Source organism: Malaclemys terrapin, chromosome 4 (assembly GCF_027887155.1).
Source record: "Malaclemys terrapin pileata isolate rMalTer1 chromosome 4, rMalTer1.hap1, whole genome shotgun sequence".
Taxonomy (NCBI): Eukaryota; Metazoa; Chordata; order Testudines; family Emydidae; genus Malaclemys; species Malaclemys terrapin.
Genome location: NC_071508.1, coordinates 4,628,928 through 4,766,500, shown reverse-complemented (window position 1 = coordinate 4,766,500; position 137,573 = coordinate 4,628,928). Strand labels below are relative to the sequence as shown.

Below are 137,573 nucleotides of genomic sequence, written 5' to 3'. Positions count from 1 at the left end.
CCCCCATCCCAGCCAGCCAGTCCCCCCCAGTCTCTGGTTCAGAATCGTTCCTTCGCTCTGTCAGCTCTTTTCAAAGGCGTTTTAAAGGCGGCTCCCAGCGCAGAGCAAACACCAGCCCCTGGGCTTCGCAATCACGTTGCCCGTCTCTCCAAAGCCTGCTGGGTCCTGACAGCGACTCTCAGGCCACACCTAACAGCCCTGGCTGGAAAATGATCAGCCACAACCTGGGAGGGAGGGGGGCTGCCTCTAGCCAAGAGGAGTAACTATCCCATAGCACCAGGGCAGCTGTGAGTCTGGTCTGCCCTAGGGAAGGACTAGGGATGGGGGGGAACAGGCTGGATGGGCCCTGATGGGGAGTCATCTCCATCTCTGCTGGGGAGACAGACTCTTGGGGAGGGGGCTGTGCAGAGAAGGAAGGGGTGGGGTGGGGAAGGAGGAGCCCCTCCCCCCCATGGGAGAATTGTCTCACCTGGTGGCAGGGTCCTGGCCTGGGATCCCAGCTGCACCCGTCTCCCTCTGCCAGTTTATCCGCACACCAGTGAGTTCCCGGTCCAGGTCTGGCAGTGCCTCTTTAGGGCTGGGCCCAGCCTCTCAGCATGAGCTCATTGACTCTGACTCAAAGCTGGCCGGCTGCCTCGTCAAACGCCCTCACCCACCTTGCCCCTCTGGCCGAGTCCCTGCCAGGTCCCTGGGTGGATAGTCAGGCTGGGCTAGTGGCTTGAGCCTTGACATCCCCCTGCCTCTGGGGCGTATGACGGGGGAGGGCCAGTGGGTGGGCTAGGAGCTAGTTTCTGGGGCAGGGGAGCCGTCTGATCAGCTATGGCTGCCTCCTTCGGTTAGCTTGGGAGTTTTGCTCTCTCCATGCCTGGCAGCCCTGCCCCTGCCCCCCAGGCAGCAGCAGCAGGACAGGTGACTCTGTGCGTGTGTGTCCCTCTGCCTCTCAGCATGTGTCTGTCCAGCAGCCCCAAGGCTGAGCAAATGTGTCACGAGCCACCGTTTCCTCTCCAGGAGGGGCTGAATCAGGAAGCACTTGGGGCCCAGTGCTGGGGACGATCCACCCTGGGACTGCCCGAGCCAGCCAGGAAACCGGTCTTCACTCATTCCTGTGGCATGCCCCGGGGCTGGCGTGCTACAACCCCATGCCCTCATATGGCACAGCTGGGGGTGTGTCACTTCCCCATGCCCTTATATGGCACCTCCAAGTGTCATATTCCCAGTAGTGCCCTATAAGGGCAGGGGGCGGTGTCAAGCTACCTGGCTGTGCCATACAAGAACAATAAGATCTGCTTGTGCTCCATTTTGCCCATATACATAGTACCACATCTATGTGTGTGAGAATGTTTGTGGTACTGTTAGATGGCAGTAAATATGGCCATTATGGGATGCCAAATGCTGCTCTATGCAGAGGGTGCGCTAACACAATTCAAAGGCCTGCGTCGAGTAAGTTTTAAACGTGTAGTCACTGATGGTTAAAGTTTGGAGGGATACAATTACGACAACGTGTGTGCCTGTGGAATTGAGTTGCCACGAATGATGTTTAAGAGCTTGTAGGAAGCTATACAGATATCTGGTATGACTTTAGCGAAATACAGCCGAACAAAGCCCTTCAACGTTCCACGTGCTGTTCTGATTCTTTGCTCTAGCACTCTAGCTGGGTCGTCTGCCTCTGGCCCTTTGTCCACCCGCTCTGGTCTTTGAGCAGAGCGATTCTGTGTTAAACAGAGGCACTGCAGCATGCATCCCAACGGGGTAATATTTAAAACACTCTCCATGCACAAATTTAACACAAGTATCTTTGGTTTTACAGTTCACATCATAAAAAACATAATTGCTGCCATGCTGGGTCACAGACCATGGTCCATCTTGCTCAGAATCCTGTCTCTGACAGTAGCCCATGCCGGAGCTTAAGAGTGTGCATAGTACAGGGCAAATATGGAGAGATCCAAGCCGTCTTCCACTCCTGGCTTCTGCTAGTCAGAGGTTTAGGATAACCTTGAGCATGAGGTTCCATCTCTGACCATCTTGGCTAATAGCCATTGGTAGACCTGTCCTCCATGAGCTTATCCAATTCTTTTTAAAAGCCTGTTATAGTGGGGTCATCACCATGGTCATGGCCAGGGGCACCTACAACAGAACCTCGTCAGTCCCCAAATTGCTTCTCTCTCAGGGTATGTCTATACTACGAAATTAGGTCTAATTTATAGAAGTCAGTTTTTTAGAAATTGTTTTTATACAGTTGATTGTGTGTGTCCCCACACAAAATGCTTTAAGTGCATTAAGTTGGTGGACTGCGTCCACAGTACCAAGGCTAGCGTTGACTTCGGGAGCGTTGCACTGTGGGTAGGTATCCCACGGTTCCCGCAGTCTCCGCCACCCATTGGAATTCTGGGTTGAGATCCCAATGCCTGATGGGGCAAAAACAGTGTCACGGGTGATTCTGGGTACATGTCGTCAGGCCCCCACTCACTCCCTCCCTCCCTCCGTGAAAGCAACGGCAGAAAATCGTTTCGTGCCTTTTTTCAGCCCAGATGCCATTGCACTGGGATCATGGAGCCCGCTCAGATCACCGCGGCAATTATGAGCACTATAAGCAACACGCGCATTATCCTGGAGTATATGCAGAACCAGAACTTGCCAAAGCAAAACCAGGCGAAGAGGTGACAGCAGCGCGGTGACGGGAGTGATGAGGAAATAGACATGGACTTCTCACAAAGTACGGGCCCTGGCAATGTGCACATCATGGTGTTAATGGGGCAGGTACATGCCGTGGAACGCCGATTCTGGGCCCGGGAAACAAGCACAGACTGGTGGGACCGCATAGTGTTGCAGGTCTGGGATGATTCCCAGTGGCTGCGAAACTTTCGCATGCATAAGGGCACTTTCATGGAACGTTGTGACTTGCTTTCACCTGCCCTGAAGTGCCAGAATACCAAGATGAGAGCAGCCCTCACAGTTGAGAAGTGAGTGGCGATAGCCCTGTGGAAGCTTGCAACGCCAGACAGCTACCAGTCAGTCAGGCATCAATTTAGAGTGAGCAAATCTACCGTGGGGGCTGCTGTGATCCAAGTAGCCAACGCAATCAAAGAGCTGCTGATATCCAGGGTAGTGACTCTGGGAAACGTGCAGGTCATAGTGGATGGCTTTGCTGCAATGGGATTCCCTAACTGTGGTGGGGCGATAGACAGAACCCATATCTCTATCTTGGCACCGGAGCACCAAGGCAGCCAGTACATAAACCGAAAGGGGTACATTTCAATGCTGCTGCAAGCACTGGATCACAAGGGACATTTCACCAATATCAATGTGGGATGGCCGGGAAAGGTACATGACGCGCATGTCTTCAAGAACTCTGGTCTGTTTCAAAAGCTGCAGTAAGGGACTTTCTTCCCAGACCAGAAAAAAATGTTGGGGATGTTGAAATGCCTCTAGTTATCCTTGGGGACCCAGCCTACCCCATATTGCCATGGCTCATGAAGCCATATGCAGGCAGCCTGGACAGTAGTCAGGAGCTGTTCAGCTATAGGCTGAGCAAGTGCAGAATGGTGGTAGAATGTGCATTTGGACATTTAAAAGCGCACTGGTGCAGTTTACTGACTTGGATAGACCTCAGCGAAACCAATATTCCCATTTACCTCCAGACCAGTGGCACCGCTATGGGCACCCGCATGGCCCCACAATATGCCAACATTTTTATGGCTGACCTGGAACAATGCTTCCTCAGCTCTCGTCCACTCACGCCCCTTCTCTACCTATGGTATATTGATGACATCTTCATCATCTGGACCCATGGGAAGGAGATCCTGGAAGAATTCCACCATGATTTCAACAGCTTCATGCCTCCAGCTTCCACCCCGGACACACCACACGATCCATTGTCTATAGCCAAGCGCTGAGGTACAACCGCATCTGCTCCAACCCCTCAGACAGAGACCAACACCTACAAGATCTTCACCAAGCATTCTCAAAACTACGATACCCACACAAGGAAATAGAGAAACAAATCAACAGATCCAGACGTGTACCCAGAAGCCTCCTGCTACAAGACAGGCCCAAAAAAGAAACCAACTGAACTCCACTGGCCATCACCTACAGTCCTCAGCTTAAACCTCTCCAACGCATCATCAGTGATCTACAACCCATCCTGGACAATGATCCCTCACTTTCACAGACCTTGGGAGGCAGGCCAGTCCTCGCCCACAGACAACCCGCCAACCTTAAGCATATTCTCACCAGCAACCATGCACCGCACCATAACAACTCTAACTCAGGAACCAACTCATGCAACAAACCTCGATGCCAACTCTGCCCACATATCTACACCATCAACACCATCACAGGACCAAACCAGATCAGCTACAACATCACTGGCTCATTCACCTGCACATCCACCAATGTTATATATGCCATCATGTGCCAGCAATGCCCCTCTGCTATGTACATTGGCCAAACTGGACAGTCACTACGCAAGAGGATAAATGGACACAAGTCAGATATCAGGAATGGCAATATACAAAAACCTGTAGAACACTTCAACCTCCCTGGCCACACAATAGCAGATGTAAAGGTAGCCATCTTACAGCAAAAAAACTTCAGGATCAGACTCCAAAGAGAAACTGCTGAGCTCCAATTCATTTGCAAATTTGACACCATCAGATCAGGATTAAACAAAGACTGTGAATGGCTATCCAACTACAGAAGCAGTTTCTCCTCCCTTGGTGTTCACACCTCCACTGCTAGCAGAGCACCTCACCCTCCCTGACTGAACTAACCTCGTTATCTCCATACTGATTTATACCTGCCTCTGGAGATTTCCATTACTTGCGTCTGATGAAGTAAGGTTCTTACCCACGAAAGCTTATGCTCCCAATACTTCTGTTAGTCTTAAAGGTGCCACAGGACCCTCTGTTGCTTTTTTACAATATACCCATTGTTATTACTGCTTGCTGTGCGCTCCACAATATCTGAGAGAGTAAGGGGGAGACATTTATGGCGGGGTGGGAGGTTGAGGCAAATCGCCTGGCCGCTGATTACACACAGCCAGACACCAGGGCAGTTAGAAGAGCACAGTAGGGTGCGGTGCGCATCAGAGACTGGCCAGGCTACTGTGTGAAACTTCTGTTTGTTTCTCCTTGATGACTCCCCGCCCCTTTGGTTCACTCTACTTCCCTGTAAGCTAGCCACCCTCCCCTCCCCCCTTCGATCACCGTTTGCAAAGGCAATAAAGTCATTGTTACTTCACATTCATGCATTCTTTATTAATTCATCACACAAATAGGGGGATAACTGCCAAGGTAGCCCGGAAGGGGTGAGGGAGGAGGGAAGGACAAGGACACACTGCACTTTAAAACTTATTGAAGGCCAGCCTTCTGTTGCTTGGGCAATCCTCTGGGGTGGAGTGGCTGGAGGCCCCCCCACCACGTTCTTGGGCATCTGGGTGAGGAGGATATGGAACTTGGGGAGGAGGCCTGTTGGTTACACAGGGGCTGTAGCGGCAGTCTGTGCTCCTGTTGCCTTTCCTGCAGCTCAACCATACGCTGGAGCATATCAGTTTGATGCTCCAGCAGCCGGAGCATCGACTCTTGCCTTCTGTCAGCAAGCTGATGCCACCTATCCTCTTCAGCCTGCCATTCAGCTTGCCACCTCTCCTCGCGTTCATATTGTGCTTTCCTGCACTCTGACATTGTCTGCCTCCACGCATTCTGCTGTGCTCTGTCAGTGTAGGAGGACAGCAGGAGCTCTGAGAACATGTCATCCTGAGTGCGTTTTTTTCGCCTTCTAATCTTTGCTAGCCTCTGCGAAGGAGAAACATTTGCAGCTGGTGGGGGAAAAGGGAGAGTGGTAGTTAAAAAAAAAAAAACACATTTTAGAGAACAATAGGATCACTCTTTTCCGTTAAACCTTGCTGTTCACATTACACAGCACATGTGCTTTTGTTACAAGGTCGCATTTTGCCTCTTATATTGAGGGCCTGCCGGTTTGGTGTGAGAGATCACTCATGCACTGCCAGGCAACAGAATTCAGCTTGCAGGCAGCCATGGTAAGCCACCGTCTTTTGACTTCTTTAACCATCATAACATGTGGGAATGGTTTCAAACAGCAGCACCCTCATTTCCCATACCATGTAGCCATTGGGTTGGCCATTAAAATGGGTTGGCAATTTAAAAGGAGGGGCTGCGGTTTGTGGGTTAGCGTGCAGCACAAAAACAAATACCCCCCCCCCACACACACACGCAATTCTCTGGGATGATCACTTCACCCCTCCCCCCAAACGCATGGCTAACAGCGGGGAACATTTCTGTTCAGCCACAGCCAAACAGGAACGGGCACCTCTGAATGTCCCCTTAATAAAAGCACCCTATTTCAACCAGGTGACCATGAAGGAGATCAGTCTCCCGAGGATAACACAGAGAGCTAAGGAACGGATGTTGTTTGAATGCCAGCAAACACCGGGACCATACGCTGCCATGCTTTGTTATGCAATGATTCCAGACTACGTGCTACTGGCCTGGCGTGGTAAAGTGACCTACCATGGCAGATGGAATAAGGCAGCCGTCCCCAGAAACCTTTTGCAAAGGCTTTGGGAGTACATCTAGGAGAGTTTTATGGAGATGTCCCTGAAGGATTTCCACTCCATCCCCATACACGTTAACAGACTTTTCCAGTAGCTGTACTGGCTGCAAATGCCAGGGCAAATTAATCATTAAACATGCTTGCTTTTCAACCATGTGTAATATTTACAAAGGTACACTCACCAGAGCTCCCTTGTCGGCCCTCAGGGTCCGGGAGCCCGCCTTGGGTGGGTTCGGGGGTTACTGGCTCCAGGTCTAGGGTGAAAAATATATCTCGGCTGTTGGGGAAACTGGTTTCTCCACTTCCTTGCTGTGAGCTATCTTTCTCCGCTTCTGTGTTGCGTGATTCTCCATTGATGGAGTCAAAGCACTGGGTTGGGGTAGTGGTGGCTGCACCCCCTAGCATGGCATGCAGCTCAGCGTAGAAGCAGGGCTGCCCCGGGGGGGGCGGCAAGTGGGGCAATTTGCCCCAGGCCCCGCAGGGGCCCCCCATGAGAATATAGTATTCTATAGTATTGCAACTTTTTTTTTTTTATGGAAGGGGCCCCCAAAATTGCTTTGCCCCATGCCCCCTGAATCCTCTGGGCGGCCCTGCATAGAAGCAGCAGGTCTGCGGCTCTGCCCCAGACCTTCCATTTGCTTCTCTGGTTTTGTGGTAGGCTTGCCTTAGCTCCTTAATTTTCACGCGGCACTGCTGTGCATCCCTGTTATGGCCTCTATCCTTCATGCCCTTTGAGACTTTTTCTAATGTTTTGGCATTTCATTTACTGGAACGGAGTTCAGCTAGCACGGATTCGTCTCCCCATAGGGTGAGCAGATCCCATACCTCCCGTTCAATCCATGCTGGAGCTCTTTTGCGATCCTGGGACTCCATCATGGTCACCTCTGCTGATGGGATCTGCACTCACCTGCACCTTGCCAAGCTGGCCAAACAGGAAATGAGATTCAAAAGTTTGTGGGCCTTTTCCTGTCCACGTAGTGCATCCGAGTTGAGAGCGCTGTCCAGAGCGATCACAATGGAGCACTCTGGGGTAGCTCCCAGAGGCTAATACCGTCACATTGCATCCACACTACCCCAAATTTGACCCGACAAGGCCAATTTCAGTGCTAATCCCCTCATCGGAGGTGGAGTAAAGAAACTGATTTAAAGAGCCCTTTAAGTCGAAAAAAAGGGCTTCGTCGTGTGGACGGGTCCAGGCTTAAATCGAGGTAACGCTGCTAAATTCAACCTAAAATCGTAGTGTAGATCATGCCTCAGAAAGTCATTGGCCTCCCTCAAAGAGGAATTTCTGTTTGGGGCATAGTAGGTCAGGGATCATTGTTGAAAGGGCAAAGACATTTGCACACTTAGTTCTGCATTATTTTTCTCATACATGTTGGTAAGTTAGAGTTTGTCAAGAACAAGAGACACGTGGCCCCACATCCTCCCAAGCGTGTGGTACGTCTATGGGCAGTAGGGCATCTAGGCCATCACAAAGTAGCCCTCAGCCACTCAACCCCTACCATTGGTGCACATGGCAAATAATTGATCACTGTCCCCTTTGTAACAGCCCTTAACATCTTTGAAGACTGTTATCAGGTCCCCCCTGAGTCTTTTTGTCTCAAGACTAAAAACGCCCATTTTTTTAGCCCTTCCTCATAGATCAGGTTTGCTAAACCTTTTATCATTTTTGTTGCTGTGCTCTGGACTCTCTCCAATTTCTCCACCTCTTTCCTAACCTAAACCTCCCCCACTGCAACTTGAGACCATTACTCAAGTACTTAATAAGAGACCTATGTCCCATCTTTGTCAACTGTCTTTAGAGAAGGTTTTCGGATGGTTGGGGGTTTTTCTAGTATGGGCAATTCATTTAGGCAAAACTTCAAAAATAAGCTAACAATTTTTTAAAGGTGGGAGAGATCTTTTAAACATTGATACGTAATTTTTATTTCACTAGACCTCTTCATCTTTAACATAAAGCCAAAATACTAAACAATCTGTTCCACCTCGTATTTAGCTGTGACAGAGTACCTTCCCCAGACTTCTACCTAATTCAACTGATAATGCACAGACTCAGCTCAGCCATATAGACCAATGGCTCACCCTTGTTGTTAAAACAAGGATACCAGAAAGGAAAGATTTATAGAGGTGTTCCAGCCTACTAGAGAACAACAGATCTTGAAGGGACTGTTAAAACAAGTGTAAGGAGCATCAAAGCAGATGGAGAGTCTCTGTATAAATTATAAACTTTAAATTGAACATTTCAGCCATTAGCGGGATTAATGGAGGAACTGCAACTTGAGCAACCAGAACTGCAAAAATTGTCCAAGGGCTGCAAAGGGCCCATGGAAAGCAACTTGTGGAGGTAAATTGCTAACCGATGCAAACAAGCCAATGCTCAAGGTATGTCCCAAGATGATTGTACCAACCAACAGTCACGGTCTAACTTTGTTTTACACAAGCTGGTGTGATAAGATGTGCAGCACAAAGAGACTAGAAAGTTCCAGTCCCAGCTGCAAAACCTCAAAAGCTGATGTTTCATTCCCTAATTGCATGGGGAGAAAGGATGACATTTCAAATCTTCACCATCCATACCAGCTCTTCCAAGAAAAGGAATCCATGCTGTCTCCTTCAGCACTCAACCACCTGGAAGGGAGAAGACTGAGATCCTGAGCCCTCCTGGTGACATGAAGTACCTGAGTACTTTTAACCGGAGACAGTTAAAAGTGCCTATTTTCCAGCAATTCAGGTTGCCTGCTAATTCACTGGGAAAAGACTGTGGTCGTGTGCGTCCTTTGCTCCACTTGTGTTTGCAACGTCAGCTCTTACTGTGAATAATAACAGTGCTGAAAGCTGACACGTAACACACAGACTCTCTCTTGGGTAATGACCCAAGTCAACCAACTGACCACTTCCTGAAACTGGGTTCCTAATTAGTAAGGAAGTGTACATGCTTGTGTATGAGCTTTAAAGAGTGTCACAGAACATGTTTTGTAGCAAATTCCACTCAAGATTGTTGTACAGTAGCTTTGACATTGAACAAATTACTGCTGTTAACTAAGATGGTAGAACACTGTATGCACATCTACCATAGTTAATGTTCCATACTGGTGTCCTAGTTCAGGGCGAGTGTAACTGTAGGTGCCCTCAGTGGTTCAGCGAGGGCACCCAACCTTCAGGCTTCCAGCACCACAGCTGTTGCCTTTACTGAAAGGAGACCTGGATCTCTCTCCCTTCTGTCAGGGGTATTGCCAGGATGGACAGTTCCCTGCCTTCGCTCCCAGCACCGACAGGCTGCCCAAACAGACCTGCTTGCTCCCTCTTCAGAGACTAACAAAGCGATTGCCAGCAAGACAAGTTACCATACCAAGCCGACTTTATTCCTTCCTTGTGATCATAAGTTCAGCAGAGCTTCAGTCACAACAAGCGCACAGAGTTAAGAAGCCTTGTAGGCCAAGTCCTTCCAATCTTCCCCTGAGGATTGGGGCCCTCCGTGGAGCAAGGGTCCAGTCTGTTTGCTGACTCAGGAAGGAAGGCCCAACTCCACCTTAGCTGTTGTCTGTGGGGCTCTGGAGAATCCAGTTGGAACTAGTCTATGCGTATCTCCCCGGGGAGGGGGCTTCAAAGACTGCAGGAAGTTAGTTAGCACCCCACTCCCTACTAGAGAACATACATACAGTGCTGCAATAACACAGAGACCGCTGCCTTTTTAATGCCATGTACCCCAAAGGCATAAAGTTTCTCTTAGTTCCATATGATTTGTTCAGGACATTATGGGATATTGTCAACATGGCACAGCTGCCAGTCAAGTCCTAGGCACATACAGATATCAAATGAGACCAAACGGGCAAGCGTCTTGATCTGCACTCAGTCTACATGACTCATTTGAATGTAGGAATTCATCTTGTCTACTTCGGAGCGATAGAGCCTGGGGCTAATCTCACTCCTTGGGAAACAGGTAACAAGGGTTGATTACTATGCCTCCATGGGTCAACTGGCATGTAAGTAATTGGCAGATTGTCTTCTACTCTAGCTTTGGATTGTTTTTCCTCTGGTGTGATAGCAGCACCAAAGTTGCTGACACAAACAGACATAAGCGAGACCCAGTTTTGAGTGACTGAGTAAACACGTTTTCGATGGTGGTTGTGTGATTTCATTCTGAAAACCTACATGGTTATATTGACCGTACTAGTTTATGGAGCCACATCATAGTCCAACACTATTCTTGTCATCTTATGTCCTAAACTCATAGTTGTTGCTAAGGGTATTTAAGCCAATTAAACTCTCATGACCTTTTCTTTAGTTAAGCAATCAACATGAGAAGAACCCTAAGAAAGGTGAGACAGGTAATCAGATAAGCAGTTGCTAAACCAAGGTTTATTTTATACCCTGTATTTCTTACAAGTCCACCCACTTCTTGCTGTGTTGAGCCCAATGACTTCTGTTAGATCAAATCATTTCAGCCCTGTTGTGAGACACAGGCAGAGAACAGGGGGGCCCGAGCTGCCAGCCTGAGGATGTGGCAATGGGATGGAACTGCTGAGGTGAGAGATGCCCAGATGACCCCAGCAGGCAAGCACCCATGGTGCAGAAGAAGGAGGTCAGAGAAGATGGGCATTGCCTTGAAGGAATAGGAGAACAGAGGCACACAACTCACTGCAGAGGATATGCTGGTAGTTTTTCCCTCTATATTTTTTAAAAACATTTTATTCATAGCATTATTCTGAAGAGTTTACATCAGCCCTCTGTACACGTTCTGAACATGCTTCAGTGGGAAAGACAGCTCCATGGGAACACCTCCCGCCCCCGCCCCCCCAGCCCCTGATCTCCCAGCTGCCCAACCACAAACTCCCTGCCCCCTCCCAGAGAATGGCTGCTGCCCCCAGTCCTGCTGCGGAGGGAGGAAATGCTGCGTTCCCTTATACAAAACACTGAGGAGTCAATTTAAATTACTGATCAATGGCGCATCAGCTAACCATGCTCGGTCAGTTTATTAAGCAAAGATAGATCAGCACAATACAGAAAAGCAAAGGTTAGCACTGTACCAGCTGGGGATACAGGCTCACAGCAGTTTTCAATCCGTTCCAAAATCATGAGCTTAGTTGACATATTTATATCCTGCGTTTTCAATAGGCAGAAACCCCCCCACATCTCACGGTCGCATCAAAGACCTAATTTCCCTATCCTTATCTACTTTCCCCACCTGTTTTTCAAGGTTTACCGACATCATCACCCAAGACACCTGCACCAATCCTCCTGTCATTTTATACCCTGTATTTTGTACACTGTTATTTGGCAAACCTTAACAGAACATGCATCTCGTTTGACAGTTCCTACACTTACAAATACCAAAAGTTATATAAAGCTCACTCCATAGTCTTTGATTAATTTAGAGTGCACAAGTCACTGATCACGGTACTCACACAGCTACGTAAAATTTATCACACCAACTGACATTGGTGGGTCTCACACAGATCTGAAGACTAATTAATACTCAACTGAAAAGGAAACAGCAAAATGGTTCCCTGCCTTGCACATGCTCACAACCTCATGGAGACCACCAGAAGCATCACAGGTGAAGATGGAAGAAACAATAAGTGGAGAAACACCATAAGTAGACATGATTCCACTATCCTGTCATCCTGGTGTACGGAGTTGGTCTGACCAGCTTTTAACTCATTTTCCAAACAACCCACCAGGTTATCTGAGGCCGTAAGCAAGCCATTCCTAGCAAAGAGATAATAGTTTCTTTTTAAATATGGACCTTTCAAAATCAGCTCAGGGATCACAAGTCAACAACTGTAAGCTTAGCATGAACACAAAGCATGCTAGGAGTCTGCTTCATAGTTACAGAACTTAGCGTAAGTGCAGAAAATACAAAACGGTCAGAAACATATGATATTGGCTAATAACCGCCCCCCACCCCACATTATAGCAACAGGGTGACAACCCTGGGGAAAAAAACATGTAGCTGATGTGAAAGCATTTAAATTAAGTTTAGGCTGTTTTAGCAAAACACATGACAAAACAAAACTGACACACACAAAATCAATACAATTAAAGCCTTAAGAGTAATCTCTATCCAAGCATTAGACATAAGTATTTCTAAGTTACCATCATGCCTGTGATTATGTAGAATCTTTTCTGCTTTGGGCATGACATCGCTAATCTGAGTAAGATGCATCTCTCTTCAGTCCAATGATGTTTTTACATTTGAGGTTAGTGGATCAATGTATAGGTTAAACAACTGGTATTTTTTAAACTTCATCCTGGTGATGGGGTTCACTGTGGAGAATGGATTGACTGATGCCTGTTCCGACCTACACATTATGGTTTGACTTGCAACACTGTGGGTCAAACAAAGCTGGAGTGGCGATATCACAAGCAAAGTCTCTATATGTTTTTTTTTTTTAAACTGGTTACTATGCAATACCATCTCTCCAGAGCCTAGGTCACCCTGACTGCTGGTCGTCACCCCTGGATGAGCTTTGCAGGACAAGAAGCTGTAGCATCTTGTTCACCTGTCTCGTTGAGCCATGTCAGGCTGGCACGGCCACGGACAGGAGTTATGATGTCAAAGGCAGCAGGCTACATGTGGTGGGCTCCAGGTTTGTACTGCTGAATGAAATACCAGTAGCTGTGGTACATCCAGACACTCGTCGTAGATGTAGAGGTCTTCTTCTAGGGAATCAAGTGACTGGACAAATGCCAATTTATTAAACATGGCAGCACTAAGATTCGGACATTGGAAGCCAAGACTGTTTAGATCAACAAGTATCTCGGTTATGATGAGGTGTCAACGACTCCAAATTAAAAAACTGTGCTCAAGGGAATCTGTTTGCAGGATTTGAGACATTGCTGGTTTACAAGAGCCTTTGAGATACACTGAGGGAAAGACCATTTAGCTAATTGTTTGTCATTGATAAAAATCAGGAAATTTATCCATTTCAACATCACTTGACAAATTGGTTATGGCAGTTAACACATAACTTCCGTACGTTGTGCAAATAATCTCCTTACCTATGCCATGTTCCCTTTCTTTCCTATTATTTATAATTAATTCATTAATTTTGGTGTCCAGCTGAACAGTTTAGCAATGTCATGCTTATTATACACACACACACACACACACACACTCTACCTACCTTTCCTCAGTAGTTAGGCTATTAATGCCGTATTATAGGTTTAGAAACTGTTTCCACTGCCTGGTACTTGAAATAGTTAATGCGTCTTTTTATATTTTCTAAATCTCGCCTGTTCGAAAAAGACATCCCTGATCCAACTAATCCTAAAATGGAACCAACAATTCCATCAAAACTTCAGAGTTGCCTATTTTGAAAGATACCAGACTATGTAATAGTTTCTTGAGCAGCTCCCAGATTTTGCACTTGTCCCTGATAAAATGCTATTGAGTCTAATAACAAAGATGCGTACAGCAACAATACATTTGTTTTTACACAGTGGACAAATTCAGCAATATTCCATTGAGAAAGATTTAAAACAACAGTTATATGCATAAACTGCACATTATTAAGCAAAGCACCAGGGACTGAAATAGCAGTTAGACCAGTAAGCAAGCACAGGTCCAACCTTAGGGCATGTAACATCTCTATAGCCAATTGCATACTCAGTTGTTCTTACATAGTAGGTGGACGTGTAACTGGCTCATCTGTCACCTGTAGGTTTATCTTTTCCCTTCCGATGCCTGGGGGTTTCTTCACTGTGCACTGATATATCTCGGTGTCTTTGGTCTGGGCGACGCACCTCTAAAACAGCTGAAGTTGGGTAGCATACTAAACTTTATACACATTTCTCTTATTTCCAGTAACCCGATTACACATAGATGAATTTAATTTACCCACAATTCAATGGGGAGAAAGCCATCTATTATACAAATTATGCTCCAATAAGCATAACAGAAGCATGACCTGGTCTCCCACTTTCCAGTCAGTTTCCTTTATCTTTGCCAAAATACACTTCTGCTTTTCACTTTGATATTCCCAATTCGTTAGCTATGTACACATGTGCTTGTTTAAGGTAGTCTTTGAAATTTTTGCACGAAACATCCATTTTTATTCCCTCAATCCCGTGCATCATTAGTTTTTCATAGATGTTTTGAAAGTCTCATTTTTCTATGCATCATTATCTCAAACAAAATGCAATTTCTTGCACTAGCAAAGCAGCCCGGTTGCCATGTGAGTGAAGTAATGGAATGAGACTGTCCTGGTGTCTTCCCTTTAGAGAGAAAAACTTTCTCAACATCAGTTTGACTATTCTGTTCATCCTTTTCACCTGTCCTGAGCTCAGTATGGAATGTGGAACTTTTGTTTTGTCCCCAACACCAAAAGACAATTTTGTGCGATTTTTTTCCTGTAAAATTAGTTCCTCGATCTGATTTCAATTTTGCCAGTAAGGCCCAATAGGAGAATACCTGGACTACAACACACGAGCCGTTGCTGAAGCAAAAAATATTTATTTCCTTTTTAACTTGCAGGTAACAGTCCCACAAAATGAATCGACAAAGTAGACCATGGCCCTGAATTTTTATGAGTTTTAAGGGGAGCACTGTTCTTATTACTTTGAGATCATTTTGCACACAGATCAAGCAATCGTCACAGTATTATTCTATTTCACTTCATTTCTTATCTCTGGCTACAAACCTACTCTCTCCAATCTTTGCCTGGTTTTATCAATCCCTTACTATCCTCCTGAGGGAACATCATGGACCAAATAAATCAAATTTTCAAAATTTGCTCTGGCACCAGTCATATTAGTGCCCCATTCCCTTTTTACATAAGAAAGCAACTCTCCATGGCTCTCTATTTTGGTTTGTAAGATTTTAAGAGTAAGTCCTATAATAATTCCTTCTTTGCCTGCACTTGTTTTATTGCTTCTGACAACACGGCAATCTACCTCTGCAGAGCCTACAAATCAGGTACGGTCTCTGCAAGACTGATTGCTAAAACAGAAATGCTCACAATCTTATGGAAAGAGCCCATCACTTCCTTGTCACCCCTTGAGCACTTGGTTTAGCAAGAATTAGCGATAAGATTTTCATAATGAAATGGAGCCACACAGCTTTCTTCATTAGCAGAACGGTGAATATCACTGCCCGTCCTGCAGCAGACTGGGGTCTGATTCCCAACAAGGAAGCTGCACTTCAAGGTTTAGAATTTACCAGTGACTCCGGTAAGAACAGAGTACCTTTTAAACAAAAAAAGTAATGAAATGAGAAGGGCGAGGTGGGGGACACAAAAATAAAATGACGAAGCACGCAAGCACCAAAAAAAATGTAAGAAAAAAATTCTAGGAGGAGAGCGTAGAATACAGAAGGACAAGCAATTTATAAGAGATGGGAGGGGAAATCTATGGCCAGGGCGGGAGATCAGACTAGGAGCTGATCATAATGGTCTCTTCTGGCCTTGGAATCTAGGAAACCTTTAGAACAACGGGAGAGGATGAAGTGAGGGAAGCAATGTAGGAAAGGAGAGAGGCAAGATCAGGGGCAGGTTTATTAGAAAGGCTGGAATTCGGTGGGGGCATTACATAGCCATGCAGAATTGGAAAGCAAAAGCAAGGGTACAAGGAAACCAGTGGAGCGTTCCAAAGCACAGGCAACAGCACCAAGTTCAGCACCCTGAGTTGAGTGAGGAGAGAAAGGAGCAGACCATGAACACCGAAGCCTTTGAGTTAAACCGTCCTCATCAGACAGTGGTGTGGGAATTTGAAGATTTAAAGGCTGCTCTCTCTTCTTTTTAGACCTGTTCCTTTCTTCTCCTTTTCTACATTCTGAGTGAGCCACTGATGGGCCCCGTTTTGCTACTGCTAACTGCTGCTGTGCTACGGGTGGAGCGGGCTGGGGGGTGTTCAGAGGCACCACTTTCCCCCAACGAGTTGCCATCTGGCTCTGCTTCAGGGGCGGCGTTCTGGGGTGGGAGCAGGGCCGAGGTCTCACTGCCCAAGTCTGGCTTTTCTTTCTGCCAGAGCGGGGCCACCCCATCCTCACTATCCAACGAGCTCTCGCTGCCGGCCAGGACAGGCTCCTCCTTCCTCCACCGTCTCCTCCTCTTGCGGCCAGGCAGAGGTGGCTCGTTCTCAGCAGAGGTGTCACGGTCTGAGGCTGACCCGGAGCACATAACTGCCACCTCCATGTGGGGCAAAGCTGGGCTCTTGGAGGGCCGGCCCCGCTTGCGCTTGGAGGGTGACTCAGCAGTGGGGACAGCCGGGGCCCAGGGCACCTTGGGGGGCCGGCCCCGCCGGCGCTTCTCCAGAGGCTGCTCACTGCTTACTGTCTTGCTCCTGGACGAGGCTGGTTCAGGGGCACTAGATCCTGGCTTCTGGGCATGTGGCTTTGGGGTGCTGGGTGAAGGCTGTGCTTCCCCCTCCCCTGGCAATTCTGAGGTCCTGCTCCTTGGTGAGGAGAGTTCAGGCATCTTGGTTTCCAGCTTCATGACATGGGATGTGGGGACACCGGGTGGTGGCTGCACATCCCCCTTGCTGATTTCTGGAGACTTGTTTTTAGAGGGCCGGTGCCACTCACGGGGCAAATCAGCATGGGGGATGACCAGGGCACCCCGCACCTTGGGAGGTCGGCCCTGCTTGCGCTTCTCGAGGCGGGAGTTGCTCTCACGGCCGTCTGTCTCGCTCCCGGGTGAGAACAATTCAGGGGCCTTTGTCTCCAGCTTCCTGATGTTGGACTTAGGAGTGCCGGATGGCAACTGCGCCTCCCCCTGGCTCAGCTGCTCCAGAGACTTGATCTTGGGAGGCCGGCCCCGCTTGCGGGGCAACTCGGCGCTGGGGATGACTGGGGAACACTGTGCCTTGGGAGGCCGGCCCCGCTTGCGGGGTGACTCAGTGTTGGGGGCAACTGGAGAACCCTGTGCCTTGGGAGGCCGGCCCCGCTTGCGGGGTGACTCAGCGTTGGGGGCGACTGGGGAACCCTGTGCCTTGGGAGGCCGGCCTCGCTTGCGGGGTGACTCAACGCTGGGGGTGACCACCACCAGGGAACCCTGTGCCTTGGGAGGCCGGCCCCGCTTGCGAGGCAACTCACCGCTGGGGGTGACCACTACCAGGGAACCCTGTGCCTTGGGAGGCCGGCCCTGCTTGCAGGGTGACTCAGCACTGCGGGCGACTGGGGAAAACCGTACCTTGGGAGGTCGGCCCAACTTGCGGGGAGACTCAGCACTGGGGGCGATTGGGACACGGTGCGCCTTGGGAGGCCGGCCCCGCTTGCGTTTCTCCACTGGAGAGTCATTCTCACAGATCTTCTTGCTCCTGGGTGAGGAGGGCTCAGGCGCCTTGGTTTCTGGCTTCCTGGCATGGGACTTGGGGGTGCCGGCTGGGGGCTGCACCTTCCCCTGGCTTGGCTGCTCCACAGACTTGTTCTTGGGGGGCCGGCCCCGTTTAGGCTTGAGGGGCACCGTGGACAGGCTGGGGGCCATCTCTGGCTCAGAAACTTCGTCTTCGCTCTCCACCTCGATCCTGCGGCTGGCGGGCTGGCTGCGATGCTGCAGCAACTCCTCGCCGCTGGAGGACAGCGCCAGCTCCGAGATGCTGCTGGCCCAGCTGCTGCCGCTGTCGTTATCTTTCTGGTCCAACTCCCTCCTGCCACCCAAGTCAGGCAGTTTGTCCTCAAGCCCCATGTCCTGGGTCATGCTAGTCAGCTTCTCCTGGAGCTAAGCTCACAGACCTGCGGGCCAGCTGGGGGAGGGCAGAGACAGACACCAAGTGGGGAGGGGGCAGAGACCACTTCCCCCTCCCCAAGCATTAGAGCCCCACCCCCAGGTCCCCCTCTCCTTCCCTAACCACTCACCTCCCCCCAATTGCCCCATTCTCCAGCCCCTCCCCCCAGCTGCCCGCTCAGCCAACCAACCCTCTCCTCCAGATACCACTCACCTCCCCCCAGCTCCCTCCTTCTCCAGCCCCTCTCCCCAGCCCCCCCTCAGCCAACCAACCCTCTCCCCCAGATACCACTCACCTCCCCCCAGCTGCCCCCTCCTCCAGCCCTCCTCAGCCAAACCCCTCCCCCAGCTACCACTCACCTCCCCCCCCGCTGCCCCTTCCTCCAGCCCCCCCTCAACCAACCAACCCCCTCCCCCAGCTACCAGTCACCTCCCCCCCGCTGCCCCTTCCTCCAGCCCCCCCTCAACCAACCAACCCCCTCCCCCAGCTACCACTCACCTCCCCCCCCGCTGCCCCTTCCTCCAGCCCCCCCTCAACCAACCCCCTCCCCCAGCTACCACTCACCTCCCCCCCCGCTGCCCCTTCCTCCAGCCCCCCCTCAGCCAACCAACCCCCTCCCCCAGCTACCAGTCGCCTCCCCCCCCCGCTGCCCCTTCCTCCAGCCCCCCCTCAACCAACCAACCCCCTCCCCCAGCTACCACTCACCTCCCCCCCCGCTGCCCCTTCCTCCAGCCCCCCCTCAACCAACCAACCCCCTCCCCCAGCTACCACTCACCTCCCCCCCCCGCTGCCCCTTCCTCCAGCCCCCCCTCAGCCAACCAACCCCCTCCCCCAGATACCAGTCGCCTCCCCCCAGCTGCCCCCTCCTCCAGCCCCCCCTCAGCCAACCCCCTCCCCCAGATACCACTCACCTCCCCCCCGCTGCCCCCTCCTCCAGCCCCCCCTCAACCAACCCCCTCCCCCCCGCTGCCCCTTCCTCCAGCCCCCCCTCAGCCAACCAACCCTCTCCCCCAGATACCACTCACCTCCCCCCAGCTGCCCCCTCCTCCAGCCCTCCTCAGCCAACCCCCTCCCCCAGCTACCACTCACCTCCCCCCCCGCTGCCCCTTCCTCCAGCCCCCCCTCAGCCAACCAACCCCCTCCCCCAGCTACCACTCACCTCCCCCCCCGCTGCCCCCTCCTCCAGCCCCCCCTCAACCAACCAACCCCCTCCCCCAGCTACCACTCACCTCCCCCCCCGCTGCCCCTTCCTCCAGCCCCCCCTCAGCCAACCAACCCCCTCCCCCAGCTACCACTCACCTCCCCCCCGCTGCCCCCTCCTCCAGCCCCCCCTCAACCAACCCCCTCCCCCCCGCTGCCCCTTCCTCCAGCCCCCCCTCAGCCAACCAACCCCCTCCCCCAGCTACCACTCACCTCCCCCCAGCTGCCCCCTCCTCCAGCCCCCCCTCAGCCAACCCCCTCCCCCAGATACCACTCACCTCCCCCCCCGCTGCCCCTTCCTCCAGCCCCCCCTCAGCCAACCCCCTCCCCCAGATACCACTCACCTCCCCCCCGCTGCCCCCTCCTCCAGCCCCCCCTCAACCAACCCCCTCCCCCCCGCTGCCCCTTCCTCCAGCCCCCCCTCAGCCAACCAACCCTCTCCCCCAGATACCACTCACCTCCCCCCAGCTGCCCCCTCCTCCAGCCCTCCTCAGCCAACCCCCTCCCCCAGCTACCACTCACCTCCCCCCCCGCTGCCCCTTCCTCCAGCCCCCCCTCAGCCAACCAACCCCCTCCCCCAGCTACCACTCACCTCCCCCCCCGCTGCCCCCTCCTCCAGCCCCCCCTCAACCAACCAACCCCCTCCCCCAGCTACCACTCACCTCCCCCCCCGCTGCCCCTTCCTCCAGCCCCCCCTCAGCCAACCAACCCCCTCCCCCAGCTACCACTCACCTCCCCCCCGCTGCCCCCTCCTCCAGCCCCCCCTCAACCAACCCCCTCCCCCCCGCTGCCCCTTCCTCCAGCCCCCCCTCAGCCAACCAACCCCCTCCCCCAGCTACCACTCACCTCCCCCCCCGCTGCCCCTTCCTCCAGCCCCCCCTCAGCCAACCAACCCCCTCCCCCAGCTACCACTCACCTCCCCCCCCGCTGCCCCTTCCTCCAGCCCCCCCTCAACCAACCAACCCCCTCCCCCAGCTACCACTCACCTCCCCCCCCGCTGCCCCTTCCTCCAGCCCCCCTCAACCAACCAACCCCCTCCCCCAGCTACCACTCACCTCCCCCCCCGCTGCCCCTTCCTCCAGCCCCCCCTCAACCAACCCCCTCCCCCAGCTACCACTCACCTCCCCCCCCGCTGCCCCTTCCTCCAGCCCCCCCTCAACCAACCCCCTCCCCCAGCTACCACTCACCTCCCCCCCCGCTGCCCCTTCCTCCAGCCCCCCCTCAACCAACCAACCCCCTCCCCCAGATACCACTCACCTCCCCCCCCCGCTGCCCCCTCCTCCAGCCCCCCCTCAGCCAACCAACCCCCTCCCCCAGATACCACTCACCTCCCCCCCGCTGCCCCCTCCTCCAGCCCCCCCTCAACCAACCCCCTCCCCCCCGCTGCCCCTTCCTCCAGCCCCCCCTCAGCCAACCAACCCCCTCCCCCAGCTACCACTCACCTCCCCCCCCGCTGCCCCTTCCTCCAGCCCCCCCTCAGCCAACCAACCCCCTCCCCCAGCTACCACTCACCTCCCCCCCCGCTGCCCCTTCCTCCAGCCCCCCCTCAACCAACCAACCCCCTCCCCCAGCTACCACTCACCTCCCCCCCCGCTGCCCCTTCCTCCAGCCCCCCCTCAACCAACCCCCTCCCCCAGCTACCACTCACCTCCCCCCCCGCTGCCCCGTCCTCCAGCCCCCCCTCAACCAACCCCCTCCCCCAGCTACCACTCACCTCCCCCCCCGCTGCCCCTTCCTCCAGCCCCCCCTCAACCAACCAACCCCCTCCCCCAGCTACCACTCACCTCCCCCCCCGCTGCCCCTTCCTCCAGCCCCCCCTCAACCAACCAACCCCCTCCCCCAGCTACCACTCACCTCCCCCCCCGCTGCCCCTTCCTCCAGCCCCCCCTCAACCAACCAACCCCCTCCCCCAGATACCACTCACCTCCCCCCCCCGCTGCCCCTTCCTCCAGCCCCCCCTCAGCCAACCAACCCCCTCCCCCAGATACCAGTCGCCTCCCCCCAGCTGCCCCCTCCTCCAGCCCCCCCTCAGCCAACCCCCTCCCCCAGATACCACTCACCTCCCCCCCCCGCTGCCCCTTCCTCCAGCCCCCCCTCAGCCAACCCCCTCCCCCAGATACCACTCACCTCCCCCCCGCTGCCCCTTCCTCCAGCCCCCCCTCAACCAACCAACCCCCTCCCCCAGCTACCACTCACCTCCCCCCCCGCTGCCCCTTCCTCCAGCCCCCCCTCAACCAACCAACCCCCTCCCCCAGCTACCACTCACCTCCCCCCCCGCTGCCCCTTCCTCCAGCCCCCCCTCAACCAACCAACCCCCTCCCCCAGCTACCACTCACCTCCCCCCCCGCTGCCCCTTCCTCCAGCCCCCCCTCAACCAACCAACCCCCTCCCCCAGCTACCACTCACCTCCCCCCCCGCTGCCCCTTCCTCCAGCCCCCCCTCAACCAACCCCCTCCCCCAGCTACCACTCACCTCCCCCCCCGCTGCCCCTTCCTCCAGCCCCCCCTCAGCCAACCAACCCCCTCCCCCAGCTACCACTCACCTCCCCCCCCGCTGCCCCTTCCTCCAGCCCCCCCTCAACCAACCAACCCCCTCCCCCAGCTACCACTCACCTCCCCCCCCCGCTGCCCCTTCCTCCAGCCCCCCCTCAACCAACCAACCCCCTCCCCCAGCTACCACTCACCTCCCCCCCCCGCTGCCCCTTCCTCCAGCCCCCCCTCAACCAACCAACCCCCTCCCCCAGCTACCACTCACCTCCCCCCCCCGCTGCCCCCTCCTCCAGCCCCCCCTCAACCAACCCCCTCCCCCCCGCTGCCCCTTCCTCCAGCCCCCCCTCAGCCAACCAACCCCCTCCCCCAGCTACCACTCACCTCCCCCCAGCTGCCCCCTCCTCCAGCCCCCCCTCAGCCAACCCCCTCCCCCAGATACCACTCACCTCCCCCCCCGCTGCCCCTTCCTCCAGCCCCCCCTCAGCCAACCCCCTCCCCCAGATACCACTCACCTCCCCCCCGCTGCCCCCTCCTCCAGCCCCCCCTCAACCAACCCCCTCCCCCCCGCTGCCCCTTCCTCCAGCCCCCCCTCAGCCAACCAACCCTCTCCCCCAGATACCACTCACCTCCCCCCAGCTGCCCCCTCCTCCAGCCCTCCTCAGCCAACCCCCTCCCCCAGCTACCACTCACCTCCCCCCCCGCTGCCCCTTCCTCCAGCCCCCCCTCAGCCAACCAACCCCCTCCCCCAGCTACCACTCACCTCCCCCCCCGCTGCCCCCTCCTCCAGCCCCCCCTCAACCAACCAACCCCCTCCCCCAGCTACCACTCACCTCCCCCCCCGCTGCCCCTTCCTCCAGCCCCCCCTCAGCCAACCAACCCCCTCCCCCAGCTACCACTCACCTCCCCCCCGCTGCCCCCTCCTCCAGCCCCCCCTCAACCAACCCCCTCCCCCCCGCTGCCCCTTCCTCCAGCCCCCCCTCAGCCAACCAACCCCCTCCCCCAGCTACCACTCACCTCCCCCCCCGCTGCCCCTTCCTCCAGCCCCCCCTCAGCCAACCAACCCCCTCCCCCAGCTACCACTCACCTCCCCCCCCGCTGCCCCTTCCTCCAGCCCCCCCTCAACCAACCAACCCCCTCCCCCAGCTACCACTCACCTCCCCCCCCGCTGCCCCTTCCTCCAGCCCCCCTCAACCAACCAACCCCCTCCCCCAGCTACCACTCACCTCCCCCCCCGCTGCCCCTTCCTCCAGCCCCCCCTCAACCAACCCCCTCCCCCAGCTACCACTCACCTCCCCCCCCGCTGCCCCTTCCTCCAGCCCCCCCTCAACCAACCCCCTCCCCCAGCTACCACTCACCTCCCCCCCCGCTGCCCCTTCCTCCAGCCCCCCCTCAACCAACCAACCCCCTCCCCCAGATACCACTCACCTCCCCCCCCCGCTGCCCCCTCCTCCAGCCCCCCCTCAGCCAACCAACCCCCTCCCCCAGATACCACTCACCTCCCCCCCGCTGCCCCCTCCTCCAGCCCCCCCTCAACCAACCCCCTCCCCCCCGCTGCCCCTTCCTCCAGCCCCCCCTCAGCCAACCAACCCCCTCCCCCAGCTACCACTCACCTCCCCCCCCGCTGCCCCTTCCTCCAGCCCCCCCTCAGCCAACCAACCCCCTCCCCCAGCTACCACTCACCTCCCCCCCCGCTGCCCCTTCCTCCAGCCCCCCCTCAACCAACCAACCCCCTCCCCCAGCTACCACTCACCTCCCCCCCCGCTGCCCCTTCCTCCAGCCCCCCCTCAACCAACCCCCTCCCCCAGCTACCACTCACCTCCCCCCCCGCTGCCCCTTCCTCCAGCCCCCCCTCAACCAACCCCCTCCCCCAGCTACCACTCACCTCCCCCCCCGCTGCCCCTTCCTCCAGCCCCCCCTCAACCAACCAACCCCCTCCCCCAGCTACCACTCACCTCCCCCCCCGCTGCCCCTTCCTCCAGCCCCCCCTCAACCAACCAACCCCCTCCCCCAGCTACCACTCACCTCCCCCCCCGCTGCCCCTTCCTCCAGCCCCCCCTCAACCAACCAACCCCCTCCCCCAGATACCACTCACCTCCCCCCCCCGCTGCCCCTTCCTCCAGCCCCCCCTCAGCCAACCAACCCCCTCCCCCAGATACCAGTCGCCTCCCCCCAGCTGCCCCCTCCTCCAGCCCCCCCTCAGCCAACCCCCTCCCCCAGATACCACTCACCTCCCCCCCCCGCTGCCCCTTCCTCCAGCCCCCCCTCAGCCAACCCCCTCCCCCAGATACCACTCACCTCCCCCCCGCTGCCCCTTCCTCCAGCCCCCCCTCAACCAACCAACCCCCTCCCCCAGCTACCACTCACCTCCCCCCCCGCTGCCCCTTCCTCCAGCCCCCCCTCAACCAACCAACCCCCTCCCCCAGCTACCACTCACCTCCCCCCCCGCTGCCCCTTCCTCCAGCCCCCCCTCAACCAACCAACCCCCTCCCCCAGCTACCACTCACCTCCCCCCCCGCTGCCCCCTCCTCCAGCCCCCCCTCAACCAACCAACCCCCTCCCCCAGCTACCACTCACCTCCCCCCCCGCTGCCCCTTCCTCCAGCCCCCCCTCAACCAACCAACCCCCTCCCCCAGCTACCACTCACCTCCCCCCCCGCTGCCCCTTCCTCCAGCCCCCCCTCAACCAACCCCCTCCCCCAGCTACCACTCACCTCCCCCCCCGCTGCCCCTTCCTCCAGCCCCCCCTCAGCCAACCAACCCCCTCCCCCAGCTACCACTCACCTCCCCCCCCGCTGCCCCTTCCTCCAGCCCCCCCTCAACCAACCAACCCCCTCCCCCAGCTACCACTCACCTCCCCCCCCCGCTGCCCCTTCCTCCAGCCCCCCCTCAACCAACCAACCCCCTCCCCCAGCTACCACTCACCTCCCCCCCCCGCTGCCCCTTCCTCCAGCCCCCCCTCAACCAACCAACCCCCTCCCCCAGCTACCACTCACCTCCCCCCAGCCCCCCCTCGGCCAGCCAACCCCCTCCCCCACCTACCACTCACCGACGCCAGCGCCCCCCACGCGCCCAGCACCTCGGTCCCAGGCCGCGCGATTCGATTGGGCCGCGCGCCGTGCCCACTTCCGGAGCAGACTGGCGGCCCACGCGCCAAGAAGGCAGGACAATCCACGGGCACTGGCAGGGAGCAAATGAGGGGCGGGCCCGGGGAATGGAGCGGCAGCCCGGTTGACCAATCGAGCTCCGCGGCTGGGCCTCGGTGGGTGAGCAGTGGGGCGCGCGGCCAAACAGATGGGGAGGGAGGAGTTTGAAGATGAGTGACGGCTCGGGTAGCCAATCAGAAATGGGGATGCAGCACCGCACTGTGATTGACGAATCACTCAGCCAATCAGACGGGGAGGAGAGAACGGTTTTCCCCAATAGCAACCAGTCAGGAGCCAAGCGAGGGGAGCGGGCCAGCCAATAGGGGAAGAGAAGGAGCTCTTCAATGGATGGCTTCCTGGGTTAACATGGGGTCCGCCAGGTGACCTCTGACCCCAGAGGCAGAGTTAGGGGCCCTCATGCCAAGGGGAGGGTCACCGCTGCAGCCTGGTCACATGACCTGACCCTGCCCTGGGCTGTCACATGGCAAACGCTGACCCCAGCTGACCCCGCGGTGCCCCCAGTTCACGTGAGGGCCCAGCCCCCGGTGACCCGTGTGACACGGGCCCTCGGGCGGCTGGGTCGGGGCTGGGGGCGCCGCGGTGGGGGGCTGCCCTGGGCGCGTCCTGCTCCCGGCCAGGCCCAAGTTCCCCGAGGCCAGAGGGGCCCATCAGGCCCCCGCGTCCGAAGCCCCCTAGAGCACAGGGTGGAGAAATTCACCCCTGGGACGAACACACACAACATATGTTCGGGGGTAGGGCGAGCAGGTGTCCGGTTTGTGACTGGAACACCCGGTGGAAAAGGGACCCTGGCCGGCCCACAACATTTTGGCACCTGAGGCGGGGAGCTCAAATGACGCCCCCATGCCCTCTCGCTTGGGCCAAAACTTTGAAAGGTCTCAGTTCTGCCTTCTTCCTGTTCTGCTCCTCTCATGGTACCGCTCTGCTACCCACCCCAATAAAGGAGAACTAACAACTTAAAATGCCTTGTTCCAAAATTTTAAGTAACACTTCACTTTCAAACGCCTGAACAGCAAATGTAACTTTTCTTGTCTGTATAGTAAACACTGGCATTTTTATCTGTTTGAATAATCAAAGTGGTGCTTTCCGTGCCTTCTTGGTTGCAAAGATATGAACTGCTTCCTGCAGAAGGTTCACAGTCTGGGCCAGCTCATGCTCTATTGAGATGGTTGCAAGGCCGACCAGCCTCTCCTGTGTCATTGTGGAGCATAGATGTGTTTTTATTAACTTCAGCTCGGAGAAGCTGCGTTCTCCACTGGCAACTGTTACAGGAAGTGTTAGAAGTATGCACAGAGCAACAAAAGCTTTTGGAAAGAGGGTGGTCATCTTATTTGTGCACATATATTCCACAACAGCCTTTGGAGTTGATCCTGCTGAAATGTATCTTGAAAGGGCTTTCAGTTCATCACCTAAATCACTCACATCAATATTGCGCATATCATCATGTGTCAACACTGTCTCTAGTGCCCTGCATTGCTGGTGTAGGTCTTCTTCAGGTATAGGGAGGAGTTTTGGAATATCATACAACATCCCAAATATACTGCTGTGTTCCTTGAGCTGCATGAAACGTTATTCAACTGATTGTATTGCACAATCTAGCACCTGGTTAAAGAATTCAACTTTGAATTCTTGTTTGGGGTCTCTTACGGGCTTATCCCATGCCTCGTAATCCAAATGTCTTCTTCTTCGGTGACTCTTGTATTCTTGAATGGGTGGGAAAATAGCTTCAGTGTGAAGTTCCTCTGCCAACTTCTGTGCACTCTTCAGAACGTTTTGAAATCCCTCATCTGACCGGTAAGACTGTATGTATGACTTTGCTTTGTCCAGTTGTTCCATTGCTCCAGATAGATCAAGGTCAACACCTTGGAGTCTCTTGCGTACAACATTTATTTCAAACAGTATATCATGCCACAACACTAAGCCACACAGAAATGTGAAGTTATGTATGTTTCTGGTGATGCCATTTCCCTCTGCCACTGTTCTCCCAAGAACAGTTCCTGTCACAGCATTATCCTCCATAATGGCAACTATGGCATCATCTATCTTCCCAATTTGGTGTTTGATAGGCTTTATCGCTTCCACTCGACTTTCCCATCATGTGGCACTCAGTGGTTTCCGTGTCAGAGAGGATGTTCCCAGATGTTCCTTCAAAATTTGCCATCGATGAGTTGATGCAACGAAAAATACATAGATGCTTTGAATTACATTAAAAAATTCAAGAGCCTCACTAGAAGCTGATGCTGCATCACTGATCACCAAGTTCAATGAATGAGAACTGCATGGGACAAAAAAAGCTCAAGGGTTTAACTCTCGGATCCGTGTCTGCGCTCCTCTGTTCTTTCCTTTCATGTTGGCACCATTATCGTAGCCCTGACCTCTCATATCAGCTATCGCAATTCCCGTATCTGCCAGCTTTTTAAGAAGCACATTTGTCATACCAGCTCCTGGAGTATCATCAATGTCAATAAATTCCAAAAAATGCTCTCTGACAGCCACCATTGCAGGGACATTTTCACTAGGTTCTGTTGTTGTTACAAAACACACCATTAAAGTCATTTGTTCTGTATAGCTGATGTCAGGTGTGCAGTCCAGAATAACAGAGTAATATCTTGCTGACTTCAGATCTGCCACAATCTCCTGTTTGACTTTTGTTGCCACTAATTGTATGATCTCATTTTGAATTGTTTTTCCAAGGTCGTGGGGTGTGTCCATTTCTTGGGTGGTGACTCTTCTTAGATGCTCCTGGAGCACAGCATCAAACTCAGCCATCAGCTCCACAATTTTAAGGAAGTTTCCATTGTTTGGCACATACAGCTGATCTGAAGTGCCACGCAGTGCTAGGTTTTGGGTAGCAAGCATTCTCACAATGGCAATGAGCCTTTTCAGAACATTTTGCCAGTAAAGAGACTGATGCAATCTTCTCTTGAAGCTGATCATCTATGGTGGCCTTTAACCTTAGTCTCATCTCAAGCTCTTTCCACCTATGGAATGCTCTCTGGTGATTTGCTGCCTTCTCATGGCATGCCAGATTTCTAGCCAGATTTTTCCAGTCCTTTGTTCCTGTAGAACCCAATGTGGCTGGAACATTAAACTGGAAGAGTTTGCAACAAAAACAGTATGCAGCATTCTGGGTTTTTGAGTACATAAGCCATGGCCTCTCCACTTTGTCACCATTGGGGATTTCACGCCAGTAATATGTTGGATGGAAACTTCTATTTTCATTGTCTTTGGGGAACATGACGTTTTTCACCTGCTGTGGCCCATGCAGTACAAGGAAGTCCCTCAGGCTACTGCTCAAGTGGGTCCACAGTCCTGGATCATCTAGATTTAAGGAACTAAACTCATCAGCAGCTGTGTCTTGCGCCTCCACCACACTCTTCTCTGATCTACACTTTTCTTCAGGAATATTACAGGTTTCATACATTGGAGATGGAGATATGGATGCTGCAGTAGTTGCCAGGTCACCTGCACTCTGACTAACTGGAAGATCAGGCATCTCCTCACCACTCACATCCTCACTGGGGCCGGAAGGCTCACCGTGAACATTTGTGTCTATGGATCTCAGGAGAGCTCCTTCCTGCTTAGATAGAAAAGCTTCCTTTGCTTTCTTTCTTTTTCTGAATGCTGCCCCAGGGGGGCGTTTTCTTCTTTCACTCATGACTGCTGTTCTGTGCCAGCTAGAGTGGCTCTCGACACTCAATTGAAGGGGACAAATAAGCAGGCTGGTAGCAGGGTCTGAGTGAGGGAAGATATCAGCGTCTTAAGGGCCTAACTGGCTCCTACTACCTCAATTGACTGCCTGTTCTCCTCAAGTGGGTTCAGGGAAGCAGCAGGAAACAGGAAGCTCCCTCACAAGGTGGTGTTAATCAGTCCAGGCTCCTGGGGGTGCTAGAGAGGTACATAAGAGGCTCCTCCTCCTCTCTCTAGGGTGACCAGATTTTATCGGGACTGTCCTGATATTTAGGCATTTGTCCCATGTCGCAGATAGGTAAGGGGGCTGGCTTTCAGCACCCCCACTACTAAAAATGTTCCAGTGCTACTGGGTGCCAAGACAGGCAGGCAGTCTGCCTTAGCCCCCCCACCCCGCTGTGCCACTGACCGGGAGCCGCCTGAGGTAAGCCAGTGCCCCAGCCCTGAGCCTCCCCCCCAAACCCAAACCCCCCTCCTGCACCCCAAACCCATTATCCCCATCCCAGAGCCAGCACCCCCAGCCCAGAGCTCTCACCCCCTCCCACCCCCCAACTCCCTGCCCCAGCCCGGAGCCTCGTCCCACACCCTGAACCCCATCATTTCTGGCCCCACTCCAGAGCCTGCACCCCCAGATGGAGCCCTCACCCACTCCCGCACCCCAACCCCCTGCCCCAGCCCAGTAAAAGTGAGTGAGGGTGGGGGAGAGCGAGGGAGGTGGAATGTAGTCAGCAGGGGCAGGGCCTCAGAGAAGGGGCAGGGCAGGGGTGGGGCTTCAGAGAAGGGGCGGGGCTAGGGTGTTTGGTTTTGTGCGACTAGAAAGTTGGCAACCCTAGGGGGAGGGGTCTCATGCCAGGCTATGGGGGTGGCACCATGCCAACACTGTGGGCACAGGAATGAGTAAAGACCAGATGACTGCAATTTTCCTGGTTTGGGCAGTCCCAGGATGCATCATCCCCAGCACTGGGCCCCAAGTGCTTCCTGATTCAGCCCCTCCTGGAGAGGGAATGGGGGCTCGTGATGCATTTGCTCGGCTTTGGGGCTGCTGGACAGACACATGCTGAGAGGCAGAGGGACACACACACACACACACACAGACTCACCTGTCCTGCTGCTAGTGCTGCCTGGGGGGCAGGGGCAGGGCTGCCAGGCATGGAGAGAGCAAAACTCCCAAGCTAACCGAAGGAGGCAGCCATAGCTGATCAGACGGCTCCCCTGCCCCAGAAACTAGCTCCTAGCCCATGGCAAACAGCCCTCCTGTCACATGCCCCAGAGGCATCAGGATTTCAACAGAAACGCAGCATCAACAAGGGGGAAACTGAGCCACAAAGAGGGGAAGAGACATGCATTACGAGACAGAGGAAAGGCTAGGAACCCAGACGTCCTGACTCACAGGCCGTCCTCTGGTCTAACCCACAAGCCCCACAGATCCCTGTGGCTAGAACCCAGGAGGGCGGATTCCCCATTGCTTGAACCAGCCTGAGTGTCCACCGTATCCTGGGGACCTGGCAGGGACTCGGCCAGAGGGGCAAGGTGGGTGGGGGCGTTTGACGAGGCAGCCGGCCAGCTTTGAGTCAGAGTCAATGAGCTCATGCTGAGAGGCTGGGCCCAGCCCTAAAGAGGCACTGCCAGACCTGGACCGGGAACTCACTGGTGTGCGGACAAACTGGCAGAGGGAGACGGGTGCAGCTGGGATCCCAGGCCAGGACCTTGCCACCAGGTGAGACAATTCTCCCATGGGGGGTGGGCTCCTTCTCCTGAGGGGTTTGGGCTGCAGGAGGGGGCTCCGAGCTGGGGTGTGTGGCCGAGGGGTTCGGAGTGTGGGAGGAGGCTCTGGGCTGGGGCACAGGGGTTGAGGTGTGGGAGGGGGTTTGGGCTCTGGGCTTGGGGGTGCAGGCTCTGTCGGGGGGGCCAGAAATGAGGGAGGGGGTTCTGGGCTGTGGTAGGGGATGGGGGTGCAAGGTCTTGGGTGGGGCTGGGGATGAGGAGTTTAGGGTGCAGGAGGAGGTTTGGGGTGTGGCCTCTGGGTGGCTCTGGCAGCTGCAGTTCGAGGGGGCTCTGGGAGGCATTGACCTCAGGTGGTCACTTAGCAGACCCACCAGCGCTGCCCTGGCATTTCCCGGGAATGGAGAAAGTACATGCGGCTCCCAGGAAGCAGCGGTATGTCCCTCCGGCTCCTAGGTGGAGGAGCGACCGGGGAGCACCACCCGCTGGTACCCCCCTGAGTGCCGGCTCCGCAGCTCCCATTGGTGACAGCCACAGCGCCCCGGATTCACACCCACCATGGCTTCCCAGCTAATGGGACCTATAGAGCCGGCACTCGGGGTGGGGGCAACGCACGGAGCCCCCCGGCCGCTCCTCCGCCTCGGAGCCGGACATGCTGTCCGCTTCCTGCGAACCGCGAGGAGCTGGGCAGGGAGCCTGCCTTAGCCCCGCTGCGGCCAGCTGGCCTTTTAACGGTTTGGTCAAATGTACTGACCAGAGCTGCCAGGGGCCCTTTTCGAAAACCAGACACCTGGCAACCCTAGTCACAGCTAAACAGGAGGAGCAGATAGTTTAGCACAAGCCATTGACACCTGTGCTAAGGGACCATTCAAGATGAAATGGCCCGTGAGTTGGAGGGTGTTTCAAATGGAGAGAGAGAAATTAGACCTGGGGAGGGGAATTGATTGTGAACCAGAGACTGGGGGGGACTGGCTGGCTCCTGGAGCTGCTGGGGACCCTGGCACCCTGATTTCCCTGCCCAAGGGAAGAGCTGGAAGCACACCGGGACTGCAGCAGCCGAAGCGGGCAGGGCAGGGCCATGTGATTGTTCATGTCTCTGTCCTGTAGGTGCCCCCCATGGCTTGGATCCCAGTCCCACCCTGGGGGAGCCCTCGGTGCCCCATGGCAGAGGAGATGGCACTCGGCGTGCAGAACGGCTGCGCTGGGAAACCCAGAGGGGATGAGGCAGAGACTGTGGTGATGAAGCAGGCGGGAACCTGATGTCCTCAGACACCCGCCCAGACCCTGTGCCATCCTGGTGCTGGAGGTTCCTGGGGTCTGGAATATAGCAAGGGAATAGGGCTGGGTCTTGGTGGCAGAGGTTCCTGAGAGCTGGGGTATGGTGGGGGGATAGGGCTGTTTCTTGCTGCCAGGGGCTCCCGGAGTTGGGTATGGTGGGGCTGTGTCTTGGTGCGAGAAGTTCCTGGGGGCTGGGATATAATGAGGGGCCCCCCAGGGATCAGTTCTTGGCCCTACGCTATGTAACATTTTTATGAGTAGCCTGGCACCAAACAAACTCCTCCCTGATAAAGTTTGCAGATGACACAGATTGGGGGAAGCAGTAAATATAGACGAGGAGACGTCGCGGAGTCAGAGCAATCTGGATTGCCTGGTAAATGGGTTGCAAGCAAATCCTGTGTGTTCGAATACGGCTAAGTCTCCATGTGTAGATCTAGAAACACAGAACGCAGGCTCTGCGGAGACCGTGAGCCAGGCAGAGCGTGCAGGGGCTGGGTGTGGAGCAGGCAGGGCAGCGTGTGGGGTGGGCTGGGAGTGGGGCACAGGGTGAACAGGGGGCAGGGTGGGGCACAGGGCAGAGTGGAATGCAGGGTGGGCAGGAGGGCATATGGATTGCACAGACACACCAGGTTCTACACTATATGGGACTAGGGAGAGGGGTGTATGTATATCTCACACACACACACACACACACACACACACACACCACTCTAAAGGGCAGAGGGAGGGTAGCGTGGAGTCAGAGGATCTGTGCTCTGTCCCGTCCCGGCCATTAATGTGCCTGACGCCCAGGGCTCCTGCTGTACCACCAGGGCAGGCCCCATACCCATCCCAAGGAGGTCTTTGAGCCCCAGCACCCCGTCTCTCAGTAGCGAAGCCAACAGAGAGCAGCTTCCCAAGGGAGCGATGCAGCCAGCAGAGTATTCGCATGACGCTGCATAACCTTTTCAAACAAGGCAGCAGCCCTTAGTCACCTAGACACCAGCATGAGCAAGGCCTTAGGGCGGCATGGACAAGCCAGGCTTCCAAGCGCCCCCACTGGAAGGAGCCATGGCCCCACACTGCCCTTCTCTTCTGAGAGCCATCCTGGCTCCCTGGCACACACCTTGTTCCTTTGTCATTTCCCCCCATGGGATCATGGCTCTTCCTCTCCCAGCACAGGGTTTGTCCTTCAAGGGGTTTAGATTCCAGCCAGTTCTGGGCTCAACTCAAACCCTAGCCCTGATCTCTCCCGGCCCAGGGAGGAGAACTCTCCCCCCAAGGGGTGGCCAGACCAAGTGGGAAGAGGCCCTGAGTCAGCCAGCTGGGTCATAAAAAGAGCATTAAAAAATCCCCCTCTCCCCCCCCCCCCCCCCCCCAGCAAAGCAGCTGCTGTCATGCACCCAGCAGTGCCATCGAAGGCACAGGGAAGTGTCAGCTACCTGGCTAGGGCATGTTACCAGTACGGTGATGGATGTGTCATGCCCCCAGCTGTGCCACGCAAGGGCACAGGAAGGCGCGACTGATATTGGAACCACACGTATGATCTCTGGGGAGCAGGGTAGTTCACGTTTAAAGCCTGAAAACCTCCAAAAGCCACTACAGTGAGCCAGGCCAGTCTGAAGCACACAATATTCACAGCCCCTTGTAGCAATACAGGGGATGAGTATCTGTGGGAGGTTCTCACACCTTCCTCTTAAGTGGCTAGTACTGGGCACTGCCAGATGGGATACTGGGCTAGATGGCCATTGGCTCCGAGCCAGTCTGGCCGCCCCTATGTCCCTTCTCAAGGACATGCTCTAGCTTGGCCATCAGATACAGGGTTCGACCCGGGAACCGTGGCCTGGGCTGCTCCAGATGGGGCTGTTTTACAGAGTCAAAGCCCAGGAGTCCCACAGAGCATCTACTCTGACCTCCTGTAGAGCACAGGCCATTAAATCCAACCCACTTCCCCATGTTGAGCCCAACAGCTTTAGTTAGCCCAAAGCATTTCAGTCCTCTGCTGAACCCCCGAGAACCGGGGGGTGGAGGGGTGGGGAAGACAAGTAAAGTGCCCAAGCCCCTTGAAATGGCAGGAAATGCCCACAATCCCATGCCAGGCTGTGGTGGAAGGTGAAAAGCACCGTGGCAGGTCAGATGAGACAGTCATAGCCACGAGGGAAGGCTGAGATAGTGGATGGGAGACGGGAGGGTGCAGGAGGCACAAACACACTGCAGAGGCCGGGGCTGTGCTGGCGGTTTTTCTTTTTTTTTTTAAACACTTTATTCATAGCATTATTCTGAAGAAAGATTACATCGGACCTCTGTACACGTTCTGAACATGCTTCAGTAGGAAAGACAGCTCCATGGGAACACTTCCCCCCCAGTCCCTACACCCCCTGCTCCCCAACCACACGCTCCCCCCCAACCCCAGAGAACCGCTGCCGCCCCCAGTCCTGCCACGGAGGGGGGAATGGTGTGCTCCCCTATACAAAATAACCTTTGCATAGATTATGTTCAAAAGAACCTATTTTACAACAAGGGCTGTACATAAAGAGAAAGGTGGGGGGGCTTGTGTGTTGGGGGGGTCCAACCAATCAGAGCCCCAAGAGTCCTTGGAGCTGAGAGTCTGAAATGTACATAATTAAAAAGAGGACAATTTCTCCTGTGTGTATCTGTGTGTTGGGGGGCCGCTGCACCCCGTGTTCCAGTCTGTCCCCAGCGGCCAGATTTGGCTGCCCCAGCCTGACAACCTGGCTCCTGCATGGAAGAGCAGGAAGGAAATCGAGAAAAACCCCAGGCGGGAGTGGGAGGCCGCGAATTTGGTCGCGTCAGTTAAAAACCAACCCAAGCTAGTTAAAAAGAAAGGGCGAGTTTTTAGAATTCGGGGAGGGGGGGAGCTCCCTCCACTGGGGGGAGGAGAGGGGGGGGAGGGATTTGAACCAGCCCTGGATTGGGCAAGAGGATAGAAATAAAAAAGGGGGTGAAACGCCTGGCCCAATCCAGCCAGGGCCTTGGGCTAATCCCATGCCCAGAACCAGGTGGAGCTGCGCACACCACCCACCTTGGTTGTTGCCCTGCCTGCTCCGTGATGCCAAGGAGGGGAGCCCTGTTCCCTCACAGGATACTTCTTCCCCAGGGCGGAGCAGCAGGGTCACCCCAGGCTGCCGAGGCTTGCAGCTGGGTTAGCTTGTGCCCAGAGCCAAGCGTGTGTCGGGGCCAGGGGAACCGGACAGCTATGCCACCAGCCCCTCCCGCGTTCAAGTAGTGGTTTAACAGTCCAGACGGGGATGGCAGAGATGTGGGACGCCCAGAGTGGCTGTACTGCTGCCCGAGAAGGGCAGGGAGGGGGGTCGGTGGGTAGGTGAGCTCCGATCTATCCCAATGGGAAGAGACTCTGGCATCTCCCAGGCTGTGGTCACGTTTTGGGCTTGCGGCCTCTGATACTTAGTGAGGAGGTAACCATGGCGGCAGGAGCAGCAGTGGCCGAGGGGGTGGGGGCTCCAGCCACCCCCCCCGGCGTGGTGCCGGTGGCCGAGCGGGTGTTGCCGGCTGGGGTGGCGGCGGCGCTTCGCAGGATGCGGTCGGCCGAACTGCCCCGTGGGCACTGCCGCCTCCTGCTGCCGGTGGTTCGGCCTGCGTGGCGGCGGCGGCGCTTGGGCCGCCGCTCGCCCTCCTCACCGCTCAACTCTGCTGAGGACTCTGACTCGCCACCCCCGTCGTCCTCCGATGAGCCGGCAGCCCCGGGGGACTTGCCGCCCTCTGACAAGCATCCGCGCTTGCGCCTTTGATGCTCCTGCTCCAGCGGTGGCACCAAGCTGCCAGGGCGCTGGCGGGTGGAGCGGGCCGGGGTCTGCTCGGAGGTGCTGCTCTCCCCTGACGAGGTGCCGTCTGGCTCTGGCTTAGGGGCAGCGCTCTGGGATGGGAGCAGGGCCGAGCACTCGCTGCCCGACTCCAGCTTCTCTTCCTGCCGGAGACGGGCCAGCCGGGTGAGGGGGCGGGCTTCCTCGCCATCCGACGAGCTCTCGCTGGGGGCCTGGCCAGGCTCTTCCTTCCTTCTCCACCTCCTCTTGCGGCCAGGTGGGGGCGGCTCCTTCTCAGCGGAGGTGTCACGGTCAGAGGTTGAGCCAGGGCGGGGGGCTGCTGTCTCCACGCGGGGGGAAGCTGGGTTCTTGGGGGGCCGGCCCCGCTTGCGCTTGGGGGGTGACTCAGTGCTGGGAGTGGCGGGGGCCCATTGTGCCTTGGGGGGCCGGCCCCGCCGGCGCTTCTCCAGGGGGGAGTCATTCTCACTGCTCTCTGTCTTGCTCCTGGGCGAGGCTGGCTCAGGGGCCTTGGGTTCCAGCTTCTGGGCACGTGGCTTCAGGGTGCCGGGCGGTGGCCGTGCCTCCCCCTTGCATGGCTGCTTCAGGGTCTTGGGTGAGGATGGCTCAGGAGTCTTGAGCTCTGGCTTCCTGACACGGGGTACATGGGTGCCGGGTGGTGGCTGTGCTTCCCCCTGGCTTGGCTGCTCTGGAGACTTGTTCTTGGGGGGGCGGCCCCGTTTACGCTTGAGGGGCGGCGGGGGCAGGCTGGGGGGCAGCTCCAGCCCAGATCCCTCATCTCCCCTCTCCTTGGCGGCCCGGCTCTCCAGCTCAATCCTGCGGCGGGCAGGTAGGTCACGGAGCAGCGGCAGCTCCTTGCTGGAGGGGGACAACTCCAGCTCGGAGATGCTGTGGGCCGAACTGCTGCTGGGGCTCACCACAGTGCTGCCGGTGGTGTCCAGCTTGTGGATGCGGTTGCGCCGGCGTCGGATCAGTTCTTTTTCCTCCACCACGGTGACCAGGCGGCCTGGCAGCTTGCGCAAGACCTTGGCAGCCGGGCCGTCCTGGCCCTGGTGGTTCTGCCGGATCTCCACGTCAGCGCTGGTCCGCCGGCGCGGTGTTTTGGCCGGCGATGGGCTGTCTGAGGAGGAGGTCGTCCCTGGCTGCATTTCCGCCAGCCCCAGGGAGGCGGTGTTGGCTGCACTCACTCCGTCTGGGTGCTTGGGCTTGTCTTCCTGGTCCCCCAGCCCCCTCTTGGACACCTCCTTCAGGCTGCTGCTGCACCCAGTGGCTATCTCCAGTGGCTCTGTGGCACCCTGTGCCAGCTCTCGGGGCTGGGGCTCGGCCAGGCTGTTGGAGAGAGGGGAAGGCCGCTCTAGCCCGTTGTGCTCCTTGCTGGGGGGCAGCGTTTTCAGTCGAGGCAGGGAGTTGGCAGCCTCCAAGGACTGGTTCAGGGAGCCCGAGAGAGGCCAGGCTGGCTGGGGCTCCACCTCTCCTGGCCCTTTACCCTCTGTGGTGGAGAAAGGCTCAGCAGTGGGTGGTTCGACCCCCGTCCTAGCAGCGCAGTGGGTAGGCGTCTCTGGGGGGAGCTCTGCTGCGGGCCTATCGGGTGCCAGGCTCTCTGGCTCCTCCAGGGCAAGCCTGACTGGCTCTCCCCTCTTCACGGCCACACTGTCCAGCTCCACTGGGCGTTGGGCCAGCTCTCCGGCTACCTCAGCTTTGCCCAAAGATCCCTTGGCTTTTTCTGGTGACTCCTCCCCAGAGGTTGGCATCTCCGGGCTTGGCACCGGCTTTTGGGGGGCTGGGATCTCCAGGCTGCAGGGGGCTGGTAGGGGAACTTTCTCTGAGGCAGAAGATGGCTCCATGCTCCTCATCTTCGCTCCTGTCGCGAGCTCCATGGATCCCAGCACCTTTTCCCAAGTGGGTGGGGGTTCCACCCTCAGCATGTGCTCAGCAGGTGGCTTCTTTGAGGCTAGCTCCCCTGTGGGTGCTGTGCTCTCATGCCCTAGCAGGGCCGGCGCCCCCAAGACCATCCCCATCTCTGTAGCTGGGAGCGTTGGCTGGGGGGTCTCCTCTCTGGCAGGTGCTACCTCAGGTCTTGGCTGGAGGAGCTTCGCACCTGCTGGTGCCTCAGGTCTTAGGTCCTGGTCCCCAGCAGGAGCTGCCTCTGGTCTGAGTGGGGCCAGCCGGGGCACCCTGTCCCCAGGGGCTGGAGCGTCTGTTCTTGGGGGGGCGCTCCGCAGCACCCGCTCCATGGCAGCCAGAGGTTCTGCTCGCTGTGGGGCACCTCGTAGCACCCTGTCCCCGGGGACTGGGGTGTCTGCTCTCTGAGGGATGGCTCGGAGCACCCGCTCTATGGTGGCTGGGGGCTCGGCTCTCTGGGGGGTGCCTCGCAGCACTTTGTCCCCGGTGGCAGGGGGTTCAGGTCTCTGTGGAGAGGTCCGGAACACCCTCTCCCCGATGATGGGGACCTCTGTTCTGTGAGGGATGGGCCGCAGCACCCTCTCGCCAGCCCCGGGGACCTTGGTTCCAGACTCCTCCCTCTTGGCTGCAGCCTTGCGGGTCAAAGCTGGCGTCTCCTCCCACACCAGGTCCCTGCGGATGGCTGCGCCACGCGTGTGCTGGGCCACCAGGGACAGGTGGTCTTCTGCCTCCTCAGCCTCCAGCCTGGCATGGTGGCCCCGCAGGTGGCGCAGGCTGGGGAGCCGGGTGTGGGGCAACTTGGCATCCACTCCATCTGCCTCGCGCAGGGAGAGGCGAGTGCCCCGCAGTCGCTCACTCATGCGTGTGCCAGTGCGCTCTGGGCCCGCACGGCTGGGCACCTTGGCCTTCTTGCTCTTTTTGATGTAGCCTTCCTCGCTGAGCCGACCCTCGTCCTCGTCGTCAGGCAGCTTGAACACCACCTCATCCTTGGCTTGGTCTATGTCCTTCCGGGCGGCCTCCACCTGCTCCTGTAAAGGAGAGAGACAGCGGTCATCTGCCAGGCAACCACAGAGCATCTGGTCTGGGCCAGGGGGAAGGATTCTTGGCCAGATGGGCCCATTGGCCTGATCAGGGCAGGATATTGGGCTAGATGGGCCCATGGGTTTGAGTTAGGGTAGAAGGGAGGAGGCAGGGTACAGGGCTTGAGGGTCCTGTGGGTCTCATCCAGGACGGGATATGAGAGGGGTGATTGTACCTCGATGGTCCCATGAGCGTGATCTGGGGCAGAATACAGGGGGATAGATAATCCTGTGGGTGTGATCTGGCATGGCAGGGGGGATGGGATACCGGGCTAGAAGAGCCCCTGGATGTGATCTGGGGTGGCACGGGGGACAGGATACTGGGCTAGATGGATTTACACAATGCCTCAGTGCCCCATGGTCACCCCCATCTCCCACGCAGCTGGTGCCCCAGTGTCATCTCCATGAAAGGTCATAAGCCCAGGGGAATGGGGCTCATAACAGCCTGGGAGATGGTTGCTGTGCGGCCACACCACCGAAGCTGCGTTGCATGGGGGAGCCACGCGCTTGAGGTTTGGAGGTGCTGCCGAAGCCAAGGCTGTGGACAAAGCTACTCTGGCCAGCCAGGATGAGATCCCCCACCCGGCCCCAAGCGATGAAGGGGCTAAAGGGGGTTGCATTCACCTCTGCCTGCTTCAGCTCCTCTCGGCTGATGTCCTCCAGAGAGGCCTCCAGGAAGTTCATGGCATAGCGTTCAATGGGGGTGAGCTGCAAAGGCAGGAGATGATGAACAGGAGTTACCAGAGAGATTGGGGAAGTCAGGACTCCTAGGTTCTATCCCCAGCTCTGGGAGGGGAGTGGGGTCTGCTGGACTAGAGCAGCAGGGGGCTGGGGGTCAGGTCTCTTGGGTCCTATTTCACATAAAAGAGCCCTGAAATGGTGGGCACATATGGTTGGCTAAACCCAGAGAGCATGGTCTGCTGGAAGAGCTTGTGAGATTCTGAACCCACCCAACGAGAGCAGGGCTCATTCCCTCCAGTAGGTGGCAGCAAGGACACAGCCACCCGCTGCTCCCCCAGCTGAGATACACTAGGGTTCGCTCTGCTGCAGGGTAGGAGCAAGGGGAGTGACAGGATGCAGGGTGGATCTCTTTCTAGCCAATCTGCCCCCGCCCTGCACCTGCTCCATGAGCGAGGCGATCTCCTGCTCAGCTTTCGACATCTCCTCCTCCTCCTCCTTGCTGGGCCGCTCATCCGCGTCCAGGGGGATGTTCTCGTTGAACTCGGCCAGCTCTGCCACCTGCTCAGCCTTGGCCTGCGTGGCCGCCCGGATGTCCTCAGGGTCCTCGGCCTTGCACAGCGCCTGCCGGCCAGACACACTTGTCTCAGTGGGTGGGGAGGTGGAGCTGAGGGAAACCCAGCCCTCCCCGTGGCTGGGTGGGGCTTACCTGCTCCAGGATCTGGGTCTGCTTGTTGGCCATGGGATCCTCCTCATCCTCCTGCGCCATGGTGAGTACCTCCCCTTCCTTCTTGGCTGGCTCATCCAAGGGCATTTCGAAGAGCTCCCGGATGGTTTGCTGAGGGGCAGACACACACAGGTTAGGCAGAGATACCCTCAGGTTATACTGAGCTGTGACCTGCTAGAGTGAGGGGCTTTGTAAGAGCAAGAGCAATGTACTCAGCCAGATTTCTGGGATTGGAGTATTTTTTTCACACAACGCACAGTCAATCTGTGGAACTCCTTGCCAGAGGATGTTGTGAAGGCCAAGACTGTAATAGGGTTCAAAAAAGAACTAAATAAGTTCATGGAGGATAGGTCCATCAATGGCTATTAGCCAAGATGGGCAGGAATGGTCTCCCTAGCCTCTGTTTGCCAGAAGCTGGGAATGGGTGATGGGATGGATCACTTGATTCCCTGTTCTGTTCATTCCCTCTGGGGCACCTGGCATTAGCCGCTGTCAGAAGACAGGATACTGGGCTAGATGGACCTTTGGTCTGACCCAGTATGGCCATTCTTATGTTCTGTTCTGGGCAGGGAGTGGTGTCTGTTGGGTTAGAGCAGGGGGTGCTAGGAGTCAGGACTCCTGGGTTCTCTCCCCAGCTCTGGGAGGGGAGCTGGGTCTGGCAGGTTGGGGGTGCTGGGAATCTCTAATCCTGGGACCCAGCAGGGAGTTTCAAGCTTCCAGCCCATGACGTAGCTGATCAGCGAGGGCTGCAATGCAGCAGGGAGTGCGACGGCTGCAGTAGGACCAGGTACCTGTTTGAAGTAAGCTGTGGTGAAGTTCCCGCCCTCAATGGCCATGTCTCCCAGCATCCTCTTCTGATTGGCCTTCTTCAGGATGTTCTCCTCCACTGTCCGCTCGCTGATCAGCCTGCAGGGGGAGGCAGAGAGGCAACTTACCCTCTGGGGCAGGGTCAGCCACACAGAGTGGGAGGGGAGGGGACAAGCACTGCACAGGCTCCCTCTGCTGGACAGGAGGAGTCAGAGCAGGTGACACTGGACACGTGGCTGACCTGTAGATGTGGACATCGCGGGTCTGGCCGATGCGGTGGCAGCGGTCCTGGGCCTGGGCGTCCATGGTGGGGTTCCAGTCGCTGTCGTAGAACACCACAGTGTCAGCGCCCGTCAGGTTCACCCCCACGCCTCCGCTGCGTGTCGACAGGATGAAGCAGAAGATGCGCCTGTCAGCGTTGAAACGCTCCATCAGCGCCTGCCGAGGGGGTGGGGGGGAAGCCACAGTGAGGGGTAGCAGACAGGATATGGGGCTGGTGGGGTCTAGAGGTTCCAGAAGTGGGGCTGGGAGTCAGGACTCCTGGGTTCTGTCCCCAGCTCTGGGAGGATGAATAGCAGGAGAGGCCTGGGGGCTCTGAGGAGTCCCTAGCCTGGCTGCTAAGGGAACCCCCAGGACACATGGGCGCAAGCAGCCGGCGATACCTGTCTCTGCTCCACGCGGGTGCTGCCGTCCAGGCGCAGGTAGATATGCCCATGGTAGTTCAGGAACTGCTCCAGCACGTCCAGCATGCGGGTCATCTGGGTGAAGATGAGGACCCGGTGTGCCCCAGCCTTCAGCTGTCGCAGCAACAGGTCCAGGGTCTGGAGCTTCCCTGCAGGAAGGAACGGGGATGGTGACCAGGCCAGCCAGGCAGGGGGGGGACCAAGGACAGCCTGGCCTCTCTGATTCTCCCTCAGCCCCTGCCTGAGCAGAGCGTCTCTGCCCAGCCTCCCTGCTTCCCGCCCCTCCCCTGGATCGGCCAGGGGCCTAGCTAGCCATGGCCCCCACTGCCCGGTCCACCCACATACCGCAGTCGTACTGGATGAGGCGCAGGTCGGGGAACTGGGTGCGCATGTTGCAGACGATGCGATGCAGGCCGCTGGCGCGGGGCGAGATCTCCCGCCGCAGCGTCTCCTTGAAGATGGCCTGGTGGAGCAGGAGTGACGGGGGCGGATGAGAGGTGTGAATGGTGATGGCAGGTGCCTCCACGGGAGGCATAGCAAAGATGAACCTGCAGATACAACAGGCATGGCTGAGGGTGTGAACAGCCATGGCACAGCAGCAGGCCAGGGGGACAGAGGATGCGCCTCCACCGTTGTCAGCTCCGGGAGGGGAGCGGGATCTGGTGGGTTACAGTGGGATGGAGAAGGGGCCTGGGAGTCAGGGCTGCTGGGTTCCAGCCCCAGGCCTGGAATGGGGCAGGATGGGCCTGGGTGCCAGGACTCCTGAGTTCGAACCCCAGCTCCCCAAGGCAGCTGCACAGATCCCCGTTCCTCACAGAGGGGCCCAGCCGCGCCGCCGGGCGGCGTTACCTCTCAATGATGTCTGCCAACTGCTCAACCCTCTGCTGGGGGATCAGGATGGCCTGGGCAATGGCTGAGGCCCGCTGCCAATACGCCTCTAGGTGCTGGGGGTCCCGATGCACCTGTGCCATGTAGCAGTGGCTGTAGCTGGCCCCCCTCCAGCCATCCAGCTCAGGTGCCACTTCCTGCCCCTCCTCCTCCTGCTCCCGAGGGGGGCCGGGGGGGAAGAGGGTGCAGAAGCGCAGCACCTCGGTGCCATAGATGGGGGCCAGGTTGCAGTGCTGCTCGTTGAGGCGGAAGAGCCGGTCCAGGCGCTCCTCCTTCTGCTTCTTCCGCTTCTCTTCAAGTGATTCCTGCCACCAGGACCGCACAGATGGACGGACGTCAGTGCTGGCGATGGGACGCCCCCTGAGATCCTCTCCCCTCCCTCCCGCCCAGCTGGTCCAGATCCTTCTCCTCCCCATCTCCTGGTCCAGTCCTATCCCTGCCCCACTGCACTGAGATCCTCCTCCCCATGGACTATCCCAGCCCCTCCCTGCCCCTCCCTTTCCCCCAAGCCCAGACCCAGGCTCCCTGCACATTCACTCACCAGATAGAAGGGTGACCGGGGCGGGGGAGGGGGCTGCCGTCTGTGCCGTGGAGCCCGTGGCGACGGGGGAGGCGGGGTGGGCGTGGTGGAGCGTAGCATTAGTGTCTCGGGTTCCTCCTTGGGCACTGGGCTGGGCGCGGCTGCGGGCCGGGGAGCCAGTGCGGGGCAGACAGTAGCAGCGATGGTGGTGGCAGGGGGGGTGGGAAGAGGGGCGGCCGTGGCGGGAGAAGGTGGAGCCGGTGCTGGAGCTGCAGAGGAAAGCCAAGTGGGGTTAGTGTGAGTCCTAGGGCACAACGCCCCATCTAGGAAGGCAAAGACGACCTGCTTACCCGACTGCTCCATGCTGGGCACTGGCGCCTGCACCACCCGGATCATGGGTCGCACCAGGGCCTGCAGTGGGGTGGGTGCCCGCACTGGAACCAGTGGCTGAGTGGGCAACCGCACGGGCGGCATGGGTGCCACGGGGAGCTGGGCTCGCTGTGCCATCAGGGCGGCCGGCAGGCTAGGCAGGGTGGTGGCTGTGGTTGGGCGTGGAGGCTGCTGTAGGGCTGGGGCAGGCACCAGGCCGTCCCGTGGGGCCTGCCGCACCACGATCTTCACCACACCAGAGCTGTTCACCATGGAGGAGGGCACTGGGGGTGAGGAAAGCAGGGTTAGAGCTTGGCAGACATCTTCCCCCACACACAAATCACTGGACCCCACGCCCTTCCCAGAGTCAGGGACAAAACCTAATTCCCAGCCCCTTCTGCCCTAACCCATTAGCTCCACCCCGCTCCCAGAACCGGGGCTAGAACCCAGGAGTCCGGCCTGCCGCTCACCCTGATCTGCCCCTAGGCCACTGACACTCACCTGGCGTGGCAGCTATGGGGACGCTGATGGCTGATGAAGTGGCGGCTGCCGTGGTGGCAGAGGCTGGGGCGGGCAGGATGGTGGTGGGCTGGGGGCCTGACATGGCCTGCACCCCGCCCTGCGCCTGCGCGCCCTGCTGGGTCATGGCCTGGATGAGAGCCACCTGGGCCGGCTGGCTGATGATGTGGTGCTGACCCCCGGCAGAGACCAGGTGAACTACATTCCCTGCAGGGGAGAAAGCATGAACAGCTGGCACAGGCGAGCTTCCCCACCAGAGCACGCCCACCCCCTCCGTCCCCTGTGCGCCCCCCTGCAGCGACCCGGCCGGACTGGCATTGGGGCCTTACAGCAGGGTCAGGCTTGGAGTTTTGCTCTCTCCCTCGGGTCAACAGGCGCCTCACGGGCAGAGACGGCTGGAGCTTAGAGGGATCCCACCCTGGGCGTCTGCCCTGCCATCCCCCAGCACTCCCTTATGGTGCCCCGCTGCTCCCTGCCCACCAACGGCCCTCGGTTCCCCACTCCCCACCCCACCGGCATCCCTCCATGCACCGCTGCCCATCCCACCCCACAGCGCCACTCTGCTCACCCCCAATCAGCACCCCACGGTTCCTCTTGACCCAGTGCCTGTCGGTTCCCTGCTCTTCCTCACTCTGCCCCATGGCTGTTCCCCAGCACCTCACTCCCCCAGATCCGTTCTTACCCACCCACCAGGGCCCTTGGCTCTTCCATCTCCTTCCCCAAGTGCTGCCGTCTCTCGTGCCCCCTCCCTCCACCCTGCCTCGTCCGGTCTAAGAACGAGTGTTCAGCAGAGCTCTGGCTGAGTGGAGGGGAAGAGGAGAGAAAGCCGGTGAGCCAGCCAAGCGGCCAGGGCACAGAGACAGTGAGAACAGCAATGGTGGAAGCCGGGGAGCGAGGGTTTGGGGCAGGGAGAGGGCTCTTAGCGGAAGGATCTCACTGTACAGGGACTGATGAGATGCAGCCACCTCTGGGATGGGGTGTGGGGGCTGTTTACGCAGAGATCCCTCACCAGGATGGAAGGAGGGGATGGGGGAGCAGAGGTGCCTGGGGGCCACATGGGAGGGGAGGGGTTTACCTACTTTGCAGCTGTCGGGGCTGGGCCATGGTGACCTGCCGCACCTGGGTGCCCGTCAGGGTCAGCTTGTTGCCTTGGATCTGGAAGGTGAGGGGCTTGCTGCCTGGGGCGCTCTGCAGGGGCCGGTTGGCCAGCGAGGCCAGTTGTGCGATGCTCACCACCTCGCCCGCTGCAGAGAGGAGACGGGGTCAGTTCCCAGGACACCCGCTGCCTTTCCCCCCCACTCCCTGCAGCGCCCCTTGTACTCACAGGGCAGCCGGGCCTGCATGTCCGGGGAGAGCAGCAGCCTCTGCTGCACAGTGCTGGTGGCTGGGAAGTTGTAGCCAGGCAGGGTGCTGGTGGTGGAATGGACTGTCACTGGCTTCATCATGCTCCCCACGGCGCCCGGGTTCAGGGGGTTGGGGGCTAGCCGCACGGCGGGGGCTGGCACCGGGCCGGGCTTGAGGGTGGAGGCAGCAGCAGCGGTGGCAGGGGCCGGCAGCACTGGGGCATTCGGGACCAGCTGGGCTGCAGGCATCAGTGTGGGCAGGACTGTGGGAGGAAAGAGGGGCTGGTTAGAGGGGAGGAGTCAGATAGCCTAGCCACGCCCCCATGGAAGGGAGAGGGGGATACCAGCCCAGCTCCTCCACCCTGGGAAAGGTGGGGCAGGGCCCAAGGAGGTGTTACCTGGCCCAGCCCTGCCCTGCCCCCCAAAAAGGAGAGGGGAGGGAAATCCTGGCCACACCCCCTCAGTAGGGCATTTCAGCCCTCAGGCAGAGGAAAGGGCCCCGCTCCAGGGGATCCCAGTGGGCACCCAGCCCCGCCCCACCCCTCCCACTGGGCAGGACCCTTACCCTGCGGGGCAGACACCGGGGCCTGGAGCACGGCACCAGCGGCGTTGTTCTGGCTCAGCGTAGGCACTAGCGTTGGGCCCTGCGGCCTGGCAGCGGGAGGCACCGGGGATGGCGGGAGGGGCAGGGGCAGCGAGATGGGTACGGCCATGGGGTGAGGGAGCAGGGGAGGCTGAACGGGCCCTGGGAGAACCGGGCCCATGGGGTGCATGGGGGCCAGGGCCTCTGGCAACACAGGAGCCATAGGTCTCTGCAAGGGGGTCACGGGGCGAGGGCTGTTCACCAGCACCACGGTCCGGTTCTCTGGCTTTGGCACCGGCTGCAGCATCCTGCAGGGAGGGGGGACAGACAAGGTTAAGTGGTGGTGGTGGGAAGAGGGGGGGGGGGGAGAAGGGAATTCGCCACTCCCTGCCGACATCCCCCCACCCCGCAAATCCAGGACTCCCCTCCAACCCCCTGCTCTGCGCTATGGCAGCCCCCTCCACACACACCCCCCAAACCCCCCCTGGCATCGGCTACGGAAGCCTCTTCCACTGCCCCCGAGATCCCCCCTGCCCAGGCTATGGCAGCCCTGTGCCCCCACTGAGATCCCTATTCCCCCAGCCCTGGTGGTCCCCTGCCCGCACTGAGATCCCCATCCTCCCAGCCCATGGCAATGGCAGCCCCCTTCCCTCCCCACTGGGGGGCTGCGGTACCTGTTCACTTTCATCTTGACAGGCTTGGGCCTGGGCGGGGGGTCCGGGGACTCGGCGATCTCCTCTATCAGCTTCCTTGTCACCTTCCACTTAGGCAGGAAGGTGTCGGCCTCGTAGCGGGACACGCGCCCCTCCAGGTTGATGAGGTCGAAAATGCCCATGTCCACATGCTGCAAGGGGCCAGGCCCAGTTAGGAGAGGACCAGCCCGCCCCATGGCTCCTGGTACTTCCCCCCGCAGCAACACTAACATGAGGGCAGGCGGGAAGGGGAAAGGGCCTGTGTCCCATTCCCATCTCCCCCTTGAGTGGGCCAGTCCCTGGCAGAGCCGGGACCCCTAGAGGAGAAAGGTCCCACCTCTTCCCTTCCCTTCCACCGGTCTTCCCTGAGCCAGCCAAGCCCCTGTCCTGGGGCTGGACGGGGCTGAAGTCCCCTAGAGCCCTGTGTCCCACCCCACCCCCCTTAAAGGGCTGGGGGCACCTGCCTTAAAGGGATCGCGGTTGAGGGCACACAGGACGAGGGAGGCGGTGCTGAAGCAGATGCCCTGGGTGATGAAGGGCGAGTGGATGGGCCGGGGGTCGAAGAGGTTGGGATGGTTGCACACCTTCCGCAGCTGCATCAGGATGTTGATGACGCTCATGAAATGCCCTGTGGCCAGAGTCTCCTTGGTGCTGAGAGGAAACCAAGAGCGGAGTCACTAGCACTCCTGGCTGCCACCACATGCTGCATTTCTGGGCTGGCGGGTGGGTAAGAACCACCCTGGGATCGACCACCTAGTGCTGAGATGCGGCCACTTCTGGGGTGCAGCGCAGCAGCTGGGTAACCACACCGTGACACTGCATAGGGACCCCTCAATCATTACTGAAATGCAGCTACCTCTGGGGTAGGGAGCAGTGACTGATTAACACTGCAGTGCAACAGAGCAGTTTGGGACAGGAAGTGAAGGTGGATTCTGTACCCAACTGACACTATGGGCACGAGTTAGAGAGGCAGAATGCAATCACCTGAGTTGGGATCTGGCTCCACTCCCTCCCAGAGCTGGGGACAGAACCCAGAAGTGCTGGCTCCCAGCCCCCACTGCTCTAACCCATTAGACACCCCACACCCCCAAGAGCCAGGGATAAACTCAAGCATCCTGTCCCCTCTGCACTCACGTGGCCTGGGCCATGAAGTCGTCGTAGAGATAGCGCTGGCGCTTGGACAGCCGGCACTTGATGACGTGCTCGTATTTCTTTGGCATTTGCTTCTCCACATCCACCTTCACCCTTCGCAGGAGGAAAGGCCGCAGCACCTGCCAGGGGTGGGGTAGAGCCATCAGTCCGAAAGCCAGCCCCGCCCCCAACAGTCCTGATCGCCTGCTGGAAACGCCCAGCCCAGCCCAACGGGGAAAGTCTGCCCTCACACCCTGGCCACCACTGGCAACCAGAACTCTGACCCCTCCCAGAGGCACCCCCTATGAGGATCCTGCTTGGGGCCCCGGCCCCACCGATGGGCTCGACTGTATTATTTAAACCAGGAGGCACAGAAAGTTGTCTGAGCAACCTACTGACTTCCTGACTGGTTCCCGATTCTGGCCCCCTGGCCTGGCCTCTGACCACTAGACCTGTCACCCCTGCTCCGAGCACGAGATCAAACCACCTACGTCCCGGTCCTGACCCAACCCCTCTACCAACCCCAGTCCCTGGCAGACCCCACCCCAGGCCTGATTCCTAGCAGCCCCTGCTCCCCACCCCTCAGCAGCTCCCTCTCCCCTTCCACTGCAGCCCCACCCTCACCTTGTGCAGCCGCTTGACCAGGCTCTCGTTGTACTCCTGGCTACCCTCGATCATGCCTGTCAGGGGATTGGAGAACCACTCCTTGAACTCGCGGTGCGACTGGAAGACGTGGGGCATCAGGAAGTGCATGAGGGACCAGAGCTCCATCAGGCTGTTCTGCAGGGGGGTGCCTGTCAGCAGCAGCCGCCTCTGACTGGAGGAGACATGGGGAAAGGAAGGGCAGAGCAGTGAGCGTGCTGGGCCACACTGGGCCAGGGCCCTCTCCCCGCTCAGGGGGAGTACCACACCCACCTGTTGAAGTTGAGCAGCGACTGCCAGCGCTGGGATTTGAAGTTCTTGATGTTCTGGGCCTCATCCAGGATCAGGTACTTCCAGTTCTTGCGCCGGAACGCCTGGTGGTCCTGCAGCACCAGCTTGTATGAGGTGATGCAGATGTGGAAGGCATTGGGTTTGGTCCAGCCCTAAGGAGGGGAGCTGGGTTACATTGGGAGGGGCCAGAGAAGATAGGCCACCCAGATCTCCTTCCCATCCCCAAACCAGGTGGTTCCACAGCCCAGGACCAGACTGTAGCTGGTGCCCCCAAAGGGGAAAGGCCCCGGGTCCATTCCCTGATGCCCCTGAGCCAGCCAGTATCCTGTGCGACCCTGCAGAAGCCTGCCTGCTCATAGAGCAGAAGTGTGCTAATGATACAGACCTGGGAGGCACTGTCAATACAGAAGATTGGAAATATTATACGGGAAGATCTGACCTTGAAGCCTACAGTGACAGAAAGGGGATGAAATTCAGCAGGACAAAAGTACAAGGTCCTGCATCTCGAGTCTAATAATAAGAATTTCTGTTACAAGCTCATCAGTTGGAAGCAAGAGAGGAGAGAGACGTGGCTGTGGGGGGGTCTATCACAGGATGACTATGAGCCACCAACGTGATGGAGCAGTGACAAAGGCAAATGTGATCCTAGGATACCTCAGGAGAGGCAATTCTGGTAGAGAGGGAGAAGTATTAATGCCATTGTCCAAGGTACTGAGAAGACCTCCCTGGGAATACTGTGCACAGTTCTGGGCCCCCTGGTTCCAGGGAGATGAATTCCAGCTGGAACAGGTGCAGAGAACAGCGAGGAGGATGACCAGGCAAGCGGAGGCCAACCCTACCAGAGGGGATTGGAAGAGCATGGCTTATTTAGTCTAGTCAAACAAAGACTGAGGGGGATCTGACTGGGCTCTATAAATACACCAGGGAGTAGGGGGTGCAAATACCAGGGAGGGCGAAGAGTTATTGAAGCTAAAGGACAAAGTTGGCACAAGAACAAACGGCTATAAATTGGCCATGAACAAATTCAGGCTGGAAATGAGAAGGCGGCTTCTAACTATCAGGAGGGTGAGGTTCTAGAACAGCCCCCAGTAGGAGTTTTGGGAGCAAAAATCTTCATTAGTTTTAAGAGAAAGCTGGAAAAATGTATGTGTGCGATTGTACGAGGGGGTTGTTTGTGCTGGCAGGGGGCAGATTTATTTCTTATGTTCCTAAAGCTCATGCTTCAGGGTTTCAACCAGGAGCAGGAAGGGAATTCCTCCACGTATTGCTTTTGTGAGGCTTTTATCATCTCCTTCCTCTGAAGCATCAGGGATGGCCACACTGGAAATGGGACATTGGGTGGGCGGGCGGGCCAGCCAGGGCACTTGGGTGCCACCGAGTAGTCTCTCTCTCTCTCTCCAGTGCTTGGCTGGCTGGTTCTTGCTCACAAGGTTGGGTCTCACTGATCACTGTATGTGGGGTTGGAAAGGAAATTTTCCCCAGGTCAGACTGGCAGGAACCCGGGGTTGCGGGAGATGACTTCCCCTTCCTCTGCAGCGTGTGGGTGCAGGTTGCTTGCTGGGGTCATCTGGGGATCTTGCACCTAATCATTTCCCTGCTGGTGCTGGTGCACCAGTCCCTCCTATTCTGCCTGTGGCACACAACAGTCTAGTCAATACATTGGCCACATTTCGCTGGCTGGATTAGTGTGCGGGTGCTGGTGGTGGCTTGTGCTCTATGTGGAAGTCAGACTAGATCTAGTGGTCCCTTCTGGCTTATACTCTATGACTCTCGTCCCCAATGCCAGGAAGAGCGGATAACCCTCAGCCATCGTGGGGAGACAGTTCTGTATCCCAGCTGGGGGGATGCACTTGGGGTGATGGAGGGGCCTCTGGTTCCTCACCTGCCGCTTGAGCTTGCGTTCCTTCTGCGCCCCATAGTAGGTGAGGATCTTGAAACTGGGGCACCAGCGCTTGATCTCCATCTCCCAGTTCAGCATCACGCTGGTGGGCACGATGATCAGGTGGGGACCCCAGCTACCTGTGGGACCAACACAGAGCAGGGCTGCTCTCAAGCTGCGGGCTCAGGGATCTTGGAGCGCCAAGGTGGACAAAGCCTGGGCAGTGGCATGGCAATCTCTGCCACGCACCCTCCTCACCAATGAACCTCCCCGAGCCCCGGGGGAAGGGAGCTCCATCTCCATGGTCTGTCAGCCCTGGGCCTCTCTCCACATGCCACCAATGAGGCAGGTGGCTATTGCAATCCAGGCATCTGGGCCCATCTAGCCCGTCCACACCTGGGGCAGGATTGTCCCTGTCTCTCTAATTCCCGGCAGCCCCGTCCCACCCCCTCACCCTTCTCGCAGGCCAGGTGAGCCAGCAGGGAGATGGTCTGGATGGTCTTGCCCAGCCCCATCTCGTCCGCCAGGATCCCGTTGAGCTTCTTTTCGTACATGGTGACCAGCCAGTCCAGGCCGATGTGCTGATACTCCCGCAGGGTCCCCCGCAGCAGGTAAGGGATGGGCGTCTTCACCTGCGCAAAGGGGGAGGTGGTTAGTCTGGCTGCCTTCCCTCCTCCAACCCCCTCCCCACTGCAGTCCCGCTTACCTGGGTGGTGGCCAGGGTGTAGCCCTTGGGCTGCAGGCTCTCGGCAGTGGCTGCGATGTCTGTGATCTCCTTCTTGGGCCCCAGGGCGGGGGCTGCGTCGTTACCCCCCTCTCCCCGATCCTCGTCCCTTTTCAACAGGTACTCCACGCCAAAGTCTTCCTCCCGGCTCGCCGCCGTCGCTTCCTCAGCGAGGGCATCCTCCTCCTCCTCCTCCTCCTCTTCCTGGCTCTCCTCCTCCTCCTCACTCTCCTCCTCTGCGGTGGAGTCTGGGGCAAGATCCAGCTAGCATCAGCCCTGCCTTAAGACACCCACCCACTCCTCAAACCACGCTCCCTCATCCCTCCATACCTGACTGGCTGCTGCTGTCCTCATCCTCTGACTCCTCCTCATACTCCGAGGTGCTGGGCTCCGAGGCATCCGAGGAGCTATCCGACTCATCCATCTCAAAGTCCGAGGCGTAGGCGCCGGCGTATCTCTGCAGCAGCTCCTCCATGGGCAGCTCCCCTGCCAGAGGAGCATGGGAACACGCAGAGGGTGGGACGGAGCAAGGGTCATATCATGTCCCACCCCCGCCCTGTGACTAGATGTCTCTCCAAATCTGTAACGCAGCCAGCACTGGAAGGACCTGGCTGCGGGTTGCAATGGAGAGGTTCCTCTGAGCACCAGCTACCAAATCCCAGCCTACGGGGCCAGGCAGAGACCTGTTTAAGTGCTCTCTGAACACTGATCACATGACTTGGGGGACAGTTTGCCAGGAGCCCTAGGGATGGTGGGACAGGGAAACTGACCCTGTGTCCCTGAGAGAGATCCAGGCCACGTCAAACATCAGTGCTACATAGCTGGAATCAGTCTCCTCCCACCCCCTCCATACCTTCCTGGGCCAAGTCATCCAGTTCCTTCCTGTGATCCATGTCCCCTTCCAGCTTCTCTTCAGCATCGATCGTCTCCTCTTCATCCTCAGCTGAGGAAAAAGGGGGCTGTGTTACCACGTGGATGGGAGAAGGCCCCGTTAATCTGTCACCCCCATCAGCCACCAGTGGCAGCCAGGTCCCTCCCATCCACCCAGAGCCTAGCTGCTTCAGCAAGTCCCTTGCCATGCTCACCTTCCTCCTCGTTGGCCGTGAACTCCTCATCCTCCTTGTCAGGCTTCCACGGCCTTTTGTTCCTCTGCATGACGGACTTTGCTTTCTCCTGCTGGATGCATGAAGGAGAGGGCTGGGAGGAGAGGCTGGGGCCAGGCCCTCCCACCCCAAAAGGAGAGCCCTGGACTGCCCCCCCCAAGCCCTCCTACCCTGGCCTAGCTGGGACACACAGATCATGCAGCTTAAGGTATCTGAGTGCAGCTGCCTCTCCAGGTCAGTGGCCTGCAAAGAGAGGTGCTTGCTCTGAGCAAAGTGCTGCCTCAGTCAGGGGTGTCCTGTCTACCGCCCCACAGACTCTCGCCGATCACCAATCCCCTTTGCCTCCCTGGCAGGTCTGACCCACCCCTCCGCCATCTTTACGATCTTGGATTGTTTCTCTACCTCCTCCTCACTCTGCCCCGCTGCCTCCTCCTCCTCGTTGTTGGAGCTGGCGATGGAGGGGGCAGTGCTGCAGGAATTCTCCAGGATCTGGGCGGGCAGGGACTGCAGCAGCTCCTCCAGGGGCAGCTCACTCTCCTGCTTCAGCAGCTCTATCTCACGCCGGTGCGTCTCTGAGTCGTTCCCTTCCTGCTGCTCCTCCACCTCAATAGTCTCCTCGTCATCTGACTCCTCATGGGGCTGGAAGTCCCCATCTGTGGGGGGAGGAAGCAGGGGGTGAACCATACACCTGGGGCACTGACAGGGCAAGTGGGGAAACCCTGGGACTAAGGAGCCCTGGGAGTGAAACCTGGTGTCTTTCCCCTGTAGGGGGCGCCAGCTGATCTGACCCTGGGGGAATGGGACATGGACTCTTTCATCTCTAAAGGGTGCCATCTTCCAATCCAGCCCCAGGGCAGGAGAGACTGGCCAACTCAGGGGAAAGGGACACAAGACCTTTAACCTCTAGGGGAGGACTGGCTGGCTCAAGGTGAGCAGGGAATGGGACCTGGGGTGTTTTGGTTCCCTACCTTCTTCGTCGGTGAGGTGTGGAGGTGGCGGGGGGCTGGAAGCGGTGGAGCCGGCGTGGGAAGAGCTGATGTGGGAGGAGGAGCCAGTCTTGCTGGCCATGGGGAAGGTCTCGTTGAGGCTCTGAGTCAGCAGATCTGAGTACTTCTCCGTCTGGCCCACGATGAAGTCCAGCTGCAGATCCAGGGCCTTCTTCCTCTTCTCCTCCAGGCGAGACTGCTGCTTGAACTGCACTACCTGCCAGTGGAGGGCCAGGGGGGTGGACAGGGACATCCAAGTGAAAGAGAAGGGTAAGAGGGAGGTCTCAATAGGCAGCATATTGTTAGCCTGTCGTACTCGCTTCTGAAGAACCTTCCTGCTGTGGCCCAGCTGAGGGGCAAAAGGAAATCTCCCCTCTGACGACTGTATTCTACTGCTCAATACAAGACATTGTGTTAGTGAAACCCACCCTGGAGCAGCGGGGAGGCAGGGACCTCGGGCTAGAGAGTCCTGATGCCCAAGCCTAAATGACAGAGAGCAGGGAATGCTGGGAGAGAGAAGCCCAACAGCCTGAGCTAGAGCAGCGAAGAGGCACGGATCCCAGGCTAGAGAGGCCTGTATGTTATGTGACAATTCTTATATGAAGGAGGCCAGGCCCAAAGCCAGGCTGAGCACTCCTTCTAGTGCTGCACGCCCTACCCACCTTCTCCACGTTGCTCCAGAACTGCTTGACCTCTTTGGCGATGGAGGAGGCGATGCGCCTCAGCTTGGCCTGCTCCTCCCGCTTGGCTCGCTCCTCCTTCTGCTTCTGCTCCTCATGGTGCCGGATCACCATCCGCACAACCTAGGGGAGGGGAGGAGGAGGGTGAGAGGCACGCGCGGGGAGAGGGGGCTGCACCGACCCAGGGCAGACTGTATTGGGGGTGGGGGAGATCTCTCTAGCTGCCAACCAACAGCTGGGTCACCAGCCACAGTTTGAGAAGGGTCAAGGAGGTTTCCGTTCAGCACCTACGACAGACAGAGCAAGCCTAGATGGAGCACAGGAACATGGATAGACAGATGGGCGCTTGGATGGATGGACAGGCAGATGGCGCCTGGATGGATTCCAGAGCCCTTGGAAATGCTATCTCTTAAGCCAGAAGGTGTGCTCTCTGAGCAGAACTCTTCGTAAATCCCCTGGAAAATGTGCCCACCAGTCACAGAGAGCTGCTGAGGGCAGGACTTGAACTCACAGCACCTGGGAGCCATCCAGCTACCCCGATACCAGGCCACCTGCAAACCCTCTGCCTTGCAACAGAGATGCTGTCCTGCTGCACATGTGCCTTTCCACCCTCTTTGGCATAGCATGGTGAACAAAAATCTATGCTTTTTTTAAATCAGATTTCCAACATTTAAATTAGCTATAGGTTTATATTTTAAAAATAAACCTATTTAAAGTTAAATTTGAAATGACAACCTATGTTAAGACCTCAACTTACTATAATCTGTTGAGTCTATAAAATAATTAAAATTAAATACAAAAATTAGCAGTTCATATTTGTTGCCAAGTTTTAAAGAAAGACAAAGCACTGAACTGGTGGAAGTCACAGGCAAAGCACCAGGAACCAGAGTTTGTTGTAGTCTTAAACTAGCTTTTGACACAAGTAGGCTCTTCTGCACCCGCAGAATAATTTGCTTCATTTCAGGTTATCCAACTAATTCAGTTCAATGACTAGATAATTCAGTTACGAAATGAGCTGGGTATTGAAAAAGCAGAAAAACTTGTTTTCTTCTTCCAATCTATGAATAAAAACTAGGCATGAGAGGATGTGATCTACTAGTTCTAAATTTCTGAAGGACATGGTGACCGAAACCACAGTTCAATACACTAAGTACTTCCTTTGTTTAATAAATCAGTTTTCAACATAAAACATATTTTGATAAACTGTCTGATAAACTTTTCTTGTTTATCTAGCACGTTTAAGACAGTTTTATTTAACTATTTAAAAAACGGTTTTTGTGCATTTTAGATGACTCTCCATCCAAATACAACTTGGCACAAATCACATGTAAAAAAGAAATGCATCATTCACTGTTTTCTAAACTAACAAAAATGTAAAAATTAAGAATCAGAGTAAATGTAAGTTAAACTATGTACTTGCTTAAATGAAGGTGTAAGAAGCATATCCTCCTGGTTAACTAAAAGAAGCACCAAATTTAGTATAAAGGTTATATTTGGTAGTAAATCAGTAGACCTCTACCCCAATATAACATGACCCGATATAACACGAATTCGGATATAATGCAGTAAAGCAATGCTCTGGGGGGGGGGGGCTGCGCACTCCGGTGGATCAAAGCAAGTTCGATAGAACGCAGTTTCACCTATAACGCGGTAAGGTTTTTTGGCTCCTGAGGACAGCGTTATATCGAGGTAGAGGTATATGTTGTAATGGTTACCAACCAATGAGAATCAACCTTTCTTTAGGAAAGTAACTAAAAAGTACAAATGCAGAACAAGAGTAAAAAATGATTTAAATCAAGGCTTGCAGATTTAAATCATGATTAAAATCAGGCATTTAAATAGCTTTGATTTAAATCAATCCACCCTGCATTGTGGCTTGACCTATGCTGGAATTCCCAAATTTGGCCCTCAATGACTCTTGTGCTATTGATTTCCCAGAGGGCCAGTGGGTATGAAATGCTGGCTGAGATCAATCCTGAGTGGGGGAGGATCACAGCAATAGGTTTGAGCCCCAGATGCGTGTAAGAGAGAGTTAGAAGACCCAGAACATTTTGATGTCATGGGATACTTTCACAGATCTATCTCAAACGCCCCCAGGTTTGGACCATTTACCCAACCCTACAGCTCCTCAAGGCACAGCAATTTCCAAGACAATCCAAACCCACCTTTGGGCTTTAGGGGACTTAATAAACCAGTCAGAGCTGTTTCAGGGAGGGGCAGAGCTCACCTTCCTGGCCACACCCCTCTTCCAGCGTCGCTCCTGGGCAAAGTCTGCCGAAAGCCACTGCATCTCCTCACAGAGGTAATCCCAGTGTACCTTGGGGCGAACTGGCTCCGGCACCTTGGAGAGCCTCTTCAAAGACCAGAACCCCTCCTTCTTCATCTCCGCGATGCGGTTCTCAATCTCCGCCTCCTGGAACACAGCACCAAGTCAGCAGAGATCCCAGCCCCCACCCATCATGGGAGATTGGAAGGCAGGGGTAAATCAGGGAGACCCACAGCAACCATCCTCTGGGCCGAGACCCATCTGACCCTAAACAAAAGATGACCCAAAGTGACACAGATGTAAGGGACCTAGAGGGGCTCTGAGTCACATTACCCCTCCTCTCCAGCCCCACTTCCTCCCACCCCCAGCCTGGCATGGGCTCCTTGAGGGCATCTGGGTCATGGCCCTGGGAGCATGGAGGGCTCCAGCCCAGGGGACCCTTCAGACACAGTCAGCTTCTCACATGCTTGGCCTGCTCAGCGATCTCAGCATGCGTCTTGTCCCACATACTGGCCGGGTCCGAGGCGTAAACTCCTGGGGACGCCAGAGCTTTGCTTTGCAGCCTGGGCACATCAAAGCCCAGGTGACTGTCCAGAGAGGAATCGTGAGTGAGGTGTGATGGCGAGACGCTGCCACTGGAGGCAGGTGACCCCGAAGAGGCCGGTGATACAGGATTGCTCCCCGTCATTTTGTCTGGTGCAATCTGGGGGCGAAAGAGGATGAGGTAACTAGGACAGCCACTGCCACAGCTACATATGGAACCAGTGAACTCAATAGCCCGTTCAGACTAAGGACCGTAAAGTGCTTTTTCCCATGTGTATGCACAAGAAAGACTTGCCTGGTGCTGAGACACAGCTGTCTCTGGAGTGGGGAAAGGGGCTGTTTATACAGGGATCCCTCACCCAGCACCCAGGTGCAGCCAGCTCTCAGATGAGGCATGGCCTCTAATTATCAGCTGCACAGAATAGTTTTGGATGGGAAGTGACAGAGAATCCCATATCCACCTGAAACTGCAGACGGAATTAAGGAAGCGGAATGGAATTACATTTAAGATTTGGACAGGTCAGTAAGATTAATACTCCAAGTCTTGAAAAAAAAAAAAGAGCCAGGACCGCTTTAATAGAAAGGGGGGTTGACTTATTTTAAATCTCTTAATGCAGAGATACTCAGACCTCAGTGGTTCAGGAACCAAACTAGCGATCAACATTACCCAAAAAAGCCGCAGTAGTGTGAATTCATGGTTTCATTTACTATAGTAATATAATATAATACATAAAAATAATGAATTGGTTAATTACTTAGACTGGTTAATAATTAAATCACACAATGTTTTAATATCATGTGCTGCAAAGAGTCGCAGGAGACACTTTAAAGAGCTACATGCGTCTCCTAAGTCTCAGTCCGAGGATCACTGTCTTAATGAAAGACCTACACCAGCCAAGGCCTGCTCTACACTACAGCCTTGTGTTGACCTCGCTGTGGAAGTTTCTTCAATTAAATTTGGCCTCTGCCGACGCAAGTGCCTCTCTACGCTGATTTAGTAACACCACCTCCCCGAGCGACATTGAGTCACAGTCGATATAATTAGGTCGACGTAATGTTACTGGCTTTCAGGAGCTGTCCCACAATGCCCCACACTGATAATACAACCGATACAAGCGCTCCTGGTGAGAGCAGGCACCGACAACACAAGGAGCCAAGTGTGCACCCACACAAGCGATATAATAACGCAGACATAAATTAGGTCGACATCATTTTGTAGCGTAGACATAGCAGTAGTGACTGTCAGCACGGCATTGGGGCCAGCACTCACTGCAAGGGAAGAGCATCCCCTACTGAGCTTCCACCCTGCTCCATACAGCACAGCGCCCCCTAGCCTTGCACTGGGGTTGGCACTGAGTCTGAAGTGAGAGTGCTCCCTACCCTGCAACACAGCTCCCCCAAGTGCTGGGGTCAGCATTGACTGAAGGGAGGGAGCCCCCTAGTGAGGCCCCACGCTGCTCCTTGCAGCACAGCTTCCCCAAGCACCACACTGGGGTCAGCACTGACGAGAGGAGAGCGCCCCCTTCTGATCCCCCAGCAGCATTCGAGTTTCTCCAGCTCTCCCACCCAGGCAGCAATGCAGCGTGTTCCGGATCAGCTCCAAGGCCAGGCTGGGAGCCCCTACCTCACTGCGCAGTGCATGGTGCTGTTGGGGAGGATTGCTCTGCATTTTACTGCTCCCTTGCTCTTCGCCTCGCGCCCCGATAGCTTTGCTCGTGGCCGAAGTGCTGTCGTCCTGCTCCAGTGCATGCTGGGAACCGGCCTCATTCTGGTCAAGCAACCGCTGGGACGAACTGTCCAGCTCCTGGGTCCCCTGGCAGCCCAGCCTGCGCTCGGGGCTGCCTGTCTCTGAATCACCTGGCAAGAGATGGGGAAGTAGCCATCAGATGTGTATTCACGCTGCCAGCTGGACGATCTGAAGGGACTCCTCTGCTACCGAAGGCTGCCCATACTCAGAAGGCAACGTCCATCTCCTCTGGGGAGACTCACCTTGCAGAAACAGAACTAGATGAGAGTATGTCTAGTGGTTAGAGCAAGGGGCTGGGAGTCAGGACTCCTGGGTTCTAGCCCTGGCTCTGGGAGAAGAGTGGGGTCTAGTGGGTTAGAGCAGGAGGGAACAGAGCCAGGATTCCTTGGTTTTGTGCTGTGGCGTAGATGCTCATCTTCAATGAAAAAAAATTAAGTTTATAATGGGGAAAAACTCCCTCCCTGACTACACTGCCTTTTGCTGCCAGTTCTACCTGTCAATCAACTACCAAGAACTGGGAACTAAGCTCGGGACACACAACACTTTATTTTCAATTGTTGTTCATATTTTAACAACTGCTGAAGTTGGGATAAGCAGGAATTTGGCCTAATCTAAGTTTAAAAAATCTGCACTGATTTACATTACACCAATCGACATGCACTGTGGAAACTCCATAATACAGACACAATCTACTGCCTTAAGTTGAACAAGTTGATCAAGAAGTTTCCAAGTTCAGCATCACTAGTATAAGTGCAATTTTAATGCATCCAGGACTGAGTTTTGCAGCTGAAACTAATTTACTTAGCAAGAATGTTCATATACTATCTTATTTATATTACTACAGTAGCATCTAAATGCGTGAGTCACAAACCAGGACCCCATTGCACTAAGTGCCATACGACAACAGAACAAGAAGACAGCAGCATGGTGTTAAAGTTTCCTCCTAACAGGAAACAAAAACATCTTGACGTCAACAACAATATTTTGAAAGAGTTGGAAATATACCTTCTTTGTCAGGATTCCCCCAAGAATGGCTGCTTCCCAGTTTGACTCAGGGAATCCATAACCAACCTCTGCCCATCTGATCCCTCAGCCCTTTTCATCAGTGAGCTGTGTTTTTCCAACACTTTTGAATCTGGGATCTCAAAAAGGTTTCTTACAGGGGGAAGGATTCACTTGCCCGCTGCTGAAATGCAACTGCCTGTGTGGTGAAACGTGACACAGCTCTGGAGAACATCCAAAGCTTTCTGCTGCAAAGGCAATGCTACACTGCTGGCTTCCCCCAAGAGGGGGGCAAAGCCCTGAGTCACCAGAGAGTATATCCCAGCCATACCTGTGTGAGCTGAAAACTCCTCCTCCTCGTCAGACTCCACTTCCACGGTTTCTCTTTCCCGGGCAAGACTGCTCCTGCAACAAGATGGAATAGGATGGGGGCCTGGGTCCAGAATTCCTTCTCCCTTCACACTTTTCTAAGAGGTAACAAATACTCCATCCCAGCCCTTTCCTTGGGAGGGTATTCCACAGGGATACAGATGACCCTCCCCCCCCCGCCCCCGTTCCTTCCAGTTTTCCCTGCACTCTTGGTCCAACATGGCTCGCACAAACCAGTCCTTGGGTCTAGCTAAACCTGTCTCTCCGGACCTGAAATGCAGCCGGCAGACTATGGACCTAGCTGCAGGATATAACGGAGAGTTTTCTCTGAGCACCAGCTACCAAATCCCTGCCTATGGGGAAAGGCAGAGACCTGTTAAGGGTGCTGGGGAGAGGCAGGGACGGGGACACCCTGTCTGTCCAGTGCAGAGCCTGGGAGTCGGCTGGCCGCCGGCTGGTATAACCCATCTCCACTTAGCTCGCTGGCTTGGCTCGTCTGCAAGGGATGATGTCCCAGGGGGACAGGGTGGAGTCAGGAGCCCAGACCCTTGCATTCTTTCCTCTAATCCTGGCCACTTCCCTGTCCACCACCTTGCTCCATGCTGTTGCTGTAACTTATTCCTGATCCCATATTAGCCCTTCACCCCTTTCTAATCTCCCACCCCCTGATCTATTGATGCCCTGGCATCCCTATTAAACCCAATCTTGGCCCACCCTGTGACCCCTTCCTGACCCATCCCTTGTTACTCCATCCCATTGTCATTACCTGCTAACCCCTGCCCCTCACCCCACTGACTTCATCCTGCTCACCACATTACGGCACCCCCACACCGCAACCTGTGTCCCCTCCCCTTCACAACCCTGACCCCCATAAGCCCCAATCCTATTACACCTTCCTGTTTCCTGATCCCATGTGCCCAGCTGTTCCTTGTTACCCCATCACCCCATGCCCTGTCCCGTCCCTGCCAATCCCACAGCCCCACTTCCCCACCCCATCAGGCCAGTCGCCCTGTGTCCCACCACCACCAGTTCAGCCATTCCCTGATCCTGCTGTGCCCACCCCTGCCTCTGGTGTCCTGTCTTTGCTAACTCAGGCACCCCCTGACCCCACTTTGTGATGCTGTGCCCTGGAACCCCCCGATCATGTCCCGACAACCCAGTGAGCCCGTGCCCAACCACCTCCAACCCTGTCACCCCCTGACCCCGTACTGCCAACCTCCTTGCCCTGTATCCCTCCATTGCCAATCCCCACCCCACGGATTCTGTCACCCCAGGTCGCTTGCCTGCCAACCCATGACCCTGTCCTGCCAGCCCCTGCACACCGTGCCCTGACACCACCAACTCTGCCAAGGCCTGACCCTGTCCCACTAACTCCCTCACCCTGCGCCTTTCCAATGCCAAACCTGCCATCCTGAGCTCCACTGCCTCTGTCACTCCCAATACATGACCCTGTCCCTCCCGCCCCAGCCCCTCATATCCTGCCGTCCCTGCCACCCCACGTCCCCATCTCACTGCCCCTTCCAACTCCAGCACCTCTGGACTTTGTCCCAACAACTCAGCCACTCTATTTCCCACCACCTTCAACCCACTAAGCCCCCGATCCCGGCCTGCGAGCCCTGTCACCCCTTTTCCTACCATCCCAGATGCTTCTACTACCTCCTTACCCAGTCCCACTTTTGCTTCCAGCCCCCTTGATACCTGAACCCATCCTGCCAAGCCTGTCACATCAGGGCTGTGTCCCACCATCCCTGGTCCCGCCACTACTACACTCTGGTCCTGTCCTGCCAACCCTATCAACTCCGTATTCCTGTAATCTGTGTCCTTCAAGCCTGATGCCCTGGGTACCGTCACCAAGTCCACTAACCCACTCACCTGCTGACCCCGTCCTATCACTGCATATCCCTCTACCTCCAACCCCAGTACCTTCTGACCCCATCCAGCCAACCCGGGTACTCTGGATCTCTGTATCATTAAACCTGCCAAACCCATTATCCTATATCCCCCCAACCCCATTACCTCACAACTCCGTCTTGCCAAGCCTGTCACCCCAACACCCACCATCTCCCTCTTCCCAAGACCCCGTGCTGCCGACTCCCTTTTGTCAACCACCTCTGTCCTGCCTGGAGACTGTCCTGCCTCCACTGTCACTACCAGTCTTGGCACACTGTGTCCCAGCGACCCCTGACCCAAACTGACAAACTCCCATTCCCTCTGATCCTGCCCCACCAGCCCTGGTGCCCCCGGATCCTGCCCCACAAACTCCATGACTGCCTGTTGTGCCAACACCGGTGTCCCCTGCTCCGCTAAACCCCTGGCTGCCTGCTGAGCCAACTCCTGATCCTGTCCCATCAACCCTGATGCTCCCTGCCCCACTGACCCAGCAACCACCTGTTGCACAAGCTCTGACACCCCCTGACCCTGCTCAGAAAGCCTCAGATCTGCTGCCCTCTGAGACAGACCCCCAAGCTGTGCTGCCCCTGACTCCATAGCCCCGACCCACTTCAACCCAAACCCTCTTGCCCTTTGACCTCTAACCCCTGCCCTCCCTCAGCCCCTAACCCTATTCCCCCTCGATCCTGTCAGCCCCAGCCCGGCCCCCTCTTGCCCCTTGACCCCCACCCCTAACCCAACACCCTTTGACCCCCACCCCTAACCCAACACCCTTTGACCCCCACCCCTAACCCAACACCCCTTGCCCTCTGACCCTTTGACCTCTGACCCCTACAGCCCATGCCAACACCCTTTTGCCCCTTGACCCCTGCACACCCTAACCCACCACCCTTTTGCCCTTTGACCCCACCCCCGTTGCCCAGCACTCCCCAGAGCGAGGCTGCCCTCTCTAGGAAAGGCGGCGGTTAGTGCCGCGCGGGGAGGGGGAGCGGCCGTTGGCGGCGCACGCGCTCCCTCCTCCCTCGCGCCCCCTCCCTCCCCAAGCGCGTCTCGCGCCCCCATGGGTAGGGGCGGGGTGGGGGGGGAGTGCGGAGCCCCGGCCGGGCCGCCATCTTACCTGGGTGGGAGGGGGGAGGAGGGAGGGAGGCGCCTCCTGCTCCGCCTCCTCCTGCCGCCGCCTCAGCCCCAGCGCCGCCGCCGGGCAAGATCCGCCGCCATCCGCAGCCCCCAGGCCGCAGCCACCCCGCCCGTCCCCGCGTTCGGACCCCGCCGGCCCCGATCAGCCCCGCGCTGGCCCCTCCCCCCCGAATGCCGACCCCGAACCAGGCCCCGCCAAGCCGAGCCGAGCCGCCGCGGCAAAATGGCGGACGCCACCACCTCCACCACCAGGGCCGGCCCCCCCCCGCCCGCTTCGCCGCCCGCCAACTCTCGCGAGAGCTGACAGGGAGACACAGTCAGAGCCGCGAGGGACGACGGGAAGTGGAGTTCGAGCAGGGCAACAGGGATAGGGGACAGAGCTGGACAAACGCCGCCTCGAAGTCTCGCGAGAGGAGGAAGCTGGGGAGCGCGGGATGTGAAGTCCCGACTCCCAGCGAGGAAAGAAAGAGCGCTGAGCTCAGGGAATTGTGGGAAATGGAGCTAGGGCGCAGGGGATGACGGGAAAAGTAGTTCCATGGACGGGGCGGCAGAGGCGGGCGTTTGGAAATGTTATTCCATAGAGCCGGGACAGAAGGGGATGCTGAGAAATGGAGTTCCATGGGACAGGCCGGGCGGGAGACAGGAAGATGCTGGGAAATGTAGTTCTCCAGCAGAGTGCCGAGGAGGCTGCTGGGAAATGTAGTTCCAGGGGCAGAGGAGGCTGCTGGGAAATGTAGTCCCATGGAAAGGTGTCAAGGATTTTCCCCACCAATTTTTGAGGGGGTATTTCCCTTGAACGCTTCAGTGAGAACATTGGACCTGAACCATGGTGGATTGTCAATATCTACCGTCTGGGGAACTTAAACAAAACCTTGTGATCATTTTTCTCCACAAAATTTTCTGCCATGCCCCTTTCGCTGGTGCTCATGTGCGGATGTGATCGGCGCCTTCGCCTACATGGAGCCATGGGTGGGCTTTACAGAGAGAGAGCGCGAGCGGACGGGCCTGTGCTATCACTTGCTAAACATATGGGGCCAGGAATTAGCCCCCATTAGATGGTCTAGCTGGAATCCCACAGGGTTGGGAACCTCCCCCAATACTTCCTGCATCCAGCCCCACACGTCCCTGGCTGATCTAGAGCAGAGTTCAGAAAAAGACGTCTTGTCTTTATTTAAACACTCCACCTGAGGAAGAATCCACCCTGTTTCTGCATAAACAATCCCAGTAGCTAATAGACAAATGGAGCGGTGATTAGAGTAAGCGGGGTGTAGGTCTGAGTGTATGGAGATAGATACATGGGGGGTGGGTGGGAGGATGGATAGAGCGGTCCATATGGGGATGAATGGATGGCAAGATGTGCATATGAAGGGATGGATATAGATGTGTGTGTATGGGAAGGGATGGATATAGAGGGCCACTGTATGGGGATGGATGGATTGGGTGTATTCGGAAGTGAGAACAGGTTAGGTGGGTGTGGATGTGGACAGATAAAGGGGTTGTGGATAGAGAGGTGTGGATGTGGAGGAAGGCGGGAATAGAAGGGTGTGGATGAGGCTAGATGGATTGGATGTAGGAGGGATGGACAGATGTAGATGGGTGTGCACGGGGAAGGAGGGATGGATGTAGGTGGGTGTGAATAAAGATAGATGAGGGATATGTGGAGGGAGGGAGGGATGTGCATGGGCAGAGGTGGAGAGAGAAGGATATATGTGGACAGAAAACTAGCGCTGGAGCTCCAATCAAATCCCATTTCAAGGTAATGGGATGCTATCAAATCATACATTGCAAACAGTTCCATTCCCTCTGCTGTCTCACTACCGCCCCCTGGGGACAGCAGTCAGCTGCACTTGAACCATCCAGCGACTCTTCCCCAAACATCCTGTTTCCTTCTAAATTAACATAGCAGGATCCTTTAGGGCTCAGCTTCCCCCTAGTCCTGAGATCTGGGTTCTTTTCTGTTCCCATTTGAACAGGCTTTGTTAAGTAGGAATGACATCCCCTTCGCTCCCTTATTGCTCTTGGCTCCATCCACTGGGGGAAATGGGTCAGCATATCAATGCACAACAGGAGGCATCCCTCCCCTAGCCGCGGGTTCTGTTGGGTCAGATAGTGCAGGCCCATTCTAAACGCTTGGGGCCAGGAATTACCTCCTTGGCTGTAGAGCGTCCCATCCTGACTGCAGTAGATAATTGTTAGTAATCCTCTAACATGGAGCATTTTTTCTGTTTGCTGAACCCTTGAGGCTCCCAGTGCCTCCTGCTCTAATCAATAGTTGCTATTCCCCTCCCAGAGCTGGGGATAGAACCCAGGAGTCCTAGCTCCCACCAATCCTATTTCATTCCTTCTGTACACAGAACCTCACTTAAACACCATTGGCTCTGGGTTAGAGCATCATGCCCGACATGGAGGAAGCCCAGGGTCAGGGCTGTGTCAGCAGCTGGTGGTTGTGGAGAGCAGCCCCTCATTTTAGAAATACCTAGACCCCTCTGCTGCCACCATGTCCCCAGCAATAAAGCACCTCCTGCTGGCCTGGCTGGTGCTGCAGGCTTCCACAGCTGCTCCTGTACTCCGCTCGCTGTAGCAGGATCTTGGGGAGAAAGAGCACCCATGTGCCAAACGCACCCTGCAATGCACTGTCACGGTCCTGCCAAAATGCAACTGCCACGGGAGTGAAGCACAGAGAAAATCTAGGGGCAGGGGCCAGTGGATCTTCCCTGCAAAGGACGGGGCAGGGAAGCAGGGGGCTTCTGCCCCTTTCTAGTTTTGTACCAGTGGAACAGGAGGGATGGGGAGTTTGGGTTTGGGTGGAGAATGCTCTGGAAGCCTCCCAGAGCTGGAGGAGAGAGTGTCTCTCCAGCCATACAGCAGGGATTAGGAACAGCCAGCAATCACGCAGACCCCTCTCTGACCCGGATCAGGGCTGCTGTTGCATGAAGGGCAGTGTGGACCCCTCCCCAACTGGGACTGCAATGTGCCGGGGGCCGTGCGGCCCTTTCCCCACATAGGATCGGGGCCGCGTCACACTGGGGGCTGCACAGATCTGTCCCTGCACAGGATCAGGGCTGTGTCACACTGGGGGCCGCATGGACCTCACCCCACATGGGATCAGAGTTGCCATCGCCCCAGGCTCTGCCCAGATCCCTCCCCGAATGGATCGGGGCTCCCACTGTGGTGGGTGCTGCCCAGACCGCAACTGAGACCGGGGCCCCAGTTGTGCTGTGTGCCGCAGAGAGAGAGAATACGAGTCCCTGTCCCAAGAAGCTTACAATCGAAATCGACGAAGGGGAGGACAATTCTCCCCATTTTACAGATAAGGCCCAGAGAGATTCAAGGACATGCCCAAGTCCCCCTCAGCCTGCAGTGGAGCCAGGAATGGAATCCCGGTGTCCTGGATTGGTGCCCAAACCCCAGATCAGCCCACATATGGCCTCCCTCATCTCACTGCGTCAAGGCATCAGCTGCCCTCTCCTTCCCGGAGACTCCCAGCCCTGGGCCTGAATATTTCATCACCGGCATGTTCCGATCCTGCAGTCATGGATTATAACCCGGATCCCTCACCCACCCCCACGTAGAAGAAATCACAAAGAGGAATGTATCCAGAAGCACCAATCTGGGGTTTAATTAAACCGGGAGGTAGGGGTTGGGGGAAGGTGGGGGGCAAAGAGGAACCGGCAGTGTCCAATGCAAGGGGTGGGGGGGGTCTCCAATACCCTTCCCCTGCAGCCGTGTTACCCCTTTCCGATCAGGTCCAGTGGGGAGAAGGAGGGGAGCATCACAACGTCGATACAGGAATAGAAAAAGCGCGGTACATTAAAAATGAGGGGAGAGAAGAGGGGTGGGGGGATCCTTTAAAATCACCACCTCAAACCTGATATAAATGTACAAAACCCAGCTCACCTGAGGGAGCAGGGGCCTATTCACACTAGGCTGGGGGCCCCAGCTCCACTCCTGCCCCCCAGTCCACAGGAGCAAAGCAAGACACCCCCCGAAATCCCCACTTATGGGGAGATTTGGGGAACCCGAAGCCCAGATTCCTGCCCCGAAACCTCATGAGCTTGGGGAGATTGCCCTTTAACCTCCACCCGCCCTGGGGTGATCCCAACAACCCAGACCTAACCCCCCCAGGCCATTAGAGAACACCCCGACAGCTGGTCTTTCTCCCCCAAGCCCTCTCCATGGGACAGCATAGGGGGCCCAATGCCAACCCTCCTTCACCTGGACGCAGCCAGGCCAGGGGCAGATGGGGAGGCACAGCCACACCCTGAACCCCACTGTCCTGCCCCCCCCCTTCTGAGCTTGTGTCTGTGTAGCAGCTGGGGTGGGGGGTGTGTGGGGGGAGGCTCCTCAGCGTTCTCACCCCTGATCCTGGCCAGGCCAAGGGATGCGGAAGGGGATGCTGCACCTGATGCCACAGTGAGGGGAGTGGATACCAGTGCTGAAGCCAGGTGGGAGGGATGCCGACTGGCCTGGTGTGGGGAGGACATACTGCCCCTGATGCTGGGGTGGGCGGGGGAGAATGCTGCCCCTAATGGCAGGGTGGGGGGGATCCTAGCCAGCCCAGTGTGGAGGGGGATGCCATCTCTGATGCCAGGGCGTGGGACCCACGGGCATCATTATCTGGAGTCCCGGTCCTTGTAGGCGGTGGTGAGCTCTCGGAGGTCCGGGGCACGGCGGGGGGAACTGGGCCGGGCGCCGGGCACGGCGGGGATGAGGGGTGGAGGGGCACCAAGCAACCCCTCTGGGGGTGGGGCTTTGGCCAGCAGCGCAGCATGGCGGGGGTAGGCCAACAGCCCCGGGGGATGCGGCCCCAGCCCATAGAGCCGGGCGCGCTCGTAGTCCTCGGGCAGCTCACGCTCCAGGTAGCGGGGCAGGGCGTAGGGCTCCCGCCAGGCCTCGAGGGTGGCATAGGGGGATCCAGGGGCCGGCCCAGCCACCAGGTATGGTGGCCGCTCGAAGACGGCCAGTGGCCCCAGCGAGTGGGGGACATGCAGAGCCCCAGGAAAGGGCCCGCCCGCCCGTAGTGCCCCCTCCAGCACACCTAGCTCCGGCTCCTCCTTCACCTTCACTTCTTTCTTGAGGACAGGGTCAGGATAGGGTGAGCGTGAGGCCCGGCCCCTCACCGGGCTGCCGTAACGCTGCTCCCGGCCTGGCTCGCTGTGTGCCCGCATGGGGCCGTCTTCCAGCCCCAGGGAGGCGGGGTGCTTAGTGGGGAGGGGCGCCGGCGAGGCACGAGGGGGGGGCCTGGAGAAGAGGGTGTCCCTAGAACAGAGGTGGGGGTTAGTGCCACGAACTGGGCTGAGGCCCCGCACAATCCCCAACTCGTCCCCCTCCTCATCAGTCCCCGATCCCCCCACATTCCTCAGCCATCCCCCCCTCCTCAATCCCCAACCATTCCATCCCCTTCCTCCCCCACCCCCACATCAGCCCCGATCCCCCCCCCCAATCTGCCAGCCCATCCCCCCTTCCCCAGAATCAGTCCCACCCCCGCACCTGGACCTCATTGCCCAGATCCCACTCTGACCCCCCTCAACCCTCAGCCAGCCCTGCAACCCTCATCCCCTGCCCTCTTGCATTGACCCCTGCACCCCCAGCCGCCCTGCCCCCACCTCATACCTGTCCTTCTCGTCCTTTATGGCAGGCACCTCCCGCTTGTCCGGCTCCTTGTCGTGCTGGGCCGGCCCGCGCTCAGCTGCGTCACCAGCACCCCCTTTGGGCCAGGCGGGGGCAGTGGGGAAGGAGGGGGGCGTGCGGTGCAGCCGGTTCCATGGGTCGTGGGGGCTGCCGTAGGCCTGGGCCCCGGGACTGTCCTTCTGCCCAAACATGGAGCTGGAGTCTGGGATGGGAACACAGCGAGCAGAGCATGACACAGAACGCCATACACATGCTCCGCCGCTCCCAAAGTAGGCTCCGTCCCCAGGGCTCTCCCTACAAAAGCTCCATCTCTGCCAAGGGAGGCCCTGTCCCCATGTCCCTTCCCTATCCAGGCCCTGCCTTATCTCATGGGGGATTAGCCTACAGAGGTTCCGAGAACAGGTCCCGCTCCCCAGGTGCAGGCCCTGCTCCTCTTCCGCCCCAGAAATCCCTAGGGCTCGCCTGCCTGCTCCAGCACAGGCCCTGCTTCAGGGCTGTCCCTCTTGGACACAACCCCTTCCCCAGGGCTCACTGAGGCCCTCCTCCTCTCACATGGGGGTCTCACTCCCCAGAGCTCACATGCCTCCACAACTTTTCCCTTCACCCCCAGACTCTCACCATGCAGGTCCTGGCTCCCTCCCAGGTGGGCTTTGGCCCCCAGGGTCACCCTACATGGGGCCTAGAACAGCCCTCCCTCCTTCCCACACCGGAGTCCGCCCCCTCTACTCACTGAAGGCGGGGTTCCCCAGGCCCCCGAAGGCCCCGTTGGAGAGCGCCATGGGGAAGCTGGTGGGGCGGCTGAAGGGATCTGAAAGGCAAGGAGGAAAGGGAGGGGTGAATGGGCGCAGCGACGCCCCCCGGAGCCCTGGTGCCTCATCCCTGGTGCGCCCTGCACAGCCCATGTGCCTCATGGGCAGCCCCTGACTCCATGCCTAGTCCTGGTGCCCTGTACCCTGCCCCCAACTCTTACCAATGTGTGCGCTGGGGCCCAGGAAAGAGCTATGTGGCGCGCTGGGAGGCCCAAAGGAGGCACCAGAGCTTGCCTGGACGGCGCCTGTGGAGGACAGAAAGAGCATTAGATTGGTTGAGAGGAGGTCATCCCTACTGGCTAGCCCATCTGCCTCCCTCCCTCCCTTCCCCAGACTGAGCCCCAACCCCCTACAGCCCCTGGGGGGCCTGTCTCTTCCCTCCCCGAATCGGCTCCGATCTCCCCACGTCCCCCACCAGCCCAGCACCCCCTCCCCCAGATAGGCCTCCAACTCCCATGGCACGCTTATGCCCAATTTTTCCAATAACCTGGGTACCCAGGGCTGGGCGGGGGGCAGTGGCTGCAGGATCATGGGGCCAGGAAGGCGCTGACCTGCGGGGGTAAAAAGCGTGGCTGGGCGCGTGAGCTCTTGGCCATGAGCGAGGCTTCCAAAGGTCCCTGTGCCAGGAAGGCAGGTGATCAAGTCGTTCCGGAAATCCAGCTTGTGGGGATCACCCTGCATCAGCTGGGGAGACGGGAGAAAGGAGGTCAGCAAAGGAGGAACCTAACTGCATCTCACAGGGCCCTTCTAGTCCCCCCCACCCAGGCAGGGTCACCCCCAATGGTTACTCCCCAGGGCTCCATATGGCGTCAGCCCCCAGTCTCACATGCCTTGGTGCTAGGGAACGGGCCCTCCTCGAGTTCTGGGAACCCTGGGCCAGAGCTGACAGTCTGGGAGCACGTGTAATTCTGGGGAAAGTTAACAGCAGAAGGGTGAGGGAGGGGTCATCCGATTCGTGTAAAAAAATCTACAGAATCCTCATTTCACTGGTATCAGCCTCTGCGAGGGAATCTCAGTCCCCCCCAGCTCTAGGTCCTCTGGTTAGTGGAAGTTTGGATTAGACGTCATCAGCAATGGGTCGAGTCAGGTATCATTCCAAAGCCCTTTCTCCCTGCACACAACGGGCCAAACCACGAACAATTATGTAGTTTTGGATTAGAGAAAAATATTGAAAACCCAAAAGGGTCTTTTAATTCTCCTTTAACCCAGGGATGTGAAACATGCAGCCCTCCCACAGTGAAACTGGGGCCCTTGCCTGACAATACCGTGGTAGTAGTTAATGCCCAGAACACGAGACCGGATTCATTTTTCTAAGGTTACAAGAAAGGGAAGGAGAGAGCTTCCAGCTGATTTGGCGTCAGCGGCAAAAGAGAAGTGGTTCATTGGTGTAGATCATCACTGTTATCAGCTTGGATTAGGAGGCCAAAAGAGGTGTAATGGGGCGGTGGTGAAGACATCCAGCCACAAGTCACTGGCTCTGTCCACACACTGCAAGCCTCGGGCAAGTGTGGAGCAGCACCAGCAGGGGCTGTGTTTCGCGGCGGGTGCCTGGACCGTGGTAGTGCAGGTGCTGGACGGCAGCTGGTGGGAAAGGCAGGGGGATGGGCTACGTGGCTGGTTCCTGGTGAGCTCTGTGTAGCTGCTGGAGGTAGAAGACCAGCTGCACCAAGTGTCTGGAGGGCAGGGGGTGCAGGAGGGGAGTGCAAGGGTTAGGGGAGAAGGGGCACAGGAATCCACTTTGGCCTTCCAGAAGTGACATGTCCCAAGGGGGAGGGACGGGGTTACGTGGACCCCCCCGATTTCTTGGGATGCCCAGCAGCGAGGAGGCAGCGCTCCCCTTGGCAGCTGCTCTCTCTGTGTCCCCCTAGGAAGCAGCAGGGCGGCTTGCTGAGCCCCCCCCCCCCCCGAACCTTTCCACTGTACCCCCTGCTAGCCACAGTTATGCGCCGCCTGCCGCCCACTTCTACCAAGGTTCTGGTGCCCTTGACCGAGTAACCCTGGTTGGACCATCCCAGACAGTGGCTTGTCTAACCCATTTTATAAAACCTCCAGTGCCGGGGATTCCACAACCTCCCTCAGAAGCCCGGTCCAGAGCTTCATTGCCCTTAGTAGGAAAAACTTTCTAACTCTATCTAACCTACATTGCCTTGGCTGCAATTTAAGCCCGTTGCTTCTTGTCCTACCTTTAGTGGACATGGAGAACAACTGGTCATAGTCCTTTTTCGAACAGCCCATACCATAGTTGAAGATTGTTAGCAAGTCCTCTCTCCGTTGACTTTTTGCTCAAGACTAACATGCCCGTTTTTTTTAAACCTTTCCTCCTAGGTCAGGTGTTTTAAAACTTTTTAATAATTTTTGTTGCTCTACTCTGGACTCTCTCCAATTTGTCTGCATCTTTCCTAAAGTGCGGCACTCAGAACTAGACACCGTACTCCAGCTGAGGCCTCACCAGTGCAGAGTAGAGTGGGAGAATTGTCTCCCTTGTCTTCGCTATGACACTCCTGTTAATACACCCCAGAACAATATTAGCCTTTTTCACAGCTGCATCACGTGCTTGACTCATTCAATTTGTGATCCACTCTAACCCCCAGATCCTTTTCAGCAGTGCAAGCACCCAGTTATTCCCCATCTTGTGCCTTTGATTTTTCCTTCCTAAGTGAAGTACTTTGCACTCATCTTTCTTAAATTTCATCTTGTTGAATTCAGACAAATTCTCTAATTTGTCAGTGTTGTGTTGAATTCTAATCCTGTCCTCCAAAGTTCTCGCAACCCCTTCCAGCTTGGTGACATCTGCAAAATTTATAAGCATACTCTCCACTCCATTATCCAAGTCATTAAGGAAAATATTGACTAGTATCGGACCAAGGACTGACTCCTGTAGGACACCCCTAAATACACCCTCCCAGTTTGCCAGCAAACCATTGAGAACTACTCTTTGACTACAATCGTTCCACCTTATGGTAATTTCATCTAGACCACATTACCCTAGTTTGTGTATGAGAATGTCTGGTGGACTATATTAAAAGCCTTACTAAAAATCAAGATAGATCACATCTTGAAGGAAATTCGTTTGGTCTGCCATTATTTGTTCTTGATAAACCCATGCTGGCTAGTCCTTATAACTCTATTATCCTCCAGGTGCTTACAAACTGATTGTTTAATTATTTGTTCCAGTATCTTTCCAGGCATTGAAGTTAAGCTGATTGGTCTATAATTCTCCAGGTCCTCTTTGTTCCCCTTTTTAAAGATCAGTACTGTGGCTGCCCTTCTCCAGTCTTCTGGGAGATCACCCTTCCTCCAGGAGTTCTCAGAGATAATTGCTAATGGTCTAAGATTGCTTCAGCTAGTTCCTGAAGTATCCTACAATGACTTTCATCAGGCCCCGCCTACTTGAATACATCTGAAGCATCGAAATATTCTGCGATGGTTGCCTGGTTCCTTGCTGAAATAAGAGATGTAGAAAATACGGGAGGAATTTAGAAAAGGAATTTGGGTTGTTAAAAGGTCGCCAGTTCCTTTCTGTGCACTTGGTTCAGACGAAGACCTAGAACATGAACACGGAGCATTGAAAGTCACTGGAGGATCGGGGGGCAGGACAGGATCCTTTCCTGGTTTCTCTCACAACGACAGGACTCCATCGAATTTCGCACATTAAGCATGGCTGGGATGACTTTCCCCAGAAGCAGCCAAGCATCGTCTAGATTCGTTAGGTGGTGTTAAATGCCAAGAAGGGGTAACTGTAAAGCTACATGATGAGCTTACTTGCATTGGCAATCCATTTGCATAGAATGGTCTGGAGCTCATTAATAGCATGAGATAGCTAAAGGTGTCGGTCAAATGGATACTTTGGGCCATGACCTCCATGAAGCCTTCAGCACCCAAACACTTAACTAAGACCGCATCAATCTATAGGCTCCAATCAAGAACGGTAGACTAAAGCTGTGCTCAAATGCAAAGAAGAAAGTCAGAGTGAAAGGCTAACCAGACAGGTCACGGTCTGCTCATCTCCTGGCTGTGTCCAGATCGCAGCATGATGTTGATCTACATGAGACTTTGGGAATGAACGAGTTCTTTGTGGTACCACAATCTATGTTTGAACACGACAGAACAATGCGTATGTACCAGGCAAGAAGCAAACTAATGCACATCTCACATGAGCTTCCTAAGCCAGCACCTACTGACAACGTGACCGGTGCCTTACACCAGCAGAGGCCATTTAGCAAAGCTATCAGAGATGGTATGGCTGAGGTACAAGCTCTTGACAAACCAGAACCTGGTAACAGCTGCCAAGATTTGGCTGAACATTTCATTATGAGGCTACAGAGAAAATACTGGACCTATGATAAACTCCAGCTCATGTTTGACACCTATGCGGGGGAATCAGTTAGCAGTATTACCAGAAAGGAGATACTGCCCCTGTCCACAAACATCTCCAATTTCACACTGAAGAAGCTACTGTCTCATACTTGCACAAAGGATGAGTTAATGGCGTCCATTGCAGAGACAACGCTGCAGCACGCAAAGAACTGATGGAAGAATTTCATCGTTGCATGGTGTAATGAAGCTGCCGCTTTGCACTGTTCAGTGGAGTTTCTTCGTGGTTCCCATGAGGTGACTGAGACTAAAATGATCTTGCCTGCCATCAAAGCCACAGAGAAAGAGGTGCTACTAAACTCCAGAGTTTTGCAAAGACACAGATGTTCTAGGTTCTGTTTTTGTGCCTCCTTCTGAAGAACAGAATCACTGTATATCCCTCAGAGATGTGTTCCTATCACTCGGCCCATTAAATGCTATCCACTGGCAGGTTTCCATGCCCTTTCAAGATGTGACACTACTGGAAGGTTGACTGGGAAGACCAAATTATCTTACTGGAAGACATTTGATTCACCTCTCTCCTTGTCCAAAGGTGCTCGAAACAGCTGTGACAGTCACCGATGAGGTTTTTAAACTAAGGCTGGAGAAAAAGCCAACAGGTGCAAAGGAGCACACGGTTTGGACAGAGACATCTCATAGGAAGGATCTATTAACCGGGATTCTCTATATTCTAGTAAAGAGGAGAGGATAGAAGTTGATAAAGTACAGGTAGGAACAGAAGAGAAACAGTCAGATGAAAAGTCATCCCATTCAAGTACATCACATGAAGGCAGACAACTAAAAGGTGATACATTTTATAAGTACTTGTATACAAATGGTAGAAGTCTAAATACTAAAATGGGTGAACTTGAGTGCCAAATATTAAATAAGAATATTGATATTATAGGCACCACAGAAACTTGGTGGAACAATGACAATCAATGGGACAAGGTAATTCCAGTGTGCAAAATATATTGGAATGAGAGAATAGGTCGTGCTGTGGGAGAGTGGCACTATATGTGAAAGAAAGCACAGAGTCAAATATAGTGAAAATCTTAAATGAAATAAATTGTACTATAGAATCTCTATGAACAGAAATTCCATGCTTGAGTAATAAAAGTATAGCAGTAGGGATATACTACCGACCACCGGACCAGGATGGTGACTCTAAAATGCTCAGGGAGATTAAAAAGGCTATTAAAATAGAAAACTCAATAATATGGCGGATTTCAACTATCCTCATATTGACTGGGTACATTCACCTCAGATGGGATGCAGAAATACCGCTTCTAGACACCATTAATGACTGCTTCTTGGAGCACCTAGTCCTGGAACCCACGAGGGAGAGACAATTCTTGATTTAGTCCTATGTGGAGCACAGGATCTGGTCCAAGAAGTGAATATAACTGAACCACTCAGTAATAGTGACCATAATATAATTAAATTTGACATCCTAGGGGAGAGAGGGGGGAGAAAATAGGAATACCAAAGAAACCCACCACAGTGGTATTTAAATTCAGGAAGAGGAACTACACAAAAATGAGTAAGCTAGTTAAACTGAAATTAAAAAGAACAGTCACAAGAGTAAAATGCCTGCAAGCTGCAGGGAAACATTTTAAAAACACAATAGAGGCTCAAATTAAATGTATACCCCAAATTAAAAAGAATAGTGAAGAGGACCCAAAAAATGCCACCACAGCTAAACAGAGTAAAAAAAGTATCTAGAAGCAAAAAGGCATTCTTTAAAAGTTGGAGGTCAAATGAGAAAAATAAAAAGGAACAAAATCTGGCAAATAAAGTGTAAAAATATAATTAGGCAGGTCAAAAAAGAATTTGAAGAGCAACTAGCAAAAGACACAAAACTAACAGCAAAATATTTTTTAAGTACATCAGAAGCAGGAAGCCTGCTAAAAGTGGGACCACTGGAGGATCAAGGTGCTAAAGGAGCACTCAAGGAAGACAAGGCCACTGAGGAGAAGCTAAATTCATTCTTTGCATTGGTTTTCATTGCAGAAGATATGAGGGAGATCCACACACTTGAGCCATTCTTTTTAGGCGACAAATCTTAAGAACTGTCCCAGAATAAGGTGTCAATAGAGGAGGTTTGGAAACAAATTGCTAAGTTAAACAATAAGAAGTCACCAGGACCAGATGGTATGCATCCAAGAGTTCTGAAGGAACTCAAATATGAAATTGCAGAACTACTAACTGCAGTTTGTAACCTATCATTTAAATCAGTTTCTGTACCCGATGACTGGAGGATAGCTAATGTGACGCCAATTTTTAAAAATGGCTCCTGAGTCAATGCTGGCAACTACAGGCTGGTAAGCTTAACTTCAATACCGGGCAAATAGTTTGAAACTATAGTAAAAAACAGAATCATCAGACACATGGATCAACACGATTCGTTGGGGAAGAGTCAACATGGCTTTTGTAAAGGGAAATCGTGCCTCACCAATCTACTAGAATTCTTTGAAGGGTCAATAAGCATGTGGACAAGGGTGATCCAGTGCATATAGTGTACTTAGACTTTTAGAAAACCTTCGACAAGGTTCCACACCAAAGGTTCTTAAGCAAACTAAGCGGTCACAGGATAAGAGGGAAGGTTCTCTCATGGATTGGTAACTGGTTAAAAGACAGGAAACAAAGGGTAGGAATAAATGGTCAGTTTTCAGAATGGAGACAGGTAAATTGTGGTGTCCCACAGGGATCTGTACTGGGATCAGTGCTGTTCAACATATTCAGAAATGATCTGGAAAAAGGGATAAACAGTGAAGTGGCAAAATTTGCAGATGATTCAAAATTACTCAAGATAGTTAAGTCCAAAGCAGACTGCAAAGACATACAAAGGATCTCACAAAACTTGGGTGACTGGGCGACAAAATTACAGTTGAAATTCAATGTTGATAAATGCAAAGTAATGCACATTGGAAAACAGAATCCCAACTATACACATAAAATAATGGGGGTCTAAACTAGCTATAACCATTCAAGAAAGAGATCTTGGAGTTATTGTGGATAGTTCTCTGAAAATATCCACTCAATATACAGTGGCAGTCAAAAAAGCGAACAGAATGTTAGGAACCATTAGGAAAGGGATAGATGATAATACACTAATACCATAATGCCGCTATATATATCCATGGTATGGCCACACCTTGAATACTGCATGCAGTTCTCAAAAACTGCATGCAGTTCTCACCCCATCTCAAAAAAAAGACACATTAGAATTGGAAAAGGTACAGAGAAGTGCCACAAAAATGATTAGGGGTTTGGAACAGCTTCCATAGGAGGAGAGTTAAAAGACGGGGACTATTTAACTTGGAAAAGAGACGACTAAGGGGCGGGGTATAAGAGAGGTCTATAAAATCAGGAATGGTGTGGAGAAAGTGTTTTTTCCCCCTGCACATAACACAAGAACCAGGGGTCACCCAATGAAATGAATAGGCAGCAGGTTTAACACAAACAAAAGGAAGCACTTCGCACAATGCAGTCAACGTGCGGAGCGCGTTGCCAGGGGATATTGTGAAGGCAAAAACTATAAATGGATTTAAAAAAGAATTTAATTAGATGCGTTCATGGAGGATAGGTCCACCAATGGCTATTAGCCATGACAGTCAAGGATGCAATCCCATGTTCTGAGTATCCCCAAGCCTCTGACTGCCCGATGCTGGGACTGGACAACAAGGGATGGATCATGTGACGATTACCTGTTCTGGTCATTCTCTTTGAAGCACCTGGCATTGGCCACTGTTGGAAGACAGGCTACTGGGCTAGGTGAACTATTGGTCTGACCCAGTATGGCCGTTCTTATGTCATAAGTGCACTGGAGGTGTTCATATGCCGAGTTTACCATTTGAAGATCCACATTACAACACTTGCAGAGTTACAGTGTCGATGTTTTCCGAGAAGCAGACCAACGAACATAAATTGCCACCGACAAGGGGTGCATTTAGACCTGCTACCAGAAGGGCAAATCATCAAGCAATGGAACGGCTCCAAGATGATCACGTGCATCCAAAACTACCCTCCTCCTATCAGGCACAGATGGCCTGACCACACCAGTTGTATGTAAAATACCGTGTGCTCCTGATTTCATCCTTAGATAATCAAACACTCACATGCAAAGCCCAGATACTCATCACCCTGCAAATGTCTGGCCAGCAGATTGCCTTGTACAGAGACGTGCGAGTGCAGCATGGACAAAGATCAGTGTGACAACGTGCCTAGATGGAGAGGACCTCGATGATGACTTAGATGAAAACATGTTTTCAGTCCTACATGTCAAGGCTAACTTCCCTAGGATTACCAAAGAACCAGGTTTTTTTTATGTAGCCAACGCATCCCCGGTTAAAGTACAGTTAAAAAAAACCCGTTACCTTTATCAATCAAACTTGTAATCTCATTCAAAAAAAAAAAAAGATATTTGGTTAGTTTGACAGGATCCATTTAAATGTTCTGGGTTTGTTACGTTTGGTACTGTTGTGTTCGAGGGAGAAAGGGCTTTTGAATGATACTCAACTGGACTCATTTCTGATGACACAGTATTATCAAAATTCCCACCAACTGGAGGATCTAGATCTGGGGCCAGGGGCAACGAGTGCCCCCTGCCATGCCGCAGAGGGTGAAGCCACTGAATTTATAATTCTGGAGATATTTAAGACTCAGCTGACACCTCTCTTGCCTTTCTATGGCTAAGGTGCCCCCAGAATGAGTTTTTACTACATTATGCTCCCAGACTATGAGTGCAGGATCCCAGCTGTGCTCTCGCCCAGCACCGGTACTGCAGGGGGCGCTACTGGTCAGGATCTGCTGTCCCCTGCAGTGCCCACTGGGGCCTAGAAAGGGCACCACCACGACTCTACCTTCATCTTCTCCTGGTGCCGCAGGATCATGTAGGCCACGCGGACGTGCATGGAGCACCATTTGCCAGGCTTCTACAAGAAAGATGGGAAAGCATCAGCTCCTGGGACACACCAGGGCAGTGCCCCCGCCTGGGCTATTCCCCCTTTGTGACCCATTCCTCACAGCGCCCCCTGCTGGGCACAAGATGGGCTATTCCCCTGCCCCGTGACCCGTTCCTCCCAGCGCCCCCTGCTGGGCACGCACTGGCCTATTCCCCCCCATGACCCATTTCTCACAGCATCCCCTGCTGCAACAAGCGAAGTCACAGGATTGGTACACGTGGTTACTTACCCTCAGGGAGGGTCTGAAATGGTCCGTGAGCTACAAAAAGACAGAGAGCGGGCGGTTAGAGAGGGATCCGTGCCCACATCCCACACCACGCAAACAGCCCACTGCCCTGCTCACCTGACCCCCTTTCTGAGACAAAGAGGGGGCGACAGCTCCCAGCCGCGATGGCAGCTCTGGGTTAGTGCTCTGGGGAGAGAACAGGGCGTCAGGAGGCTACAAACAAACAAATCCCCCTACCACAGCCAGAGCCAAAACCCGGATAGAGTCCTCCCTCTCCCACAATTGGCTAGACTCCCAGCCCCCCCACTCTAATCCAGGAGATCCCACTCGCCTGCCAGAGCAGGGGATAGAACCCACGAGGCCTAGCTCCCAGCTGCTACCCCCGTCCCCTGCCAGCTTTAACCCTCTAGGCCCCACTCCCTTCCCAGAGCTGGGAATGGACAAGGTCTACTTCCCCACTCACCTTAGGCTGAAAAGCCCCCTGCAGGGAGCCGAAGGAAACAGCAGGGGGCAGGACAGGTTGGATCCCAGACACAGGAGGGAACGTGGCATAGAACTAGAAAGAGAGAGAGCATGGAGAGCTCACTGAGTGGAAAGGGAAGTGCCATCACTGCAGGGGTCTGCTAGTCCCTGGGGAATAAGCAGCACCCTGGGACCTCAGACCTCAACCCCCGGGGAACACCCAGCATTACAACATAGCCCAGTCTCCCCACCACTATATTCCAGAACCTGGGAACCCCCAGCACTGAATCATGTCCCCATCCTCCCGGTTATATCCCAATCCCCAGGAACCCCCCAGCCCCAAGACACAGCCCTGGCCCCCCACTGCTACGCCTCAGCACTGGAAAACAGTCCCGTCCTCTGGCTATATCCCAGCCGCCGAGACACCCTGGCACTGAGACACAGCCCACAACCTAGCCACTGGGAACTCCCAGCACCGAGACGCAGCCCTGTTCCCCACCGCTATAGCCAGCCCCCAGGAAGAAATGGTTGCTCACCCTGGGCAGTAACTGTGGTTCTTCGAGATGTGCCCTCCGGGTGCTGCACTCTAGGTGTGCTTGCACCCCCATGCCTCTGACTGGAGAGTTCTCATGGCACTGCCCCGGGCGTCGTCATATAGCACTGCGCGGGCGAACCGCCCTCAGCTCCGTCTCTACCATGAAGCCCCATAGCTGAGAACTCTGAAGCGGAGGGGAAGGAGGGCGGGGAGTGGTACACGCATAGGGACACACATCTCGAAGAATCACAGTTACTGCACAGGGTTAGTAACCGTCTCTTCTTCGTTGAGTCGTGTCCCTGCAGGTGCGCCGCTTGGGGGACTACCAAGCAATTCCCTCTAAGGTGGGTGGGTGGGGGGGGGGGGGGGGGACGGGGGGACGACGACGAGAGCCTTCAGAGTCGAGTCCAGTATGGAAGAAAGTACAGAAAACAGCATCAGAAGCAGCGTCAGGAGTTACTGACTAGCGTTCAGCGAACGTGCATATAGAAGCCCAAGTAGCAGCCTTACGTATTTCAATCATGGGCATGTTTTTGAGAAATATCGTAGAGGTGGAAATGGACCTCATAGACTGAGTTCGTATGTCTGGAGGTGCCTGAATATTACAAGATTTGTACCAAGAATTAATGCAGTCAGATATCCACTTGGCAAGTCTTTGATTAGAGATTGCAGGCCCTTTTGATCTAGCTACGAGTGAGACACACAATTTGGGGGTCTTTCTGAAGGGGTTAGTCCTATCCAGAAAGGAGGCCAGGGCTCTCCCAATGTCCAGGGTGTGCAACAATGCTTCTTGTTTATCTAGGTGAAGTTTGGGGTGGAAGATCGGCAGGTGAATGGGTTGGTTAATATGGAACTCAAAGGAAAGTTTAGGTAAAAATTCAAGGTGGGGTCATAATGTGACCACCTCCTTAAAAAATTCTGTGAAAAGGGGCCTTTGTGGCATGTCCCCTGTTTCCTCAACCAGTCGGGCCGACAAGATGGCTACCTGGAATGTTGTTTTCACTGATAAACAGAGCAGGCAGTTTAAACTGTGATCTTGTAAGGCATTTAAGAACCAGATTACGACAATTGACTGACCGATTCTGATTTCTGAGACGTCTGAGGAACCTCAATATTGTCGGGTGGGCAAGAACAAAATAACCCTCTATTGGAGAATGGAAAGCCGGGATGGCTCTAATGGAACTCAGAAATAGCCCCGAAATTTTTAGAGAGTTAGGATATAGTCCAGTATATCTGACAGCGACGAGGTCGGTGGAATATGTCGGAGGTCACACAAACAGATAAATCTTGTCTATTTGAGAGTATGTGTAGCGAGTAGACTGTTTTCTGCTGTGTAACTACTCTTTTTACCTCCTCTGAGCAGGCGGTCTCTAATCCCATGATCCACGGAACAACTGTTCTTTAAGACGAAGCACTCCAAGGCTGGGGTGAAGGATCTTCCAACCCTTCCTGGGAGAGCAGGTGAGGAGCAATGTGGAGAGCGGTCGGTGAGCAAACGAACCGCTGTATTAGGTAAAGAAACCATGTTTGTCTGGGCCCGATCAAAACTATTTGGATGACTCTGGCTCTGTCCTTTTTTATTCTGAACAGAACTTTGGCTAGTAGAGGAGTCAGTGGGAATACATGCAGTAGATCCGACGACCAATGAAGGCATCGCACAGGAGTCGGTGACCCAGTCCGCCTCTGGAGCAAAACTAGGCACATCTCTTGTTTATTGCTGGGATGGATCGGAAATCTCAATCCGCTAATCGAGCATCCTTCTCCAGTTTGGGACCTATCTGGGAGGTGCCCCAGTGTAATACGCTGGAATCTATTTCTCACTCGTGGTCTTGGAAGAAGTGCCTGCTGAGAGTATCCATTGTCACATTCTGAGCCCCTGGAAGACGGGCTGCTGTGATGACGCTCTGATTGTATATGCATCAATTCCAGAGCTTGACAGCCTCAGTGCAGAGGGAGGGGGATCTTGCGTCTCCTTGCCAGTTGATGTAAAACATGCATGACATGTTGTCCGTCACAACCTTTATGTACTTGCCCCGATTAGTGGTAGAAACCGGAGAAAGGCGTATCTGACCACTCGGAGTTCCAGGAGGTTCATGTGTAGCATGGTCTCTTGTGAATTTCACTTGCCTTGGGCCATGTGAACATCCAGGTGCTCTCCCGACCCTCGCATGGAGGCATCAGTCATGACAAGCGTTGGGAAAAGACGTACAAATGGGAGTCCTGCGCACACGCCATGATGGTCTTTCCATCAATTGATGGACTGTTTTATGCAAGTGGGTATGGAAAGAAGCATATTTAAACTGTGTCTGTTTGATGACTAAACACTCCTGAGCCACCCTTGAAGGCGGTGCAATCGGAGTCTTGCGTGATCGACTGGCTGCCATGTGCCCCAACAACTGAAGACGGTTCTTGACCGAAGTCTGGGTGCTGAGCTGGACTGTATTGGCGATGTTGGAAAGGGCCACACACCTGCACAGAAGAAGGTAGGCTCCTGCTGTTACTGAATCAAGATGCGCTCCTATGAACGCTAAGCTGTGCACAGGGGTCAAAAGGAGATTTTTGAATGTTCAGTTGTAGGCCCAAGTTGAGGAAGAGATCTATGGCTTCGGAAGTGGCCCCTGAAGTCAGTTCCAGGGAGCGACCCTTCAGCGGCCAATCATACAGGTAAGGGAACCCTAAAATACCTTTCCTGCGGAGCTGTGCTGCTATTACTGAGATGACTTTCAAAAAGACCCTCGGGGCAGATGACAGGCTGAAAGGGAGCACCTGGTACTGACTGTGGTCCTGGCTGACAATAAAATGTCCATTGTGAGATGGCTGGATCGCAATGTGGAAAAGCACATCCTGAAGGATCCCCTGGATCTAGTGACAGAATTAACACTGCAAGTGTCACCATTTTGAATGTTTGTGCCTTCACCTAAGTGTTGAGTAGCCTCAAATCTAGGGTGGGTCTCCCAGGGCCATTCTTTTTTGGTATTAGGAAGTGCCTGGACTAAAACCCCTTTCCTCTGTGCTGCATGGGAACTGGTTCTATAACACCCGATTGTAGGAGAGGGGCTATTTCCTGACAAGGCAAGCTCCCGTGAGAGGGGTCCCTGAAAAGGGACGGAGAGGGGGGTTGGTCAATGGAAAAGATGTGGAGGGGATGGCATACCCTGTGGAGATGATCTCCAAAACCCATCTGACTGTAGGGATCAACTCTCAAACGTGCCTGAAGAGGAAAAGGTCATCGCCAAAGGGAGGAAGGCAGTGGAACTGGTGGAGTTGGTAAGGATGAGGGTGGTAATTCAGAAATCTTAACTAGCCCATCAGAATTGCTGTGCAGAGGTGGAAGGGTGCAAGGCAGAAGGCTGAGAGTTGGATGGTTTCTTTCTCTGGAATTTGGGTGTCTTCTGCTATGGTTCACACAGCCTCTGGGAGATGAGGAATTGAGCTGTCTGGGATCTCGGAGCTGTCTGGGACTTGCTAAACCATCTCTTGTAGGCAGATGTATAGTTCCCAAGAGAATACAAAGTAGCCCTAGAGTCCTTTAATGTGCTCAGAGATTCATCTGCCCCGTCTGCAAACAGTTTACATCCATCAAAAGGAAAGTCTTCCACCGTATTCTGCTCCTCTTTCAGAAATCCAGAGCTGGAGCCAGGAAGCCCTTCTCAGAACTACTGCTGCAGAGTTCGAATGGGCAGCAATATCGACAGTGTTGAGAGAGGCTTGTAGTGGTGTTCTGGCAAGAAGCTGGCCCTCCACAATAATTGCCTGGAATTGCTCTCTCTGCTCCGCCAGTAAGCGGTCAACAAAAGAGTTCAGTTTGGTGTAATTTATATGATTCTTAGGCCCTACCAAATTCACAGCCCATTTTGGTCAATTTCACGGTCATAGGATTTTAAAAATCGTAAATTTCATTATTTCAGTTCTTTAAATCTGAAATTTCACAGTGCTGTAATTGTAGAGGTACTGACCCAAAAAGGAGTTGTGCGGGGTCACAAGGCTATTGTAGTGGGGGTTGCGGTACTGCTACCCTTACTTCTGCGCTGCTGCTGGCACCGGCGCTGCCTTCAGAGCTGGGCAGCTGAGCGGCGGCTGCTGGCCAAGAGCCCAGCTCTGAAGGCAGAGCCGCTGCCAGCAGCAATACGGAGTAAGGACGGCCTGGTATGGTATTGCCACCCTTATTTCTGCGCTGCTGCCTGCAGAGCTGGGCCCTCAGTCAGCAGCCGCCGCTCTCCAGCTGCCCAGCTCTGAAGGCAGTAGCACAAGAATGATGTGGTAGGTATTGCCACCCTTATTTCTGTGCTGCTGCTGGCAGGGTGCTACCTTCAGAGCTGGGCACCTAGCCAACAGCCACCGCTCTCTGGCCACCCAACTCTGAAGGCAGCGCAGAAGTAAGGGTGGCAATACCCCGATCCCCCTAAAATAACCTTGCAACCCCCCTGCAACTCCCTTTTGGGTCAGGACCTCCAATTTGAGAAACGCTGGTCTCCTCCATGAAATCTGTATAGTATAGGGTAAAAGCACAAAAGAGACCAGATTTCCTGGTCCGTGAAGCATTTTTCATGGCCGTGAATTTGGTAAGGCCCTAGTGATTATGTTTCACCATTAACACCTGATAGTTGGTTATTTTAAGTTGTAAGGAGGCTGACGAATAAGATCTTCTACCAACGAGGGCTAAATGTTTATCATCTTTCATGGGACGTGGATTTAGCACAGTGCTGCCCTCCATATTCGTTAACTGCATCGACCACCAAAGTAGGAGAGGGATGAGAAAAAAACAAGTCTTTTGCTGGAACATAATATTTCTTATCCGTTCTCTCACATGTAGACAGAATAGTGCCTGATGATCGCTGCGGGGTCCAGAAGGGCCTTGTTGACAGGCAAGGCTACGTGGGCAGATGAGGGTGAATGAAGGACACCAAGCAGCTTATGATGAGGTTCTTTAACCTCCTGGAGAGAGATCTGCAAGGAGTTGGCAATTCTCTTGACCAGATCCTGAACTGCTTAAGGATGGAGGAGGAGGCATGACTGCTTCATCAAGAGTTGAGGAGATGTGGCTGGAGGAGAGACCTCTTCACTGGCTTTAGTTTCTTGCTCCTCAAAAATTTCTTCTTGAGGATCAGGTCTCCTAGAGACGGCAGGCGATGAAGGTTGCCCATCTTTGTGATGGGTGGTGCTCAAAGCCCTGGAAAATTGTTAACAATAGGCTGCTTTGGTACCAAGGACGCAGAGGAAGAGCTTTTCTTGCTGCTCTGGTCTGCTAACGGTACCAACGATCTCGCTGGGCCTGAGGCTTTGCCATCTTTTGGTCTAGCGGTGCCCTCGGAACCTGAGGAACTAGCAGCCTCACAGGTACCAGATTGGAGAACAGATAGTGCTGAAGTAGCTGAAGATACTGACGACCTTGGCTTTTTTGAGATAAATTCTACCTAGTAAACTCAGGGCATGACCTTTGGAAAGCTTATGAGAGGAGTCTTGCATCTTCCTCCTAGAAGCCATCGATGAGAGCAGTTGAGAGATAGTGGAGGTAGCATATTTTCCTGGTGTCCAGGAGGAGTCTCTTGGCCTGGGTCAGAAGCCAGGCGTAGTGAGCTCTCCATCATCAGGAGCCGAAATTTGATCTCCCAGATTTTTCTGGCTCTAGATGTCAATGCCAGACAGAATTTACACTTTCGGGCAATGTGTGATTCCCCGAGTGAACAAATGCACTGAGGAGTGCCCGTCACAACAGACAACATTTGACACCGGGAGAACCAGGCATAACCTTCCAGTGAACACGAACTACCTTATCTACTAACTAATATCTATCTAAATGTAACTTTTTTTAAACAAATATTAATTATTTTTCATAACTAGGAAGCTAAAGCTACTACTACCACCTGTTAACTAATTACACTGATGTTAAACACGACAAACTAACTACTACAACAACAAAGCAGGACACAGTTGAGGTAATCTCAACGGGAACCACTGCCAGAGTTCTGACTCCAGCTGAGAAGGAACTGAGGGTGGTTCGCTCACGCAGTGCTACAGAAAAGCAGCACGGGGCATGAGCGGACCAGACACTGCTATGAGAAATCTCCGACCAAAGGCGCAGGGGGCACAAGCGCACCTACAGTGCAGCAACCATAGGGACACTGCTCGAAGAACCACCCCTGGGATTGAGACATGACCCCGTCCCGCCCCGCCATATCCCAGCACCCAGGAGCCCCGGCACCTAGACACAGCCCTGCCCCCACCCATATCCCAGCACCCAGGAGCCCCGGCACCTAGACACAGCCCTGCCCTCCCACTCTCCCCACACCCCAATATACCAGCCCCCAAGAGTCCTAGCACCTAGACACAGCCCTGTCCTGCTGCAATATCCCCAGCACCCAGGAGCCCCGGCACCTAGACACAGCCCTGCCCCCACCCATATCCCAGCTCCCAGGAGCCCTGGTACCTAGACACAGCCCTGCCCCCCTCCCCAAATATCCCAGCCCCCAGGAGCCCTAGCACCTAGACACAGCCCTGCCCCCCGCAACATCCCAGCCCCCAGGAGTCCTGGCACCTAGACACAGCCCTGCCTTCCCCCCCCCCCCCCCCCAATATCCCAGCCCTTGGGAACCCCTGGCACAGGGTAGTGGCTGCAAACGCCGCACTCACGTTATGCCTCAGAAGCCCATCAATCTTGCCTGGGTATTTCTCAAACTGGAAAAGAAAAAGTGGGATATAAGGGGAACCCAACGCACCAGTGCTCTCTAGAGGGGAAAGGTCCTGTGTCCCTTTCCCTGCTCCCCCTGAGGCAGAGTTTCCTGCCCTGGGGTCGGACCGGAGCGGACGCCCCCGAAGGGTCACTCACCATGGCGGGGGCGGGCATCATGCCCGGCGGGAAGGGGGTGAAGTGCTGGTGCGTGTGCTGGTGGGTGTGCTGGTGCTGGTGGTTGTGCTGATGGAACTGGAAGGCCAGCGGGCGGATGGCGGCTGCCCCCATGTCGGCCCCGCCCTGCGCCGTCAGGAACCGCGAGCTCAGGCCCTGCCGGATCAGCTCTTGTTCTGAGCAGGGAGAGGAGAGAGCGGGGGTGGAGTTATCTGGGGGAAATGGGACCCCCTTGTAGTCACTCCCCCTCAACCCCCCAGAGAGATGGGACCACCCCCCCACCTCTTCCTGAGAAATGAAACCCCTTCCACAACCACCAGCCACCTCCGCACCCTCCCAGAGAGATGGGATCCCCTTGCCGGCCCCTCTCCCCTGGAGATATGGGAACCATCTTCTGCCAGCCTCACCTTGAAAGATGTTCCCCTCCCCCCTCCGCCAACCCCTTCCCAGAAGAGATGGGACTGGCCCCACCAACCCTGCCATACCCCCTCCCACCCCCAGTGCCTCCCTCCCAACTCACCGGATAAGGCTGCGGCTGCGGCGGGGTGCCCAGCGACCTGGAGCAGAGGGGGTGGTGGGGGCAGGCCCGGAGAGGGGGGGAAGAGGGGTGGGTGATGGTGGGTGGGGGGACGCAGGGTGGAAGGGAAGGCGTGGGGGGGCAGGGCCAGCGAAGGGGTGGAGGGGCGGGGAGGAAGCTGCGAGGAGGAGGAGCAAGGGGGCAGCAGGGGCTTGGCGTGTGCGCTGCTCCGGCTACACCTGCAGAAGACAGAGAGGAAGAGAGAAAATCAGCCCAGGGGAGAGAACGAGCGAGACCGAACGAGAGGAGAGTTAGTGGGGGGGAAGATGAGGGGGTACGGAACATGGAAAGGAACGGGGGAGAGAGGGACACACATGATTGAGAGAGAGCAAGAAAAGAAGGGGGGGAAAGGCGACAGAACGAAGGGGGACAGAACGAGGCAGGAATGCACGCCCTAGCTCACTCACCCGGCGATGCTGAGGTCCAGCCCTGCTCCATAGGGCCCCGGCGGCGTGGGGCTGGCGAAGGGTGCTCCCTTCCCATGCACAGTAGGTTGGGGCAGGCCGTGGGGTGCCTGGCCCCCCTGCGGCGCCGGCGGCTGGCCCCGGGGCTGGGGCGTGGTGCGGGCAGCAGCCGGGTTGGGTGTCCGGGAGGGCGGCGGGGCTGGAGGAGTAGGGGGCCGGGCCGGGGCCACAGGGAGGGCTGGGGCTGCCTGAGAAAGGGGGTCCTTGGGCAGGAAAGGCACTAGCAGGGGGTCCCCGTCGGCCTCGTGGCTCCGCTCCTGGCTCCGCTCCAGCCCTGAGACCTTGGGGATCACAGAGAGTTTGGCTGCACAGCTCCCGTTCACGGCACCAACTGGGCCCGAGGCTGGGGAGAGAGACAGCACCCAGTGAGAGACCACCCAGCACCAGGGGGCACTCCCCGGGCTGCCAGTGCTGCCCTGATGCCCCAATGCAGCGCTGGGGGTGGGGTGGGTGGGTGCTGCCATGCAATGAGCAGGGTCGGGGGGGCTCAGTAGGAGGCACTCTCCCCAGCAGTCAGTGCTAGGGGTGTGTGACAGACTGTACCCCATGTTCACGCTTTTCAACAGACTATGATAAATTGTATACAAATGTATGCCTTGTGAGGTGGTATTTGAAAACTCAATCTGCTGAACATTTTTGTCCTGGTAAAATATGTGTGGCAAAAATGTATGTGAAGTTATAAGATTCTACAGTATCACATTGTTGTAACGTGTTCCAAGTTTAGAAAAGCAGGCCCAAAACAGTTCTTCAGAGACAAAAGACACATTGTCGGCCCGGCCAGGTAACCAATGAACCATCATATACAGGGTGTGAGCGAGAACTTTACATATTGACAAAGCCACAGCTGGGGGGTTCCGTGTAAACGCACTGCCTCTCGCCTGAACCCCAGCTGGAGATAATCTTCAAAGAGGGGAAAAGGGTATGAGAAACAGTGGCCTCCAAATCCTCTCTCTCTCTCCCTATCTCTACTCACAGCAGCAGTGAAGTTGGAATGACAAAGGCAGCATCACTGAACTGGGGGGAAATCCTGGCTAAAGCAATCCAGCCAGGCTGCTGTAAGCTTATGGTGAGAAAAACTTTTTTGCTTTAAGTTCTCTTAGCTTGTTAAGGTAGGTACTTCCTTGTAAAAGGAAGTATTTTTTCACACACCGCAGAGTCAACCTGTGGAACTCCTTGACAGAGGATGTTGTGATGGTCAAGACTACAATGGAGTTAAAAAAAGAACTAGATATATTCACAGAGGATAGGTCCATCAATGGCGATTAGCCAGGATGGGCAGGGATGGTGTCCCTAGCCTCTGTTTGCCAGAAGCTGGGAATGGGTGATGGGATGGATCACTTGATGATTCCCTGTTCTGTTCACTCCTTCTGGGGCACCTGGCATTGGCCACTGTCAGAAGACAGGATACTGGGCTAGATGGACCTTTGGTCTGATCCAGTATGGCTGTTCTTATGTTAGGTATTAGTTTGCCTTTTTGATTTTTATTTTCTTTGTAACCACTTCTGACTTTGATGCCTCATTACTTGTAATCACTTAAAATCTTTCTTTCTGTTGATACGAAACTTGTTTTATTGTTTTATCTAAGCCAGTGTGTTTGGATTGAAGCATTTGGGAACCTCCACTTGAGATAAAATTATATGCATATAATTTTCCATTGATGAAACGATTGACTTTCTGTGAGCTTGTATTGCCCAGCTGGGAGCTGGGCAGTACAAGATGTCCATTTCTGGCGGACAAGGCTGGGACCGGGAATTTGCTGGTGTCGCCCTGTATGTAATTCATGAGTGGCTGGCCAGAGCTCTCCTGTCGTTTAGCTGGGAACGATTCTGCAGGCTAGGGGCTATGAGTGAGTAGGACCAGGAATGGCTGTTCTCACAGCAAAGCAGTGCAAAAGGCACCACAGGCTAGAGAATGAAGGGGACGCAGTTGTTCAACAGTCCGGATTGTACCCGGGGTAATGTCACAGGGGGCGCTGTGCTGCAGCGAGCAGCGTGGGGGTGCTCGGTAAGGGGCGCTTTTTTCCTTTAGCACCCACCTTTGTTGGTTGAAACAGTGAACGATTGATCCAGGTCATCATTGGAGGCCTGATAGGGAGAGAAATGAACTCATGTTATTGCTGGCTGTGGGGAGCCCCCTGCTGCCAAATACACGCCAGCCGTCCCCCCCCCCCCCCCCCCGCCCCCACACACACCGTCCTTGATTCTCTGAGCTCCCCAGGGAGGGCTCCCCTCCCAAACACGCCTGCCCGGGGGAGGGGGGATTCAGGGATGTGGGGGCAGGAGGTGTGGGCTGGTGGAGTTCAGGGGGTGGGGATGGGAGGAGGGGGCAGGAGGAGGGGTGAGGTTCAGGGCCTCTCACCTGCTCCCCTGGGTCACTCTCCATGTCGCACTGCAAGGGAGAAAGACAAAGGTGGGATGAGCGGAGGGCGAGCTGCCTGAGCCTGCCCCTAGGGGGTGCCGTGGGCCAGACAAAGGGGGGAGAGGCGGAGCGCGAGGGAGCCACTTACTATGTATCCTGTTTCCAAGTAGGAGCGGAGGGAGGCCTGTGGGAAAGAAGGGGTACGATTGGCAGCACCGCCCCCTGATGAGCAGAGTTGAGATGCCCCTGCCATGTCATGAACACCCCCCGGCCTGCATCCCAAAGTCCTCATCCAGCCCCCACCCTCCCTTGCACCTCCATGCTCCGTCTCCCCACACCCTCCCTTGCACCCCCAGCCTTTTCCGCGACCCAGCCCCTACTCTTCCAGCATCCCGTCCCCCTTTCACAGCACCCACCCACCCCTGCAATACCCTGCCATCCCCCTGCCCAGCTCCCCACCCTCCCTTGCAGCCCCATATCATCCAGCCCCCCAGTTCTCCCTGCCCAATCCCACACCCCCCTCTCCACTCACCTCTTTCCTCCTCCTCTTGCTGCGTCTCCTCAGCGCCCGCTCCCCCGCATGCCGCCCACACCCCTTCTCTGAGCTCTCATCACGGCCCTCCTCCTCCTCTGAGCCGCTCCCCTCGTCCCGCTTCCGCTTCCCCGAGTGCTTCAGCCGATGCTCCAGCCGCTCGGGGGTCCTCAGTGTCGTGTCCTTCTGTGGGGAGGGGGAGATGGTGAAGCAGATCCTTGAGGACAGATGACACCTGCCCAGCCACCCCTAATGAGTTCCCTCATCTAGCGCTCAGACGCAGCCACCTCTGGGGTGGAGCTGCTTATACTGGGATCCCTTGCCCAGCACTGAGATATGGCCACCTCTTGGGCAGGGCACAGGGACTGTTTACATAGGGATCCCTTGCCTGGTGCTGAGAAGCAGCCACCTTGGGGGCGGGACGTGACAGGTTACAACTGACCTTTACTCTGGGGTACACGCCTTGATTCCTAATCAGTCCAGTCTGACAAGAGGAGCAAGCATGAGTCACCGCAGAACAGGAACACACTGAGACTGGGGAGCTCCCCACCCTGCCTTGCTGAAACCTGGATTCCCTGCTTCACATCTTAACCGGAAGAGGTCTTACGGCATGTCTACACTGCCCACGTTACAGCGCGGCCGCGCTGTGCCGTGGGCAACGGAGTCACGCTTTATCACCAGGGGAGAGCTCTCCTGGGGATAAAAAATAACCACCTCGAACAAGGTGTCTATACTGGTGTTTTTTCACACCCCTGAACGAGTGAAGTTTTGGCAGTGTAGACACAGCCTTACTTGCAGCCTGACACAGCACCGCTTCCCAAAGGAGAGCAACCATCTTGGACACAGCGCCCAGCATCCCAGACAAAAGTCATGGCCCCGTTCCCCCCGGCTATATCCCAGCCCTCGGGAACCCCTGCCATTGAGAGATAGCCCCATCTCTCCCACTATATCCAGTGCTAGGAACCCCCAGTTCCAACGCACAGGCATCCCCGTCCCCCCCAGCTATATCCCATCCCCTGACACTGCGACACAGCCCCTCCGTCATGCTATATCCCATCCCCTAGCATCAAGATGCAGCCCTGTCCCGGCCCCTGCCCCACTATATCCCAGCCCCCGGAACCCCCCATCCCCAAGACATATCCCTGTCTCCCCAACTATATCTCAGCTGACAGGAACCTCTGGCACCTAACTACGTCCCTCACTATATTCCAGCCCCCGGGAACCCCCAGCACTGAGACATGGCCCCATCTCCACGGCTATATGTCAAGTACTCCAGAAACATAACCCCATCAATCCACCCTATCCGGGCTGGGCTGCCTATAATTGTCTGTTTTGGGTGCGGTGTACGTGTGTCGCACACCACTGTGCTTCGCCTGGAATGGGCTCTGCTATGTGTCTCCTGTGCCCTATAGTGCCTGTGGCTGAGAACGATTCTCAGCCCCTCACCTCCAGTGCCTCCAGACTGATGAAACTAGCAATGGCGAAGCCGTCAATCAGATCCTCTTCCTCCTCCTCCTCCTCCTCATGGCTGCAGGAGGAGCCTGATGGCCTCGTCCTCCGGCGCAAGGGCCGGCGCCGGGGCTTACCGGGCGCCACAGGGGCCGGCGGGGCGGGACCTTCGCTCTCTGAGTCTGAGGAGGAGGAGAGGATGCCCCGGTGGGCGGGCTCCCCTGGGCGTCCCCCCCGACGTTGGCTCCGGCGGCTCTCGCGGTCCCGCCGCGAGCAGCGACGCAGCCTCCGGGCCCTGCCACCTCCCCCGCTCCAGCAGGGGGCAGGAGCTGCCGCTGCTTCCATGCTGCCCCCGTCCAAGCCTCTTCCTGCGACGCCCTTCACCCCTCTCCAGCCTGCTGCATGGCAGCTGTTCTGAACTGGGTCCTCTCCTCTGGGCGCTGATTGGTGGAGAACCGGAGGGGGGAGGTGCTCCCCCAGGAAGTGGAGGGGGTGTGTCTTCGTCCTCCCCTTTAAACACTTGCTGGCAACCTCCCCTTTAAGGGGGATTTTGACACACGCTGGCAATCTTCCCCTTTGAAATCCGATTTCGGGCCCCCCAACACGAACTCCCCGTGGCAGTTTCTTTGGGGGGCCTCCCCTTCAGAACGCCACAGCGGCTGCTCTGTGCGTCCTCCCCTTTAAGGCAGGCCTGTCAACTAATAGAGGTTCAATGTCCCTTGACATAAACTCCAAGACAGGGAGGGGCCGAGGTGCGCCTCCCCTTTAATTCAGATTAACTTGCTGCGGAGGCGACAACCCTCTTTCCAAGGACCTCCCCTTTAAGGACAGGCTTCTCGCACAGGCCTCCCCTTTAATCAGGCCTCACCTCACCCCTGCGGGGTTGGGGCCCCTAGATTTAAATCCCGCCCCGCACAAAGTGCAGCGGGGGCTGGGCAGCTTCTGGGGCTCGACCCCCCCCCCAGCACAGACAGTCCCTTTGGCAGGCGGCCTGCGCGCGAGGCAACTTCCCCTTGGAGAGTCCGGAGTGAAACGTCTTCAGCCCCCAAGCACGTCGGAGGGGAGGAGTGACTTCCCCTTTAAGACTCCAGCGTCCACTTCTGCCAGCAATGGCAATGGCCGATGGGCCGAGGGAGGAACCTCGCCTTTCACAATCCAGGGGCACAACTGCCCCCGCCAACGCGTCTGGCTTCGCGGGTCCAGACTGATCGGCGTCTGCCTCCCGGCGGGGCGGGCTCACGGCCCCTTTAAGAAACCGGGCTGAAACCGCTTCTCGGAAGTCATGTCGGGGCCACGTCCCCTTTAAGAAGCCGGAGTTTAAATCTCACCAGCCACTTCCGTAATTAGGCCAGCTGGCGTCCCCTTTAAGAACTTGGCGTCAAACTCCTCCGACAAGAAACCCCTTTCCACAATGGGGCAGGAGCGAACTCCCCTTTACCAGCTCCGGGCTCCCTTTAAATCCATTGACAGCCGCTGGGATGAAGAGGGGGGTTGTTTTCTTCCGGCAGAAATCCCCCTTGACTCCTGACGTTGCTCTGTCCCTTTAAGAAAGCGGGCGTAGAGGGCAGGAATCCGTTGACGGGGCGGGGAGGGGGCTCTCGCGGCCGTTGCGGGGAGCGGGGCGTCTCGCGACCCCCGCGCTGATTGGCCGCGAGGCTCGTGCCCAGCGCTGTCCTCGTTGCCCCCCGTTGATTGGCCGGAGCGGTGGGGATGGAATGGTTCAGTCCGTACCAGTCTCTGCTTCCCTCACGGGAGGGGGCCCGGTTGGTCTCGCCCTCCCCCTCCACGGGCCGCGCCCCGCTCGCCCCTGTCCCCCGACTCTCTCGGCTGTCTGTCTCTGCGCGTCGCTGCCGGATCCTCTTCTCTGCGCACGGCACGCGACGCAATCCCGTCCACAGCGTGCGATCCCTCCGCCATCTGATGAAAGCGCAGAAAGGGAAAAAAATCCCTCAGCTGGAAGTAGTCCCTGCAGCCCCTCCCCCACATTGTGATGTCACAGCGTCCCCAGGAGACGCAACAGCCTGGTGATGTCAGTCCCACAAACTGCAGCATGATGTCACAGCACAGCTTGATGACATCACATCATACTGTGATGTCATAGCCCTGCCACACCACACCACAATGACACCTGATTCCATCACCCAGCCTTGTGATGTCACAGCCCCAGTGCCCCACCCAACCACAGCACCATGGCACTGCCAGTCCTGCTCTCAGAGTCCCATGTAGTCACACCAGGCCAGTCCAAACCCAGCTCCATCCCTCCTTCACCCCAAGCCACAGCAGTGGGGAGGGGGTATGACCCGGGATATCTCATCCCTATCCAGTGCCGGCACTCAAGGGACAATCACTTTGTTCATACAGCACCAAGCACAATGCAGACCTGGACTGTGACTGGGGCTCCTAGGTGCTACAGTAAAGGAGTTGCCTTAACACTGGCCTCCTCCCATCTCCTTTCCCGCGCATGAAAACAGGAGCCTCTTCTGCTGCAGCTCCCACCCTCTTTGGGCCCCTGCTCCCTTAAGAGATGGGGCACAAGCAGGGCAGACTCTGGCAAGGCATTGCAGTGGCTATGGCAGGCTCAGAGCTGCCAAATAAGCCTGAACAAGCAAGGCGCAGCACTCAATTACTGCCAACAGTAGGGTTCAGGGTTAACAGCCTGGGCCAGTTAGTCCAGCAGCTCCAGGTGGACATATCTCCCACCCACAGGGAACGGAGGTTGAGGGCTTACCTCCCACCAGCTTCCTCCTGTACCTGCTACCTCTCAGATCACAGTCGAGGAGCTCACTGCAGCACAGCACCCCCTAGTGGTGTGTAGAGATCAGCACTGCCTGCAAAGGGAGATTGCCCCGTATTGAGCTCCCCTCCTGCAGCACAGTGGTCCCTAGTGCCAGGGTCAGCACACATGAAGCAGATCAGACAACAGGCTGGATGTTTTTGTTGAAAAGTTTAATAGAAATATAGATCTCAAAAAAAAAAACCACACACATAAAACCAGCAAATATCCACTGACTGACCCAACGGGGCCCAGCCCAGGAGACACCGCCCATCCAGGGCTCCTGCCAGTGCCTCCGAGGCTGCAGTCACACTTCAGAGGGGAAAATGCCCTCCTCCTGATGCACACAGGGAACTGATGCCACAAGCCCCCTCTCCTGCCCTATATCCCAGCCCGACTGGACAAAGGCCACTTGCCCCCCAGGAACCCAGCGGGAGGTGATCCTAAAATGGCTAATACTGCCCCCCCTCCACACTAAACTATCTGCCCCCTGGTATGCTCAGCCCCTGGGGGGCGGTAGACAGAGGCACCTGGAGGATGGAAGCACCAGGAGGATTTGTGCGTAGGCAACTGAGTGCTGAGAATGGAAAGGTTCATCACACCTGCTGGACATTCATCCCCCCCACCCCGCTCCTGGACTGGACCTGGAGCCTGTGCGGGGAGCAGTGGCAGAGGCAGCTTGGCGACTGGCTGCAGGACGGCTGCCTCAGCTCAGGCAGATCTGGGAGCAGCCAAGAGCTGCCCCCAGGGAAGCAGCCAATTCTGGGTGGAACTAGGGTTCAGGGAGGAGATGACTCTGCCTGGGCAGCAAAGGATTCTGGGTAGAACTAGGACATCTCTCTCCCAGAGAGATCTCTGCTTGGACGTGGGTCCAGGAGCCCCAGGGGAGCAGAGGATTCTGGGAGTACCCCATAGGACACGATGGCTCTAGGAGGATCCAATAGCAGACCATTCTGGGTGTACCCCCAGGGGAGATGCTCCCTGGAAGAGCTGAGGCTTCTGGGAGTATCCTGGGAGGTAACTACTCTCCTAGGATCCCAGAGGATTCTGGGAGCTCGCCCAGGCCAATGAGCAATACCAAGGACAGAGGGGCCACTCAGTCTCTGGCTCAATGCCCACCATGGATCTGGACAGTGCACAGCGCCCCCTAGTCCCCATCAGCTTCAAACAGGGCATCCAGCTCGGCCAGGCGCTGACGCAGCAGTTCCTCCAGGTCAGGGTGCTGGGGTGGGGCCCGGCGCCCACCTGGTGCTCGCCCCGCCAGCCTCCCCCGGGGCCGGGCACGGCGCTGCTTGCGGGGCAGGCTGCTGTCCTGGAATTCCATGGTGCGCTTCAGCTTGCGCTGGCTGGTAAGCACCAGTGCCCCGTTCCGCTCCCGAGGCTCCTCAAAGATCGTCTCGAAGGTCCTACGGGGGGAGGAGAGGGGGCTAGACGGGACCCAGTGCCCGAGTCCACCAACCCACCCTGTATCCCAGCTGGGACGCCGACAGCACAAATGGGGCCCAGACACCTTGGTCCTAACCTACTGTGTCCCCCAGCTGGGATGCCCTCAGCACAAGGAGTGGGGAGAATGGGGATCGGACTCCTGGGTCCTCCACTCAGGACCAAACACCTCCTGCTGTTTAGGGGGGCAGCGAGTTTGTGAGCTGGACCCCTGGGTTCCCAGCAGCAAGAACCAATCAAGGCTAGATTTAACCTCCTGCACCCCTCCACAACTCTGAAGCCAGGCTCTCCCCTTCCTGTGAGTTGGAAGAGGGGGATGTCCCCCCCATCGTAGCCACCCCCAACCCCTCACCCCCTCCAGCAGCAGCACCCAGGGCCCTCTCACCGCTTCTCAGTGGGAGTGCGATAGTTCTTATTCGTGTAGATCTCCTCCAAACTGAACTCCTTCTTGTCCAACCTGTTACAGGGAGACCAGACTTAGCAACAGCGCACGGAAATCCCTTGTCCGTATGGAGACTCGGCAGCCTCGGGGGGGAGGGGGGGGGGGGGGGACGGGACACATGGGGGCTGGACAGCCGCCACACAACAGAAATGGAAGAGAATCCTATGGCCAGCTGTAACCGCTGGGGAGATTCAGAGCAGGGGATAGAACCCAGGAGTCCTGACTCTCAACCACTCCCCTCCCCCCAGAGCTCCCAATACCTGACCGGCCGGGGCAGGCCCATTGGCGTGAGGTTGGCTTGCTGTTTGGCTGGGGTCTTGCGGATGCGGAAGCGGGACACTTTCCCTGTGGTCTCTTCCTGGGAGCACTGCAGGGAATGGGGAGAAAAATAGAACAGGATCAGGAAAGATTCCCTGTTATGTACACACAGAGTGGAGAGTGCCCCCCGCAGCACGGCACCCTGCCGAGCCACCTCCCTGTTCCCGACAGCACGGCACCCCCCTCCGAGCCCCCCCGCTCCCCGCCAAGCCCTCCCCTGCTCCCAACAGCACTGCGCCCCCGCTGAGCCTCCCCAACCCCCCACCACTCTCGACAGCACTGCGCCCCCCACTGCAGCACGACACCCCCCTGCCAGCATGACGCCCCCCCTTCCAGGATACTCCCAGAAGCCTCAGCTCTTCCAGGGAGCATCTCCCCTGGGGATACACCCAGAATGGTCTGCTGTTGGATCCTGCTAGAGCCGTCTCCTCAGGGTACTCCCAGAATCCTCTGCTCTACCAGAATCCCCTGCTAAGCCCCCACCCCACTCCCCGCAGCATGGTGCCCCCCGCCAAGCCCCCCCGGCCAAGCCCTCCCTTGTTCCCGGCAGCACTGCGCCCCCGCTGAGCCTCCCCCACCCCCCGCCGTGCCCCCCCGCCACTCCGGCAGCACTGTGCCCCCCGCCGAGCCTCCCCCTGCAGCAAGACACCACCCCTCCCGCTCCCACCAGCATGACGCCCCCCCTCCCAGAAGCCTCAGCTCTTCCACGGAGCATCTCCCCTGGGGATACACCCAGAATGGTCTGCTGTTGGATCCTCCTAGAGCCATCGTGTCCTCAGGGGTACTCCCAGAATCCTCTGCTCTACCAGAATCCCCCGCTGAGCCCCCCCCACACACTTCCTGCAGCACGGTGCCCCCCCGCCGAGCCTTCCCTCTGCAGCACGATGCCCCCCCCCGCACGGCGCCCCTCCCCTGCCAAGCCTGCCCCCCGGCAGCACGGCATCCCCCGCTGAGCCCCCCACTCCCCAAAGCACGGTGCCCCCAGCACCGCACTGGGACCAACACTGCCTCCCATTGGTCCACCTCACCTTGGCATCTGTGTGTGACAGGAGAATCCCGCCTGTGGTGACGCCATGGCCCCTGTCCCCCTGCTCCGGGCACTGGGAGCTGTCCCTGTGAGGCAAGGAGACCATATGGACCAGGAACCTCTCAGGGCCGTTTCTGGAGGGCCAGGCGATGCCATGGCACCGGGAGCCCAGATGCTGGGGCAAGGCAGGATGGCAGTGGGACGACCTAGGCCACGGCAGGGCGGCAAGAGGGATGGGGCAGGGGTTACCTGGGACAAGGTGGGGTGGCGAGGTGGTGTTAGGGGCAACCAGGGGATAGCAGGTGGGGCAGGGTTACCTGGGGCAAAGCAGGGCAGTGGCAGGCTCCTCGTGGTGGGGTGGGCCCGGGCAGGAGGAACGGGCCTCGTCGCAGCGGGTCATGCACACCACCGGGCTGAGCAGGTGGCGGGAGGCCGGGGACGGGAAGGGGAAGACCTCCTTGCGCAGGCAGGGCAGGATGGGGGGCGAGGGGTGGCCCCGCAGCAACTCCCGCGACACCTCCAGGCTGCAGACCGTGTGACGACGCCGGCGAGGCGGGCAGGGGGCGGACGCTGGCAATGGGGACGGCATGGCCCAGGGGAAGTCCGGGCAGGAGTAGCTGCGGCCCAGGCGGGGCTGGCTGGGATCCTCAGGGCTCAGGCGCCACTGGCAGATGGGGGGTCGGCGGCTCACAATGCTGTCCCCCTCCCTATCATCTTTGGCCTCGCCAGGGCCCCTCCTCTCAGCTGGCTGCGAGATGGCAATTTTCACCTCGATGTTCACCCCCTGGCGCGAGCTGTGCGCCCCCTGCTGGCTTGGCCCGCTCCGGCTCTGCGCTGGCTCCTCCTCGGGGCGGAGAGGCTCCGCCGGCTGCCCCCCACCCTCTCCCTCGTCCGGCTGAGGAGACGGCGGGGGGCGCAAGCGCGGCTTGACCGGGCTCAGGAAGATGTCGGCGAAGGTCTCCAGCTTGGATTTGACACTCTGGAAGAGCGGGGCGATGCCCCAGTGCCGCAAGGGGGGGACCGTGGCCCGGGGGCGCAGCAGCGAACAGATCGGGGGAGGCCAGGCGGAGGAGGAGGAAGGCAGGAGGCTGCCAGGTGGCTCGGCTTCTTCTGGGACAGGATCTGCTGGGAGGAGGGCACAGGGTTCAGGAGAAGTCAAGGGAGGACCACATCCCGTGATGCACAGACAGCCCCCAACGGTACTGAATCCACTAAACCCTCAGCAAGCTCCCAGAAACCCCCCGCCCCCAAAATGCACACACTTGCCTCCCCAGCCCTATTTTCAGAACAAAAGAAGAAATGTTGACTTCCCACAAAACGAGACTTGGGGAAAGTCACATTTTGAGCAGAAAGGTTTCATTCCGATAAAGATCTAAATGTTTTTTGGACTGATTCAATCTCTTTAGAAGCTTCTCAGCACGTCTTTTTCTAAAAAACAAAGAAATGGTTGCTAAACAAGAAAATGATACTCTCAAAACATCCAAAATAGAATATTTTTTTACTGAAATTTCATTTAAATTAATGTTTCTTTCTCAACATTTTCGGTCAAAAAACGTTTTGAGGAAAAGTTCAACCCTTGCTTCCCATGGAGCCCCACCCCTGTGCCCAAGCTCCACCCCCAGCCCCACCCCTGCATGAGTTGGAGCTCCGCCTACCTGGCTGTGGGCACTGCTCCCACTGGTCCGAGGAAGAGGAAGATGCTGTCAGCTGATCAACCCTGTCAGGAGAGAGAGGGGAAATGAAGCTCTGGGCCAGCGCCCCCTAGAGGGCCCTGTGTCCCACCCCAGCTGGTTGGTAGGGACGTGCACTTACGTGCTAGGAGGCGACGGCATCAGCAGATCTTCCTGCTGAAGGCTGGCATCCTGCCAATGAGAGGTGGCATCTGAGCTGGGCACGGGATGGGGTCCACCCCCCGCACCCGAGGCTGACAGGACAGTGGCACCTGGTCAGGGCAGCTTCCTCCTTGGTCGTAAGCCCAACCCCTCCCTCCATTGACCCATCTGGGATAGCACCCACTGCTGAGATCCCCACCCCTCCCTCTCCCCTCTGGGCTGGGCTCTGGCAGCCCCCTCCCTGTCCCCACAGCTCCTTCCAATCCCTCCCTCACCCCTGTCCCCACCCCCAATCCCTCCCCCGCCCCAGCCCCTCTGGCCTGGGCTCTGGCAGCCCCCCCACCCCCATCCCCTCCTCTCTGGGCTCCGGCAGCTCCCTCTAGCCCCCCACTGCTCACTGCTGCCATGGGGCACTCCTCCAGTGCCACAGTCAGGACGCGCTGCTGGGCCCTCTCCATGGGCGACGTCACCAGCTCCTTCCCCTGCTGGGCGATGGAGGGAGATGACCCCGGCCCCCGGCTCTGCTGCAGCGCCCCCTGCCGCAGCAGCCACCGCTTGCCCTGCAGCCGCTCTGACTCGGACCCGGCTGTACCCTGGGGCGGCCAGCACGATGCGGGGGCCTTATTCTCAGGCCTCTGGCAGATGGGAGACCGGTGCTCCTCGGGGGAGGGTCTGGAAGAACGAGACGGGGCCACAGACCCCAAAGCCCTGTCGCTCACTGGTACAATCTTTGCTCCCTAGGATCTTCAGCCCCCCAGAGACTCCCCTCCCCCCCCAAATCACCCCACCACCAGCACCCACTCCGAGATCCCACTCCCTGCATCCCTGCCATCAGCTCCACTGAGACTCCCGCGACGCCCAAAGCACCCCGCTTCCCCACGGCCCCCCCTTACTCCCAAAGCACCCCGCTTCCCCACAGCCCCCCCGACTCCCAAAGCACCCCGCTTCCCCACAGCCCCCCCTTACTCCCAAAGCACCCCGCTTCCCCACAGCCCCCCCGACTCCCAAAGCACCCCGCTTCCCCACGGTCCCCCTTACTCCCAAAGCACCCCGCTTCCCCACAGCCCCCCCGACGCCCAAAGCACCCCGCTTCCCTACGGCCCCCCCGACGCCCAAAGCACCCCGCTTCCCCACGGCCCCCCCGACGCCCAAAGCACCCCGCTTCCCCACAGCCCCCCCGACGCCCAAAGCACCCCGCTTCCCCACAGCCCCCCCGACGCCCAAAGCACCCCGCTTCCCCACGGCCCCCCTTACTCCCAAAGCACCCCGCTTCCCCACGGCCCCCCTTACTCCCAAAGAACCCCGCTTCCCTTTCCCAGCCTCCCACATGCTGCTCTATCTCCCCCGTCAGACCCTCCAGATCCAGCCCCTGCCCCAGAAGCTAGCAATCCCCTCCCCCGGCAGACACCCTGCTCAGTATTTGGAAGGTGCCCGGACAACAGGTGCCCTGACACGTGATCCACCCCCGCTCACCTGTCCATGGCCGGCTCCTGATGCCGAGGGGTCCGATCCGAACCAGGCAGAGGGCTCCCAAGAGGGGGCAAGGCCTTCCCAGGGAGGGGGTGTCCTGGGAGGGAGGGGGTGGCCGGATGAGCTGAGGGGGAGTTGCCCCTTTGGGAGACCTGCTGGGCAAGAGACACCATGGGGTTAAGCATGAACCCCATCCCTTCCCCCCAAACTGACTCCCAGCTCCTGGCACCCCCAAATGACCCTCCTCAAGAGCCCAGCCTGGTCCCCTCCCATGTGTAATGGGGGCGCAAATACCAAGCGGTCCTTCCCCGCCCCCCCGAGCTCAGCACAGGAGTTACTGGGCCATCCAGGGGCAAACCACAGCAGGGAGAAAAGGAGGGTACATGGGGGAGAGGCTGGCTGGAGAAAGGGAGCAGGACGACAGGGCTGGGAGGGCTCAGGGGAGGTTGGGGGGGCTCAGGCCATCAGATCTCTAAGCAGGGCCCCCCAACCCCAGACCATCCCTCCCCTTCGCACTCACAGCCCCTTGTGTGGTGGCAAGACACTCCTCCAGGGTAATGGCCAGGACCCTGTGCCGGGCTCTCTCCATGGGCGAGGCCACCAGCCACAGCTCCGCCCCCTGGCCCCACTGAGGCACCCCCTGCTGCAGCCGCTGCCGTCTGCCCTGCAGCCTCTCCGACTGGCGCCTTGCCTGAGGAGACCCAGCCCTGCCCCGGGGCAGCCAGCACAGTGGGGGAGCCTTCTCCTCAGGCCCCCGGGGGGCGGGGGAGCTCTGCTTTTCAGTGGAGGGTCTGGAAGAGAGAGATGGGGTCACTCACGGGGGCCATTGACCCCAAATCCCCCTGATTACTGGCATGATGTTCGCTCCAGGACCCAGAGACCCACAGCTCCCCCTCCCCCACCCAAATCCCCACCCGGCCTGGCTCAGACCACTGCCCCTCATTGTCTGCCACCCACAGCCCCTGAATCTCTCCCCACCCAAACACACAGTCCTCCCGGCCACGCCCAGGGAAAGAGGACGGGCGCTGCCCCCGGTGAGGTCTGCCCAGAGCAGGATGGACAGGCCCTGACCCCAGAGGGGAGGCCGCTGGACAGAGGTGAACCCCCCACACACACCTGTACACGATGAGCCTCTGGCGTCGGATGTTCCGCTCCGAGGCAGACAGCCTGGTGCCGCCCCCTGCCAGCGTCCCTCTGGCCACGGGGTGCTCCATGGCTGGCTCCAGCTGGGATGTAGGGGGCAGCCCCGTGGGATCAGGGGTTCAGAGGTCGTCCCGGGACAGCCTCCTGCCTATTCATCCTCCAGCGTGGCCGCCTCTGCCCAGGAAAGAGAATCCAGATTTACAATGAGCACTGCAAGACCCCCGCCCTAGCCCAGCTCTAGGGGGCACCGGCTCTGGTCTCACCTCCTGCATCCTAGGGTTGGCAGCATGGCCACAATAGCAGAGGGCTGAGCCATGGGGGATCAGACTGGGGTGTGTGTGTATGTGGGGTGGGGGAGGGGGGCTCTCCCCAATGCTGTGGGGAGGGGCTGCAGAGGTGGCACATTCCCACCATGCAGGACTCAGAGATCACAATGGACAAGCAGAGCAGGGAGCCGCTGGGAGAATAATTACAGGGCATTAGCAGGCAGCCAAAGCCATTGCTAGCGGTAACCAGAGAGCCCCTGCGCAGCTCAGGTGTGACCTGACACCAGCTTGGGAGCAAAGGGGAAGCTCGGGAGGTGTGGGGGTTGGGATCCATCACCTAGAGATGGTTTCCCAGGCCACAAAGGACACGCATGGATCCTGGGCAGTCAGGGACAGGCTAGAGGGGCCCTGATGGGGCATCTCCATCTTTGTCCTGCCTCCCAGCACTGACCCTGCCTAACTCTGCCCCTAGGACTCCCCCACCCTGATTCTCTCCACCCCGCTTCAGGTTCCTCCCTTCTTCCCCAGATCCTCCCCACCAGCCCTCTCTATTTCCCTCTCTCAGTCTCCCACTCTGATTACTCCCAAATCTCGCCCCCACTGGGTCCCTACCCCAAAATCCATCGCCCCAGTTCTAGATCTCTCTCCTCCCCTTGAGTCTCACCCCCACCCAACTACTCCCCCTTTCCCTCATCCACCCGCCTCTCCCTCACCCCTTTACTCTCATCCCCTCCCGCAGGTCCCCTCTTCCCCCAGCTCTCCCCATGTTCGTTCCCCTCCCATGTTGCACCCCTCCTCACTCGCCTCCACAAATTGCCCCCCCCTCCCTGTAGGTGCCCCCTCTCACCATCTGCTCTCCCCCTGGGTCTTCCCCCACGGCTCCCATCACTGGTCCCCCTAAACTGCCCTTCCACCAGGTCTCCCCCATTGGTCCCTTTCTCCCCCGCTGCACTCCGGCTTTCCCCCAACAAATCCCTCCACCACTTCTCTCACTGTCCCAAATCCCCCAAGCCATCCATCCCCCAGGTCTCCCCACACCCCCGCTGCCCTTCCCCTTCCCGCCCCCATTATCCTCCCCTCACTGATTCCCCCCCCACATTGTCCTGCCCCATGAGTCCCTCCTCAAAGGTCCTCATTGCTCCCTAACCCCCTGGATCTTTTTCCTCCCACTGCTCCCCCCTATGCCCCCCTCCCTCCCACTGCTCTCCCCACTGCCCCTCTTCCACCACTGCTTCCCCTCCCAGCTCCCCCCATTTCCCCCTCCCTCCCACTGCTCCCCCTCCCAGCTCCCCCCATTGCCCCCTCCCTCCCACGGCTCTCCCCACTGCCCCTCTTCCACCACTGCTCCCCCTCCCAGCTCCCCACATTGCCCCCTCCCTCCCACTGCTCCCCCCATTGCTCCCCCTTCCGCCACTTCTCCCCCTCCCAGCTCCCCCCATTGCCCCCTCCCTCCCACTGCTCCCCCCACTGCCCCTCTTCCACCACTGCTCCCCTTCCCAGCTCCCCACATTGCCCCCTCCCTCCCACTGCTCCCCCACTGCCCCCCCTCCCTCCCACTGCTCCCCCTCCCAGCTCCCCCCATTGCCCCCTCCCTCCCACTGCCCCTCTTCCACCACTGCTCCCCTTCCCAGCTCCCCACATTGCCCCCTCCCTCCCACTGCTCCCCCCACTGCCCCCCCTCCCTCCCACTGCTCCCCCTCCCAGCTCCCCACATTTCCCCCTCCCTCCCACTGCTCCTCTTCCACCACTGCTCCCCCTCCCAGCTCCCCACATTGCCCTCACTGCCCCCCTTCTGCCACTGCTCCCCCCTCCCAGCTCCCCACATTGCCCCCTCCCTCCCACTGCTCCCCCCACTGCCCCCCTTCCACCACTGCTCCCCCTCCCAGCTCCCCACATTGCCCCCTCCCTCCCACTGCTCCCCCTCCCAGCTCCCCACATTGCCCCCTCCCTCCCACTGCTCCCCCCACTGCCCCCTTCCACCACTGCTCCCCCTCCCAGCTCCCCACATTGCCCCCTCCCTCCCACTGCTCCCCCCACTGCCCCCCTTCCACCACTGCTCCCCCTCCCAGCTCCCCACATTGCCCCCTCCCTCCCACTGCTCCCCCTCCCAACTCCCCCCATTGCCCCCTCCCTCCCACTGCTCTCCCCACTGCCCCCTTCCACCACTGCTCCCCCTCCCAGCTCCCCACATTGCCCCCTCCCTCCCACTGCTCCTCTTCCACCACTGCTCCCCTTCCCAGCTCCCCCCATTGCCCCCTCCCTCCCACTGCTCCCCCCACTGCCCCTCTTCCACCACTGCTCCCCTTCCCAGCTCCCCCCATTGCCCCCTCTCTCCCACTGCTCCCCCACTGCCCCCCCTCCCTCCCACTGCTCCCCCTCCCAGCTCCCCCCATTGCCCCTCCCTCCCACGGCTCTCCCCACTGCCCCTCTTCCACCACTGCTCCCCCTCCCAGCTCCCCCCATTGCCCCCTCCCTCCCACTGCTCCCCCCATTGCCCCCCCTTCCACCACTGCTCCCCCTCCCAGCTCCCCCCATTGCCCCCTCCCTCCCACTGCTCCCCCCATTGCCCCCCCTTCCACCACTGCTCCCCCTCCCAGCTCCCCCCATTGCCCCCTCCCTCCCACTGCTCCCCCTCCCAGCTCCCCCCATTGCCCCCTCCCTCCCACTGCTCCCCCTCCCAGCTCCCCCCATTGCCCCCTCCCTCCCACTGCTCCCCCCATTGCCCCCCTTCCCCCACCCGCTCACCGGCTCTCGCCCGCTCCCGTTCGGTCTCCGGCTGCGGCTCAACCTCCTCCCGCCCCGCCCCGTTTCTGCCGAAGCTCCACGGCCTGACCCCCCGTGGCCAATGGCAGCGGGCCTTGCTCCCGTTCCCCCCGCAGCCAATAGGCGCGCGCCTTGCTGCCCGGGGGTCCCCGGAGCTTGAAGCCGTGGGGGCCGCCATCTTGGCAAAGGGCGAGAAAGAAAGCCGTGTCACGGCTCAAGCTGAGCCGCCGCCATCTTGGGGTGGGGCAACCGTGTAAGGTGTATGTGTGTTGGGGTGGCAAGGGGACATAGCGGTGCCGCCATGCGGTGCTGCCATCTTGGATAAGGGCATCGGAGGGTGTGAAGCAGTTTCAGGGGGAGGCCATCTTGGATGAGGGCGAGAAGCTGGGGATTTAAAGGGACAGGCGACCCTGGGTGGTGGGTGACGGAGGCTCCGGCCAATCCCCACCCTGGGGGCGTGGGGCCCTCGTTCTTTGTTCCCCTATGGACCCGTTTACACCGCGCCTATTAAAACACGTGCCGAACTTCCCACCCATGCAGCTGGCTCTGACTCAGCCACCTGGCCTCTTCCTGATCTACCACTCGTCTCCCCCCAGCGCGGGTCCTCTGCAAACTGGGCCAGGGATCCCCTTATGTCTCCTTCCAACATAGCGTGGGGCCCAGAGCCGATCCCTGCAGGGCCCCCTGGAAACACCTGGCCAACGAGGAGTCCCCTGTGCCACGTGCATTTGATACCAGTCTAGCTTTTTAACCATGGGGCTGATCCAGGGAGGGGTGCGATACCAAGCCAGATGGGCCCATTGGTTTAGAATCATAGAAGATTAGGGTTGGAAGAGACCTCAAAGCAGGACCAACCCCAACTACATCATCCCAGCCAGGGCTTTCTCAAGCTGGGCCTTAAAAACCTCTAAGGATGGAGATTCCACCACCTCCCTAGGGAACCCATTCCAGTGCTTCACCATCTTTCTAGTGAAATAGTGTTTCCTAATATCCAACCTAGACCTCCCCCACTGCAACTTGAGACCATTGCTCCTTGTTCTGTCATCTGCCATCACTGAGAACAGTCTAGAACCATCCTCTTTGGACCCTGCCCTTCAGGTAGTTGAAAGCAGCTATCAAATCCCCCTCACTCTTCTCTTCTGCAGACTAAACAAGCCCAGTTCCCTCAGCCTCTCCTCATAAATCATGTGCCCCAGCCCCCTAATCATTTTTGTTTTGGCCTCTGCTGGACTTTCTCCAATTTTTCCACATCCCTTCTGTAGAGGGGGGACCAAAACTGGACATAATACTCCAGGTGTGGCCTCACCAATGCCGAATAGAGGGGAATAATCACTTCCCTCTATCAGCTGGCAATGCTCCTACTAATACAGCCCAATATGCCGTTGGCCTTCTTGGCAACGAGGGCACTGCTGACTCATATCCAGCTTCTCATCCACTGTAATCCCCAGGTCCTTTTCTGCAGAATTGCTGCTTAGCCAGTTGGTTACCAGCCTGTAGCAGTGTATGGGATTCTTCCGTCCTAAGTGCAAGTCTTTGCACTTGTCCTTGTTGAACCTCTTTTGGTTGAACTTTCTTTTGGCCAAATCCTCCAATTTGTCTAGGTCACTCTGGACCCTATCCCTACCCTCCAGCATATCTACCTTTCCCCCCAGCTTAGTGTTATCTGCAATTCACCCCATCATCCAGATCCTTAATAAAGATGTTGAACAAAACCGGCCCCAGGACCGACCCCTGGGGCACTCCGCTTAATACCGGCTGCCAACTAGACATCGAGCCTTGATCACTACCCATTGAACCCCACAATCTAGCCAGCTTTCTATCCCCCTTATAGTCCATTCATCCATTCCATACTTCTTTAACTTGCTGGCAAGAATACTGTGGGAGACCATATCAAAAGCTTTGCTATAGTCAGGATATATCACATCCACTGCTTTCCCCATATCCACAGAGCCAGTTATCTCACCATAGAAGGCAATCAGGTTGGTCAGGCATGACTTGCCTTTGGTGAATCCATGCTGACTGTTCCTGATCACCTTCCTCTCATCCAAGTGCTTCAAAATGGATTCCTTGAGGACCTGCTCCATGATTTTGCCAGGGACTGAAGTGAGGCTGACCGGTCTGTAGTTCCCCAGGTTCTCTTGTTTGCTCCAGTGAGGCAATGACTGTGTTTGTAAGGACCCCTTTTTACATAGTCACTAGTCTGACTATCACTGTGATGGGATACCTGTGCTGGGCCTAAGCCCCCCCACTGCCCGTGTGTAGGGGGGATCCCTCTCCTACAGATGGTGCAGGCCATCTTCCCCCAGGCATTTCGGTACCCAAAAGAATCCCTATGAACATTTTCCCTTTGCTCAGATCCCACACACCCATGACAGGGAATAGGGCTGGGGTTAAAATCAGGGCACATTCTCTGTAAAAGTTCTTGGGGGAGACTTCACCAAGCGCCACCTTGCCTGCTTCCTTCCCCGGAGCAGGATTCCCCGTCCCCAACCCAGCTGTGATCTCCCGGATGGAGCGAAGGGAAGAGCTGAGCATCCCAGATCTCCAGGGCTCCGAGGAAAGGGAGATCCCGAGAGGATCCCGGACAGATGAGGAATGAGTGACACCGGCTCAGAGACTGTCTGGGACTGAAGGGAAAAGCTGGGATCCAGTAAGGCCGCCAAGAGCCCCCCAATTCTGTCTCATCTTGCTCAGTATCATTCCCAGCAGGTCCCTGTTCTCATGGCAGCCGTCACTCCTGGATCCCACCCCTGGCAGTTGCCCTCCCCTCCCCCAGCCTTTATCTGAGGCCTTTCCTGGGCCGTTGGGACAGACCCAGCCCTTCCTCGCCCCTCTGGGAAAGGGTTTGGGGGGATTTGCTTCCCGCCCATCAAATTTTTTTCTCAGTGACAAACCCCTTTGCTGCCCCCTCTCTCCCCAGCGCAGGAAATGAGCCCTGGCTGGATTCTTTCAGTCTCCCAGCAGGTGCCAGGATGGAGGAAAATCACCAGCAGGAAGGGCCTGCAAGAGCAGAGCCGCATGGGATGTCCCGGAGCCTGAAGATGCCAGTGAGAGTCAAGACAAAATGGACCCCAGGCCAGGGCCAGGGGAGGAAAATCTTGCTTAGAAGAAGAGAGAGAACACGAAGAGGTGTCCAGAGAATAAGTCTCGTGAAACACCAGCACATCCACATGGGTGAGCACCCTGACTGATGCCCCGACTTCGGGAAGGGCTTTGGGGGAGCGCGATGCTGGCTCCCTACCACATGGTCCACACTGGGCAGAGACCCCATGCATGTCCCGAGTGTGGGCGGTGATCTGGGCAGAGATAGTCCCTCTCCAAGCTCCAACGTGCCCATGCGGTGAGGAGACCCCATCAACATCCTGACTGCGGGAAGGGCTTTGGTGTCTACTCCATCACTGCCAGACCCACCTGGGTGACCCACCCCTACAAATGTCTGGACTGTGGGAGGAGCTTCAACTATGCTCCAACCTGGCCACCCACTGGTCCTCCCCACCGGAGAGGTGCCCTACAAGGGCACCAAATAAGGGAGGAGCTTTGCTGAGAGTTCCCATCCCTGCAGCACCAGCATACCCCCACCGAAGAGTGGCCCTCCTGGTGCGGCTGCGATGACATGGCAGCTGGAGGAAGGGCTTCTGGTTGGCCTTGCATTTCACTCAACACTGGAGGACACAGTGGGTGCTGGAGCAGCACTACAACTGTCCTGAGTGTGGTAAGGGCTTCAGGGAGAGTGATGGGCCGGTCGAGTACCAGTGCAGATAGATTTTAAGTGATAGCAAACAGATCAAAGTAGATTACCTAGTAAATAAACAAAATCACAAACTAAGTCTTATACAAACTAGAATCAGCAACATCTCACCCTGTCTGATGATACAAGCAGGCTTACAGATTCTTGAGGCACAAGCCGCATCTGCGTTGCAGCTTGGGTTCCCCTCCCCCATTCAGAGTCCTTTGTCTCCCAGGGCTTCTTTCAGGTGTTGAGTTGTGGGGGAGTGAAGACCAAGTCATGATGTCACTCCTCAACGTGCAGAGACTTTCCAGCAAGCTGGAAGAACCTATAAATGTGACATGGGGAGTCCACCCCATTGGCCAAACATTCTCCATTGCCTATGTGCTCCCTCCGAGGAAACTTCCTTATACAGACTCCCTGTGCTAGTGGATTCTTCGCTGGATGGGTGTTGATGACAGCAATTAACACGGTCTGGCTACTCCATTGTTCTACCTGAAAGGCTAGTTGTGGGTGTTTTCAACTTCACAACATCTTTCAGTAACACATACATGGCAAAACTTTGTAACGTTACATACAACGATAACACCTACAATCCAACAGGATATTAATGTTTGACAGATCAAGACTTTTAGAATGATACCTCACAAGGCATGTACAAAACATATTAAAATTCTACGACAGTGGTGAATATGGGGATGTCAGGGTGTCAAAGGGATAATGATACTACCCTCTCCTGTAAAGTGACCTGAGATTTACAAATGCACATAAGAGCTAGGAATTATTATTACTCTCATAATAAAAATCTTGGTCTTGACGGGCCTGGAGTGTTCAAAACTCATGAAATATATCCTAAAACAAAAACAAACCCCATAACATTGGTTTAAAAATTGGGAGGGATCTCTGTATAAACAGCCCTCATGCCCCATACCAGAGGTGGTTGCATCTCAGATTCAGGTGCAGGATCCTATAGAAACAGCTCCCACAATCCACCTCAGCGGTGACTGCATCTCAGCAATGGGCGAGGTATCCCTGTATAGACAGCCCCACACCCCTCTCCGAGATGGCTACATCTTAGCAGCAGGTGAGGGATCCTGTATAAACAGGCCCCACATTCCACCCCCGAAACAGCTGTATCTCAGCAGCAGCTGTGGGATCCATGCGAAACAATACAAACAGAAACACCATCAAGCAGCTTAGACCCTCACAAGCTTGTCTGATAATGTGGTCTCACATTATTCATAATTAGGGCCCTACCAAATTCACAGCCATGAAAAACACATCATGGACCGTGAAATCTGTTTTTTTGTGTGCTTTTACCATATACTATACAGATTTCATGGGGGAGACCAGGGTTTCTCAAATTGGGGGCCTGACCCACAGGGCACTGCAGGCAGGTTGCAAGGTTATTTTTTGTATGGGGGTCATGGTATTTCCACCCTTATCTCTGTGCTGCCTTCAGAGCTGGGCGGCCAGAGAGCAGCGGGTGTTGACCAGGTGCCCAGTTCTGAAGGCAGCACCCCACCAGCAGCAGCACAGAAGTAAGGTGGCAATACCATACCATGCCACACTTACTTCTGCACTGCTGCCTTCAGACCTGAGCGACCAGAGAGTGGCGGCTGCTGACTGAGGGCCCAGCTCTGCAGGCAGCAGTGCAGAAGTAAGGGTGACAATACCATACCAGGCCATTCTGACTCATGCGCTGGACTCCCGGCCAGCAGCAGCCGCTCTCCAGCAGCTCAGAAGTAAGGGTAGCAGTACAACAACCCCCCCCCCAATAACCTTGTGATCTCCCCCCACAACTCCTTTTTGGGTCAGGATGCCTACAACACCATGAAATTTCAGATTTAAATATCTGAAATAATGAAATTTACTATTTTAAAAATCCTTTGACTGTGAAATTGACCAAAATGGTCTGTGAAAATGGCAGGGCCCTATTGGTAATCTCTCCTCTTGTATCCGGATAGCACAGGTGTAAGAAAGCTCTGTTACATACTCTAGCCCCATTGAACGTCTTAACTACAGTGGGTTATTGTGTACATTCATCACCTTTCCTGGATCTCTTTTGTCACCATCTGCACGTCTCACGTGGTAGTTTTGAGGAGTCTTCTGCCTAGATAAGCATTGAATCGGTGGGTCAGGACTCCTGGGTTCTAGCTTCTATCCGCAGGTGTGGGGGGAGAGGAAGTGGGGTCTAGTGGCAGTCAGGACTCCTGGGTTCTACTCCTATCCCCAGCTCTCGGGGGAAGGGAGTGGGGTCTAGGGGGGTCAGGGCTCCTGGGGCCTGGTCCCAGCGAGGAGAAGAGCGCGAGCTAAGCACTGTAGAAAGGGGATCGGGGGATCGGAAGTGACTCTAACCAGCGGTGTCTCTGCAAGGCCCGGAGAAGAAGGGGTTAAATCCCCCGCTCTCCTGAACCTTCCGCTTCCCAGGGAGCTGCCAGCCGCGGGGCTGGAGCAGCGCAGGGACCTTCCTGTCCAGCCCCCCCGGAGCCCGAGTCCTGGCCCGGGTGTGCGCAGGGCCGAGTCCCCGCTCGGGGAACAGCAGCAGGGGCAGGAAATCGCTGCCCGGAGGGGACCGGAGCGGAGCCGAGCCCAGCCCGGTTCTCCCCCGCGATCTCGGTGCCCCGAAGGGTCCCCGGCCTGGATCCGCCTCCCCCGCAGCAGAGAGCGGGGCCGGCGGGGCCAAAGCCCGGGCGCGTTCTCTGCCCCGGCCCCGGGGGGAGATTTCTCCAAGCGGGATCCCCCGGCCCGGCCGCGATCCCCCGCATGGAGCCAGGGGAAGAGCCGAGGGTCCCGGATCTCCAGGGCTCCCCGGGAAGGGAGCTCCCCAGAGGCGCCCGCACAGGTGAGGAATGAGGGACACCGGCTGGGAGTGAAGGGAAAAGCTGGGGTCCCAGCCAAGCCAGCGGGAGCCCCCCAGGTCTGTCTCCACTCGCTCAGTATTGGCCCCAGCCGGGGACAAGGAGTGTCCCTATTTCTGTCCCTCCTCCCCAGGGGACAAGGGCACCAGCTCTCCATCGCGTTTGGCTTCCAGGCCCCATGGGAGTCCTTCTTGGCTTCTGGAGATCTAGCAGCCTTGGCCAGGTGATCTGGCCACTTGCCCCCCATATGGGTCTTCCTCAAGTACTCGACCTGGCGGCTAACCTCCCCGCTTCGCAGTGAGGATGCTGGCTAAGCCCCTTGAGGGCCGCTAGTCGGCTGACGCCTTCCTATCATCCCCATGTGCCCAGAAGGCCAGGTGGCATCTCCCAGGATGCACTGGGAAAGAATCACCGAGCAAGCTCAGCTGAGTGCAGCACAAAGCATTGTGGGATGTGCTCCCCAGAAGCCCTGGCATTGCAACCCACCTGCCTGGGGGAGGCAGCACCAGAGGACGTGGTGACTTGGACAGAGCTTGGCAGGGGGGCTGCTCACGCTGGAGCAGACGTACCCTCACTCATCCTCCACATCTCTGCCTCTATAACTAGACGTGGTGGCCTTGGTCTGGATGGGGGCACTAGATAAGCTGGGCCGGGGAGCTTTCGGAAAGGCTTGTGGCAGGCTGATTAGTGTCATGGATTGGAAAACCAGAGGGGACCATCCATAGATCCCTAGATGGTTGGCCAAAAGTAACCATGATGGTTGTCCAGCCTGCCCTTCCTGCGTAGCCCAGGCTGGAGAGCATCGTCGTGGGACTTTCATAGCGGAGGGCTTGTTTCCCGTTTTACAGATGGGAAAACTGAGGTACAGAGAGGGAAATGGACTTGCCCAAGGCATCCCAGTAGCAGAGCCAGGAATAGAACCCAGGACTCCTGGTGTTCTATCCCGTAGGCCGCACTGTCTCCGTAAAGAAAGACAACCCAGTCTCCATGTAATGGAAAATCCATCCCATCCCTTGGTAAGGCTGTTCCTCTGACTAAATCCCCTCCCTGTTAAGAATCAATATCTTATTTCCAGTTTGAATTAGTCCAGCTTCAATTCCCAGCTGTTGGGTCTCGTTCTCCCTTTGTCCAGTAGATTAAAAAGCTTTCTTGTATCAAAGATACCGCAGACCTGGGAAGGAGTGACTCTGAAAAGGACTAGGGGAGGGTGATGCCATTACTGTAGACTGTCCAGTTCTGGGGTCCACACTTCAAGAAGGATGTTGATAAATTGGAGAGGGGTCAGAGAAGAGCCACAAGAATGATTGAAGGATTGGACAACCTGCCTTAGGATGATAGACTCCAGGAGCTCCATCTATTTAGCTTAATAAAGAGGAAGTTAAGGGGTGCTTTGAGCAGTCTAACTACATATGTGGGGAACAAAATTTTAGTAGTGGGCTCTTCAGTCTAGCAGACAAAGGTCTAACAGGACCCAAAGGCTAAAATTTGAAGCCAGACAAATTCAGACTGGAAACAAGGTGAACATTTGTGATAGTGAGGGCAATTTGCCAATGTGACGACTGACCAAGGATCGTAGTGGATTCTCTACCATGGGCAATTTGAAAAATCAAGATTGGGTGGTTTGTTTGTTTTTTTAGTTGTTTTTGTTTTTAGAAGACCTGCTCTGGTTCAAACAGGAATTATCAGGAGGGATGTCCTCTGGCCTGGGTTGCACAGGAAGTCAGACTAGATGGTCCCTCCTGGCCTTAAAATCGATGATGATATCATCTTCCAATGACCGTGATCAAGTCACTTCCCTTTGATAGGCTAAATCAACTGAGCTTTGTACGCTATAAGACAGGTTATCCAGAACGGACAAACCATTCTTGTTGCTCTTCTCTGAGCCCTCTCCAATTTGTTAACACCTTTTCTGAAGTTGTGGACACCAGAACTAGACCCGGGATTTGGATAAATGGATACCATAAACTGCCATGGAATAAGGGAGGATTCTCAGATTAGCTTAGGAGGAGTAGACACAACACAGAGAGGTTAGGGTAGATAGGTGAGGTGACTTTCTCCCTTTCCCCCGTCCTTCACAACCAGATTAAACTTTTCAGACGTATCAACGGGTGAATGACAAATTCCTTTGCTGGCCCCTCCTCTCCCCTGTGGGAAGGGTTTGCTTCCTGCCCATCGGGTTTTCTGTTTGGTGACAAATCCCTTTGCTGCCCCCTCTCTCCCTGTCACATAACTGGATTTTCTCTTTCTCCCAACAGGTGCCAGGAAGGAGGAGGAGAATCCCCAGCAGGAACCACACAGGCCGTCGCAGAGCCCCGAGCAGGGAGAGGCCAACAGGGTGGGACGGCAGAGGGGAGACCTCCGAGAGGTGGAAAATGGATTTGGGCTTCTCAATAGCATGTCTGTCCCCCAGAGACTGACCATCTGTGGGCAATGTGGGAAGAGCTTTAGCCAGTATTCAGATCTTATTAAGCACCAGCGGATCCACACGGGGGAGAGACCCTACAGCTGCTCCCAGTGCGGGAAGAGCTTCAGCCAGAGCTCCCACCTCACCAAGCATCAGCGGATCCACACCGGTGAGAGGCCCTACAAATGCCCTGACTGCGGGAAGGGCTTCAACGACAGCTCCTACCTCCTGCAGCACCGCCGCACCCACACGGGCGAGCGGCCTTACGAATGCCTGGACTGTGGGAAAAGCTTCAGCGACAAGTCAGGCCTTACCCGCCACCAGAAGGTGCATCACGGTGAGAGACCCTACAAATGCCCTGACTGCGGGAAGAGCTTCAGCGACAGCTCCTACCTCATCCAGCACCAGCGCATCCACACGGGCGAGCGGCCCTACAAATGCACCGAGTGCGGGAAGAGCTTCAGCCGGAACTCGCACCTGGTTCAGCACCAGCGGGTGCACACGGGGGAACGCCCCTACAAGTGCGCTGATTGCGGGATGAGCTTCAGCCACAGCTCCACCCTGATTGGGCACCAGAGGACCCACCGTGGCGATAAGCCCTACAAATGCCCCCAGTGCAGGAAAAGCTTCCGGCACAAGTCAACCCTGGTGAAGCACCAGCGGACCCACACCGGGGAGCGGCCCTACAGCTGCCCCAAGTGTGGGAAGAGCTTCAGCTGGGGCTCGGCTTTCATCAAGCACCAGCGCACCCACACGGGGGAGCGACCCTACCAATGCACCCAGTGTGGGAAGGGCTTTGGGGACAGCTCGGCCCTGATCCAGCACCAGCGCATTCACACCGGGGAGCGGCCCTACAAGTGCTCCGAGTGTGGGAAGGGCTTTGGTGACAGCTCCACCCTGAATCAGCACCAGCGCACCCATTCGGCAGAGAAACCCTACAAATGCCCAGAGTGTGGGAGGAGCTTCATCCTCAGCTCCCACCTTGTCCGGCACCAAAGGGTCCATGTGGCCTAGAGTCCCCATGTGAGGACAGTTCTGTTCATTGTTCACATCTCTTTAGGGATCTTAGAAACCAGGCTTCCTTAGAGACCAGAAACCAGGCCTCTTTAGGGACCAGGCCTCCTTAGACACCAAGGACCTTGGAGACCTAGGACAAGGCCTCCTTAGAAGCCAGAGACCAGGCCTCTTTAGGGACCAGGCCTCCTTAGAAACCAAGGACCTTAGAGACCAGAGACCTGACATAGTTTTTCCCCTGGGGCAAGGCACAGCCCATTGCGATATGGATGCAGCGTGTGTATGGGGGGAAGGTGGGACGGGAATGACTGAGGGGCCCCTGGGTGGAAATTAGTTGAAGTGAGGAAGGAAGTGAACGTGGGGGTCCCTTCTGGCCCAGTCAAGATGGGGCTATTAGAAATGCTTAGAGGCCACACGGCAGGGTTCTCACCCTGGGATTGCTTCCCCAGAAAGGGGGTCGTGGTAACCCTACCCCTTCCTTGTTGCTAAGGGGGGGGGGGTTCCCGGCTATAAGGCAGTGGGATCCTGGTAGGGAAAAGGTGAGAATCCCCATAATAGTGAGGGAGTGATCTCTGAAGGACTTGGGGGCTTTTGTCTGTGCCCGCTCCTAGGTAGGGTTGGGGGGGACCTGTTCCTTCGTTCCCCTGGAACTCCACAGCTCTGGGCCTCACTCTCTGCTCCTTCCCCTCTCCCAGGGGCTGGGTGGGGGTATAGAGAGCCATGGGGAGGGGTGCGTGAGACTGCTGGAAACTGGAGGAGGCTGAACAGACGTGTGCTCCCATATGGCTGGGCGGGAGGGGAGGGAGTGCCTGATCTCCTTCTCCCTGGTGGCATCTCCAGTGCCTGGCTCCTCTTTCCACAGAGTCCACTGGCACCTGGAGAACATCCGTTCCTGTGCTTGGTGCAGCTGGCATCCAGCCAGCCCCACCCTTGGCTCTCAGTTCCCATCAGGCCCCTGGATCCCACCCTCCTGCTGTTTTTGGTGATGATCCAGTCTCCTGTGGTGTTAGTCAATTGTATCTGTAGGAAATAAACTTCCCCACCGGGATCTGCCTCCCCCGTCTCTGTGCTGAGGGCCCTGTCTCAGGGCTCAACATGGCCCTGGACGTGTTGTTCTCGCCTGCAGGGAAGCTCAGAAGCTGCTTGGACTCCCAGTTATCACGATTTGCCGCTCTGAGCCTGACATAAACCCCTGCAGAACACCGTCTCGTCTGCCTGACCCCTGGCAGGAGCCCTCCCCTCCCCCAACCTTTCTCTGAGGGCCCAGAGAATCATAGCCATGTAGGGCTGGAAGGGACCTCGAGAGGTCATCAGGTCCAGCCCCCTGCGCAGAGGCAGGACCAAGTAACCCTAGACCAGTGGTCTCCAAACTTTTTTGATCACGCACCCCTACCAGTAAAAAAACTTTGAGCACGCACCCCCTGCCGCGCCGAAAAAAAACAAAACAAAAAACCCCTCGGACTCACGCCTGACGAAGCAAAAAAAAAAGTGCTCTTCCTGCCGCGCACCCCACTTTGGAGACCGCTGCTCTAAGGATCCTTAATTTCATTTAATGACAAGCCTTTTGTTATCTTGATCACTCGGCCTCTGTTTAGAAACAAACTCCCTGCCCAGAAGCTGGGACCAGCACAGAACTTAGGGCTAGTCTACAGCGCTGCCGCGGCAATGCTTTAACGTGCCACGTGTGGTCGCGGCGCAGCGCTCTGAAAAACCCACAATGAGCGGCGCTGGGGCACTGTTTACACTGGCGCTTCACAGCGCTGAAACTTGCTGCGCTCAGGGGGGTGTTTTTTCACACCCATGAGCCAGAAAGTTGCAGTGCTGTAAATTACCAGTGTAGGCTTAGAGGATCCTGAATACACTGCCAGGCGGGGTAGGGATAAATGGTCAGTTTTCAGAATGGAGAGAGGTAAATAGTGGTGTCCCCCAGGGGTCTGTTCCGGGACCAGTCCTATTCAACAAATTCATAAATAGTCTGGGGAAAGGGGTAAACAGTGAGGTGGCAACATTTGAAGATGATACAAAATTACTCAAAATAGTTAAGTCCAAAACTGACTGCAAAGAGTTACAAAGGGATCTCACAAAACTGGGTGACTGGGCAACAAAATGGCAGATGAAATTCAGTGTTGAGAAATGCAAAGTAATGCACATTGGAAAACATCATCCCAACTATACATATAAAAGGATGGGGTCTAAATTAGCTGTTACCTGTCAAGATAGAGATCTTGGAGTCATTGTGGATAGTTCTCTGAAAGCATCTGCTCAACGTGCAGTGGCAGTCAAAAAAAGTTAACAGAATGACGGGAATCATTAAGAAAGGGATAGATAATAAGACAGAAAATATCATATTGCCGATATATAAATCCATGGTACGCCAACATCTTGAATACTGCGTGCAGATCTGGTCACCCCATCTCAAAAAAGATATATTGGAATTGGAAAAGGTACTGAGAAGAGCAACAGAAATGACTAAGGGTATGGCACAGCTTCCATATGAGAAGAGATTAATAAAACTGGGACTTTTCAGCTTGGAAAAGAGACGACTAAGGGGGATATGACAGAGGTCTATAAAATCATGACTGGTGTAGAAAATGTGAATAAGGAAATATTATTTACTCCTTCACATAACACAAGAACAAGGGGTCACCCAATGAAATTCATAGGCAGCAGATTTAAAACAAACAAAAGAAAGTATTTCTTTCCAGACAATCTGTGGAACTCATTGCCAGGGGGTGTTGTGATGGCCAAAAGTATAACAGGGTTCAAAAAAGAACTAGATAAGTTCATGGAGGATAGGTCCATCAATGGCTATTAGCCAGGATGGGGAAGGATGTAACACCATGTTCTGCATGTCCCTAGCCTCTGTTTGCCAGAAGCTGGGAATAGGCAATGGGGGGATGAATCACTTGATGATGACCTGTTCTGTTCATTCCCCCTGAAGCACCTGGTATTGGCCACCGTCAGAAGACAGGATACTGGGCTAGATGGACCATTGGTCTGACCCAATATGGCCAGTCTGATGTTCTTATATAGAACCCAGATGTATCTGCCCCACACTGTAACCCACTAGTTCTTACTCCCGTCCCAAAGCTCGGATAGAACCCAGGAGTCCTGACTGGGTCTCTCTCTCTCCGCAGAGTTAGTAACAAAGTAAGAATATACATTACAATTTTAAACTTAACTAGTGTCCCTTCAGTGATTTGCCACAAGATGTCAGAACATGTTAGTGTTAGCGCTGAGTGGGTCTAATATTTATTTAATTTTCTTTCTTTTATATAGGAATTAGATACAGGGCTCCTGTCAGCTAATTGCTAAGTTACCTGCCAAAAAACTAGTTTTCAGGTGCCTAAGTAGCCCCTGGAATCATGGTTAAAGTTGCCTCCCTGACCAAAATCTGAAATGGCGCCTCTGCACAACTGGACTATTGTCTGGTGTCCCTGGCCTACTTCCTATGACCCCACTGCTGTGTACCGCTATCTCGTGGGGGTTCTCCATCTCTCCGGTGCACGTGGTCAGCCGTCAGCCAGCCCAGCAGTCCTTCTGGGCCTCAGTGCCGCAGGGCTTGTCCTCGGGTCTGGGGCTCAGCACAGGGAGGATGCATCTATCTCCTTCACCAGCTCTGGGCCAAAACTGAGCTGCAGGGCCCACCTCTTAAACGTCCTGTCCCACCTCTCTGCTTCCAGTGGGGCGGGCGCGGCTGGCTCGGCTCCACCCACCAGGGTGAATGGTGCCTCCTCCCTATCAGTCTCCAAGGGAGGCTATGCCCCCTCTCTACATTTTCCCACTCCATTGGCCATGAAGGGGTTAAACTAGAAGCCCAGAGTGCCCACAGCCTTGGCCACTGAGGCTGGGGGGAGAGACTCGAAGGTTTCAGGATCTAGGACGGCTGGATGGTGGAGTCCCATGTCCCAAGGACGGGCTCAGACAAGAGGTCTGAGCCTGGGCATGTGCCCCGTAGACCCAGAGCTGGAAACAGGGATTAGACTCTGCCCAGAGCCCGGGGACTTGAGAGCACATGGGATCCAACGACTGGGGCCCACTGGCAATGGATGGGTGTCCACACAGAGGGGGACTGGGCCAGGTTAGAATGGACCTCTGACCTGTGGAGGGAGCACCGAGCTGGATTGCTCTGACACACATGGATGGACTGATTGATTGGAGAGATGGACCAATCGCTAGCTGAGTGAAGTGAGGCCCCACCCCGAACTTGATGGCATGACACACGAAATTGATTCCAGAACTCCAGGGAATGTCCACAGCATTGCTGATCAGATCCCTGGGGATTTTGGAGAAGATCAGAAAACCGGCCTGGGGGAGCCACCCAGAGCCCCCGGCATCCGGTTAGCAAAGCCTGCAGCTTCAGCCAGGCCTGTCGTGGTTTGGCTAGAGAGGAAAGACATGGCTGATGGCAGTCATGGATGCCTTCCAGCCTCACAACATTCCCCCAAGCCAGCTTGTCCCAGAGGCCCAATGGAGCGTGGCATGTGGCCACCCACATGACTGAGCCCTCAGATGGGTAGGCAAGAACGAATGTACAAAATTAGAAATTGCCATGGAGGGAGCCGCTGGGGCGGTCACTGAGCTCAGCTGATAGAAGCAATGAGCTGTGCAACTGGCACTGGGGGGCGAAGACACCCCGAGACCCTGGCAGAGGGAAGGGTTGGTGGGGGAGGGGTTGCAGGGAGTTCCTGTCTTCCTCCCTTTCCCAGGCAGAGCCCATCTCATGGCGCTGTCCAGGGACCTTCCTGCCCCAGCGCCCCGGCTGCCTGGGTCCCGCATGTGCGCCAGAGCAAGTCTCCCTACGCAGGCTGCAGCCCCAGGGCAGTGAGCGGGGCACTGGGTGCAGCGAGTCGCAGCCAGAGGCAGCCCCAGGGAGGGTGAGACACATCAGCTGAGACAGGAAATCACTGCCCGGAGGAAGTGGCCGCAGGGCCAGGGGCATTGGAGCCAAACTGGGACCGGAGAGACCCCCTCCAGCCAGCTCTGGGGCAGCCCGGGGGTCTGTGAAGCTAAGCCAAGCAGGGACCCCCCCACCCAGCCCACTGGGCAGCCCAGGCCCCTCCTCTCCCCCATGGGGCAGGATTTGGGGGTTCGCTCCTGCCCGTCGGGGTCTCCCTCCCTTAGCCGCCCTGCTTTCCCCGGCGCAGGGAAAGGGCCTGGCTGGATTCCATCCCCCAGCAGCCACCAGGACGCAGGAGGGGAGCCTCCGGGAGCAGGGCCGGCTCCAGGTTTTAGCCCTGCGGTTAGAGCCCAAAACGTAGAAGGCCCAGGTTCAAATCTCCCCTCTGCCTGATGGGAAGTGAACCTACATCTGGAGTTAGTGCCCGAACCACTGGACGACAGGATGTCTGGGAGCAGGACTTTCTCGGTCTCTCCTACTGCAGCTGTTCCATGGGGGCACAAATAGTTCAGTGGAACCTGTAGCACCCACATTCCAGCTAACCCTCCTAACGACTGGGCTACAAGTCGTTCTTGCTCTGCATCTGGCCCAGCGAATATTTGGGTCCTGGCTTAGGGTGCCCCCTCAGCATTTGCTATTGGCTGGCTTACGCAGCACTCAGCATGCTGGCATTTGTGGATCCCATTCCCAGGCACCTCTCTCTGCCCCCGCACTGGATAGAGAGCCTGGGCCCCTAACTCAGGGCTGTGGATTGAAGGTTGGTGCCATGGGGTGGCCGCCTGTGACTCTTTCTCACCGTAGGTACAGGCCACCTTCACCACCACCGGGCTTTATTGTACTGTTTATTGGGACATTAGGTGGGGAGGGCTCTGAGTTACTCCAGAGAATTCTTTCCCAGGTCTCTGGCTGGTGGGTCACACCCACATGCTCACAGTCTGATTGCCATATTTGGGGTCAGGAAGGAATTTTCCTTCCACTCTGATTGGCAGAGATGCTGGGCGGGGGGAGGGGGGTTCGCCTTCCTCTGCAGCATGGGGCACAGGTCACTAGTGTAAATGGTGAATTCCCTATAACTTGAAGTCTTTAAACCCTGATTCAAGGACTCCGGTAGCTCTGCCGGCAGTTAGGGGCCTATTACAGCAGCGAGTGGGTGAGGTTCTGTGGCCTGCGACGTGCAGGAGGCCAGACCAGATGGTCCCTTCTGGCCTTAAAGTCTATGAGGGGCTATTTACATAGTTAGCAGTCCCAGGCAGCGTCCCCTCTTCCTTCTCGGTGAAAGGGAGCAGCGCTAGCAGCAGACAGCGCAACCAACCCACCCACCCACTTCCAGGGCTTCCTTCCTCTCCCTCTGTCTGCTCCCAGCTGCTGAAGTTGCTTCTCCCCTTCCCCACCATGTGGCTCCATTTGTTAATTGCTCCTCCCTTTAGATCCCAGTTAACCCAGCCTGGTGGGGATTTGAGTGACAGGGCACCGAGGCAGCTCCTTGGCCGGAGGTTTTCAAACGGAGGCTGGACAGGTCTCCGTCTTGGATGGGTCAGACACAACAAATCCTGCAGCTTGCCTGGGGTTACACTAGATGATGCTCGCGGTCCCTTCTAGGCCTACGGTTCTGTGTTCCTCTGAACCCCTGTTGCAGGTGCCTAAGAGCTAGGCCTTGCAACGATGAGGCTAAGGCCCCTTGGTGGAGACAGCCCTTTGGACCTCTGCTGTTGTTTCCTTGCCTGAGGGATTAAGGCAACAAGTGCTGCCCCTAAAAGCCAAGGGCAACGAGGCCAAAACTTCAGCCCGGGCCACTCTGTGCCACAGGCGTTCGCTCTCCCCCTGCCTTTTGCGTGGTGTCTGGGGCTCCTTTGGGAAACGCGAGGGGTATGCGCCCCGCGTCTGTGCTGGGCACTGGGGATGGGCATGCTCAGTTCGTGGCGCATGCACATAGCACTGAGACTGCAGGACGGGAACACCCGCTGGGATGAATGGAGCAGGACGCACTTTTCTGAGCTATTGTTACAGGCTGTAGTCTTCTCCCTGGGGTGTTCTCATTGCCCTGAGGTGAATGGGCCACTTCACACCTCTCCCATGATGCAGATGGACATGTGTATCTGGGACAGGCATTTGGCATCTCCACTCTCCTGCCCCCAGCTGGGTCGTGCCCCGCACAGCCCCACCAGCTCCCCATGGCCCCTCCAATCTTACCAAGGCATGGGGCAGCACGGAGGAGGGGGAAGGCAGCAGTTGAATGGTGACGTGTGCCCAGGATTCCCCTTTTCACACACAGATGCCCCCAATCCCGCCCCCTCACTGCTACCGGCACTTCCTCAATAACAAACAAGGGAAATCCCCTGCCGGAAAAGTTACAGTTGCCCGCAGCTGATGGAGGGGGGCTAAAATGCAAACTCTGAAAGGCAAGGAATAGATTTCTGGGCAGCAATCTTTAATAGACGTGCCAGGGACCCAGAGGCTTGGATGCATTTTAAAAAAGTCATTATAAATAACAGAGCCCTTGGTTACAGGCCCTTCCCCAACCCACGTGGCCTACACCAGCCTCCACAAACAGCATGGATGTTTGAGGCCATTAGCTCATTTAATCTCACTTCCGTAGAGCACAGGCCGGTACTATTTAAGCCCAAAGCATTTCAGCCCTGTTGTGAGCAACAGGCAGAGAGCACGAGAAACCAATGAACCGCCAATGCCTGAGGTCACTGCACGGGCAGGGAATTGATTGGGTGAGGCCATACTCAGAGAGTAGTTATCAATGGTTTGCTGTAAAACTGGGAGGGTGCATCTAGTGGGGTCCAGTACTAGTCAATATTTTCATTAATGACTTGGATAATGGAGTGGAGAGTGTGATAATAAAATTTGCAGATGACACCAAGCTGGGCGGGATTGCAAGCACTTTGGAGGACAGGCTCAGAATTCAGAATGACCATGCCAAATCGGAGAATTGGGCTAAAATCAACATGATGAAATTCAACACAAAGAAGTGCAAAGTTCTTCATTTAGGATGGAAAAATCAAAAGCACAACTAGAAAATGGGGAACAACTGGCTAGATGGCAGTGCTGCTGAAAAGGATGTGAACGTCACAAATTGAGTATGAGCCGACAATGTGATGCCTCTGCAAAAAAGGCTATCATCATTCTGGGGTGTATTTACAGGAATGTTGTAAGGCATGGAAGGTAATTGTCCTGCTCTACTCAGCACTGATGAGATTTCAGCTGGAGCACTATGTCCAGCTCTGGGCACCGAACTTTAGGAAAGGTGTGGTCAAATTGGAGAGAGTCCAGAAGAGAGGAACAAAAACAATAAAAGGTTTAGAGAACCTGACCTAGGAGGAAAAGTTAAAAAGCCCAGACATGTTACTCTTGAGAAAAGAAGACAGAGGGGGCACCTGATAAGAGTCTTCAAATATGTTTCGGGCTGTTATAAGGAGGACAGTGATGACTTGTTTTTCATGTCCACTGAAGGCAGGACAAGAAGTACTGGTCTCAATCTGCAGCAAGGGAACTTAGTTTAGTTATAAGGAAAAACTTTCTCACTCTCAGGGTAGCAAAGCTCTGGAAGAGGTTTACCCAGGGAGGTTGTGGGATTCCCATTACTGGAGGTTTTCAAGGGTAGGTTACACAGACAACTGTCAGGGACGGTCTTGGTCCAGCATCAGCGCAGGGGGCTGGTCTTGATGACCTCTTGAGGTCCCTTTTAGCCCTACAACTCTATAATTCCATGCCCAGATGTTCAACAGCTGGCGACCCACACCCCACGCTGCATGGGAAGTTGACAACCCCCCCATGGCCCCAGCCCATCTGACCTGGGGGGAAAATTCCTTCCTGACCCCTAATCTGTCATTCCAGAGCATGCGAGCAAGACCCACCGGCCAGGCAGCTAGAAAGAAGATTCTCTGGACCACCCTAGAACATTGGTCCACCCCATCTGGGATCCAGTGTTCAGATGGGGCAGATCTGTGCTGCTTCAGGTTCATGCTGTTCTCTTCCCAAGGGACTGACTGACCCAGGATTTCTCTGGGGCAAGGTATCATGTACATACCTTGTAACCCATCTGGCCCGAGCTCTTAGCCAATAGCCAGGGCCTTGCAAGACTGGTCCTCTTCGGACAATACCTCGCTGAGACAAGGCAGGTCTATTCCAGGTGTGATGGTGTTTATTTACAAAGACTGCCCACCGTACCCTGTTTCCCTATACATCGCAGAAAACAAACAGCAGGCAGGTTCCCTGCAGCACAGTCCCCACCTTTGCCCCTCCAGTGGGCTCTGTGACCAAGAAGCTCTGTCTCTCTGCTTCCTGCCAGAGTCATGCTCCCATCTCCTTCTCTTGGCTTGCTGACTCCAACCCACGCTGATCTCCTAATGCTCGTGTTCGCAACCAGCTCAGTTCTGACCCGCCATGTCTCTTGGCAGTCGCTTCCTTTCTCGGTGGCTCTCTCTACTCCATACGGGAGCCAGTGGCGCTAAGGAGGTCTGCGATTGTCACCTGATAGCAGCCGCCAGTGTCTTTCAACATCACATCCCCTACCTGCACAATCTGTGGGTCGGCTGATTGTTATATTGAGCCATAGAACATAATTCTGCATCTAAGAACAGATAGATACACTCACGCTCTATTTCAAGGTGCTTGGAAAAATACACGCACACTTCAGATCATTTTGAAAACCTCAACATCAGGGCCAGGGGTAGATGGAGTGGAGCTGCTTTTCACATTCTAACAGGTATGACCCAGCTCTACACCTGGATGACCCATCGATCTCTCCCTGTGTTCCTTCTTTCTCCTGGTATGATCCACCTTTAGCCCCCTATAACCCATCCCTAGCTCTCTTCCCCAGTACAATCCACCCAGCAAACAGCCACAAAGGCCATGCCTAGAGCCAGGAAGATGCAGCACCTTGTCCAGGAGGGTGCCCATGGGCTGAGCCGGCTGCACCCCCTAGCCCACGGCGTGGCTGGCACGGTGCCGCCGCAGGCTGCCGTTGGTGGTGTAGCTGCGCCCACAGTCATGGCACTGGTAGGGCCGCTCCCCGGTGTGGCTGCGGTAGTGCAGATAGAGCTCCGAGCTGCAAGGGAAGGCGTCCCCGCAGTGGCTGCAGCGGTAGGGCCGCTCTCCAGTGTGGGTGGCCCGGTGGTGGGTGAGGTGGGAGCTCTGCCGGAAGCGGCGCCCACATTCGGGGCAGGGGTAGGGCCGCTCTCCAGTGTGGATCCGCTGGTGCGTCTTGAGCAGGAAACTGCGGGAGAATCCTTTCCCGCAGTCGGGGCAGCGGTGCGGTTTGCTGCCCGCGTGGCTGCGCCGGTGATGCAGGAAGCGGGCGCGGAGCCGGAAGCCCTCCCCACACTGGGGGCACCGGTACGGGGGCTCCCCACCCGGATCCCCATGGATCCTCTGGTGAGCAGTGCAGTGGGAACTGATGGCAAAGCTCTTCCCGCAGTCAGGGCATTTATAGGGTCTCTCCCCGGTGTGGGTGCGCTGGTGGGTAACCAGAGCCGAGCGCTGGCTGAATCCCCTTCCGCACTGGGCACAGCCGTAGGGGCGCTCCCCGGTGTGGGTGCGCTGGTGGGTCAGGAGGGAGGCGCTGAGGGCGAAGGCCTTGCCGCAGTCGGGGCACCGGTAGGGTCTCTCGCCTGTGTGGGTGCGGCGGTGCCGGATGAGGCTGGAGTGCTGGGAGAAGCCCCGGCCGCACTGGGCACAGCTGTAGGGCCGCTCCCCGGTGTGGACGCGCCGGTGGGTGACCAGGTACGAGTACTGGCGGAAGCTCTTCCCGCAGTCGGGGCAGATGGTCAGAGTGTCGCCCATGGGGGCTCCCGGCGCGTGTCTCCCCCCAGGCAGCTCCGCTCTGCAGGCCCTGCTCCCGGGGGCTCCCCGCCTGCGTCCTGGTGGTTGCTGGGGAGCGAAATCCAGCCGGGCCCCTTCCCTGCACCCCGCAAGGGAGGGAGACTCCGAGGGGCAGGAGCGAACCCCCCAATCCTGCCCCGCGGGGAGAGGAGGGGCCGGGGCTGCCCCGAAGGCCCTGCGGGCTGGCTGGGGGGGGGTGTCCCTGCTTGGCTTAGCTGCACAGACCCCCGGGCTGCCCCGGAGCTGGCTGGGGGGGTCTCTCCGGTCCCAGCTCGGCTCCGATCCCCCCCCACTGGCCGCTGCCTCCGGGCAGCGATTTCCTGCCTCGGCTGCAGTGAGTGTCTCTCGCTGCGCGGCGCCGCGCCGCGCCCGGGATCCCCGCGCCCCTCTCCCCGCCCGGCCGGGGCTGCAGCCGGGGACTGGCCCTGCGCACACGCGGGCCGGGCGCGGCGCGGCGGGGCTGGGACAGGAAGGTCCCTGCGCTATTGCAGCCCGGCCCCATGTGCTCTGGGGCGGGGGAGACGGGGTGGGAAAGCCCTGCGCTTAACCCTTCCCTGCCCAGCACGCTCCCTCCTGGCCTGGCCGCCTTCCCCACAGCGTGAGGCGTGTCTGAGTCCCTCCCCCGGCTGCAAAACACTGGGAGATCCCTGGTGCTTTGAAGTCCCGCCAGCTCGCCAGGTACCGTGTTACAAACTGCTGCCCTCCCACTTAGCACAAAAAACCTTGCATCGCTGGCAAGCTTGTCGCTGTTTGCTGCCTCCGCCTTTCCCCATTCTCTGGTCCAGGGGAGAGCCAGGTGTGCCAGATAGGGGGAGGCTTGTCACCATTTTGCTCCCTCTCTGCTTTCCCCATCTCCTGGCAACCCCTTGGTGATGGTTAGAGGTGCGACTTCACACTGTGCTCCCTGGTGAAGTCTCTGTTTTAAATGTGGACACCCATAAAGAAAAATCATAGAACGTCAGGGATGGAAGGGACCTGAGGAGGTCATCTAGTCCATCCCCCTGCTCAAAGCCGGACCAATCCCCAACTTTTCTTTTTGCCCTAATCCCTAAATGGCCCCCTCAAAGATTGAACTCACACCCCTGGGTTTAGCAGGCCAATGCTCAAACCGCAACCCCCCCCCCCAACCTGACCCTTTTTTAGGTCAGGACCCCCACAGTTACAAGACTGTGAAATTTAAGATTTAAATATCTCAAACTGTGAAATTCAAGATTTTTTAAATGTGGTGACCGTGAAATTTACCAAAATGAATTGTGAATTTGGTAGGGCCCTAAAGATAAGCATTGCTACCCCTCATCTTCCCAGGTTTGTGATTCGCCGGGGGACATTGGCAGCCAGATGCCGAGGATAAGGCAGCCGTGCGCATGCTCAAAGGCAGAAACTTAGGCATCAAAGGAACTTTTACCCTGAAAATGTAGCTGCTGAGTTTGTTGAGGTGCCTAAAGTGTTTGGTGGAAGTTTTGGGAATTGCAAATGGAGCCTAAAATTGGGATGTAGGCACCTAAACCTTTGAAAATCGCACCCTAAGTCTCTATGAAGAGGAACAAAGAAGACCCAGGAATTATAGACCAGTCAGCCTAACTTCAGTAGCTGGAAAGAGACGGGAACAAATGATTAAACAATGAGTTTGTAAGCACCTGGAGGATAATCGGGTTATACGGAATAGCCAGCATGGGTTTGTCAAGAACAAACCACGTAAACCAACCTATTTTCTTTCTTTGATGGGGTTACTGGCCTAGTGGTTAGCAGGGAAGGAGTAGATATGATATACCTTGATTTTAGTAAGGCTTTTTACACAGTCCCACACATAGGCGTCGGCTCCATGGGTGGTCCGGGGCTGGAGCACCCACGGAGAAAAATTAGTGGGTGCTGAGCACCCACCAGCAGCTCCCTGTGGCCGCCCCCCCCCCCGCTCCAGCTCACCTCCGCCTCCTCCGCGAGTGTGCCGCTGCATCCTGCTTCTTCCCCCTCCCAGCGCTTGCGCTGCGGAACAGCTGTTTCGCGGGGCAGGGAGGGAGGGGGGAGGAGGGTGAATGTGGCATGCTGGGTGAAGAGGCGGGGCTGGGGTGGGGATTTGGGGAAGGGATCCAATAGGGGTAGGGAGGGGGTGCAGTTGGGGTGGGGACTTTGGGGAAGGGGTTGGGATGGGAGTGGGGCCAGGGGCGGGGAAAGGGTGGAGTCGAGGCAGGGCCAGGGGGCACGAGCACCCACTGGCACCGGAGAAAGTTGGCGCCTGTGGTTCTACATGACATTCTCATAAACAAACTAAAGAAATGCAATCTAGATGAAATGTGGGTGCACAAGTGGTTGAAGGACCATACTTAAAGAAGAGTTACCAATGGTTCACTGTCAAACTGGGAGGGTGGATCTAGAAGGGTCCCCTCAGATGTCAGTCCTGGGTCCGGTACTAGTCAATATTTTCATTAATGACTTCTTGGATAATGGAGTGGAGAGTAGGCTTATAAAATGTGTAGCTGGCACCAAGCAGAGAGGGGTTGCAAGCACTTTGGAGGATAGGATTAGAATTCAAAATGACCTTGACAAGTTGGAGAATTGGTCTGAAATCAACAAGGTGAAATTCAATAAAGACAAGTGCAAAGTACTTCATTTAGGAAGGGGAAAAAATAATCAAACGACCAACTAGAAAATGGGGAACAACTGGCTTGGTGGCAGTGCTGCTGAAATGATGTGAAGGTTACAGCGGGTCACAAATTGACTATGAGTCAACAATGTGATGCCTCTGCAAAAAAGGCTAGTATCATTCTGGGGTGTATTAACAGGAGTGTCATACGTAGGGCACAGGAGGTAATTGTCCTGCTCTACTCCGCACTGGTGAGATCTCAGCTGGAGCACTGTGTCCAATTCTGGGCACTACACTTTAGGAAAGATGTGGACAAAGTGGAGAGAGTCCAGAGGAGAGGAACAACAATGATAAAGGGGCTAGAAAACCTGACCTAGGAAGAAATGTTAAAAAACCCGGGCATGTTTAGTCTTGAGAAAGGGCGGCGGGGGAACGGGACCTGATAATAGTCTTCAAATATGTTAAGGGCTGTTATAAAGAGGACAGTGATCAATTGTTTTCATGTCCACTGAAGGTAGGACACAAAGTAATGGGCTTAATGTGCAGCAAGGGACTTTAGGTTAGATATAAGGAAAAACTTTCAAACTCTAAGGGAGTTAAGCACTGGAACAGGTTACCTAGGGAGGTTGTGGAAACCCCGTCATTGGAGGTTTTCAAGAACAGGTTACACAGATACTGGTCAGGGATGGTTTAGGTTTACTTGGTCTGCCTCAGTGCATGGAGAGGGACGTGATGACCTCTCCCAGTCTCTTCTAGTCCTACATGTCTATGATTCTAAATTGTGGCCATAATATGTAGCGTACATGCCTGGCTTCTTCAGATCTTCGTAAGAATGTCAGCATCTTCCTCCTTTTTCAGCCTTGTCAGCCAAGCCATCCCTCACAGTACTCATGTGAAAAGCAACAGAGGGTCCTGTGGCACCTTTAAGACTAACAGAAGTATTGGGAGCATAAGCTTTCGTGGGTAAGAACTTCACTTCTTCAGATGCAAGTAATGGAAATCTCCAGAGGCAGGTATAAATCAGTGTGGAGATAACGAGGTTAGTTCGATCAGGGAGGGTGAGGTGCTCTGCTAGCAGTTGAGGTGTGAACACCAAGGGAGGAGAAACTGCTTCTGTAGTTGGATAGCCATTCACAGTCTTTGTTTAATCCTGATCTGATGGTGTCAAATTTGCAAATGAACTGGAGCTCAGCAGTTTCTCTTTGGAGTCTGGTCCTGATTGAACTAACCTCGTTATCTCCATACTGACTTATACCTGCCTCTGGAGATTTCCATTACTTGCATCTGAAGAAGATTTAATAGTCACTATCATTGAACAAAAAAACTTCAGAAACAGACTTCAAAGAGAAACAGCAGAACTAAAATTCATTTGCAAATTTAACAACATTAATCTGGGTTTGAATAGGGACTGGGAGTGGCTGGCTCATTACAGAAGCAGGTTTTCCTCTCCTGGAATTGACGCCTCCTCATCTATTATTGGGAGTGGACTACATCCACCCTGATTGAATTGGCCCTGTCAACACTGGTTCTCCACTTGTGAAGTAACTCCCTGTTCTCCATGTGTCAGTATATAATGCCTGCATCGGTAACTTTCACTCTATGCATCTGAAGAAGTGAGGTTTTTACCCACGAAAGCTTATGCCCAAATAAATCTGTTAGTCTTTAAGGTGCCACCAGACTCTTGGTTGTTTTTGTAGATACAGACTAACACGGCTACCCCCTGATACTTGTTTTAGGTAGATGCAGTCTTTGAGAGAGGAAACAGAAAAAGTATGAAGCTAGTTCACCCTAAAAGCTCAGAAACAAAAAGACAAAATGAAAGACCCCCAAATGTATGTATTTATTTAAATGTCATGATTTTCATGTGTAAAACTCATGATTTTTGAAAGATTGACACCTGCAATCTATCTCAGGAATGTATACCTATAGTCAGTAAAAATTACAGTAGAAATTTGCCTCTGAGAAGGATTTCATACAAGATAGAACACTGCCCTTAGAACCAGATTTTTAAAGGTATTTAGGTGACTAGTGGGATTTTCAAAAGCATCTAGGTATTTTCAACCCTTAAAAATCTGGCCTGTGAGGACTATTTGGGATCGAAGTTTGACACACAAGTGATGTGAAAAAGGAGGTCGGTGCTGGTTAGAGAGGCAAAGTAACAGTTGCAATGGGCAATCCCCGTTGGTGGATCAAAGGAAACTGAAGAGGTTTTGACCTCAAACCAGGAAATAGGTCAACCTAAAAGTCACATGATCCCAAAGAATAAACGTGTGTGTGTGTGTATATATATATATAAAAATAAAAACTCAACCTCCCCCCCCCCCCAAATTTAGAATTAAAATCTAACGTTGCAGGAGAAACAGGAAGTGCTATACTAGAAACACAGAAGTGTAACTGCTGAAACTACTAACAACTATTAATATTTTGAATGATTATTGCTATTAAAATATCAATCACATAGCACAATCCAGCTGCACAATGTTAATGCAGGAACGTGATCATTTCCCTCTATTTGGCATTGGTGAGGCCTCATCTGGAGTACAGTGTCTAGTTTTGGGCCCCACACTATAAGAAGGATGTGGAAAAATTGGAGAGAGTCCAGCGGAGGGCAACAAAAATGATTAGGGGGCAGGAACACATGACTTATGAAGAGAGGCTGAGGGAACTGGGATTGTTTAGTTTGCAGAAGAGAAGAGTGAGGGGAGATTGGATAGCTGCTTTCAACTATCTGAAAGGGGGTTCCAAAGAGCATGGATCTAGACCATTCTCAGTGGTGGCAGATGACAGAACAAGGAGTAATGGTCTCAAGTTGCAGTGGAGAAGGTTAAGGTTGGATATTAGGAAACACTATTTCACTAGGAGAGTGGTGAAGCACTGGAGGTGGTGGAATCTCCTTCCTTAGAGGTTTTTAAGGTCAGGCTTGACAAAGCCCTGGCTGGGATGATTTAGTTGGGAATTGGTCCTGCTTTGAGCAGGGGGTTGGACTAGATGACCTCCTGAGGTCCCTTCCAACCCTGATATTCTATTCTATGCAGGTAAACGAAGTGCTAAGAGCAATCCAAATAACATTTTAAAAAGTAAATAGTTTCCAGGAGCGAAACTCCGTTTCCAATGGATTCCAAGGAAAGGCCAGTCCAGGCAATGAGAAGAGCAGCAAACTTGTCTTATGTAGCACCTAAAGGCTCCAACCCCACTGTGTGAAGCCTTGTGCAGAAACAGTGAGAGACCATCCCTAACCGGAAGAGCTTATGATCTAAACAGAGGGAGGGGAAACTGACTGGCAAGGTCATGCAGTGTGCCAATGGCAGAGCCAGGAATACAATCCAGGAATCCCAAGTCTACCTCCATGGCCTGCACAATCTCAGTCATGTGTGTGTGTGTGTGTGGGGGGATGACGACCCTCCAGATGCTACTGTAGAACACCTAGTAACAAGTCATAGGGATGTGATCTCTGTTGCCATGACGATGCATTCATGCATGAATAGGAAATTGATCCTTAAGCTTACTTCTCATCACACACACATGGAGGAGCAGCTGGGAGCTAGGATTCTGGGTTAGAGCAGGGGGGCTGGCAGTCAGCTGTGCATGTGTCAGAGCCCCACCAGCTCCTGATCCCCAATGAAGTGAGAGTCTGGTAGTTCTCCTGCATGACGTCCCTGTAGAGCTGCCTCTGCCCTTTCTCTAGGAGCCCCCACTCCTCCCGGGAGAAACACACGGCTAATCCTCACCTCTCCCTCCGCCCAAGCACCTGGAACCCCAAGGGACCCTGCAACGTTGCCCCAGTTCCCAGCAGGAACTAAGAAGAGTGGGAATGGAGGGGGCTGGAGTCCTGTCCTGCTTTTTGTGCACTCCCCTTTACAAGGGCCTCTGGGAAATGGAGTCTGCCTTTGCACATGAGCAGGGTTGGCTCTCTCTTAACTGATCCTTCTGCCTCCCCCACTCCATTCATATTCATACAGGGGAGTTGTGAGCCACCCCGCTCTAGCCTAGAAGAGGGGTGGCTCCGACTGTGATCCTCCCTTGGGTCAGTCCATGGTTCCTCTTGTCTGCATCCATCTCTGGGCTGAATTAAAGCAATCCATGGCCATAGGGACACCCCACTGGGGGCACATGTCCCATTCCCCTCCCCCTGCTATGGCCCCCTCCCTTCCATGGTCTCCCCACACCACTGTTCCTGCCTTCCATGGGGCTATGTAAAGGTCCTCACTCAGGGTCTGGTTGGGGAGCAGGGCCTAGTGGTCAGAGCCACAACACCTGACTGCCAAGGGGGTTGTGGGGAGGGGATTACAGGCCCTCCCACTCCACAAGGCTCTGACCCAGGGCCCTTTGGGCTACCAGTAACCTGGCAACCAAGGCTGTCCTCCATGGTCTCTTCCTCTTCCCACCCCCCGTCCAGAAAGCCAAACCATAATAAGTAAAAGGGGGTTGCCAACGTCCAACATCCACAGGATACTTCCCTCTCTGGCTGTCTCTGGGTGGGTCCTCCTTTCCAGGCAGCTGTCAGAGCCTCTAGGCTTCCCGCTGCTGTAGGCTGCATGTCTTTCTAGCTCTGCCACCCAAATGAACTAATTCCCTGGCTTTTAATTCCTCCAGCAGATGGAGCATTTGCTGCAGGTGTGGCGAGGTAGGGCTGGGTGAACCCAAAATAATCCCTTAACCCCTTATTGCCCAGTATGGGGTCACAGGCACCGATGCTGTGGGTGCTCCAGGGCTGGAGCTCCCATGGGGAAAAATTAGTGGGCACTCTGCACCCACCGGCAGCCAAGCTCCTCCCCCGAGCACGCCACATCCCCGCTTCTCCCCCGAGCTCCCAGCGCTTGCTGCTGCGAAACAGCTGTTTTGTGGCGTAACAAGCTCTGGGAGGGATGGGGGAGGAGCGGGAACGTGGTACGCCCAGGGAGGAGACGGAGCCAGGGTGGGACTTTGGGGAAGGGGTCCAATAGGGGCAGGGAGGGGGCAGAGTTGGGGTGGGACTTTGGGGAAGAGGTTGGAATCGGGTGGGGCAGGGGTGGAGTTAGGGCAGGGCCAGGAGCAGAGGGGGGGGTGTCAAGCACCCACCAGCGCCAGCAGAAGTTGGCGCCTATGCGTATACCCCATCACAGGCTAGCTGGTACTCAGCTCCAATCCAAGCCAGCAGAGAAATCTGTGTCTGGGGCCCTTGGGGCTTTCCTCTCTGCCGCCGTGACCTGTCCTCTTACCAGAGTAACAGGTTTCAGAGCGAAGATGAATAAGGCACTTCCCCCACCCCTTGAGAGTGTTCGGCTCAGGCTCTCTGCAGATTCAGGCAGTATTGCTGATTTTCTTACAATCAGGGCAGTTCACACCTCTCTGAGTGATAGGCTCAGGCTCTCTGCAGACTCAGGCAGCATTGGTTACATTTGGGAACGTTCACACCTCTCAGAGTGATGAGTTCAGCTCACAGCCAAGTGACATTTTGAAACTTTTCTTTGCAACCTTGAGGGCTAGAGATTTTTGGTTTTAATGTCTTTATTACATGCAGCCTGGTAGAAGGCAGAGGTTGTGATCGGTGTCCCCTGTTGGTCCAGGAGTACTGAGCATGGAGGCAGTCCCTAGCTCGAAGAGCTTACAGTCTGTTCAATAGATACATAGCATCTAGGGCTGGGGCAAGGGATTGGGGCGTGGGCCTACCTCGGACGGCTCCCGATCAGCGGCGCAGCAGGGGTGCTGAGGCAAGCTTCCTGCCTGTCCTGGTACCACGAACCGTGCTGCATCCTGGAAGCAGCCAGCAGCAAGTCCGGCTCCTACGCAGTGGTGCGCAAGGGGCTCCGTGCAGCTCTCGCCCGCAGGCACCGCCCCCGACAGCTCCCATTGGCCGCTGCGGAGCCGGTGCTTGGGGTGGGGGCAGCGCACGGAGCCCTGTGGCCCCCTGCCTAGGAGCCGGACCTGCTGCTGGCTGCTTCTGGGGCGCAGTGCGGTGTCGGAACAGGTAGGGACTAGCCTGCCTTAGCCAGGCAGCACCGCCGGTGGGACTTTTAACGGCCCGGGTCGCCGATGCTGACCAGAGCCGCTGCGACCCAGCACCTGACATTCCACGACCCAGTACCGGGTTGTGACCCACAGTCTGGAAACTACTGATCTAGTCTGACCTCCTGGCACAGACCAAAGAACTCCTTCCAAATTATTCCTAGAGCAGAGCTTGTAGGAAGCCTCCACTCCTGATTTAAAAATTGCCAGGGATGGAGAATCCACCATGCCCCATGGTAAATTGTTCCATTGGTTAATTACTCTGTTAAAAATGTATGCCTTATTGCCACCTTTTATGCCTAAGGGACTGGGCGATCCAATCCCCATTAAAATTAATAGAGAGGGCATCTGAACCCCGTGGTTAGCTCTGAACCCTCCCCTCCCCCACACACTCACATGGATCAAAAAGGCACTAGCAGTCTGGCTGGAAATCAAGGGATTATATCCAAGCGGTTGTTGAAATAAATGAGGCCCCTAAAAATGTTTAACTCGCCTTAGTTGTACCTCTGTGCAGGAGGGAACATGTATGAAAGGAGCCACATGTGTGGGTTTTAAGGGGCGTTATAAGGGATGAACCATGGCTAATACACACCCCAGGGCTGGGACATGTATGGAGGTGGGGAGGGGGTGCATGGCGTTCTATGCTGTATGGGTTCTCCGGTGTGTAATAAGGTGGGAGCGCCGAACAAAGCTCTTCCCGCACTGGGGGCATTTGAAGGGTCTCTCCCCACTGTGGATCCGCAGGTGGCTGGTCAGGGTGGATCCTTGAGTGAAGCATTTCCCGCAGATGGGACATTTGTATGGTTTCTCCCCTGTATGAACCGTCCGGTGCCGGATCAGCTGGGAGCTCCGGACAAACCCCCTCCCGCAGGGGCACCTGTAGGGCCGCTCCCCGGTGTGGGTGCGCTGGTGCTGCAGGAGGTGGCAGCTCTGAGCAAAGCCCTTCCCGCAGTCGGAGCATTTATAGGGCCGCTCCCCCGTGTGGCTGCGCTGGTGCCGGTGCAGGTTGGGGATCTCGTTGAAGCCCTTCCCGCAGTCAGGGCATTGATAGGGTCTCTCTCCCGTGTGGGTCCGGCAGTGCAGGGTGAGCTGGGAGCGCCGCAGGAAGCCCTTCCCGCAGTCGGGGCATTGGTAGGGGCGCTCTCACGTGTGGGTGTGCTGGTGGCGGATCAGGTGGGAGCTCAGGCCGAAACTCTTCCCGCACACGCTGCAGCTGTAAGGACGCTCCCCGGTGTGGATGCGCTGGTGCTGGATCAGGGACGAGCTCTCGCTGAAGCCCTTCCCACAGTCAGGGCACCGGTAGGGGCGCTCCCCGGTGTGGGATCTCTGGTGTCGGAGGAGCCGGGAGCTCCAAGGGAAGTTTTTCCCGCACTCAGGGCACGTATTCGCTCTCTCCCCCGCCTGGGTTCCACAAGACACCATGTCATATTCAGCTTCGACACCAGCTCTGGATTGACTCAGTTTCCCTGCCGGGGAGGCTCCCCATTGCCGTTCCGCCCCATCGGTGTCTCCCCGCTCGGGGCTCTGGGATGTCCTGGGCAGCTCCGCTCCTGCAGGCTCTTTCTGCTGGGGGATCTCCTCAAAGCTCCCACTCGCCATCACAGCACCTGCTGGGAGAGAGAGAGAGAATCCAGCCGGGGCTTGTTCCCTGTGCCAGGGAGAGAGGGGGCAGCAAAGGGGTTTGTCGCTGAGCAGAAAACCTGATGGGCAGGAAGCGAATCCCCCAAACCCTTCCCAGAGGGGAGAGGAGGGGCCAGGGCTGCCCCAACATGCCAGCTGAGCCCTCAGAGAAAGGTTGGGGGAGGGGAGGGCTCCTGCCGGGATGGGATCTGGGAGTAACAGCTGCTGTGAGGACAGGGACCTGCGGGGGACGATACCGAGATGAGACAGAACTGGGGGGCTCTCTGCAGCTTTGCTGGGATCCCAGCTGTTCCCTTCACTCCCGGACGGTCTCTAAGCCGGTGTTGCTCATCCCTCACCTGTGTGGGCGCCTCTCAGGATCTCCCTTTCTTAGGAGCCTTGGAGATCCGGGACCCTGGGCTCTTCCCGTCGCTCCATCGGGGGATCCCGGCTGGGTCGGGGAATCCTGCTCAGGAGAAGGAAACAGGCGAGACGGGGCTCGGTGAAATTTCCCCCAAGGGCTCGGTACGGAGAACTCCTCACTGATTTTAACCCCAGCCCCGCTCTCTGCTGGGGGCACACGGGATCCGCCCTGTGGGGTGACGGTCCCTGTGCTGCTGGGCCTGGGGGCAGCAGGACTGATCCCCCAGAAATCTAAGCGGGGAAGAGCTCTGAGCCGTAGCTGCTCCAGGTCCATCAAAGCCCCTCGAGCTCCTGATCCCCGAGGGGCAGCGGCGCCTCACCCAGCGAGATCAGTCTGGTAATTCTCCTGCATGACGTCCCTGTAGAGCTGCCTCTGCCCTTCGTCCAGGAGCCCCCACTCCTCCCGGGAGAAATACACGGCCACCTCCTCGAACACCACCGGCACCTGGAACCACCGGGGCAGGGACCCCAGCCACGGACCCCAGCACTAGGGCTGGGGCAGGAACTACTTTAGGATAGGACTAGGATGGGGGTGGGGTCTTGTGCTGCTTTTAGTGCGGCCCACTTTGCAAAGGTCTCTGGGAAACGGAGTCTCCCTTTGCAATGCACCAGGGTTGGCTGTTTGTTTGGGGGCATGCTGGAGATTGCAGACTCACCCCCTCTTGAATATTCACGAAGGGGCGGAGAGCTGTTACCTTTGTTCAAGACAGTCTGTTTTGCTGAAAGATCTGTTCTGGTTCAAGCACGAATTAATTCCGGGTAGGGTGAGCAGACAGCAAGTGTGAAAAATCGGGACAGGGGGTGGGGGGTAATAGG

At 56.1% G+C, this 137,573-nt stretch overlaps 6 protein-coding genes and 1 pseudogene across 17 annotated transcripts in view; 1 reads left to right on the top strand and 6 right to left on the bottom strand.

The window, feature by feature from the left end:
* TMEM265 (transmembrane protein 265) overlaps positions 1-962 on the bottom strand; it is a 3,711-nt gene extending 2,749 nt beyond the window's left edge. Inside the window, exon 1 of the mRNA XM_054027651.1 lies at positions 470-962. The gene's annotated coding sequence lies outside the window, so the exon portion shown is untranslated. The remainder of the gene's footprint in view (positions 1-469) is intronic.
* A 10,559-nt stretch (positions 963-11,521) lies between these two features.
* LOC128836863 (basic salivary proline-rich protein 2-like) lies at positions 11,522-25,083 on the bottom strand. Of its 2 annotated transcripts, none has more exons than XM_054027542.1 (2): positions 24,959-25,083; positions 11,522-18,249 (listed from the first exon to the last, which is right to left on the bottom strand). In XM_054027542.1, exon 2 carries the CDS (start codon positions 18,201-18,203, stop codon positions 16,332-16,334), a length of 1,872 nt encoding a protein of 623 aa, XP_053883517.1. In that variant the 5' UTR covers positions 18,204-18,249; positions 24,959-25,083; the 3' UTR covers positions 11,522-16,331. The 2 variants fall into 2 exon arrangements, with proteins under 2 accessions (XP_053883517.1, XP_053883516.1); XM_054027541.1 differs by having other exon boundaries at positions 24,966-25,083.
* An 8,149-nt stretch (positions 25,084-33,232) lies between these two features.
* On the bottom strand, positions 33,233-62,729 carry SRCAP (Snf2 related CREBBP activator protein). Of its 3 annotated transcripts, none has more exons than XM_054027500.1 (34): positions 60,076-60,481; positions 59,665-59,738; positions 58,209-58,441; positions 56,505-56,744; positions 56,003-56,188; positions 53,758-53,898; positions 53,078-53,312; positions 52,512-52,762; positions 52,092-52,182; positions 51,860-51,949; positions 51,337-51,492; positions 50,989-51,254; positions 50,737-50,914; positions 50,286-50,422; positions 48,386-48,555; positions 48,095-48,287; positions 47,474-47,610; positions 46,804-46,990; positions 46,322-46,491; positions 45,630-45,955; positions 45,046-45,327; positions 44,801-44,965; positions 43,704-43,928; positions 43,184-43,486; positions 42,855-43,102; positions 42,275-42,618; positions 41,771-41,973; positions 41,405-41,574; positions 40,984-41,180; positions 40,727-40,841; positions 39,918-40,046; positions 39,650-39,832; positions 39,155-39,238; positions 33,233-38,479 (listed from the first exon to the last, which is right to left on the bottom strand). In XM_054027500.1, the coding sequence occupies exons 1-34, from the start codon at positions 60,168-60,170 to the stop codon at positions 35,147-35,149; spliced, it is 9,537 nt and encodes a 3,178-aa protein (XP_053883475.1). In that variant the 5' UTR covers positions 60,171-60,481; the 3' UTR covers positions 33,233-35,146. The 3 variants fall into 3 exon arrangements, with proteins under 3 accessions (XP_053883475.1, XP_053883476.1, XP_053883477.1); XM_054027501.1 differs by having other exon boundaries at positions 52,092-52,179; XM_054027502.1 differs by lacking the exon at positions 60,076-60,481 and adding an exon at positions 62,710-62,729 and having other exon boundaries at positions 33,234-38,479.
* A 3,595-nt stretch (positions 62,730-66,324) lies between these two features.
* On the bottom strand, positions 66,325-93,793 carry FBRS (fibrosin). Of its 3 annotated transcripts, none has more exons than XM_054027520.1 (18): positions 91,934-93,793; positions 90,488-90,670; positions 90,104-90,139; positions 89,956-89,985; positions 89,633-89,681; positions 87,541-87,940; positions 87,077-87,312; positions 86,539-86,732; positions 86,343-86,387; positions 79,179-79,271; positions 78,833-78,901; positions 78,719-78,748; positions 78,388-78,459; positions 69,721-69,853; positions 69,331-69,414; positions 69,091-69,168; positions 68,343-68,562; positions 66,325-67,988 (listed from the first exon to the last, which is right to left on the bottom strand). In XM_054027520.1, exons 1-18 carry the CDS (start codon positions 92,279-92,281, stop codon positions 67,343-67,345), a joined length of 2,946 nt encoding a protein of 981 aa, XP_053883495.1. In that variant the 5' UTR covers positions 92,282-93,793; the 3' UTR covers positions 66,325-67,342. The 3 variants fall into 3 exon arrangements, with proteins under 3 accessions (XP_053883495.1, XP_053883494.1, XP_053883496.1); XM_054027519.1 differs by having other exon boundaries at positions 90,488-90,673; positions 91,934-93,792; XM_054027521.1 differs by lacking the exon at positions 78,388-78,459 and having other exon boundaries at positions 90,488-90,673.
* Positions 93,794-94,861: 1,068 nt separating this feature from the next.
* PRR14 (proline rich 14) lies at positions 94,862-105,452 on the bottom strand. 6 transcript variants are annotated; one of them, XM_054027530.1, is made up of 12 exons: positions 105,396-105,452; positions 102,358-102,558; positions 101,762-102,032; positions 101,245-101,393; positions 100,170-100,443; positions 99,752-99,801; positions 99,595-99,656; positions 98,257-99,064; positions 97,941-98,025; positions 96,855-96,961; positions 96,538-96,609; positions 94,862-96,115 (listed from the first exon to the last, which is right to left on the bottom strand). In XM_054027530.1, the coding sequence occupies exons 2-12, from the start codon at positions 102,453-102,455 to the stop codon at positions 95,857-95,859; spliced, it is 2,235 nt and encodes a 744-aa protein (XP_053883505.1). In that variant the 5' UTR covers positions 102,456-102,558; positions 105,396-105,452; the 3' UTR covers positions 94,862-95,856. The 6 variants fall into 6 exon arrangements, with proteins under 6 accessions (XP_053883505.1, XP_053883508.1, XP_053883509.1 ...); XM_054027533.1 differs by having other exon boundaries at positions 98,257-99,061; XM_054027534.1 differs by having other exon boundaries at positions 101,933-102,032.
* A 6,148-nt stretch (positions 105,453-111,600) lies between these two features.
* Positions 111,601-116,467, top strand: LOC128836890 (zinc finger protein 629-like). 2 transcript variants are annotated; one of them, XM_054027591.1, is made up of 2 exons: positions 111,601-111,985; positions 114,257-116,467. In XM_054027591.1, the coding sequence occupies exons 1-2, from the start codon at positions 111,907-111,909 to the stop codon at positions 115,417-115,419; spliced, it is 1,242 nt and encodes a 413-aa protein (XP_053883566.1). In that variant the 5' UTR covers positions 111,601-111,906; the 3' UTR covers positions 115,420-116,467. The 2 variants fall into 2 exon arrangements, with proteins under 2 accessions (XP_053883566.1, XP_053883567.1); XM_054027592.1 differs by lacking the exon at positions 111,601-111,985 and adding an exon at positions 112,910-113,017.
* Positions 116,468-122,726: 6,259 nt separating this feature from the next.
* Positions 122,727-137,065, bottom strand: LOC128836929 (zinc finger protein 883-like; annotated as a pseudogene).
* Positions 137,066-137,573: the final 508 nt, after the last annotated feature.

Bases quoted from the DNA above. Each gene is read 5' to 3' on its own strand.
- LOC128836863 (XM_054027542.1), bottom strand. From the start codon at position 18,203: ATGACCCAGGACATGGGGCTTGAGGACAAACTGCCTGACTTGGGTGGC.
- SRCAP (XM_054027500.1), bottom strand. From the start codon at position 60,170: ATGGGTTATACCAGCCGGCGGCCAGCCGACTCCCAGGCTCTGCACTGG. The intron at 59,739-60,075 runs GTCTCTGCCTTT...ATCTTGTTGCAG, and splicing joins CTCCCCAGCACCCTTAACAG to GAGCAGTCTTGCCCGGGAAA. The intron at 58,442-59,664 runs GTATGGCTGGGA...ATCTCTTGCCAG, and splicing joins GGAGTTTTCAGCTCACACAG to GTGATTCAGAGACAGGCAGC.
- FBRS (XM_054027519.1), bottom strand. From the start codon at position 92,281: ATGGAAGCAGCGGCAGCTCCTGCCCCCTGCTGGAGCGGGGGAGGTGGC. The intron at 87,313-87,540 runs GTGAGTGAGCTA...TGTCTTCTGCAG, and splicing joins CTGGACCTCAGCATCGCCGG to GTGTAGCCGGAGCAGCGCAC. The intron at 69,854-78,387 runs GTAGAGTCGTGG...CCGTCTCCCCAG, and splicing joins GGCACCAGGAGAAGATGAAG to CTGATGCAGGGTGATCCCCA.
- PRR14 (XM_054027530.1), bottom strand. From the start codon at position 102,455: ATGGAGCACCCCGTGGCCAGAGGGACGCTGGCAGGGGGCGGCACCAGG. The intron at 98,026-98,256 runs GTAACCCTGCCC...CTTGCCTCACAG, and splicing joins ACTGCCCTGCTTTGCCCCAG to GGACAGCTCCCAGTGCCCGG. The intron at 96,116-96,537 runs GTGAGAGGGCCC...CTCCCCCCGTAG, and splicing joins CGCACTCCCACTGAGAAGCG to GACCTTCGAGACGATCTTTG.
- LOC128836890 (XM_054027591.1), top strand. From the start codon at position 111,907: ATGGAGCCAGGGGAAGAGCCGAGGGTCCCGGATCTCCAGGGCTCCCCG. The intron at 111,986-114,256 runs GTGAGGAATGAG...TTCTCCCAACAG, and splicing joins CCCCAGAGGCGCCCGCACAG to GTGCCAGGAAGGAGGAGGAG.